Here is a 143,715-nt window from a genome sequence, read left to right on the forward strand (position 1 = left end):
GAGACAAATCTGTGACCACAGCTTTTGAGGCCAACCTGGAGGGCAGAAGAGAGGAGCGGGTACTTAAAGAGAATCAGTTAGCCACTTTTGCAGACATCTAAAATTCACGTGCCCAGCTTGTAGCTGTGCATGTTCCTCATAGACTGGTGTGTTTTCATGTGACTGCACAAAGAGTTGGCACCTTGGCTAAAATTAGCTACAACACATCTAGGAAACGGGCAGTATAACAACACCCATTAATCATAATAATACTTGTCATACTGCCCCTAGTTGCTGAAACAAAACCTGTTTAACCATTCAAACATCACAGGGAAATTCTGCTGTTAGGTCTCACCATTATTACAAAGAAGAACCTGGTGCTGAAGCTCGCTGCAAGTGTTGTCTCAGGTAAGCACATTGCTCTCTGAGCAGCAGAACAAATGGATATTGAATTCCTACAGATTTGTGTCCTATTTCCCCTCATCTGCCTCCAGCTATGCCCTCCACAGCACTCCCGGCTTCCACCTAGGTCATCCGATAAAGTAACAACGTCTACGATGCTGTTCCTTCTGAGTCCATGCACTGAAGGAAACTAGGATTACGCAGATCTGATCTCTAAATCACTGTTTATCCATATAGGTTGAAATTTCACCAGTTGTGGAAGAAGGGCAGGACAAAGGGAAGGGTTATGGCATGTGATTTTGCACTACTACAGAATCCAGTATGGTAAAATATAACACTGCAGACACAAAGGCTTTGCCTCAGAGACCAGAGGAGGAGAGGAGTTGTGTGTCAAATTGTCTTTTTGGATATCACTAACAAGTGTTTTGAAATCCTCTCATTTAAAACTACTTTGGCATATTTGTTTTCTCTCTCTCAGGCTTGTTGGTGATGTTCAGCTTTGAATCCAATTCTCAGTTTGCTCCATCCTTGGCAACTACTGGGTACCACCTGCGTGCCAGCACCCGCACCTGCTACGGACAAAAGGGTTAGAGATCTAACTCACCAAAATTAGTCCTACACTGCTTCAGCTCAGAGGCTATAAATTTTTATGAGCACTCACAGATTGTTTGGATCATTTTTTTTGACTACTCAAGTTCCCAAATAGTGATATTATTATTTATATCCATCAAGTCTCTCATTAATCCAAATCCTGCCCTCTAACAAAAAAACATATAATGCCTCCTAAGGGAGGAGGTTGCTTCTGAGTCACCGGCAGAACAGCTTGTTCTCTGGTGTCATGGGCTCCCCGGCATATCTGACCTTTATTTCTCCCTCTTTCTGGTTTTACGAGTCCTCTCTTGGATTACAATCATCTGCCAGAGTCCTGCAAGGTGGCAAGAAATGAACAGGAACGTCTGGGCATTTCTCTTAGAGCTGCCAATCAGTATCAGTGTTGAGTAAATGACCTGGTGCTCATTCACACTGCCAAGTAGCACTGAACATGAGTTTGGGGCATGTTTCAGCGAAGAAACCTAAAAATTAGGGATCTGGCCTTATTTTTGTAATTTGAAGGCTATTGGTCAGAAGTGATTAAGCATTGAAGTGTGCATGTTATAACATGGCACAACTTGGCTAGCCATTCAATGACCTAGCTAATGAGGAAAGATGATCTCAGTTTGTTTATGAGAAGCAAAATGCTTTCAGCAGTGTCTAGATGGCAAAACAACGTTCGCTGGGTAAAATCCTGTGTGAGAAACAACTATGTTGGGCCTGAGTCCTGGAAATCCTCACACGTGTGCTACACTATCAGCATATGGGCAGTGCTGTTTGAGTCAAGAGCACAACTTTGGCCTCTTCTTCAAACGCAGTAGCCAGGCTTGTGATTGCCTACAAAGGCAAGTTACATTCCAAAGCTTCTTGCTGCTGGAATATGAGGGACCGTGGTGGGCCGTTGCTGTTGTGGTGTAGGCAGAGAGGTGTGAAGACTTGCCATTCTCTTGTGACAGTGATGAGTGTCTCTAATGAGCATCAGAGTTGCTCCCCCCCTTAGATGAAGGCAAAGAGCATGCCTGACAAGAAGCTTTAGCATCACTGCTCACTTTCTGGCGAGCAGGACATTAACTCATTATGACACTGGGAACAGTTAGATTGGGTTTGTAGTTTTTGCTTGTTTGTTTTATTGTTTAAGTTGAAAGAACTGTAATAAGATAAAGTACCCTCTGGAAAAAGCTAACTGGATTTGAATAGCTTAATTAATGGAGATAGTCACCTACATAAAACCTTTTTTTTCCCTGCAGTCTACCAAGTGTCAAAATCAGCACATGCTCTATGATACAGTGCTCAGGTATTGGTTAACCATAACATTATTAATGGTTGATGAGGAACTGGGCATAGTTCTTCTGTTAAGGCTCTTATTGTTCAGGTAGGCTATACGTACATTCAAATGTCATGAGCCATACAGCAAAATACTCACTGCTAAGAACAGGGGAACTTTCTAGTTTGTTTTTTTCTTTTCAAAAAAATATAACCCGGTTATAACAGAGAATTAAAATATGACAAAATTATGAACAACCAACAGACATCAACTTTATGGCTGAAGTGCTGGCCTTCATCTGAAGTGAAAGCATTTCTTATTTAACCTGTGGAAATTATTCTTGCAATTACCGTTAATATTCATTAAGCTGATGAATTTACAGTTGTAGCATTCTTGGTCACAGTTTAACAACAGTGAAAGGAGAACATTTGTGCCACATTCCTGCTGCCTGTTGGAGCAGGAAAAAGATATAGTCTCATGGTAGTAGAGGCATGGCTGTTCTCTAAACTGTCACCTCCCGTAGCCTCCAGGAATTACCTGAACCAGTTCATGCTTAGCTAATAGTAAATTTGATAAAAGTCTTTCTCAGAATACCCAGGGGATTCACAGAGCAGTAGCAGAATTTGCCCTCCCTCGAACTCCACAGGAAAGAGGTATCAGAAAAGAAAGACTGCTGCTTTAGGTGGGGGGGACCACTGGCTTGGGAGGAACTTGAAAGGTGCAAAAAGAAATATCTTAAGATACACGTTAATGGAAGCTATAGGCTTTCCAGGATTTCCTTTCAGCCAGCCACTTATCCTAAAGTGTGCCCTGCCAGACTGGTACTGTGATGCACCAAAGGGCAGAGTTAAGGTTACAATGCTGACATTTATGGTGCTCAGTCATGATACTCTGTACTGTTTTCTTAACGTTAGGTGGGATGTTTCTATGAAACACAGCTCTTCTGTTAAGTTTCAATAGGAGCTTCCTTAAAAGGAGACCCATGCTCTTAATCTTAATAGCAGTTCAATGGACCCAGTACTTCAGTACCTTCTGAAGTCCCTGCTGACGTTAAGGGAGCTTCAAGCTGTTGAGTCAGCTGTAACGCTCTCACCTCCTGAGATATTTCTGACTATGTCTATGGCGAGGGATTGCTTAGCAGAGTTGAAACAGACTCTTGTTTTTGCACTTACATATTGCTAATCGTGGTGCTGACAGACTAGCTCTATCACAATGTTATGAAATTAGACATGATCTTAATTGTCTTTCAGGGTTTAGATTTTTGAAGTGCTTAGTGCTTATCCCCTCTGTGTTGGTCTCTTTGGAGATCAGGTTGACCCTGAAGATCAAGATCAGGTCTCTTGTTTCAAATGCAAAGTACAAAAACAAGCTACTGTGCAGTAGTGCAACAGGACATCTCCTCCCATTATTTTCCCTTTGACTAAGAGACAAAGGAGCCCATGGCTGAATTTCTGCCACTTGCCAGATGTCTTTTTGGCTGCCCTGCTAAACTGCACACGACACTGTACTTTGATTTTCTTCCTTTTTTTTCCAGTCATAGTGGGCTAGTAGTGGGAGGAAATACTTGAATCTGGTTGTTCAGCAGATTTCTGGACATTGTAACAAATGCTTTGTGAAAAGTCACATTGACCTGGTGAGGTGTAATCAAGTTGTCTTAATGTCATTCTAATATTTCAGACTTCTGCAAGTCTGTTGAAATTTTATCCTCCTGCAAACAAGCTCAGCATCCCTTTAACCAATGTTACAGCTTTTTGAGTCAACAGACACAGCTTCTAATATACATGCAATCTAACTTTGGCTCTTTCTTGTCTTTTTTTTTTTTAATTCAAATCTCGTTATTCATTTTCACCACCACATTTAATGCATTGGTCCTGAATATCCTTAACAGAGTAAATATGTTCAATGTGTTGTGCTCTTGAAGCAACCTATCACAAAGAGGTTTTCCTTGGAATATAAATGACACCTTCAAATTTGTCTTCTTTCCATAAATAAATCTATTCTAATGAGGTCATTTGTGCCAAGAGCATTTTCTGTTCTCCAGTGTTAATCCCCTTGCAAGTGTCTTCAGGCCTTCAGAGTAATCAGTTGCATCATTGTTGGTAATCAGTCACAGCTCTCCTGAACAAACATGGGCTGTGGTGGCACACGGTCCCGCGAACCAATGCCAGGCTACTGAGGCAGTATGAGCAGGGCTTTCTTATTTGATTGAACTTGGGAATGTGAATTCCCTTCTCGCCATCCTTAAGCAATTTGGTTTTTGACAGTTATGGCAGGGAACCTCTGGCCGAGAGATACAGCTCTCTTTAAAGTACTACCTGTACTTTATTATGAACATTTACCTACCAGAATGCCCAGGTTTTCTACTGTAATGTGTAAGCATAAAAATAGATAATCCATGCTGGGACAAGAAACTTGATTGTAGTGTATACAGAAAGGCACTCAAGCACACTTTTAAGTATGGGTGAAGTTGCCAAGAGATAAGACCATCCTAACTCATGTTCCAGCTCGGAATAAATATAAACTATCTGCAGCTTAGTGTGCTCTTCCTGTTAACATGTATTTTATAAAGGACAACTTTATTTCCAGCACCCTTTGGAAAATGAATGAAAGTTACCACAAATAATAAATACTTCTGGATACCTCATTCTGACCCAACGTATACATTATAAAGAAAAGTTACCGAGCTACCATGAGACGTGATTGATGGATTACTTATGCCTAGTGTTGCTGTTGCTAGAAATGCTCAAAAGAAAATGAAGAGAAACAGTAAACTGCACCTGTATGGATGATGCTGCTAGGCTGAATAGTTAGGACTGTATTGTGCAGAAGTTTTTTGTTAATGGCGGATCAAAGACAATTTCACTCAGCTTCTTAAAACTTGCACAGGGCTAATTAACTACAACTCCACAGCACCAAAATGCAGAATCCAGTTTTTCTTTCCTTTTTTCATTAACACAAAGTTCTCCTGCAATGAGTGGCTGAAAACACCATTATCATACCCGGCAATCACACCGGCAATGGGGGTAAAGGGATTTAAGACATAAATGGAGCCTGAAGTGGCCGGCCAGCTGATCAGGAGTTGTAGAGAGTGTTCCCAGCAGATGTCTGTTTCCCAGAGCTAACAGAAAACCTTGGAAAGCAGAAAATTTGAAGCAGCCTTGAAACTACTCTGTCTTGCCTTAGAGGGCTGGAAAAATAAAAAACAGAGCTTTTCCCACAACCTCACTCCAGGTATCTGACTCAGTAGGAACAGGGCCCAGTTTTTACTTAGAACAGGGCCTTATGTTATGTCTGATCAACAAATGTATACAACTTATTTTGCAAATTTACAGTCACAGAGATTAACAAAACCCAGAGGTGACAAAAGTAGCAAATTAAACTCTTCCTCAGCAGCCCTTAAAGCTACTGCTTTTCAAATGAAAAGTATAAGAGTATATGCTTGACTATGTTTGGGTATGTACAAGAATAGGTGCTATGTCTGCAAAATGTCCATTTGCATAAGTCAACTCCTTTTCTGAGAACTCTTATAACAGGAAACTATTAAAATAATACACAAAGTAAATGAATAATTTAGAGATCTCATTTGTATGAATCCACTTCATAAAATATGTGTATGTGTGAAGGCGAAGCCAACTCACCATAAGAAAGTAAAAAGCCATGAGCTCACTCTGGAAGGAAAGCTATTTTTAGTCAAATTTAAAAGAAATGCTTTCTATTCAAGGCTTCATGTCATGCTCTATTAAATTATAAGAGTGAAAACAGGTTCTGATTTAAGAAGAGATGGCACAGCAAGATGCGATGTGTCAGAAATGTAATTGTATATTGTACGCTGATGCTCTGCTTGTCTTCAATTTGTTGGAGGCTGACCAAATGGGGAAGCTGATCAGACAGGAGAATTTTAACCTTCAAGAGTCCAATCCTGCAGCTCCTATATACAGCAGTAATATTTCCCCCTTCTAAAATCAATAGGGCAATTTATGTTAGTTAAGAATTCACAGGAAGTAAATCCCCCGAAGTATAGTTAGAGTCACTGGGGCTGGAGGTGAGAACCGTCTCTGAATGTTAGGCCATAAAGATCAAACCCACAAATAATATAGGCTGATATAGTCTTTAAGATGGATGAAAATCATCTGTTGAGAGTGCTCCCCACTATGCAGGGTCCCTCTCAATTGCAAATGAAGCCTGGGTGTCTTGCAACTAAATATATGTTGCAAATCTGGCTCCGAGTGCTGGTAACACCCATCCCTGCCTTACCATGTTCCAGCAGAATTAGTGACCCTGGTTCATCAAATCTCCTCATTAGCTCCAAGGAGCTTGACTTGTCCCCAAGACACTCCTGACTTCTCTTGTGAGACAGCAGCCTCTTCCAGTCCCAGTCCCACCCGGTTCTTGTGCGCCTTGGTTGCCAAAACCTGACATTCAGGCAGCTTGAGCAGAGGCAAAGAAATGTATGTATAAATAAGAAATGAAAGCTATTTTGCAGTTTAAATGCTATCTCAGACATAAAGTTTGACAGCCCTGGTATTTGAAGGGAAGAAAGGAAAGACAGGTTTTGGCGGCTGTGATCCAGAACGGCCAACCTTTGGCTTCTTACACTGTCAGCGGAGAAAGGCAGTGCCCAAGAAATGGAGGTTGCAGTACCAAATGAGGGGTTACAGCGGCCAAGCTGGGTGTAGTCTGTGGTGATCATGCCTAAAGTACTAACAAAATCTCATCATGTAGGAGGCTATTTACTTTGCCCAAATTTAGTCTTCTAGATATCAAGCATCTAAGCTAACCTTGGTACAGAGCCTCTCTCTATAATAGTCAGTGGAGATTGGCCACCACTGGGGGCAATTATCACATCCTAGAAAAGGAATGTAAGCTTGATGGGCTGAAAGGCTTTTGGAAGATACCTGTCATTGACCACTGACTATAAACAGAGCCTAAACTGACTACATCAGATAAGGTTAAGTGGAGGATGCCAACCTTTTCCTCCTTAGTCCCAGAACTGATCCTCACTCACAAGACTACTCTTCTGACTAAGATTTATAATTCCAGCCTGTACCACATGGATGAGTGCACATGTAGAGAAGAGAGAGTACGTTGCAAAAGAGGCCTCCTTGCCCAGAGCCTTTCAAAATCACCTGAACCACAAGAATTTCAGTTTCTGCTCAAACTTTCAAGTATTGATGAGGTCCCCAGGTATCTCTGGAGTGAGGAAGGAGAGCTGAGCAGCCTGCTCAACCCTATTCTTCTCTACAGGCTCTGAAAATGGACTTCCACACTGACAGGAAAGTGGTTTCTTGAAACCCACTTGCCTTCCATCCTGCTCCTGAGGTTACTGCTGGTGCAGCAGTCACAGGCAGGTGGCTGGAGGCTCAGGCTACAACTTGCCAGCAGAGGCTCTTCTTCTGTATTCTCTCAAAGATTAAATAATGGCTTGTATGCATAAGCTGTACTGCTTTAGCCATTCCAGCATGAACACAAACTGGTGTAGCCAACCTTGAGAGGACATACAGGATATACATCTATGCTGCTCTGAAGAGCACTGAAAAAATACCTGAATTGGCTTTACAGGTTATCCCTGTGTCTCTTCTCGCTGCCAAGTCAGAAAAATAACTCATTAGTGCCCTACTGACAGCAGCAAGTGACTTCTGATTGGAAAATAGATGCTCTGGTGAGCTCTGAGGGGGTTGCAGGAAAATGTTGGAAAACTAACAGTTCCTTAATATTTGTGCTCTTATGGTTATAATCATGGTGAGGAGGACCTGAGAGAGATCCTCACCATGCCAAAAAACTCAGCAACTATCCACATTGTTCAGAAATTAGGACATCTTGTATCTAGAGAGGAGCTGCATAATGGACTCATGAAGCTTCAATTCGTGATGCTTTGCTACTGAACTGCAGTGCTCAGGAATGGAACTGTTCAGGAAAAGTCACCCAGTACATGGTTCCAAAGTACTCCTATTTACCAAGACAAGAATTAATGACTATTCTGAATAGGTAACAAATCCAAAGACAACAGGAAAAAATGGGGAAAAAAAAGAAAAGAACTGAGCATTTAACTTGATAAACATCTCAAGAGGCTTGCCTGAGATTAGTTGATGAATACATGAGCTGGTTGGTGCCGTACTTACGTCAACCCCTACTTTTCTTCTAGGCTCTTCCTCTTAACCCATAATATGACAGGATCATATTTATTTGGTGTTGTCCACAAGGCTAAAGGGCATTTGATGATGGATAAAAAAATAGAGAGAAAAACTCAAGAAATGCCATTTGCAATCTGAGGGAGGAAATAACAGAGTGACTGACTTTGAGAACTGTGAACTTTCCAAGCCATTACAAGACTCTCTCTATCCATTTACCTGGAGGTCTGATGTAGCTGGTCATTGCTACAAAACTTTGCGTATGGAGGATTCTGACTTGCAGAGGTCCAGGAAAATGAGTTGGAGGGAAAACCAAATCAGGTGGCGTTTTCTTCTCTTGCATTCATGCTGCCAAAGGAAAATATGAGCGAAACATGCAAAACCTCATAGGAGTCCTCTGGTTCCCTACAAATGGCTTTGTGCTTAGCACTGGTGTTGTTCTGCAAGTCATCTGTTGTACATGACTTGGTCATTTCATCACAAGCATGTATTCCACGTGCTACAGAATACAATTTTTAGTTCCCTCAAAATTCCCTCTTGTCGAAGGCTTTGCTTTCCCTTTAAAATTGCTCACAGGCTTTGAATGCACAGAGTGCCCTGTGTCTGACTTCACTACTGCATTAGACATAGTCAGGGCAGATCTAGGGATATAATGGGACAACAGATTGGCCGGTATGTGCGCAGATTTGCAATTGGTTGTTCCTGCCTCCTCTGGAAACAACAGAGGGGCAGAAGCAGCTGGTATGCCGGGGAGATGAAGTGTAACATCTCTCTAGGAGTACCAACTGCCCAAGCACCTCTGGTCCTGCCAGTCCTGGGCTGTGTGCTGGTGAGAGCAGGCAAGCTCAGATGGCTGTTTTCGAGGCTGTACTCTATTCCTGTCTGTATACCATTTGTTACTATTGCCCAGCATGGGCATCTTGCTTCGGTCCACAGAGTGGTGTTTGCTGTGCATTGCAGCGCTTCTCCATGTGTTGGTTCTGAAAGTGGCAGGAATGATGCTGACAGGGTTGGGCGTTATAAGCTGCTTGGCAACCTTGTAAGCCAAATTTGGCCCTTAGTGTGCTACAAGGGGAAAACAAACAGCATGGAAAGCACCGAAGTGCAGCTTTCACAAAAAGGCTTAATAAACTCCATGTCCTCAGCTGGACTTGCTGGCTTCACTGACTTTAATGGAGTTATTCCAGCCTACACCAGCTGAGAATACAGCCCACTAGACTATGCATTGCCATGTAAAATTCCTGTGAGCGGTATGGTTTATTTTCTCATTTGTTGGTTCTGCCATCTGGCACAGCCTTCTTATATCCTTCTCCATTCACTATTCTCTGAAAACACCTTTTGTGTTGTCTATAGACATGTCACTTTTCCCTTGCCAAATATTAGCTTTATGACTGAACACCTCTTCTGATTCCTTCTGAAATCACTTCACAACGTTATCTTTTCCCCCCTGACAACACCCTCAGGTGTCTATTATGCAATGTTGCATGTGTTTCCAGGTGCAGTATGGGTTAAAAGAACACAGCTCCAGTTTTGCAAATATTTGTGCAGCTTCACAGCTTTAATGGATCCCAGTGACTATAAATAATAAAGGGAAACTAAATAATACACTCCTTCTTGTGAGTCACATGTAGGTTGGCTACATTTCTGAATTCACCTCCTGAGAGAAGCAGCTTTGCCTCCATTATAAGATGGACACATATCATCCTGTGACGGCACCGCAGGGTCAGACTGTAGCTGACGAAAAGTCATGGATGTCACATGTACCAGAATCAGACATTTAAACTGAAAACTCTTGTGATCGATACAAAACACAGTCTCCCACAAAGGTCCGTGCTCATCTACTGAGGGATGGGATTAGGAATTCTCCTGCAAAGATTCCCACATTTAATTTCCTTTGACTGGATAGCTACAGGAGGTTGTTCCTGAAGATCTAGATGCAGAACTCCAGGAAATCTCCTGGGCTTGCTCTCCACCCTCAGTTCTCTCTGACTTCAGGGACACTTAAGGTTGTCCAGCCCTCTCGAGAGTCAGTGGCTTTGGACTTTCAGGCTTTGGACTTTCAGCCTGATAAATATGCTAGATTATAGCCTTCTTCCCTCGGAGTGAATGGTAACCTGCTCCACAAGTGGCCCCACTGATGTCAGCGGGAGTACCTAAGAACTAATAGCCCCTTTGCAGTGATCGAGGGCACCAGATTCTGATGAAAAATTACATCAGATTTAACTTTTTCCATTTTGAAGGGTAGTAACTAGCTCCCTCTTTCTCACTGGGGCTCTGTGGACTAAGGAAAAAGAAAAAGCTTTTCTAACTACATATAAACACCATCTCAACCAGTTAAGTGTAGAGTACTCATCCCACTGAAACTACAACAGGACTTTTAACAGGACTGCACCAGTTGGCCTTCATGGCTTTGTTCTCATGGCTCCCAGGATCCTGCACACAAGTCTGGAAGGACAGTTAGGACAGAAGGAAAGATGCAGCCAGGACCTGGTTCTGAAGCCTTCAAGCACTGAAGTTAGAGGGAGCTTTGCTTTCATCAGAGATAAAATATTTGCCTAGGAAGAACTTGTCAGCTAATGATTTCAAGAGTGAGAGAAAGGTGATCTAAGACAGATCCCTGAAAATTGATCTCTTCTGCCAAAGACCATTTATCGTTCCTGGATCAGACATTATTTCCTGCCATCATGAAGGACTTCTGAACAAGGTAATAATCCCACCTGAAAGAAGACCATTTTTTGGTGTGGCTACACCATGTCCATCTGAGGTGTAGCAGCTCTTCAGAAAGAAGTCATTTACTGGTAATTTCCATCAGTACTGCTTGTTGCTCCCTGTGTGATCTTGCCTGCTTTTTGGCTAACTCTTGACCCCTGGGAAGAGGAGGGCAACAAGCACAGCTCCCTCTCTAGGCCCAGAGTGTCATGGTACGGAGCAGTGAATGAATAGGCAAATTCTTAACGGCTCCCACATCACTTACAAATGCAGTAACAGATTTACTTTTTCCTATAGATACTGCTGAGTGGATAGAAAATACATTAAAAAGTTCTACGTATCAAAAAGTGCTGCTGAGCTCTTCTCTCTTTAAGATATACTTGAAGAAATGCATTGCTCTTGTTGGTACCTATCAGCTGATGGTTAGCAAACAGAAAATGTGAGAAGCAGATGCATCAGGGTGAAACTTTTCAGTGCCGCTCTGACCAGAAGAGTTAAGGCACAGCACAGGGAGTTACTTTGAGCCTTCAGTTCTCACAGGAGTGGGAAATGTTCAGCAGCTCTTAGGTGGTCCTCAGCGTGTTTCAAGACCAGGGCTTTTTTTAGGATATCATGTATGGCTTGAACCACTTAGAGTGAATAAACAGCAACTCACAAATAAATTGTGACTGTAATGTGCAGGGTAGGTGACCTTTAATAGCAAACAAAGCATAACTTTTGATCTTAAGTTGTTTCTGCCCTGGAGGGTGTCCTTTGATTCAGTCTGTGTTTGTAAAATTATTAGAGAAAATGAGATATATTGCAAAAGATCAGGAGGAGCAAGAACCAAACACAAGAGAAAACATTTAAACACAAAGGCAGGGGTGGCAGAGGGGCCATACAGAGAGAAAGAGCTCTTCTCCATTTCGCTGGTAAATTTCCAGCTCCATTTCCCACTTGTAAATACACTGCTGGGAGATTAACTGAATGAAATAAAAACAAGGGTGGGATGCAAAAAGAGGAGCTGTGACTGATTTCTATGACTTCCTAATAACTGACTGGCAAGCTGGCATAGCAGATCACTAAATGCCATGAATCATTTGCAGACCAAGATGAAAGAGTAAAGAGGCCATAGTTCACCTAGCTGGGCATTCGTGCAGGGCTTTGATGACCTGAAGCCTTCAGAAAACCATTGTTTTTTCCCTTCTGATCTCTAACCTCTTTCCACCTCTGTTTCCTTCTACACTCAGCCATGTACTTGTTAATCTACCTTGTCTAGTTCTTACTTACTTCATCACGTTAATCAAGGAGCAGAATTTCAGCTCCTTTCAATTGTTTTTTACCAAGAGGAAATCAAGCATAAGGATTTCTATTATTTTTGTTCCCTTCCTTCCAAGTGCTGAACCTTGTATTGGGTGAAATAGAAAAAAATCTCCTTTTGGGAAAATTAAGGATTGACTGGTCCTGTGCCTGATCCTATTTCCTATTTTGCCTCCATCTGAATATAGTGTCTTGTAATTGGAAGACCTACGGAACCAGCAATCAAATTATTCTAGTGTATATGCAGTTCAGGTCCAAATAGCCAGATATGGGCATCCCATAAACATAAATCAGATAAATCTGTACAGCAGGAGAAATTTGTCTTATCCAGATATCCACAGCTGACAAAATATGTCTGATACCTGTACTAAAATGAAAATATGATGCATAGCAAACAATTTGGAGAAAGAGTAGCAATCAATACATTGAAGACGAAATGGAAAACAGGGCTGTAACATCCCTAATGCCACAGTACTTCTGAAGCAAGTTTGACAGACCTCTGGTGCTTCTGTGGATACAGCAAAGTCATGCCTGAGATTTTCAAAATCCCCACTGAAGCTGCAGTTCTGTCGGAGTCTAAGCTGACCTAGGTTGCTGTTACCTCTTGACTACCTGCCCCTCTGCTCCACAACACTGCTGGCTGGATTTTCCGGCTCTCCCTCACACTGGCAAAACCATACCTCATCCTGCAGTGAGTTTGTTCAGAGAGCTAAATTGGAAGAAAATGCTTTCTTCCCCCCCCCCCCGAAATGAGTTGCTAGTTTCTCTCCCTTAACTGGCTCACTGTATGATCAGACAAATACCAGTGAAGAGAAGAACGGGGAGTGCATCTAAGGAAAGGTAGAGGGCAACCCCATCTTAGATCATACTAAACTGCTGTGGAATTGCAGCTTTAAGCACACACCCCCACTCCCAATCATGCATATGTGTGTATGTGGATGTTTCAGAAGACCTACACATTCACTTTACTGCAGTTGCGTACGTTTACTTTGATGTAGGAAACACTTGAAACACTGGGTCCACTTTCTTCATGAGTTAATCACATGGAACCACCATACTCTTTGGCATTTAAACTTCCATTAAAGAACAAAAAATGCTCCTATCCATCATGGTTGTTCAGGAAATCTTCCTAGTAGGACCCAACTGTGCAGTGTTTCCTTTCTGGGGTCTGAAAATAGTCTGAAACAATACTGACGAGAGAGGTAAATGCTGCCCAAACTGCTGGTTTCCATTCAGGCTTTGACTCAAAACCTTATTGACACCATTATAAATGTCAACATTTGATACATAATACATGAATACATTTTAGCAGATGGAGAGGAATGGAAATGAAGCCAAGATACAGTTGAGGCTGGGTTTGGAATTGCTGGAAGGAGGAGGATGGAGAAAGGAGAGATGCCAAGAAGGAAGTAGAGCAGAAACAGAGAAAGGAAGATGGGAAGGAAGGGAAGAGAAATCACTCCTATGTGCTGAATCAAGCACTAATAGAGTGAACAAATAATAAACAGTGCCTTACCTTCTGCAACAAAAGATGAAGCTTTACCTTTGCTCATTCTGTGAAGCTCCCTTTGAGACCAGCAGGAGTTGTGCTGTGGACAGAAGGCAAAATGCTCGCCCATATTCGTACCGTAGCCCATCCTCCATACCCAGGCATGGAGTTTGTTCTCCTCCACAGGATAACAGGATACCCCCTCGGTCAGAGACAGCTTAACTAAAACAGCCCATTAACCACCTATTTTAGATTAACAAGAGTAACCCACTGCTTAAAACCAATAGCTATATCAATGCTACAAATTGCACTAAACTTCTGAAAGGGTTTTGTCTAACTAAAAATTATGGTCATTCTAGATTAAACAGATACGGGATGCTACCATTCATCACTTAGGCTGTAAAGAAGTGTATACTTTTTAAAAAGCTCATCGCTATGCAGCAGAAACACATGCAATAGGGATGAACTGTCTGCAAAATAGTCCTTCCAATCTGCCAATGATAACTATATTTTTAGGGTCTAATAAAAAGATGCCAGAGGACAAGATGAGAAAAAACGTGCAAGGAAAAGGTAAACTTAAGATTTTGCACTCTGGGGACCAGGTTACCAAGAACTACTATCATTACCCATGTATCAAACAGGCACAGAAGGTGATTTTCAGAAATCCCTTCACATTTTCTAAAGAGGAGCTTCTATGAATCTTCTCCTTTTTTTGTCTTCCTATATTGTTTATGTGCTGAATATTCACACTCCTTTTCTTAGAAACACAGTTGATTTGTCCCAAAGTCTCTGCATTTAAAAGATAAGTGTATTAATTCATGATAGTCACTATTCTCGTGCTTTTCTTTCTCAAAATATAAAAGAACAACCACAATTCAATACTCAAAGCAAATTTCCCTAGGAAAACAAGGGATCTCTTCTATTTCTTTCAAAGCTCCATTTTCATAGAGCGGATCAGTTTGTCTGCTTTCGATCTCAGAATTGCTTATTTAGCCTTCAGCAAGTGCTGTGCACAAGCATAAGTCTGACAAACTTGATTTATGTTAAGAAATAATTTTTCTGTTGTCATAGAAACCACTGCAAGATGATCCAGGCATGAGTAAAAAGTAACAACAGCAGGTTGCTGGTTTCGCCAGTGAAATTCCCCTAGTTGTTGATGTCCCACCAGTAATTTCCTTGCCCCCTAGGGCAAAAAGAGCAAAAAGATGGTATCTGGAAGGATGGCTGAGAGGAAAAATTTGCCTAGGGGGTGGCTTCAGTGTCATAAGGCAGGCATAATTCCCAGTTCAGAAGAGGGTGTGCAGCCAGCACAACTTCTGCAAGGCTGCAGCATGGGGAGCAAAGTAAATGTTTCTTTCGAATAGGGAGTGACGCCGGACTAGAAATCCCCCAAGCCTGTTACAGAGACCTCCATGCCACAGTGGAGAGAGATGGAATAATTTGCTTCTCTTATGCCAGGGGTTTGCTTCCATCAACAGGAATGAATCATATCCACATTTTAATGTTTGCACAGCTCTTACCACTGTGCTATGCATAAACAATTTCTGCTTCAGTAAGAGCAAGCATCCACCTGGACAGTAACAAATATAAGGGAGCAAAAGAATCAATGAACACTGATCATCATGACATGTAGAAGCGTCTTCACCCACCCCAGCACTGCCTGCCCACGAGCTCCATGCCACAGCGTAGGCAATTACACCCTGCCCGATATAAATGATCATTCATTGCCATTTTTATGCAATGAGAGCGCAGGAATGTATACTGCGTACTACAACATTCACACTCTACTCAATCTCCACCATCAGTCATTGACATTTTAGGGATATTTATCCCCAAGATTTACAAGGGCAATGAACATTGCTAGTACTTGCCACTACAGCTGTCAGACTGACTTGACGTTCTTTCCCAAGGGAAATCTGTTTCTGCATCTGCTACTGTTGGTTCAGCTTACAACAGGCTTTCAGCTAAAGGGTAGTTGCTGTGGCTCTGTGGCCTCACAAAAAGGCAAAAGGACAAAAGTGTTACTGCAAAAAAGTCAGAAAACCTGTAACATTTTGTGCAGGCTTGGAGTTCCTCTAAGCAATGAGTGGAAAAGCCAGAGGATTCCGGTCCGGAATGCTCCTCTGTGCAATTAGTACTGGGAACAGTCCAAAAAGAGGAGGACATGGATAGATTACAGCTTCTTTTTGCCTCTAATGCTGATTAGTTGCAATATGTCAATAATCAGAAAAGAGTTTAGTGAACAAATATCGCCCTTTTTCTGCTGGTGCACTGTCCAGACAGTTTTATTTCCCCCCTATTACTTATCATTTGAAAATATTTGCCAGACAATCTCTCCAAGTCCTTTCTGATCTGAAGCTTACTGATATTAATTTTGCAAATGTAAGAAACAGATGCAGGTCTGGCATTGCTTCTGATTCCTGATAAGGTGAAAGCAGCTTTTAGCACTGGGTGTGCCACGGATTGTGGAAAGTGAATTCCGAAATGATATTTTCCAATATTCTCTGTAAAATGCATTCTTGTAGGCTTTCCATGCAGCTTTCTCATTGTTAATAAAGAAAAAAAACGCAGAATACAAAGGGCAGGAAGACAGCTGAAGTAAACTTGCCTGGTGATTTAAGTGGATATTAGTGGACATTTTTGACAGTGCTCACTGGAGTCTAGTTACAAGAATCTGAATAGAAAGCCTGGTTATTTGCTTCCTTTCTTCAGATACACAAAGGTGCACGGAGGATGGAAAATGAAAACAGAACTTAATTATTGTCATGATTATTGTTGCTAGATTAAAAGAAAGTGCCTATCTGCCACTTCTTCCCTATGTGCACGTGTACACGTCTCTTTTTATGTTCGCTGCCTGTCCACAGCTTGTCTTATACATGCATCTCGTTATGTCTCATTATCACATTTCATTCCCATGCTCTTTATAGTGCAAAACAAGGTGTGTATTTGGTTATGAAAATGCTGGAGGGGATGAGGGTGTTTTTGCATGGGAGATGCTGTATTACCATGTCAATCATTGCTCCTTCTCTTTCTTAGTCTTTGCAGATTAATCCTGGATGAGCCTCAACTGGGATGCTTCTGGCACTGGGGAAGCTGAGATTTAGATAGCAAATTCTCAGCCCAGGTCCACTGGCTTGTGATTCACACACTGTTATCAAACTTGCACTGAGGGGCCTGAAGCTTTCCTCCCACCATGCTGAAAATCTGGTTTAAAGCTAAGCATAACTTATGAGTTGTTGAGGGGAGATTGTCTTTCCCAGTTGAACTCTTTCACTCTGGGCCTACATATAATCCCCCCCTTTTTTTTTCCAGAGGAAGGGCTGTTGTCTATTAACCAGCCTAGCTACTGCAAAAGGAGTAGGGAGGGAGACCGCAGGCTTCTTCAGCACTATAGTACCCACTGATGCTGGCTGGGCATGCCGTTTCTACATGTCATCCAGGCTCCTGCCGCAGTTTGTTCCCCTGGAGTGTGAGTACCGAAGAACTTTCTGCTGTTGTAGCCTGCTGCTGAGATGCTTCTTGCTTTCTCTTTTGAGGCGAGCTGTGAGTTCTGACCTATGTTCAGCAGGAGATACCACTAAACATTGGGACCTGAAGGCTGCCAGGGTCTCTTGGAGAAAGCTTTCTTTTCTTGGAGGCAGCGGGGCGTGCAGAGGGACTATAGTGGGAAAGACCTAGGTGCCTTCCCCACAAGAGAGGAGTAAGAATGGGTGGAAGCAGAAGAACTGCAAAAGCAGCGTGGCAGCATGTCTGCTCAGAAACAGTAAAACAAAACCCATTCAACAGGAATAGCGATGACTGCTGAGCAATGGTGGTTGCTGTGACCTGAGGTGTAGTCATCATGTGTTCAGCTGCGTAACCTACAGTCCCAAAAAGGCAGTGATCCCTGAAAACAAGCGCTTAGGTCACCTATGTGCTCAGATAGGACTGCCTTGACTGCTGCGTCCTGGGGCAATTGCAGATCCAGCACATTCATCAGCTGTGGTAGAGGCTCTGTTACGGAGAGGTGGAACAGGAGAATGGTTGTAGCATTAGGAGAAGGGTCGCAGCAGCAGGCAGGTCTGTGGGATAGAAGGCGTGTTGCATTTGCTGGGATATGAATATAAACCGTGCCTCTGCCAAATCAAACGGTTCCCCTTGTTTGTTTCCTTTTTTCACAAATAACCAGTGACTTAAAGACAGAAAAAGATAATAGTATGCCCTCCTTTATATTCTAGAGTGTCACCCTTCCCCCTGCTGTTTGGCACCTTGCCCATTTCCAGCAGGCACTTTCAGATGCAGATTTCTCCCTCAATAGTTATGGCGGGGCTCTTTGTCCTCATCTTCCCCTACCTTCATTAGCGGCTCTGCTGTTGGGGGCCTTGCTCAGATATCAGAGGGAACAGGGCCGGGTAAGAAGCAGAGGAGAAAAGGCCCCCTGAATACTGATTCATTACCATACAAATGGAGGAACACCCTAGCTATGCAGAGGGCGGTATCTTTATAAAGCATGCATAAATACCACACAAAACAATGATTACACAGCGCTTATGCACCAGTTAAAATTCATCCTGGACAGGCTGGATAACACATATCCATATACGCTAAAATGGATTCGCTTAGGATCTGCAAATGGTTTATAGATGTCTCCTGAGATAGGGGCATTGCCTGGGGCATGGTGGACATATCTGTGCAGTAACATATCAGCAAGCCGTGACATTAAGACAGATGAGGACAGGCAACTCGAGATGATCCCCCATTTGTCTGTGTCCGTGTGGCTCAAAGGCCAGCCATCCCTGAGGATTCACTTGGGTTCTGAGCAGGGTGCTGTGCCCAAATCCCTGATGTGTCCACAAAGACAGACTGGCTCATCTCAGTGTTTCTTTTGCGCTGCACTAGGCTGGGTTATAACCCTAAATCCTTGTGACAGTCATGCTGGCAACCTGGGGGGGGGGACATTTTGCAGGAAACCATTTTGCAGGAAAACCATTTTGATAGTTATGGCCTGTGGTCCATTGGAAACGAATGACAGAGCAGCTTGGATTAGTATAATGCTGGGGTTGTGGGATATACCCACAGCAGCTCCGAAACCAAACACAAACGACAACCAAAATGCTTGTATAGTTATTCCACCTCCGTTCGCCCGTCCTCCTCTCCCGCAGGAAGGGGGACTAGGATGGAGATGTGTGATAGCACTGCAGTATGGCTGCGTGTGCTCTCGCTGGGTCTGCTGCTCACTTGAGTTAAACCTACAGCAGAGACAGATCCTGAGGGGCTAAACCTGAACAATTTGGCCTAATAAAACTTGGTTAATCAATGCCAACTTTCCTTGCCACCATGGAAACTTTTTCTGGAAGCATTATATAACGTCTACCTACACAAATAGCCACACAACATGCTGGATTCACAACCATATAATTACACCTTCCAAAATAGTATATTGTAGCCCTCTAAACACCTGAACAGGTAGCTAACAAATACTTTGATGACAAATACTCTGGAAGGACTTCAAAAGCACTGCCTGCTGTGGAGAAGAGGAACTAATCACCCTTTCTAGATCCTCTTTGATTTGTGGGGGGAAAAAAAATAATCTCCACGTTTCTTTGAAAATCAGCATGAGGCAATACAGTCTATAGAAATCTGCTTTCTGTCCTTTCAGGTTCTCAGTTTTCAGACATATCCATTTGCTGGTATGTAAAATACATGTAAGCCTCCCAATAACAAATATGCTTTCAGACCTTTGTTAACCAGCAGCACTGGCAGATTGGCATAGCCCAGATCTGGAAGAGGAGGATAGGGAAAGGATCTTATGAGCTCCGTGAGAACCAAAATTTGGAATATAATTCAGGATTTCTTGCAAATGTTGACCAATTGACCTGCCCATTGGACATATGCCAGGCTGTAGCCTCATTAAGAGATTCCAGATTAATCATATGCCTCTTAGAAAGGCATCTTAGCGAGCTTTTTCTGCAAAGACTGTTGACATGGTTCCAGTTATGCTGGGCTCTGGTAAATGTAATGGCAGGATTTTTAGCATGTGTGTTACAGAAAGAGATGAAGAGATATGTCAGGCTAGTTTAACCACAATTTCAGCACCAGTCTGGCTAAAGCTGTTTCTAAATCAATCTAGTTCTGCTACCCCTATGACCAAACCATGCACAGAAAGGCCTTAAAAACTGAAACGGTACAACCCCAAGGAACAGCAGTTTATAATGAAAACAACAGGGCTGATAATTAAACTTCTACCAAAGGTCTGAGTTGGCAGTCAGCTCAGTTAGCAAACAGTAATAGAGAGAGACAGTACAAATTCTTCACTCTCTGTCTGTGGGACTGATCAGCCTTGACAATGTTTCACCCTACCTCTCTAAAATGGGGTGAAAGGCTCTATTCAGGCAACAGGCAAAGCTATTTCCATCTGGCATACTCCTCCTTTCTCATGAGTTTCCCCCTACTGATTATTAAGGAGCTGTTTTATATAAACCCCCTCACCCCATTTGCCTCTGGACTCCCAGCTCATTCTTGTCTCATTACTTCAGTTTTGATGCCCACAAGACATTTTAATAAGAATTAATTTCCTACCTGAGAAAGCCGTAATATGTACCGCACAGTGATGTTAACGAAAAGCAGTAGGTGATGTAACATCTGATCCCTGGGATTTTGTGATTAACTGTGACAGCAACACTAACAGTAAATACATTTGTTTTATGTCAGCTGCTGATTGACAAAATATTTATTTTCTTCCAGTATAGGTCATATCTATAAATCCCCAGGTGAATTCAAAAGTGGCTTCTCCAGCCACTACAATGTCTACATCATAAAGTATTCCCGTGACTCATTTTTTAAGATACATCCTGCTGTATGTGAACTTACAGGGTATTTTTGCAGAAATATTTATTGCATGTTCTGTGCTTCACAGCTCTGCTTAGCAGGCCAGCATTAGTGGCAATTTTTTTTGTGACTGGCATTTGCATAACTTGGATACCGTGACTTCTGTAAAAGTTCTGTATTTCCAAAGTTCTTCTGATCATAGGGCTCTAGTGTGAAATGTATTGACCTTCGGTGCTTATTAATGTCCTTTTACTTACTGTTTGAGCTTCTTGCAATTTGTAATGTGTTTTATCCTGACAAAATGATAAAGAGGTAGAGAGTAGAAAGAGAGGAACTGAATCAACAAGAGACAAAGTGACTTATAAGTTGCCCAAATAATCAAGCCAGATAGCTGAAAAACAAGGACAAGTTTCCTTCTGACCCATGCTGCTGCTCTCCAAGCATTGCACCCTCTTTCCAGTTTCTTCCATTGGGAAAGAATTCTTCATGTAAATAATTTTGGATTTAACGACAGGTTTTTAATAGTTTTTAGCATCATTATTCAGTTTTACTTTTTCTCTTTCCTTTGCAGAATGCCCTTCATAAAAATGGAAGTGCATTAAGATTTCTCCTCAGTCTCCATTGCAAACAGGGACCTGATTCAAAGACCTGGTTTGAGCGCTATTGGTAGAGGCGCATCAGATCAGGTGAGTTACAGCTGATGAAAACTGCATTGCGATTTTGTCAGACAGAGCAAACTATCAGATCACCAAATACGATTTTAAATGAAATATGAAGTCTGAAAGGATTCTGGAAAGAACCATTTTCAGATAAAGGCAAGGAGAATTACTCAAAATATAAGGAGGGAGCTGCAAAAAAAAGGCTCTTCAGTTTCTTCAGTTCAAGGGGTTTTATGTATTTGTGAATTTTCTAAAGCATTATTTTCCTCCACTGTCATTGTCTAAAACACTGCACTCCATAACTGTCGTCAGGCATTTACATTTTTCTTTGTTGCTGAGGAGAGCCAGCTTGAATTAGAAGCTGTTCATAGCCAAATTCTGAAGTATCAGGATATTAACTTGGATGTGGCAATGGATTGAAGCAGGGCTGCTCCACCCCTTCTCCTAGACTTGCAGAGGAGGGGGTTGAAGGGCCACGCAGCAGCTCCTGAACTGCCACTGTTCCCAACTGACATATTTTTTGCTTTACTCTGACACGTCAAGCTGTCCGTACCCCTCTGTCAGCTCCAGGCAAGGATGCCAGCCTGTAAGATAAGGGCAGCATGATCAGGCAAGGTTGGTAGTTGTGTCAGCCACCCCAGCTTAATCTGCTGCTGCATGGGTCTGTACGCTGTCAAAACTCTGTCATTCCTGTCTCATGGACAGCAATTGTTTGTAAAACCAGTCTACTGCTTTACAAAAGTTACTCCTTCACCCCGACTTGGGGATTTGTCAAAGTCCTGACTCACTGAGTCACTAAAAGGCCCCACAGAGGCTCTCTGACTTGGGTTGTGGTCCCGCAACCCCTGCTGACAAGTAGCCCTGACTCATGCTGTTTGTATGAACAGGAGTGTTCCCTTCACTGAACCGCACTCCTAAATACAAGGCAAAGGATCAGGTGGGGAATTTAATATTAAGCGCAGAACACTAAATTATTACCATTCAACCTAACTCACTGCTCCCCAAAATGTATTTGAAATGTCATTAAAATAGATCGGGTTCTGCACAAAGCAAGTCAGTGCTCTTAGTTGGGATTATATCCGTTATTGCCTAGTACCGTACTGAAAAAACATTGATTTTAATACACTCTGCAACGTTCCTAAAGGCTTAGGAACTAATGTCAGCTGAATATATTCATACTGGATGTTCAATCACTGCACCAAATATGCTCTGCAAACTAGTCACTTTTGCAATGTTAGTGGCACCTTCTTGAATAATTTGCTACCACCAGATTGCATGTCCTTTGGGTCCTCTTGAAAGCTGAAAAGGAAAGGATGGATGGGAACATGATATGGTGACACCAATGTTGAAGTGATTTAATTCAGAATTATTACTATACATTTGGAATTTTTTTCCCCGTTTTTAAATTTCATCGGGGAATTTTCCTAAATTCCTGCATTCTTTTCTTGGCATTTCTTTCAGTCTTTCATTTTCTTCCCCTTTTCCTTTCCTCTTTCCTTTGTCCCCTTCCTCTCCTTTTCCTCTTTCCTTTTCCCCTTCTTTTCCTTGTTTTTCTATTCTACTCTAGTCTATTCTACATTTTTGGTTTTACTATTCTATTACTTTTTATTTCAAGAAAAGTCTAGACATGTGATACAGTTTTGTATGCTTTTGCTCCTAATAATAATTATGGGTCAAATTTTGCACCCTATAAATTTGGGTGGATAAATTTCATGTAATTGCACTGATATTAATGGAATTTAAACTGACATCAGACTCTAACCCTACATTTTAATGATTGATTTGCATGGTCTCAGCTGTGAGGCAATTTGTCTTAAGCCCCCATTAAATCAGAAAATGAGTGTTTCTGACTGAGTATGCCAATCATTCTAGCTTATCTAGTGAGAGATGCCACATGCTTTCTCCTGCTCTAGCCTTATTTTTTGACAGCTACTTATGCTACTTATTGTCTAATTGGACCTGCCAATCCTCCCTGTACGTCCCAATCTGTCCAGCCCAGACACAAGAGTCTGAAACGTTTTTAAAATCTGCATACGGTTGTTGATTACAAGAGATGGGGGGGGAAAACTCACAGCCTAGACGTGACAACATGCTTACTTTTATATGACTATTGTTCAGAAAAATAAAGAATTGCAAAAACTAAAAGAAGAAATTACATCTGAGCACTTGGGCTTTCTGACTACAAGGGGAGGAAGGGTACTATGGACAGGACGAAAGCCGCATTTTCTTCTGAGGCTTTCACATTCGCAAGGCAGTAAGGGCTCGATCCTGCCATTTGTTGCTTGCTGTGCTGTGAAAGAGGAGGAGGTAAGAGCGATTCCCAGGTAGTACCAAACAGTAGGAGATACAGCTTGCCGATGTGCCCCAATGCACAGCGTAGGGTTTCTGGAGGAAGAGGATGTCCTCACACGTAGCAATGGCTGGTAGGTTAGGACCTGCTTTGCCTCCACGCAGAGAAACAAGAAGTCCCCCGTGCTGGGTCCCGCTGTGAAATCCTGCTCGCCAACACCAGGATTCCCTCCGTGGAGGATACATCTGCCAACCTCTGCTTAACCTTACGGTTGCAACTTGCCGAACAGCATGCCAGCATTTGGACTACAGTTTCTCAGTGCAGCTGGCAGAGCTCTGACATCCGCCAGGACCTGATCCAAAGCTCCTGGGATTCAATGGGAAAAAAAGAAGTCCATTGATCTCGGTGGCTTTGGATCTGTCCTTTTGCTCGTCTCCTTTGATGATTTATACAACACTGACATGCATATCTCACTTCTGAAGCACACACAGCACATGGTTTTAATCTCACCATTTCCCTGGTGACAGGGAAGGAAGTGTGCTGGCAGCTAAGACACTGAAAAACACTCATTATTCTGTACATTATTATTACTTTTTACTTCCCCACGGAAGGTAGAAATTACAATGAAAAATCACAAATATTTTGTTTTACAGTCTTTGCCTGCCCTTAAAGGCACAGTAAAATATTACAAAGTGCAAATTTTTGTGTGTATGGAAAAATGATGAGAATGTTTTGTGTCAAAATGGGAGGTAAGAGAACATTACCAACCAAAAGCCACTGCTAAATAAATGACCCCTTTCCCTAGGAAAAGCTTAGAGGGAATCTTTCTGATGTACCAGGGAATTTTCTTCTCAGATTGGAAGGTGAGAACATTTCATCCTTGTGAAGTCTTCGTTTGTAAAATCAAGATTACTGGGCCATTGGCAGCAGTGCTCTACTAGTTATGCTGCTCCGGACCGAGTCCTACAGTAATGGTGGTTACAAACCAAACTTAAAATAAGTCACAACTCAAGATTCCTCGTGTTCTGAAGAGCAGTGCAGGGGCAGCCAGGGGTTGCTATGCTGAGTATCTGGCTGTCAGACCTGGTACCCCGTGCAGTTCTCCAAGGGATGCTCCCACAGCACCCAAGTTCATGGAGCCAGAGCACCTCCTGCCTACTGGAGAGATCCACAAACCGCCAATCGCTTTCATAAAGCAGGAGGGATGCTTTGCTATATTTTTAGATTTTCACTCCAGTCCAACACCTTTTTCCTTCTTTGTTTCCTCACTGGCTAGTGCAATTTTTTCAGCACTAGATGTCAGTGTGGACTTGCGATACCAGATTGCTCGGTCTTTTTCCTTTAACAAGAGAAGAAGAATTGCCATCCAGAATGAAACCAAGTCTCTCCAGCCTCATGATGTGCTTCCTACAAAACAGATCTTTTCTTTACTGTTCAAACTCCACGTGGGAAGTGTAGAACTGCATTCTGTCCTTGATTGGGATTAATACAGCTGCAAAAGGGCCCTATTTATTTTGTGATTCTATCATATCTTAGTTAAAGAGGAGCTACCATGACTCTGGATGAAAAGCTGTGTTTAGAAAATAATAGAGAAAAAGAAAAGGTTCTGAATTATCCTGAGAAATTGTGACCCTGCTAAGGTAGCGTTGTATAGGTGCTCCGCAGGGATGGTTAATCCTGTAACTAACAGTACTCATCTCAGCAAGAACCTACTGACGAGACCGAGTCTTTGCATTCCTATTGTCTAGAAAGACATTGCATCATCTAGAAATGTTTTGCTACACCAGGCTGTTACAAGGACTGTTCTAACTTGAACTTGGTTTATTATTTGCCTGGCATTTTCTGAATAGTGAACTGAAACCAGCTTGGGGCAGAGCAACCGACCAGGAAGTGTACACTGGCTTTCTGAAGTGGTGAAATGACTGGTTTCTATCACTCTTTGGAAAACATTTTCTTTCTTTAAGAAATTTAAGTCCCTCAGTCTAAATTGTAAGTGGTCCCTGTGCTGTTATGGAAGGGCTGAGGGAGATGCATGAAGCACCCCGACTCCCCTCATTTTGCAAGCAGCAATCTAGAACAAGACACTGCTCCTCTTGCTCCTGGAGAAGTACATACTGGGGGCAGAAGCGGGGAGAGGAGGAAGTGAGTGCACAATTCTGATTTCTCATCTCATCTCTTACTTTCATGAGTTCGGGCTGCTGTCAAGTGGATCAGAGCCAACACGACAGATGGAGCCTTTTACACCACCCTCGTGCTTGGTTTACACCAGGCGTGATGCACAGAAGCCGAGGCAGAAAAAGCTTCTGGCAGAGAATGTGAAGCGGAGCTCTCTGACATTCCTCTCGACTCAGTATAGTTGCGGCTGCGATCTAGGCCTTCAGAAAAATCCAGTTACGTGCTTTTGTATTCTTCACTATGCATTAGGTACTAAAGTATTACCCTGATACTTACACTAGTATGCCTTGCTTTTATTATACTTTAAGGTTGTTACTGTCCCTTTGACTTCTGTTGCATTTGCACCAATTTATATATGAATTGACATCAATACGTGTTTAACCAGGCAAGGCGTGATACACAGATCTGTGGGCATGGGAGTCCGGGGTAGATGAGTTGACATACAAAGGTCCCATCCAACTAATTTTTCTGTTTCTGTGATTTCTAAGAGGGGGTGGAAGACATACTAACAGATGGGAAGTATGTTTACTCTCTCTTGTTTTCAGATCTCGTGTATCAGCACCCAGCAATGCCAGCTGAATGTGGATTAAGGAGTTGGGGGAGGACTGTTGATCGCCTCAGCTCCCTTTACTTCTGCAGAGGGAAATAATGATAGTCTTTCAAGGTATATTCCTGAATCACACCGTTTTGCCTTGCAAGCAGCTGTGCTTAAAAGCCTTATGAGTAACTACCCAGTGTGTTCTTGTTTCTCATTATTAGGCTTATCAGTAGCAGACTGTAAGTAGGAGGCTATAGAATATTAAAAGAATAGTGCTTAAAACTATCAATTGAAAATATTAGCAAATACTGTGCAAAAATAAGGACAAAAGTATTTTTTCTCCTCAGTTCTGAGAAGTTAAGGTAATATTTGGCAGATAATACAGAACCTGAGAGAATACAAATTGTACTTGGCAAATCTAATGTCACATGGCTCTTCCACCTGCTGTCATTCCTACATATTTCACTTTGTTATTATTTCTGTAATACTGTTTTCCATTTACTCACCTCTTTCTATAGATGTCTAGCATTCAAGCAATTAGTACTGCTAATGAAAGATGTATCCTGTAAAAGAGCTTGTCTGCAATCAGCTTCTGAAGACTGATTTACCTGTGTAATATTCACTGTGTCAAGACTTGAAGTGCCTTCTTTATTAATGAATTGTTCAGATAAGGCTTTTTGTAAAGCCAGCTGCCTCTCTAGGTGCAGAAGGGTTTCGTGGTCTCGCACCCTACATTGCAAGGCAAAACAGCGTGATTCAGGAATATACCTTGAAAGACTATCATTATTTCCCTCTGCAGAAGTAAAGGGAGCTGAGGCGATCAACAGTCCTCCCCCAACTCCTTAATCCACATTCAGCTGGCATTGCTGGGTGCTGATACACGAGATCTGAAAACAAGAGAGAGTAAACATACTTCCCATCTGTTAGTTTGTCTTCCACCCCCTCTTCTTAGAAATCACAGAAACAGAAAAATTAGTTGGATGGGACCTTTGTATGTCAACTCATCTACCCTGGACTCCCATGCCCACAGATCTGTGTATCACGCCTTGCCTGGTTAAACACGTATTGATGTCACTTCATATATGAATTGGTGCAAATGCCTTTAGTGTAGACATGGGCATAGTTGAAGCAACTATTTGCCTTCTGTTATTCCTTGAGCGTATAATAAAAATGGTCTGCACAGTAGCTTCTGAAGAAAGATACCGTTGAGGGGGCTATAGCTGTATGAAAGGTCAGGAAGCTACACGGTGGGATAATTCATGCAAAGCTGGTAAGAAAAAAACCACCAACAAGTAAAACTAACACAGTTTGTTGGAGAACCAGTAACAACACTGACCTGTTTATGCACTAAATTCATATGAATGGCATCTGGTTACCTACAAAGGTACTCCGTGGCCATGATAATACAACTGTGAATGTAGAACACCTTAGAAATTATTATGGTGAATACTCTTTCCTATTAAAATTGTTAGACTAAAGTATATTCTTATAATACTACTTTATAGCATGTGGTAACAGAGTGCGCAGCACAAATTGCCATTTCTTCAAGTAAGTTATTTCCAAGTATTTCCTCCTGTACAAAACGGACAATCAATAAGTCCAGTCAAAATGTCAGTTTACTTTTAAGACTATGTTATCTTTTCTGTGAACATCAGTTTTCTCTATGGGTAACTCCAGTGTACAAAATACAGCATACTGTTTACAGTGTGATAGAAACTTCAGAAAAGCATAAACTTCAAACAAAAGATAGATGGTTTTAAACAGAATTTTTATAAAGCAAGGATGAACTTCCTTATCCTTGTAAGCATCACCACACATTTCCAGAATAATTTTAGGACCCAAACCTCAAGCTTTACAAGCTGTTGTTTTTTTTTTTTCTATGAAGACTGATCACAACATGTTGCAGGACTGTTTTTCATACATCAGTGTAAGCATATGTGTAAATCTTCATAGGATTAAAGTCAATATGTACAAAGAGTTATTCAATGCAAATAAAAATCTGAGATACTGGATAATAGGGTCTCCTACATCTCTCAAAATACCAGTTATCAGCTGGAGACACACTGATACCAAAATATATCTAAAAAGATGCCTACAATAGGTTTATGTATAATTTGTAGTCACATTGACAGGGATAATATGGGACCTATTTCCCTTAGCTTACAGATGCGAACTTGTAACAGTCTCGTCTGCTGGATGGCTTACTCTAGCTGCAGATGTAAGGCATGTGTATTTTACACATCTTATTTTAGAGGGATAAACCAGTTCTGTTTTGCTTTCTCTATGAGCAACTGAACACTTCAGCAGTCTCTATTTTCAGTATCTGTGAAGAAGTGGTGTGCAGTGCTGTTTATTTTAAACAGCTGAAATATACAGTAACGTAAAAACTGCATTGATGTCTTCCAACCACAACGTGCACCTCTAGTTTGGTATCTGCTCAGAAAATCTAGTTGCCCAAATCCTGTTAGGAGCCCACATTAGCTATTATAAAATTAAGCTGTATGAGTGTGTGCCGTTACTTTTTAAATCTTTCTGCTTTAGAAAGGAGTGCCTGATCAGTTCTGAACAGAATGTAAACCTCTGGCTGACTTCATTAGTTCAGGGTCAGATGCTTTTGATAGAAATGAAACCTTACTTGAAACCTTGTTTCAGCATCCCTGTAAAAGCCACCAAAGAAGGGGGCAGGAGGGGAGTGGGAGGACGATCTGTCTGCATAGCTCACTGTCGAGCAAAACTCAGACCCCTGTTCCATTTAGCAGCACACATTTTCCAAAACATGCCATATTATGAATTTACAGTTAATTTTGTATGCTTAGGGCACACCTGCCACCTGGTATTTTCAAGGAAACTGGTCAAGAAACAAGTTCATTATTTTCACTTGCTGATAGACAAGGTAGCGTAGCCAGAACTGAAGTGGAGGTATGCAGCTTATAACAAAGAACAGTGAGTATACTTGCCTGTCTAAACCAGTTTTTTTCCACTATCCTGGACAAGGAACAAGAAAGTTAGTTCCTATTTCATGCTTATTTAAGTACAAATAAGATTCCCTAGGTATGTTTCTACAGGAATAACAACAGCATTCGCCCATATAGGCCTATAGAAGTCAATTTTTATATAACTATCTGCTTTCCACTTATTTAAGTACAAATAAGATTCCCTAGGTATGTTTCTACAGGAATAACAACAGCATTCGCCCATATAGGCCTATAGAAGTCAATTTTTATATAACTATCTGCTTTCCACTGAGTCCTTGAGATCTGTGGAAATACGGTCAGCAGCAAGATGTTCTACTTTCTCTCTGCACTGTTTCCTCTCATCACTGGTTATTTTCTATGCTGGGTAGGAAATTGAAATTTTTATGCAAACTACTTCTGGAGTGTATTAATGAACAAATGGGTGGAGGTCACAGTGCCAGGTACTTGCCTCTACAAGACTTAACGGCTAGTAGACAGTCATTTGTTAGAAGAAATGTTAGCATGAAAACCTAACTGTACTGTTGGCGATATAAAGCAAATTTCCATATGTTGAAAAATTTCTATTCAACCATTTTTAAGAGGGACCGGGAAGGACGGAGGGAAGAAAGCTGGCTCAGAAGCATGTCACATTGCTTTTCTGAAGACGTAGGTGTTCTTTGAGGTATGTGTCCTGTTTAGACTCACACTTGATAGTGAGAGTGCTGCAAATATATGCCCTAGATGCAAAACAAAAACTGACGCCCCCCCAAAAAAAAGAAAATCACATCACACTGGCAACAGCCATGCTCTCTGAGAAGGGAACACAGGCTGTCCTGTTGTTGTGACTTCTTTTCTGTGACATGCTCAATGCTGTTAAAGGTAATTTTCTGATTGTAAGACTGAGTAACTGTTTGGGTGTCTTGAGGGCTTTTTTCCCCCGGTAGACTTTATAATTTAATCCTAAATTGAATAAAAGGTTATTCACAGTCAAATATAATCTATATTTAATACCTGCTCAACTCTTAGGTCCACTGTAAAGAAAATACAGGAAGTACTGTGGTACTGTGTAGCAATGTACTATTTTCAAAATGCTATTTATTCTAGCAGCTGACCAGCTCCACTATCATTCAGTAGTGGAAATTTTAAAAACTCCATAAAACTCTGAGCCTGCTGTCCTCTAAACCTGCTCTGATAGGGCTGAACATGCCGCGGGCATTCTGTGAGCAGCAGAAATTATGAGTCATGTCTGCAACATCCTTTGCCCATGCAGATCCTTGGAATCTAGCAAGATAGGAATTCCTACGGTAGCTTTCCCTTCTGTGAGAACATTAATAGGATCTCTATCATCTTCTACATAACTGCTTATTTTCTACACTGTTAGTGTCTCTCAGAGATTTGGCTGAAGCTGGCCAAGGGTTTCAAAAGTAACGTGGTAGAGCAGGCAGCATAGTCACACTGTTTTTCTTTCTGTAGGGAACTGAACTAGGAAGTGCTCATGCTTGATCTACCTTTGGGTATCTACCATTGGTAGCAGAGACTGCAGCTTATAATTCACAAGTGGGGATGGTATAGCTTGGGACGGCAGGTTATTGACCCCAGCTGTCTGCCGGCACCCAACACACAAAAGACCAAGCTGTTTGTGAGACAGCTGTGGAATCACTGCCTCTTATGGAAACTGGCAACGGTTTACAGCAGCATCCTCTAAATGGGGTTCAGATTATTCACAGAGTGTCTCAGCTATTCAGAAAAGCAGAGTCGGAAGGGAGAGCTCGGGCTGGTAACCTCCTCTGCCATCCCCAGCTATGGTACCTCTTCTTGCAAATTGAACTGTGAGCTGCACTGATACTAGAAAGAGACTGCATGCAGTTGTAATGGAGATGGCAAGCAGAGGGGGAAAGGGAGACCTTTGCACCCATTCCCACCTGCGGATGAGTATCAAAGATACCATACATGTACATTTGTATATTACATATACATAATATATATAATAATGTACATGTAATAATTACATGTACATGTAATATGTATAGTACAAATGTTACATAATACTTTGTATATTAATTGTTTTATCTGTTTTATTGTAATAATTGTAAAATAGCTTGGATACTATACCGTTGTGACACAGGCACGAATGTAATTGGAATCCCTACCTAGATGGTATGACGGAGAGTCCCGAGATGGTGTATAGCACTGCTTCGTGGTGACATACCTTATTTTAGAGCAGATGATAATCCATAAAAACAAGTTTACTTTGGATGACTGATTGTAGGAATCATGTTCATATAAATTCAATATACATGACATTAAATTTCACATACCTTTAAAGAACAAAATAATGTTATGTCTCTGATCGTTTTGTCATGAGCAAACCGAGCCTGTTATCCACATCCATACAATTCACAGGGCCAAAATTTTCGGCTGTTAGTCAATCCTTGTGTAAAGCTCTCATCAATAATAATGGGAGTTTTTCTCTGAGCGAGAGACTGAGGTTTACAGGAGTTTCCTATATCGCCTGTGAACCAAAGATAGAAGACATTTTTGTCCTTCTCGTCCAGCTTCTCCCCCGCATACACCACCGGAACCGAGACTCACAGCAAACCGCCCGGGTTGGAAGTCCCCTACCCGGGAAAGCTCCCGACGGGGGTAAGCGGCCCTTACGCCAACCACCCCGCCAAACCCAGGCTCGGGGAGCGGCGGGCTGGGCCCTTCACCCCTCAGCCGGTGCGCGGCCCAGCCGAGCAGCTGGGAGCCGCGCTCGCCCAGCGGAGCCTGGGGCGCGGAGGCCGGGCATCCGGGCGCTTTGCTGAAACTGCAACGGCAAACCGAGAAGCGGCGCGGCAGGAGGGCACCCGTTTCTTGGGCGGGCAGCGCCCCGCGCTCTGTCACCCAGGTCCTGCGCGCTCCACCGAGCCGCCTCCCGCTGCAGCCGCTCCTCTCCTTCACCTGGCGGGACTCGACGCTGAGCGCGGCCCCGGGGGAAGCTGCCACCGCCTCCCGCCCGCCCGCGGGCACCGCCAACGGCCGCCCTCAAGGGCCGCCGCGCGCGCCCGGCCCGCAAACACCACAGCTCGCCTTCTGCCGGCGGCAGTTTGGCTTTTAACTCCTTCCTCGCCGGGGCAGCCGCTCCGGCAGCCCGCGGGCTTCCCCTTCAGGCGAGCAGGCAGCCGACCCCCCCCCCCCATGCGTGTGTGTGTGTCCCGGCAGGTTCTCGCCTCAGCTCCGAGCGACCCCGTCTCGGGGACTCTCCCTTCCGAGGGGAGGAGGCTGGCAGCCCCAGCGGCGGCCTCGCCCAGCGCCCGCCCACCTGGCGCTGCCCCGCACCTTGCGTGAGGAGAGGGGCAGGAGGCGGGGCGAGCCGGCGGGCCCGGCCCGTCGCGCCGCGCCGCCGGGGGCCAGTCCCCCGCCGGGCGGGGAGGGGGGGGAGGAGAGGCGGTGGCCCCTGCCGCCGTAACCGCTCCCCATCCCGCCCGCTGGTGCCGCCCCCAGTATGGCGACACGGTAGAGGAGCGGCTGCGCCGGGGTGACCGCCCCCTCCCGCCTCCCTCGGCACAGGCACGGCGCGCCGCGGGCGAGCGAGCGGCCTCGGCGGCGCTGCTGCCGCCGTTGCCCCCCACAGGGCTCAGCGGCGGCAGAGGAGGATGGCGGCGGCGGGCACGGTGGCGGCGGGCACAGCAGCAGTAGCGGCGGGGCCGAGCGGCCGCGCGGCGGGAGCCAGCACCGTCCCGAGCAGCTCATGGTGGCGCCCCAGACCCGCGAGCAGCGGCCGCGCCGGGGCCGCCAGCTGAGCCGGATCTCGGCGGGCGGCTCTCCCCTCTCGACACCGACCCACCGAGTGACCCGTTCCCCTCCCCCGGCGCGTCCTCTCCCCCCTCCCCGGCGCGACCCGCGCCTCGGATCGCCCCCTCCGGGGCCGGACTCCCACCACCCCCGGGCGTCGCGGGGAAGGCGGCGGCGAAGGGCACCGGGCAGCGCCAGGCGGCGGCGGGACCATGGGCGCGAAGCAGAGCAGCCCCACCGCCGCCAATGGCCGCACCCGGGCGTACTCGGGCGGGGATTTACCTTCCTCCAGCAGCAGCAGCGGCGGCGGCGCTAACGGGACCGGCGGGCGCTCGGCAGGCGCTGGCGGGCGGTACGCGCACCTGGCGGCGGCGGCGCCTCATGCCGCTCCCGGCGGCGCGACGGCGGCAGGAGGAGCGGCGGCGGCGGCAGGGGGTGCCGCGGGGTCGGCACCCCGGAGCAGGTCCTTAGGGGGGGCCACCGCCTCCGGGGCCCGGGCCGCGCAGTCCGCCTTCAACATCCCCCACAGCAGCGGCCCCTACGGCTCGCAGGACTCGGTCAACAGCACCCCAGAGGAGGGCGGCCGGGAGCGGCCCGCGGGGGGCGGCGGCGGCGGCTCCTCCGGCGGGCCCCGGCTAGTGATCGGCTCGCTGCCCGCTCACCTCTCGCCGCACCTGTTTGGAGGTAAGGGCCAGCCCGCGGAGCGGGCGCGGCGGGAGGGTTTAGCTGCCTCTCCCGCTGCTGCGGGGCTGGGGGCTCGGGGGCCCGGCCGGGCGGGTGGGGTAGGGTAGGGGGGTTCCTTCCTCGGCTCCCGGCCCCGAGGTGGGACGGGTAATGAATCATCACTTTGGGGAGAGCGGCGGCTCTCCCAGGCTTGCGCCCGCCGGAGGGGGGCACAGTTTGGAGACGGGGTTTTCAGGCCAGCGTCTCCCATTGTTTGTAACGAGAGCTGTGAAAGGGGGAGGTTAAAAATGAAACGAACCCCGCGGCGGTGCGGTCGGGACGGCGAAGAGGAAGCGGAGCCTCTCCGGCCGGCGACTTTAGACTCTAATAGCTGTAATCAGTGCCTGTGTAAATACTCTTGCCTACTACTTACATAATTAGAATTTAATTGGATCATGTGTCTCCGCCGTTTATTCTAAAATTGGACCAAACCCCTCTTCAGGTACTGATTAATATGTGGCTGATGCTTGTTCCTCTTTCTACGTTCTCGGTTCTGAAAGTCGATTAAGAAAAACAGAAGTTAAAGTAAGTTTCTTTGTTTATTTTCCCCCTAAGAGATGAGTAGAGCCGGATAGCTGTCCGTGCCACTGAAGTGCAGGCTTGCAGCACCGGTACCGCGTAGTCTCGAGGATGGCCACATGGGCTATTGAGGCAGGAGAAACACTCAGCCAAACTCCGAATTAACCAAGAAGCTGAGGCCCTTTAAGAGACATATTAAACGTGGAGCAAGTTGTCATAGTTTTTTGTCTCTCCTGTGATATTGAGATGAATAGGGCTGGTATAGGACTTGGATTTTACTGCTTGTGTTCTTTACCTTAAAGTTAAAAATCTGCCTGTAAGTTGCCAAATGCTTTCAGAGTTGCTGACTACTTTCAGTACTGCTTATTCTAAAGGTTGTTGTTCGTATAAGTCATACCTTAAGGTACAAGGTGACTTTTTAAATGGATTCATTCTCTTGATAGTTCTTATATATATATATATATGTATGTATGTATTTTAACCTGTCTAAATACTAACCAACTTCCCCGAAAGCTTTCTTTTGGGAAGGAGGAGGCTAATGTAAAATTCCTACGTTTCTGTATTCTAGTTAATCTGTTTGTGAATACTATTTGTAGTGGGCTGGGTTTTCTTCTTTTCTGTAACATAACCTGTTTGTAGCCAAAGCAGGGCTCTCTCCAGGTCTGACCCTCGTATGGTGCGCAAGGTTTCTGTCACACGGCCTGCCACCTCTAAGTTGTTGTGTTGACCTGAAGACAGCATAGCTGTTACTTCCTAGATCTAAAAGTGCCTCCTCCCAGCACAGTGGTTGAACGTTAACAGAAAGCTGTCAAACTCTATTATAATAAAGAAATATTTGCCCTTAAGAATGAAAACGTAACTATTCTCATAGTACCAAGCTGCTCAACAGGAGTGCTTTGTTGCAAGGATGCTCATTATACCGTCACGGTAGCTTGTGGGGGAAGAAGGTGCATGCGTTTCTTTTAGTGATGAAAGGATGCCCTATCACAGAGTATTGTGCAGTTTGTGCTAAGCACAAGGGAATCATTAAAACATGTAGCCAGTTGTTGGTCAAAGGTAAAGCTTTTTTTTTCCTCCATGCTTAAACATTGCCTTGCAACCTGTGTTGCTGCCAGGAGGGAGTGAATTAAATGTAAATGCAGTGATGAGGATCAATAACCTAGGAAACTATTTATTCAGATGCAGGAAGGTCTCTTCAGAATAACTCTGAATTTGATCGTACTTTTCTATGGCACGTAATAATCTATTAATTACTGTACTACACCATATTTTGTCTTTTGCAAATCTCTGAAATTGGCATATTAAAGAGGATATAGGCTGAAATGATGCAAAGCTTGTTGCTTTTCCTGGTGCAGGAAGAGTGCCAGGAGGGGTACACTCTCTTCATCTACTGACTAATAAATAGGGGTTTGAGTAGCAAGTTTCAAAATACACTGTCCTTATATGGCCATGTAATCTATTATGAATCTATTTGCTTTTTCTCTTCTAAAAATCTTAGTATTTCTTACTGGGATGACTGTTTATTCATAATACTGTAACACCTGTGAAGAAGGCCTCACTTGAAACGTTATGCTTTTTTGCAATTTAAATATTCTGTGATACCAGTGATGCATTATACCACATCACATTGAATGTCGGCATCCTTATTCAGTTGCATGCTTTGCGTTTTCTTGATTCATTGTAATAACTAGATGCTTGGAGCGAGTAGCCCCACTGGAGATCATACATTAGTAGCATCAGCATGGTGAAAAATAACTTGAAGCATTGTTTTTGTCCTGATGGTAACTAGCTCAAGCTTGTCTAGGTGTGGTATCTGGAATTTATCTTGTGTATCATAAGCATGCTTGAAGTCCCCTCCCTTGTTTTGTAACTTGCAAATTAGCCGAATTGTTTCTTTTTATCTTGAAAACTACTGAATTTAATTTTGAGGATTAGCATAGCAATTCTCTGAAAATTAAAATAAAAAAGAACAAGAATAACTTCCATAAGTTGAACTGAATCTCCAACTATTTATGGTTTTAGGCATAATGGTTGGATTCATCAGTCAGTGACATGTGGGTGTTGCATTTGTTAAATTACTGTAATTTGCCATTAGTGAATTACACTGTCACTTTTACTGAGCAGCTTTGCATGCTGAAGTAATGTATAAATATGAACTTTCTAATGTAACAGACTTAAATCCATACTATGCTTGTTAATATGCCATTTGAATGAGAATATCAAAAGTATTATGTTATCGTATGTTAACATATTGGAAGGTATGATCAGTTAGCTTCTATATTCCTTTAATAGGAACCGTAGTAACAGCAGCCTTTTCTGACTGTGAGGGTCTGATGTTCCTGTCTGACCTCAGGCTCCTTTATGATCAAAGTATAATGGAGTAAATATTGCTATGTAACCTTATGTCTCGTCTCAGGGAGAGTTCAATTCACTGAACAACTGGGGCCTTGGTCTCACAAAAAAATACGTACATGTTTAACTTTGTGCTGCAAGCACTCCTGGAGTAGGCTTAGAGCATTAAGCAGAGTGAGACCCAAATTCCATAAGATCTTATGGCACTCCCAGATGCAGGGGCCAAACCTGCGCGTGACGTTCAAGCGCTTTCTTGCGACATGGCACTGAGTTACAGCTTCCTTTAAGGTGATAACACTATTATCAGGAATTTTGACCAGTAGTTTCCCGCTCTGTTCCTCAGTGAATGGGACTTTCCCCCTCTCCCAGCCCCAAAGTAAATATTATTACCTTCTGTTAAGAACAGCCTGTAGAAGAGTTGGCCTTGAGATCCACGGTTAGTTTTTCCACTGTGTTTTTAGGCGGCAAGTGTTTTTGCGTAGACTGTCAGCACTGCAGCAAAGCTACTGCTGTAGTTACAGTATAGCTTGGTTTTGTCAATGATGCTTGCAGCAATTAGTTCAGCTAAAAATGGATGGTCTTTCAGAATTTTCTTTGCTTTGGGCAACTGCTGATGTGTTACTTCTGTCACTTAAAATGTTGACAGCTCCTTAGAACCCACTTTATGTTTGTGATCCTGTTTCTGGGTGGTCACAACACAAAAAGTTCTTGGTGAAAAGAGCTAGTATAAGTATCCTTATGGTGTTCAAATTTAAATCTTTTCTTGGGAATGTTGTTATAAGATAAGAATAAAGCCTTTAAATATTTTTTTTGTCTTTAAAAGTCTCTTAGGGAAGAATATGTAAAAATTCAACTGAAGATAGCAGAAATGTTACATATTGACTCTTAAATGAAGAACTGATGTGGAAATTTAAGTTGATTGAGCAGAGAACATACAAGTATTATACAAAATCTCAGATTGTGTTATATATGGTCATATACGATTTTATATGATATATTTATAGACAGGTTTTTAAATATATAGTGTTGTCAGATACAGCTGTTGACAGCTTTCAGGCTTATGTCAAGACCTGGAGTAATAATTTGGAGATTAAGTTGCATCTGTTCAACTTTATTAGGAGAAAGAAGTTTGTTATGTTCTTAAGCCAAATAACGATCAGGCTTTTTTCTGAAGTACTTTATAGTGTAAGATTTATCGCCAGCTACTGAATGTACGTAACACGGTATGGGTAGAACCTTATAGGTTCTCTATAGCATTTGTTTGTAATAATAGCTGGTAGAAGTAATGAATGAATTCTTCATTCTATAGAAGAAAGTTAATGAATGCCTCAGGTTATAACCTGAATTACTTGTTGGATTGTGGGAAGCGAGTATCAGCAGGCGAATGATGTGGTCTCAGAAAAGAAGTTTTTTAGACGTCTCTCAAACTGCCTAGAAAGCTGCCTCTTGTTTTGTTTTCCATCTGGTCTGTTTAGTTATATGGTACATTTGAATATGTTCTTGAGGTTCTCTTAATCTTTCTCACACCTTTTTGGGGGGAGTATGACTATCTTTTGGTCACTTCCTTGCTCTTCTCTCCCAGTATCACACAAGTACTATTGCTTTGAGAAATTGTGAAACTCTTAAACACTTCAGACTTCAATGCTGCTCCTGTTCTGCCAGCCAAAATTGTAGCTCGGAGGTCTTTGCCCCCTGACTTGGGAGAAGTGTTGGGAAGCATGCTTTGCAATGAGACTATTGGGATACCCCGTGTGTGTGAATCACGTTGGAAGCAGTGAAACTTGCTGTTGCGGTTTCAGCCTGTATGCCTTGGTACCACTTGACATACCTTCTCTTCCTGGCAGTTGGAAATTTTTTTTGACGTTTGAGGAAGGCCAGTGAATCTTCGACACAATATATGTTTCTCTAAATTACTTCCTAACCATTCAGAATGAGGAAAGAGTGTAAGGATTTAGTTTAATAAACGCTATAAGTTTTCCATACAAATTCTGCCTTTTTTTAGAGGTACGATAACACTGCGATTTGCTGTTGTGAACACAAAAAATCCCATGTGCTTTTTCAGACAGTTTTGCTGTTGCTGTTCATAGGTCTTTCAGGGTGCAGAACAGTGAAAGCTAAGAGGCTGTCTCTGCTTTGGTGTTTTGATTTATTTCTATTCACTTGGCTGCACCAGTGAAACACAATCATATCCATGTTTGTCCACTTTGGAAAAATGACAGCAATAACAATGAGAGGCTGGCTGAAGTCTGCTGATTGTAGAAGAAAGTTAAAACGGAGACCAGCTTGGGAGCTGAGAGAAATATAAACGTGTCTGTACACATACACACACCTTCACAACAACTACAGATTGGGGGGGAGATAGATGTGTGCCTCATTTTCTCTTCAGTTATACCTGTGAGTTGACTCCAAAGTGAGAGAGAAGTGTCATTTTTGCAGTGTCTGAAGATATGGGAGTTTTGGAAATGTATTAGCATTCCATTAACCAAAATACAGATTGAAAAATCCAGTGTGCTAGGAAAGCAGTCCAAGGATAAGTCTGTTGATAAGGAGTTTCGGAAGAGCTGTTCTGACAGAGGGGTTTGAGGAATCCGATCCCTTTTCAGGGTCTTTCTGTTCCTGTATTTTGTGGGCTCTTCTGTTCCCGCATACATATAGTGGGCAGCGTACAGTTCCTGGTTGGCAGCAGAGCCGTAAACTCTCCTAAGGAGTGGATGGGGGACAGGAAAAAGAAGCAAAAAGTCCACCACCTCCCACCTGCTCCAGCTCAGTCAGGAGGCTGGTTTTAGTCTCAAATGTTACATATTTGGACAAATGAGCTAAAAGAACTAAATGAGCACTGTTTGGATCTTCTGGTAGTGATAGTGAAGCCCCTGGGAGCTGTGTTTAGTTTCCTTCAGTTGAAGAGGGAGCCAGGTCTCTGTGATGATGAGAGGCTTGGGGTACTGGAGTAAAGACTGAGGCAAGTGATAGAGGATCTTTGAAGGGCTTCTTTTTCTTCTCCTCCTCCTGCCTGGTAAACAAAAGGGATTATGAGAAGCCAAATAATAAAAATGGCAGTACTGCATTTAGGGGAGAAACGTAAATAGTTAATGGTCTGAAGAAAAGGAAACAGCCTAATTGTAATGGCATATATAAATATTTCTTTTGGCTATCAAGACAGTGATAATACCTGATTGAGCCTTTGCAGTGCCAGTTCAAACAAAGGCCGCCTTCTTTAATGTCTTCTGAATACCTATCCAACCCTGATATCCTGACAGTGTTCTCTCACATAATTGCAGACTAGTCTCCAACAACCTCCCAAGTAATTTCTTTGTCTTGTAAAGAAAGCCTTTTGTCACTGCTAGAAATTCAAAGCTATTTTTAAAACACATTGCCTAGCCATCTGTTTGGGTAAGTTCTTCTCTCCTGTTCTTGCCAGCTGCTCATGGAAAACTTCATCATGTAAATGTTCTTGATGTGCTGTGTTAACCTTGCATGAAACTTTTAAGTTTTGCATAACGTTATGAAGGTTTTTGGGTGGGTTTCCCCTGCTATTTGCAGATGCATGAACCAAACATATTATTTTCAAGATTTTTCTGTAATGTGTCTACTGCTTATTAATGGTTTGATTAGGTTCAGGAGAGACGTATGGTCATTTCTACAGATTGTGTTCATTTACTGTGGTAATGGAACATGTTGTTCTTGCAGACGTTTAACCCGTGAAAAGAAACAGTGAGAAATCTTTGAGTGCTCTGAGTTTTTATTTTGGAATATTTTTAAGGACATGCATCTTATAAATAAAAATAAAACAATTGTGTAAAAAAACCAAAACAAAACCACCACCACCCCCAAAAAAAAAAAAACCCAAACAAACCATGATTACCTGAGTAAAACCAGAACAGCACCTCATAGGCATCCAGGAAAGTGTTTTTGCTGTCTACTTTCTGGTTAGGCATTTCCTAAACAAGTGCCTATGTTCCCAAGTGCCTTGGGAATGTTGTAAATGATCATCGTGACTTTCATAAGGATGTCTCAGTGCGCATCCAGAGCTCTCTGGCATCTGTTGTTTGATAGGCTTCAAATTCCTGATGCTTGCAAAAATGGGAGGCTAAGCCATAGTAAGAATGGGGCTGGTTCTCACTTTCACTCTGCACATGCTTCTGTTCCCTGCATGGAAATTGCATAGTGTTGACCTGGAGAGATCAGGAAGCACACAGGAAAATCTCATAGGGCTCGGGATGTCTGCCTGCCTGCCAAACAGAATACAAAGTGTTGTATGGGATTAGACTCCATTACTTTTAGTCGTCTTTAGGAATTGACCTACCTGGGTGTTTTCTTCTTCCTTGTCTGCTCTGTCTAAAAATCAGACCACCACAGCCTGTGAATAGTCCCCAAAGGGTGGGTGTGCTGCATACCATTGTGGATATTTTTAGTAAATTCTGTTTGCTGACTGACTTAGTGTGCTATAAATACAGAGTTCTCATCTGGCATGCACTTTGCATGTCTTCTAGTAACTTATAATAAATTCATCTAAGAATAATGGCAAGAAAAAATGAGCTGTTACAATTTATTTGGCTTTCCATACGAAGTGTCATTTATGTAAAGCAATTATTTAGCAACATTTTAACTGTAAATGGCTTTTAAAACTAGTGGTGTTCCAAAACACTTCCGAGTCGGGCTACTATAATTAGTCCCTATGTCAGATTGATTTATACTGCGATTTCACTATGGTTTTAAAAATTGAAGGTGGAGTTTTTAGACGTGAGAGGTTAGTTGAGCATCTGGAGTATTATCAATGCTAGTAAATTACTTTGTTATGTCAGAACTAGCACATTTCCTGAATGTGCATAAAGGCTATTCTGTGGGGAAAAATGAAGCTTTAGTTATGATTCTCCTGGAAACTTTTTTTATAAAGTATAGGTATCTATATGTTTGCTTGAATTGGAAATATAGTTAAGGCACTTACCACGTATTTGAGATTATTAGGACTTAATGCAAAAAGGGGAGGGACCCGTGTCTTATTAAAATACAGATGCATCTGTCTTTGAATATTGAATTTGACACAAAATTGAAGGACGGGTTCTTACTGAATTGCGCTGAGTAAACCTAAATGCAGTTCTTCTGTGCTGCTGAAATAAAAACTGTCATAGTGTATACAAACAGATGTGGCCTTCATGAAAGAAATTTAAAACTGGTGAAGTTTTCCATGTGCAGCAAAAGAAAGGTCTCCTTAGAAGTGCTTTCTACAGATTGCCTGAACACACAGGACAGTATTTTAAGAATCTTAAAAAAAATTTCTTTTATAATGAAATCTGGACCAATCTGGTGATAGTCTTTCAGAAAACTTACAAAATAAACCATGTTCCTGCTAAGAATCCTAGATAGTTCCCTGAAACTCATGCTGCTTTTGAATCCTGACTTCCTGCAGCTATCAGGAGTTTTACTTCTTGTGGACTGAAGAACATCACTCCTCCTTGATTCTTGAGCGTGAATATGGATTGAATATGGATTTTGCCCAGTATGGGCAAAAATCTTGCCTGTCTTGAGAAAATGCTATGGCCCTACCAGACAGAGCAGAGCATCATCAGTTAAGCAGATTTCAGAGAGATAATGGTGGAGGATCTCCAGAATATAAAGAACAGTGACAATAGTAAAATGCAGTTCTCTATGGTCATTTAACTGCTTTCACCATGAGGGAATCCTCTTTCTTCTTATTGACTTTGCTGCATCAGCAAGGATGACTAGAATAGCCTAAAGCAAGGATGACTGAAGTAGCCTAAGATGCCAGACCTGAGGATTTGCTGTCCATTTTCTTGGGTGTTTTGCTGTCCTTTGGGAAGAATGAGTTTAAAATCACACACCTGCATTCTGAATGTTGGAAGGCATATTATGCTTGTGCAGCAAGTGGCTCAGGGCTCCTATAGTCTCTTAAACTGGATAAGCATGATTTGTCTTCAGAGGTGATTTTGATAAAGTGTCCTGAAAGGTAGTATTACTGAGTTCAGGTGTGAAGTGCCCAAATACAGGGTTACCTATGCAACTTTCTTCTAGAACTTTTTTTTTTTCCCAGTTGTGATTTTGCAGCCTTAATGGTCAATTAGGGTTGGTTTGAGTGTTTTGGTTTGGTTTCCCCCCCCCCCTTATCCATATGGGTATAGCTGTTAGACATAGTCGGATCAACTTGTTTCTTTTCTATATTGGGAGTAGTACTGAATATATGACAAGTAGACTGTTTGAGTTCAAAACAAAAAAGACCCCACTTTTTGTTAAAGCTCTGTCAATCTATTAACGAATTACAATTCCAAAATAATAAAAACATAATTGTAAAACTAATTCCATATTTTTAAAGTGCTGTGTAAAGAAATAGAATACATGCTCCACCCATGCAATAGACCCACAAGGCTGTTGCTGGCTGAAGAGAAATGATCTACTGGAACAGCACGTGAATGAAACCAGCGTGAAATTCACATATGTAAAAGGGCTGCATGCTATCAAAGAAACACCCTTTGAATATCTAATTCAGCTGTCCTAACATTTGGATACTAGATGACAAGTGTACAGGCATTGCCTCACTACTTAAGGACTGAAGTATATTACTCTTCAGTTAGCTTTAAATATGTTTGCTACAGCTCAGCCTTGGATTAGTTTATATCCGAATATCTCATATCCATGAATTTGTGTGTTTTGTAAGTGATAACATTTTCAAAAACAGATGATACTGGGCTTCTTCATAACCATGGATGTGAAAAACCAAAGTGTTTAAAATGCTTTTGAAGTAAAATACAGTACTTAAATAGCTTCCAGTTTGGAGGAAATACAGATTCCATTGCTAGCATAATAAACGGTGTGCTAAAATAAACTTTGGTTTTCACGCTCTTGTTAAGACCAAGATCCAGTGACAACATACAGCTAGGGAGTGGAGGAAATGTTCCTTGCCAATGTGGGACTAGTTCTGCTGCAAACACAGAAATAAGAAGGCTAACACAAATAATGTGTTTTATGTTGCGCAAGTGTGGGGGATGATGTCTTCAGCCCAGGTTATTCTCCTTTGTGTCTCCACTGTGCCTCTCCAGTTGTAAAGCACACAGTTGCATTCAGCTGATGAAGTCAAAAGGAAACGATGAACGCATTTGGAGCTGGAGGGCAAGAGTTCCTTCTAGTGAGCTGGGTGGGTATATATGACTTCCCTCTACAGGTGTGCAGGCAATCAAGCTTTCAAATGTATTTAATGATTGTACATTTTGCTTTAAAGCTTTATTCAGAAGAAATGTTCAAAAGAGTTTTAAGCCCGGATGATGTAATTTCTTGATCTTAAACAGTTTAATATGTTGGGGAAATCTACTGATTTGTGAAAAGTGGGCTAGAACTAAGCTTTATGAAGACCGCTTGGGCTGGCAGCAGTGTTGAGATTGTTCCTGTCCACACAGATAAGGCAAGTTTATGCTGTCATGGAACCTGAGGTCATGGAGTGGTTGTCAAAAGCATTCTAGTTTTTAAATTCTGGCCAGTATTGATTCTCTTTTAGGGATTGGCTAGCTGTAATCTTTGGTCAAGGTAATTTTGATCACTGGCTAAATAATTTTTTAAAAAACTTGTTAAATATTTGACCTTTTATTATTACTATTATTATTATTAACAGAGCAAAAAATTCCCAGTAGCTCTGCTGCAGTCCTTGCTTTTAGCAGTGCTAGAAAAGTCAGTAGGAATTAATTTCTGTAATTTCTTTCAACTCTTGGAAAAAATTATACTCTGAACAGTTTTTATCAATGCTAAGTATGACTTGCTTTGTATTTGTTGTAACAGACATGGTAGTCTTTCTCTGCAAAATACTTGCTTATGTATGGCTGTTGCCTGATTTTTAATAGTGGGTTAATGATATTGACCTCCATTTTAGCTGAATTTTAACTTACTGATGAAAATGCTGGCATACAGGTTTTATATTTTATCTTGGTATTTTATTGATGAAAAACATGTCTTTAGCAGCAAAGCTAGAAGTAGCCAAAAACATCAAAAAATGAAGTAGATCCCTGTTGAAGTGTACTGGAGGGGTGGTTCTTGTATTTTGCTACCCACAGGTTGTTCCTTCCATCTCTGCCGTTCCACCATTTGTTCATTAGTTAACTAATGAAAATGGCACGTGTAGGGTGTAGTGTGGTGTTGAACCATAGAATGTTGTTGGCTTTTCAAGTCTAAAAAGCTATACAGCCATGTTGTTGGTTTGGTGGTACATCTGGATTGCTAACTATGCTGAGAAACAGGGCGCTGGGCTAATGTAGCTATACTGCCTTTTAATAATGGAAATTACTCTAGCTATAGCTCTGATGTAACAAGCTGAGAAAGGGAGACCTGAAGGTATTCTGGTCTAGATGAGATGATATCAATTTGGGGATTATTCTGGTTTTCCCCTTGTTTTGCTCAACAAATACCTTAGCTTGCAGGTTAAGTATGCAAAAGTGATGCATAATTTGTCAACAGGAGGAGGGCTCTTAAATGCTTGCAAATAGTCAAACGTCTACTTCTATTTAGCTGTAATATTTGTAAAATGTTCTGCATTTTACAAAGTGCTGCAGAATACTAATGATAAGATGCACTTCTAGGGAATCTTATTTTTCTTCCTTTTCCCATCATGGATTTGGACTGTTTCTGGGCTGCTTAACAGCTGAGTCCTGTGGCAGCCTATTCTTAATTGTAAAACTTCATTAGCTGTAGCATGCAAGCTTTCTTTGAAATACGTTTAAAAACAAATGTTTGTATTGAACACATGGCTGGTGTGACACTATCTGCAAAGATGCAGAATTAAAATGAGTGAAAAACATAAGCACCTCAGGAAATCTTAACCTTAAAGAAAATCCTCTGAAAACGATGCCAAATTTGTAAGCAAGAGAGGGGAGGAGGAAAAGTCTGTATGGAAAGGTGGTGTTTGTTATGTTACTTTTACTTGGAATCAGGATGCACGAATATGTGTGCTGATAACAGTTGTTTTCCGATCTCTTGAACTGTGATCCTGTGACACACTAAAGCTTATTGAGAGCCTCTACTTTTTTCTTCCTTTTCTCTGCCCTCTTGCTTTTTTTGTGTGTGGATGAGTCATCTTGCTTGCAACACCTGTATTAGTAACTGAAGTGCTATTGGAAACAAAAATAGATCTGCAGAAAGACTGATTTAGCTGGATCTTAAAAATATTCCCGTTTTAAAAAAAAATCAGTATCGTAGTTGAGGAATTTTTTCTTTTTTTCTTAGAAAGACATAATTTTGGGTATTACATTTAATTTGGATTTTAACTTAGTTATCCTAGTTTTATCTAGCAATAGTTATATCTGTAGTGTTAATGGAGGAGTAACACTGAAGAGAAACACTGCAATAGATAATTAGTTCTATATCAAAGAGAAGAGAGGCCATTTTGATGAAATTCTTTATTTTAGGGTATCTATTTTTAGGTATTTTCTTGTCTACAGTTTTTCTAACTTGCATTTCCCCAAACTTGAAAATTGTGATGTAACTTTTTTCTTTTCATTTGCAGTGTTTTGAAGTGCACACAAGTTAAAACTGATTAAACTTGCTTCCTCAAAGATCTAAGTGGGTAAATGTGCTGTACATATAGCACAAGGCATTAAAGCCTGGAACTTAAATGTCAACATACTAAATTCAAATCCTGTCAGTTTTCTGTTTATGCCTTACAGATTTGTAAATTTACAAAGTTACACACTTGTAATTCAATTTCAGACGTGACATTTCATGTAGAAATAGGAAAGGAAGAAAGCCTCAAGTCAGTACCTTGCTTTTCTTGCATTTTCCCTACAGTAGTTTCTCTCTGACATATTTAGCCTTGTGCTCCTTCAGGCAGTGATGATAAATGTACTAGGTACAATGTTTTTAAGCTATTGGTACAGCTAAAACACTATGAGGACAGCTTTACTCAAGTCACTAAGTCTTGCACGTGTAGAACTTTTGGTATACTCACAAATCTGCCTTGAAGAGCATAATCCCATTTGTCAAGAATTGTCATATGTAACTGACAAGAATTCCCTCTTCTGCTGAAGGAAAGGAGCTCTTTCTGTAATCTCAGTATTCACACCTTTAAATTGTTAGATTTATAGTCCTTTGCAGAAACTCCTAAACTGCAAGCTAATTTTAATGGTGCTTTCCTAAGCATGAAAGTCAGTGAATGGTATGACAATTGAACCCTATAACTGAGGGTTAGGAATATCACCACAAGTACATGTCCATAGAGGGGTAAGTATGGAGGAAAGATACTTTGTCAGCTGTTACAGTCATTTATTATTGTATGCAGTACTTAAACATTGCATTTTCCTTTCTTACACAGTGTGTTGGAAAACAACGGGCCTTGCTCTCGACATTATAAATGAATTTTCATTATTATTTTTAGGTTAGTAGGCATACAAGGTCTTTTTCCCCAAAACTTTACACAAAAGGGGTTACAAGAACAGATTTAATTCTAATGAGTGATGTGTGGGTAAAAGTCTCTTTGTTGATGATCATAGCACTTGAAGGGACCTTGAGGTTAACAGTTCCTTCCTGGCACTGGAATGCGGGATCAGTTGGGTTTAGCCAGTTCCGAGCAGGTGATGTTTACCTATTCTTTCTTAATTTCTTAATGGAAAACGATCTCATTCCTTGGGTATTTTATTCTGACAACTAATCTTACCATTGGAAAACTTCCTAGTAAGCAAATTACTCTTACTGTTTCACAACTGATTCCAAATTTTATGCAGAAATTTGCAATTGATGCATTTTTATTATTGGGTAGTTCTTTCTTCATACAAATGTGAATGGCTCTTTTTTCCTTTTTAATTGTACTTGACTCTTTCTAGCTATTAGATACAATTTCAACAATGTATATAGCCTTGAAATGTAACTGAAAGGGCACTTAATGCACTGTTATGGTTTAGTATATCAATTTTTTTATCCGCTTACTTTGAATTAGGCTTGTAGAAAGCTCTAATTTGCTAGATGTGTCTGACAAAAAAGGACCAGGGTGGTAATGAGGCAGACAAGATTTAACAATAAAGTAACTGTCTTAAAAAAACTTCAGTTGCTGTTTTTGTCAGTGATTGTCTGCCTAGCCAGATTCAGGAGGACAGATTGATAACAGTATTCATTAAAATAGACTTATGTAGAGAGTTATCTGGTATTACTGTTTGTGTTAGCTAGTAAACTTGAAACTGTTTCTTCCTGCATAAACAAGAAAGCCAGCTGCAATTATTCTTTAAAACTCAAAGCATCTGACTGGGCTGTGAAAAACCTTTCAGAACACAGACAAATGTACAATTGTGACTGTGTATACAAATGGGCACTAGTGCTGTATAAATAGAGGGGGATTTCAGGATTTTTTTTACACTTGCATATACCTCATCATCCTTTACACAAACTGAAGTTAGTATCTTTGCGTCTTTAAGCCATGAATCTTGCCTAAAGACCAAGAGTATAAACCATTAAAAGGGCTCGATTCTGGCCTGGCTGCGGAAGACAGACCTCATGTATTGCTATCTATTTGTGTCATTGTTGTGGTATTTGGCTAACTGCACTTAATAACAGGATTAACAAAAGACTAATAATCAAGGATAAATTGTTCAGGGTTTAATACACACACCGTAGAAGCCAAAAAGAAGAAAAACCTCAAACCCAGGCGAGCCCCTCCCAGGCCAGAGACCTGTTCAGCACCCGCGCCCTGGACAGCTCAAGCGAAGCCTCTTCCAGGCGGCCGCTCCCCTCCAGGTGCTCCTGCTGCCCGGTGGGATGCGCCGGATTCTTTAGCCGGGAGATAAAACAAGGTACCTGTCAAGAATAGTACGTTTCATGATGGCCCAAAGCTTTCTGGTTGGGCTACTGAATTGTATTTAAAAGACCAAGAGTTTGTGATAGACCCTCATTGCCCCAGTTCCCTGTGGTACAGAAAGCAGCTTTGACAGCCTTGAGAGTAGACCAGATAGACTTCCCCTGGAAGGCTTTTGTAACTCTTTCAAAGTCTGACTTGTATACCTACACTTCCTATGTGTTGGTTCTTTTTTTTTTTTTTTAAATCTTATTTGGGTTTTAGAAGGTCAATCTTCATCTATTTGTTCACTTTTATCCTAGAAAATAGATTTCTTGTCACAGCTTTCCCAAATATTGCTAAGCTAGCTTCCTTGTTCTTAGTTTCATCTCTGTTGTTTGTTTTTCACGTGGTTTACGGACTTTCTGGAGCTAGTTCTCATTTTCTGCTAAAAGTTTTATTAGTCTTGTAGTTTCAGCTGGACTTCCCTGCTTGGTTCCTTCCAGTAAGTGGAATTAGGAAAAGAAAAAGCTGGTTATACAGATCCTTTCTATTATCACGCTGTCTGTTCAGTTTTCTTTGACACTATGCGACACTACTTTTTAAAATGAGATTATTAAAATATTTGACCTTAAATGTTTAAAAACCTGGAGAAACTTCTGGTATGTTTTGAATTAGTATTAGAAAGATGCCTTGAGCAGTAGGAGGCTCACTGAAAGATTAACCTTTCAAAATAACATTAGTTTTTCTTAACAAGAGGTTAAAATCTAGAAGGTGTTATTCTGAAATATTTACTTTTGAAAAGAGATAGTTTTGCATCCAGTAATGCTGAGGTAACAAGATAAGATCCATCTTTTGTGTGGAGGAAAAAGAACAAAACATGTAAATATTTAATTTCACTTAATGGCTTTCAAAGCCAAGATGGAAAACACAGTAATACTTTGATTCATGTGTGAAAACAGGGTTTGTAAATACTTCAGTGACCTTTTTCCTTTCTTTTTATGACCCTGCTGCAGAGAGCTATGTGGTTTGAATATTTTTTTCCCTATTGTTAAGTGCAGTTTATTTAAGATAGTATGTGCTTTTTTTCCTACTTACTGTTATCTTTTTACAAATGTCTTGCAGGATTTTCCTTAGGGGTGGGAATCCTAAGTAAATATTATTTCCTTTTTATGCTGAAGACCTTTCAGTATACTACCATACCATTACGCTAGCTTCTGTAAGAACATTGGCAGCTTTATTCAGTTTGTTCCTAGACAAATAAAAAAGGAAGCCACGTGCATTTCTTACACTCCCTCCCTACTGGAAGAAATAAAATGAATTTCAGGAGGAAAAGAAACAAAACTGGTTTTGCTATTTTAATTGTTGGAGTACATGCATTTCAACTTCTAAATGAAAAATGGAAATACCATCATTAAACAAAATTGGTATTAGAGTTTCCTCAATGTTCTGGAGAAGCTGTGTTTCCAAATCAGTTGTCCCTAACTTATGGGTAACTTGGCTTTGTTTAGGTTGGACCTCTGCCATGTGTCTGGGAACTGTGGCAAGCTGTTGGGTAATTTCCAGGGTTGCATTCCACTTTTCAATTTTTTTTTTTTCTCCCCTTAAACTTGCTTCATTGGAGAGATGATATATAACATGATTTTATTTATAAGTCAAAGGTTTTTATTGAAGTCACATTCTAGAAGCTATTTCCCTGGTATTCTGATTTCTTAGGCTTGGTATAAGAACAGTTTGTTCCCTGAGTAGTTACAGAAACATACGGAGATTGGATAGTGAATGAAACGCTATTCATACTTGCTTGGATGGGAGGAACGTGGTTGGGGATGGAACCCACCAGGTACATTTACATTTAAATAAATTTAAAATCTACTTTAACAGATTAGCCAGTGCAAGACAAAAGCTAGTAGTTTTATAAGAGGTTTTTTTTTTCCTTGCCTCACTTTCAATTTCTTTCTGTAAAAATATTCCCTGAGGGCATAGGGCATAGGAATTGGTAATAAAAGTTGTCATAACTGGTACTTCAGAAGATGTTCCTGTGTCTTTTATATATTGCTTGTGTACAAGCAGTTTGTCTACTAAAAAAAAAAAAGCTTTGTAGCTGTCTATATTAATACATTTGAGATCAGAATTTTTGTCTAAATTGCTTTTAAAAACTAAGATTTGTGTATACATGTTCTTGCCAGAATATTAATAGATTAGAAGACTGTATTGTCCTTTTAGTACTTTGAATTTATTCCAGAAGGCTTGCTGTTTTATTTTGTTTGATGGTACTACCCTCAACTTTGTGAGATACCAGGCTAGGTCAAGAGCATCAATAACATACTGCAGGATTTATAATCTCACCTATGTTGTAGGTCAAGTAACATGCTGAATTGACATAAATGCATCTGAAAAATTTGGTTTATTCTTTTAAGAGCCTAAATGAACTTTTTTCCCCTTGAAGCTGTCACTGTATGGTTCTAGAGTAACTAGGTGACAGTGTAACAAGATTAGTCTGTCTCAAGATTTAGTGCAACTTGTATGAATTTTGTTGCAGGTAGAAACCTGGTGAATGAGTTGAAGTTTTTATTTTTCCTTCTGGAAGTCATTGTGCAGATGTTAAGTGCTGTGAACTCCCTTCCTTAACTAAGAGCTTAATTTTCATTGTAGTTTTGAATGTCTCTGATGTCAATAAAAATTGTCCTACCTACACAATAGTGAAGAAGGGAAATTTTCATGTTTATGTTGACTTCTACCCCAAAACATACTCTTGTATGTAAAATATTTATGTTTCCATGTGTATGACATAACCCTTCCAACTGCATCTGTTTTTTTCCTTTTAGGCCAGCTTCTGGACAGTTTTGATACAGTTTTAGCTAAGGGCTGGTTTTACACCAAGAGCAGAATTTCAGTCTGTCCTACCACGTTCTGTGGAAAGTACCAGACAAAGAGCATGTCAGGCTAAAGTCTTCTGTTCACAGAACAAGTTCAGCAGTCACTTGTTTTTCAACCTAGAGCTGGAGGATCTCCCTGAAAGATTAGGCAGCTGTTAGTCTTCTGTAGCCTGCCTACTGCCCTGTGGAGATGTCTTCCAAACCAGAAACTGCTGTTGTAGATTACAGGATTAATAGAATGAATGGTACAATATCTACACAGTTCTGGAAAACAAAGATATAAGTTTAGATGTTTAAATGGCATTCTCGCTGCACAAAGCCAGGAATTGTATTGAGTGTTGCTTCTTCTCAAGGAAAAAACAATAAAAGTAGGTTTCTCTTATTGGCACATCTCCCACTTTACTGATTTCTGATTTGATACAGCTGCTGTAAAGGACAGGTATGGCAAGACCTCTGCTAGAGAGAGGAAGAGTGTGCTTTTGTGATGACCAACAGGAATGTCAGGCTTCCTTTGGGAGCTTTTATTAGGTGTTCCTGAAAATGGTAGTTAAAGGCAATTTTTAAAAAAAGTTACTTGATAAAACAACAAAGCCCGGAGGCAGAGGCTGTCCTTTACATGCCTGTGGCTTACTTCTCAGTAGTCTTTAATATGGATAGAGTTTACTGTGGAAGAACTGGAACAAGTCTGTCTTTTCACCAGAGCTGATGCCTTATGCCTGGCTTAATCTCACTGATTTGTTGGTGGCCATAGTGTGAAATTTATCACAGTTGCTGTTACTGCACTCACCTGTGTGCAATGGACTTGCCTTCTGAGGGCTTCTCCTACAACGAAAGGAGTGGGTTTAAGCTGGTGTCCATGTGGGAAACAGCTACTTTGACCTCTCCTAAAATCCAGAATAGAAAAGCTTTCTAGAAAACTGGTAACAAGGTTTAAGTGTGAAAGAGTTATCCTTCAAGAGCAACATGGAGATTTTTATTTTGTAAGACATTGAAAGTACATCTTCTGTCTACTGAAACAGAAGTCTTTTTGAGGGACTAATGCTCCTCTTAGATAAAGGAGGAGATCTAATTTGAAACAGAAAAATGCCTATAAATAATATTAATTCTTTGCAGTTCTTAAAACCTGGTCTGTGAAGAGTAACAATGTGACAATTCAGTACCCAAATACTTAGCAGTATAAAATCTTTCTTGCTTGGAGAATGGTTTCTTTAACTGAAAGTGTCTTTTGAGAACTAGTGTTTCTTTCACAGAAGATTTTGGGAAGTTGTGATTTTTTTTCAACCTAGAATGAAAGGCTACAATGGGAAAATAGATATAAATCTGTGTCTCTCATCATTTTGGCATTGGGGTGGTAGTAGTAGTAGTCCTGAGTAGTCTTACCTTAGGACTTTAGATGTCTGAAGTGGTGGAAGATTCATAAATTATTTTTTAATGAGTGCCTTACACTTTAAAAAAGTGGGAATTGGAAGAGAATTAAATCCTAGTTGTTTGAGAAGGGCTAGGTGTTGGGTTATTTAATGTGCATCATGGAAGTGTTTTTCTTTAAATAAGTGTTGTGGTTTAACCTCAGTCGGCAACTGAGCACCACACAGCTGCTCGCTCACTCCCCCTTCCCCCCCCGTGGGATGGGGGAGAGAATCGGAAGAGTCAAAGTGAGAAAACTCGTGGGTTGAGATAAAAACAGTTTAATAATTGAAGTAGAATAAAATCCTAATAATATACAAAGCAAGTGATGCACAATGCAATTGCTCACCACCTGCCGACCAATGCCCAGCCAGCCCCCGAGCAGCGGTCCCCCCAGCCAGCTTTCCCCCGTTTATGTACTGAGCATGACGTCAGATGGTATGGAATGTCCCTTTGGCCAGTTTGGGTCAGCTGTCCTGGCTGTGCCCCCTCCCAGCTTCTTGTGCACCTCCAGCCTTCTCAGTCGGTAGAGCATGGGAAGCTGAAAAGTCCTTGACTAGTATAAGCACTACTTAGCAACAACTAAAACATCGGTGTGTTATCAACATTATTCTCCTCCTAAATCCAAAACACAGCACTGTACCAGCTACTAGGAAGAAAATTAACTCTGTCCCAGCCGAAACCAGGACAATAAGTTGTTTGCTGCTGAAGTATGTATGTAGTACACATTTGGGGTGCATCCTTCATTAGCTTGTCTCTTGTTCTAGAAGTCCACAGGTTTTTGGTGTGGAGGTTTTTTTGTTTGTTTTGTTTATGTCCTGGAAAGGGTTTCCTTAAATGCACCTCACTGGTCTTTGCCCTCTAGCTGCTGTTTTGATCCTATCAGTCTCTGAATTGTTTTATATGCTGCTGGCAGGCTAGCTAATACAGCAAGGTGCAGTAGGCTGCTCCAGTGTACCACTGGGAAAGCTCAGTCCTGCTTGCTTGGGCTGTTCCCCACCAGCTGACATGCACACGCAGGAAGGGACAGCAAGAGCAAAAAAGGAGGTAGTGCTGCCAGGAGACAGAAGGAAGGTGAAGGGATGAGCACGTAAATGAGCTGAGAGGAGTGCAGGCTCAAACTCTGGCATTCTTTATGCTGCCCTCAAGAGCTGTTCTGAAGAGCTTTTTTCTTCTTTCAAAATCAGATTTTTTTTGTTTGAGCATTTTATTATTTATATTTTAACTGCTCAGTCACTGGTTTTAGGGATCTGTGGTAGAGCCTTGCGAACTCATTAGGTAAGGCTCTGATTAAGAAGGCAGCACTACATGGAAAGGCAGAGCAAATTTATGTCATGATTTACTTTTTCTGTGACCCTTGTCTCAATGTTGTTGTGGGCAAATAGCATTTTTATATAAGGTGACACCTAGAGACTTAATGAGAATTGTTTGTCTTTCTGTGTAAGCTAGGGCAAGTTTCTTACTGCCTTTCTAAAGTATATAATGGAGACATTGCTCCTATTGTAACCATTGCTTTTTCTTGTCTATTTTAGAGTGTAAGCTCTTTGGAGGAGGGACTAATACATATATGTGAACAAACATATTTGCAGGACTTAGCACACTACGATCCTGATCTTATAAGGGCATTCCTGAAATAGGAATACTAACTATGATCGCTATTTAGTCAGTTGTTTAAAAAACCAACCAACCAAACAAAAACCCACAAAAAAAACCCCAAAACCCAACATCCCTTTCTTATTAAAATATAATTTATTATATTTTAATATATTATATATAATTAATTATATTAATATATTTATATTAGCATGTTGCAGTTTCATGCTATCTCAGTATTCAAACTCAAGATAGCGTCTCTTTTTTAATGTATAATGCTTATATATATATCAATTGACAGATCATGATTTTATTTGAACAGTAAAGAACAAAACATACTTCTTTAAATAGTTGCAGTTTGTCTTACCTCCAGTAGCGTTATGGATAAGTAAAGCAATGAAAGTATATACTTCCTTAAATAAAAGCCATGATTGGATAAGTAAAAGCATTTGAGTTGCCATGTCATTTTTCAAACTGCTGAAAAGTAAAAATATCTGTCATTTTAACAAACTTGTTCCAACTGCACATCCCTGTTAAAACTTATTTACAGTCTATGCTGTGTGTGCGTGTATGCATGCATATGTGGGTCTTACTAGCATGATCTGGTTAATGAAAAAAAGATGTTTCTCTTCTAAGCGTAGATGTTTAAAATAGGTAACTAATCAAATTTCTCAACAATATGACTGATAGACCAATGCAGCAGTTGTGAACAGAGAAAAATAGAAAATACTCAGTAGCATTCTCTACAAAGGTCATTTAAAATGTGAGTGATACACAAAATATTTCTTAAGAGTTTGTTCAAACAGTGGCATCTTAACCATGAAAAAGCAAGAATTACATTGCTGACTTGTTGCTGTGGTAGGAATGATGTGGCGCATCATTTGAAAGTTTGGTTGGTTTGTGATTTATGGATGTTCTGTAAAGTTTTGCAGAATATGGTATGGGTGTTACGTATTCCCTCTTAATAGAGGTAAAAGACTAAATATAGATGAAGCTGTCATGATTGGTATGTTTAAAGCATGTAAGTCAATAGCTTGATTTTCTTCAGCTTTTACTGACAATAGTTAAGAAAACTTAGTTGGGGGTTATTTCTTTATGGGTTCGGTTCTATCTTTTTCTGAATTATGCATCTTCTTTACTATTCCTCTTATTAGGCATTTGGCATACTTTCTTCACTATGGTACATCCCCAAATGTTATTAAAAGGTTCTGTCTTAGAAATAGGAACTTTTACAAAACCTTTGCATTATAATACATAAATGCGTATCATTCAAACTTAAGAAACTGCTCTCATTTTATCAAAATTTGTACATGATTCATGTTAAACACTTAAATTCTGTTAATACTGAAGGATTTAATGATCTAATTCCAGTGTACATCTTTCTGAAATTATGTGTTCTGTAACCCTTGGGCTTCTCCGTATTTTGTAAGATTCTCTTTAATTATTCTGTTAAAGTCTGGTTTCTTATGAACCTACATCCTAGTTTCTGCAATAGTCCATACACTAAGGTAAATATTTTCAAAGTTGGAAGAATAGAGGGGTCAATGCAGAGTGAACTTCTATTCGTTGAATTTTCCATTTAAAAACAAAAGGCTGCTTTATGATAAGCAGAGATGTCAGTACTTTTAAAAAGTTATTCCTTAAACAAAATTCCTTTGTGCTGAGGATGAATGATATTTTTCAGCCCAGACTTTTCTACTAAGCTCAGTCCTTATTCATAAGTCATTCCTTTACTCTGGGGGAAAAAAAACTCAACAAACCCAAATAAACAAACAAACCAACCACCATACTTACTCTACTCTCACCAGTTTCAGGTGAATGAAAGTAAATTAGTCCATAGGTTAGATGGTTCCCCTGCAGATTTAAGAAATTGGTGCCCTCTGTGGAGGACTGCTATTTTGAGAGCTAAAGAGGAAAAATATAGATTATAATAATGCAGGAAAGTCTGCTGCTGTGCTTAGGTAATAAAAACTCTTGTATGTGTGATTAAAAAATGAGATGAAAAGCACAAGAAAACAAGTATGCTTTGAAACATTTCTCCTTGACACTCTTGAAACTGTACTTTTAATAGGTATAATTGTTCTGTTATACTGAATGATAAATGTAATTATAACTATTTTTGACATATAATTTAATGTTGCTGTCAAAAAATGAAACATTATTATGTTTAGAATTAATATTTAAACTCCTGAGAACATCCCACATAATAATTTAACTTTTTATTTACATATATTCCTCCCAGTTGTAATCTTTAATATTTTGTACTCTGACTTTTTTGTTATTGATTGGTTTTCCCCTTTTTTCTTTGTCACTGCTACCTCTATTTCTGCAGGAACAAGTAGGTTATTGGTAAGTATTTCAATTAAATCAGACTTTACAAAGTTTTGCCTTAGTGAGGACTCTCCCCCCCCCCCCCCCCCTTACTTTGGTAAAAACTTTGTAGACAACAGACCAATTGTCTGTAAATGCTGTGCTTTCTCAGGTCTCCATTATTGCCTTGTTTGTGTAGTAGAGTAATAGTTTTCAGATTCTCCGAGAGACTTTGTCTTCTGCATGCTTTCAAGCAGCATCACTATCTGTGCTGTCTTCTAAGATGCTGCCTTCTCCTGGGCCTTGCTCCTTTGTTCCTGTCTGCTGCGTTTCAAGTGCAGTGTTTACTTTGTCTCTCCCATTTCTTTTTTTCATAAGACCTCACATGCATTTTGGCCAGTTTGCTCAGAAGACTTCTCTGCGTCCAACAAGATGCTCTGTTTCACGTGTTCAGTTCAGTCATCCTTGTCAACCATTATTCAGCTGTTTTCACATCATACCTCTTCCCTTTTAGCTATCATTAAATATACTCTTGGCATGGTATAGCCACCCTCTCCTCTTTTATTATCGTGCTTAATGTAATTTTAATCATATTTGTTGCATTGTACAGTACAAGTTTTCAAGATATTAATGTCTGTGCATTTTCAAAAAGTAGGACTTCATTCTTTCTTCTTATCTTTGAGCAGCTCTTCTTATACTTCCTTTTAAATCATGTGATTTCTAATGGAAACTTCTTCTTTAACCCTAGTATATTTTTGAACGTAGTGTCTTTATTGACAGTGTGAAGAAGGGAAGGGGGGGGGTAGACAAACCGGTTCCCTGTACTTAAAAATAGGTAGTTGTCTTGCCAAATTACTCGGTTACTCCAGAAGAGCCTACTTCTGACAGTAGAATGCTGTTATCCTGTCTGTCTGTCTTCCCCAACTTTCATTGTGAAAAAGGTCTTTCCACTCATCATTTCAGGTGTTTGAGGAAAATATTGCTCAAGGTAATGACAGAAAATGGAGGGAATAGGAAAACTAAGGAAGAAAGAAAAAATAAATTTATAGGTTCAGGAGAGACTAGGAATGAGAGAGAAGGATTCTTCCTCCAACTGTGATAGGTGAGTTAAGAAGAAAAAAGCAATGGGAATATGTAATATCTCTAAAGTAAGAGTTTTAAGGCATTTCATTTGCATAAAGTTTTCAGACCTCCAGGCTGATATGCAGTGAGTTATTTGACATCATCTGGTAATGCAAGAACTAAGCTTGTTTGAGAGGTTAATCTTGCCTGCTGTGTGTAAATAAAATACGTTTGTGCCCCAAACTGTTGACCATGCTTTCTGGCTACTTGCTTTCTGAATAAGGTAGTTGATGGGGCTCCAAAATGTGTCCAACCTGGCTTAACTGCGTATTCAGAGAACTTTGTTGTCCTCCACACAGCCCCATAAGATTTCTCCAAAGTGGCAAGAGCCCCACTTGTGTACAGAAGCCTCTGAAATGGTGATAGGGCTAGTTTCTTCCCATACTACTGGTGTTACTCTGCCAGTGTGACTAGAAGGGGACCTTGCTCTTATCTCTGCTTGCCAGAGATCTGATGATGAACAGACATGAGAGAGAAGGAAAAGTTTCTTTCCTTTGTTGCCCTTGATTCAGAGTTTGGAAGGGAGTCATCACACCTATATGAAAGAGAGAGAGAGAGAGAAAGTGTGTTTCCTTGGGTTCTCTCCCCTGCCCCGCTCCCTTGGGAAAGATGCTATGGAAATTAATGGTATTCTTCTGGGGAACAAGTTGATAAGTGGAGTTTTTGGTTCCTAGTTGAAAATACACTTCTCAAACGTAGTAAGCTAAAATCTAAAATCATCTGGATTTAGGGTGTGGGTGGAGCCTTTTTTAGATGAAAACTGAGGCTTGCTCTTACCTTTAAATCTACCAAATGCAACTCTCAACATAAGTTTATATTCACACTTGTCTGTCTTCAGCTGCTTCTGTTCTGTTGAGAAACTTGTAGTATGGATCTGTGCGGGGGGTGTGTGTGTGTGTGACATGTCTGAAATAAAGTTAATAAAGTAGTAAGCTAAAGAGTGAATTCATAGCTTACAAGTCACTTTAAAAACTGTTCTTGTTTGTGTGCTTGTCAATTTGGAAGTGCAAAGACTCTACGAGTTTGGATGAAGGAGACTTGAGTGGTCTCTCATCTACCTTGACTACAGATCCCTATGGATGATGGGATGGGGGGGTAACACCCACCCGCAAACACAGGTGGAACTAAGAAGCTCTTTCCTCCTCCCTTTGTTGGGTGCTTGCATCGGTCTAAAATGTCACTCTTAAAAAGCTGTTCCTCTAATAGCAGCTGTTCTTATTTTTGTATTAAGAGGTGAAATCAATCTTTCCACAGGTTTTTCCCACCTGTAATTTCATCTTCTATTTTGCAAGATATTTTAGCATGGGGCTTTTTTCCCTCTCTTTTAATGGTTGTATTTATTGTTCTTCAGTTTCTAAAAATGTGCAGCTGTCAATTATAATTATCATCACATGTTACTTTTACATTGGTGTTAGACACCTGAAGTTGTGCAGTTGATAAGGGCTTAGGAGAATGAAGTATTATCCAAACATATTGTCTCTAATTATTCCATGGGCTCCTTAACTAAAACAAGTTTCAGGTTTGTTTTTATGCCCCATTTTTCCTATCCCCCCTTTCCCACTGAGTGCTGTGGGAGCTTTAAATCAGAAAAAACAAGAGAAAATCCCTCATTTCCCTCAAGGAATTCACAAGTGTGTTAACCTCAGTTTTATGGCACAAAAGTGGGGAAGAAACCCCCTCTAGATTATGAGCACAAAATCAGGAAGTGCTGAGAAGAAGAAATTATTTGTGCTTATCCTGGTTCAGTTTTCTAGAAAAGACAGAGTTTGGAACACTTGTATTATGTTCCTTATTTCTATTTGATTTCCTATTCTCTCCCAAATTGAGGGGAGTATTTCTTTATTTCTTTTCATCTCCAGAAGTCTTTCCAGATGGTGCTGTGTTTTCCCAGCTTAGGCCACTGACAGCATAAGGAAGGATGGAAACTAGAGAACTAGATGTATCTTTTCACCGAGACACTTCCTCCCTTAATAAAAAACTTCTGTACATAAAATGGCAAACTTTCTCCGAGTAGCCACTTGTATTGGGAGCTACAGCACCTAGAAATTCTCCTGTAGAGGGTTACCCGGGAATTGGTAATACTTTTTTTTCTTTTACCTTCTAACTTAAAGACATTTTTAACATGTCAGTTCTCTGTTCTTGAATTTGGTGTGAAATAATCTTCATATTCTCTCTGATGGTAAGGGTAAAGTTGCCAGGTAAGATATTAGCTGTGTTAAAGCAATATGCTTTCATGTATAAAGCTTCATGGTTTTGAGCTTAAGGAATTACTCATTCTGTCTTTCCATTTCAGCTGTCTGAGGAGAAGAGAGAATTCTGTAGCCACATAACTCTGATAGGCCATGTAGTCTTTACTGCAGCTTTTTTTTCCCCCTTAAGTTTTACTAATTAGTTTACAGAAGAAGGGAGTAACAGAAGTTTCACTTGACCAGTACTGTTGTTACTTTACCGAGAATCTGAATTATTTCCATCTATTTTTCTGCTGTTCTTACAATCTCACTTCATAGTCCTCTACACAGTTGAATATAAAAGGAAGAAGTGGAAGAAGTAGAGGCATTATACTGTGATTTTAATAAAATGTTTTGTGCTATTCTGCTTTATATTCTCATTAGCAAACTTAGAGAATATGATCTAGGTGAAAAAGTAGGTGGATACTGAAATAGTTGGAAAAAAAATCCTGTGGGATTGCTCTAGGAGAACAATTCAAATCAAGTACCACCGTGGTCTACTTTGGGTCCATTTTCAATCATCTTTTTTTGGAGGGTGGGCACTTTAAAAAAGGAAATATAATGCCAAACTTGTAAGAACTGAAAGCACTACGGAGGGCAAAATTGGAGTTCATAATTGTTTTTAACATGTTAGAAAAGTGTTCATAATTGATTAAAAAAGACAAATAAGAATTACTAAATGTGAGGAGAAATAAAACATACCACTAAAAAATGGGACCTGGCTAGTAACAGTTCTACTGAAGATTTAGGGATTGTTATGGGTCACGAGAGGAATGAGCTAATAATCTGTTGGTTGGTTTAAAATGTACATGTACATACCTATATATACACACACATAAGGGAGAGATCTCTATGTATAGGTAGATCTATATATAGATATTCAACCCTAGTGTAACAGAATGATGTGATAGGTAACTATTAATTTCTTCTTAGGCCTTGTGAAGTCTTAGCCCGAAAGCTCTGCCCAGTTCTTGGCAATGCAATATGTTAAGGTTGGAGAGAGTCCAGAGGACAGCAATAGGAATAAAAGGTTTAGGCATCAGGGTCTGTGAGGAAAGATTAGAGTAACTCAGGTTTTTTTCAGGCTAGGGGAAAAAGACGAACGGCACACATTTTTCCAGTGTGAACATGGTTTTTATACTGAGGATAGTTATCGACTGTTTTCCATGTCTACTGAACACATAAGAAGTAATCAACCTTTTTGTAAGTGAAGGCTGCCAGATTAGAGATAAGAGATTTTTCTAACTCCCTAGGAATACCTGATCAGCATTGTAGGTTGTCCAGGATGTCTGTAAAATCTTTCACTAGTTGATTTTTAAGGGCAGATTAAGTCCTCTAAGTACGTTTAACGCAGTTTCCCAGTGTGGGATAGACTTGGTGACCTCTTGAGGTCCTTTCTAACATGTTTCTCTGATTATGTGAGGTCTTTTCTGTTTATTGGGGGGAGGGGATTATTTGTGTTGTTTTGTTTTAGCATCACTATGCAGGCTTTATTTGTGTGACAGTAATCTTGCATACCACCCTCATACCATCATATTTCCTGGATGCTGTGCTTCCAGATTGTCTATACTTATTTTTCTAAGTACTGAAGAACAAGTGCATGTACGTAAGTAACATTTGTCAGGCTTCTTATTGTCAAATACATTTTAGAAAAGTATGTGTATACAAGGATTTCTCTTTTCTTACGACTTCTTTAAATGTAAACCAAGATGGATTTGTCCATCTTATTTGAAAACACAAAGATACAAAAACTTAAAATACTAATATGTTGCATGCTTATTTTAAAAGAACAGCTGGTCTCATTATACTTTTCATTTGGTTTTGGCAATGTTCCAGTTGAGATGTTTTCTGCTGAAAGGTTACTCTGATCAGGCTGATGCAGTCTTTTGTGTTGGTGCAGCTTTTATTCGTGGTTATTTCTTGCTGCAACTGTTTAATATTGACCAAAAGGATCATCCATTCTTCTGTGCAAGTCTAATACCGCTTTAACGTGTTTCCTTTATGTGCAATTCTGTGACACGCTGCACTGTATTGTCTGGAAGCTCTTAGCTCTTTTTTTTCCCCCCCACAAAGTAGATATTCCAGAATGAGTGCCAACATGATTTTGCAAAAATTAGAGGTCCAGGAGATTGTTATTTGTTGGATGGTTTTTGTTTGCTTTGCTATGCGCTGAACTGCAAGTTAAACAGTTTGATGTTTGCAAAGCAAGGCAAACACAGTAAGATATCAATAAGAGGTTGAAACTGGTAGGGATAGAGTGAGTGGCCACCCATCGACCTGTCACTGTGGATAGTTTCCAAGCCTGCTAGAGATGAAAGTTACGAGTTCGGTAGATGGATGTGAGAGAAGATGGGATTTCTTGGCTAACTGGAGGTTCATTTGCAAAAGATGGCAGAGTCTGAAGAAAGTGATACATTCAAGAGAGAATGAGAGAGAGAATTCACCTCTGAATTAAGTTCTGCTACTTGCGCAGGTTTAGTTATTTCAAACTTTCTGTGCCAGGTTGGGGTTTTCTAGTAGCTGTACTGCAACTTTCTGTTCTGTTCTGTCTCTCTTTTCTTGTAATTGTATTTTTTTCCAGGACTATGGTTTTGTTTTAAGTAATGTATTACTTTCAGTATTGTAGTCAGGGTTGTGAAACTAGATGATGGGAGCTTGTAAGAAATTGTCTTCCTGCCTCTTAAGCATGCAGTTGTAAAAGTCAGCTAGAGGCGTGTGCTTCCTCAGTTTTGGTTCTCAGTTCTTTCCTGCTGTACAGAAAGAGAATGGGGTGAGAGGTGGTTCTGCCCCTGACTTAGGCTGTATCACAGGCAATGTCCTCTCTACTATGGGAGAAGGAAGGACAGCTTTGCAGTGATACGCTGACAAACAGTGACAACCCTAATAAAAAGGTGAGTTCCTCATCTTGGATGAGGATAAGGGATGATGTGAAACCAGCACCTTCATAAGAGCTCGATTTTTACCTAGAACTATACATTATCTCTTGTGCTTTCCTTGTAAAGAGAGTGAGAAAGTAGTTAATTGAGTTTCACAGTTTTTAGAGGACACTTCAGGTGATGCCATCTCATCTGATTACTACTTCCACTTTGTGGTCCAATTGTCTGTGAATGCATTGTTTATCTGCAAAACTCAGTAAAACAAGTCATGTAGAGAGCAAGTTTTTTTTGACCTGTTGCTGATTGTTAAAGTCATGTGAAACTTTCTTCAAGTTATCGGAATTGTTCCTTGAGACTGGTGGTAAAAACAAACATAGGCTATAAATGTCGTTAGCCTGCTGGGCAGTGGTACAATAGAGTCTTTGTTCTTATGGAGTACTTAATTGTAAACTGGGTCATGAAACTATTGCCTTCTGATTTGATGAAAGGTAAGAAAATACCAGCTTTTTTAAAGGACCTTTAACTGCCTTGTGGACAGTGTTGATTGTTCACTTATTTTTCAAATACAGTTAAAAAATAAAGTAAGTATTGTGTCTACAGTCGAAATAATTTGTTCTTTAGTGTTACTAAAGGAGTTGGAAATAGTAATTTCCTTCACACAAAACATACACTGTGCATCTCTTGTGGAAGATGGCTAAATCCAGGAGCTGGTTATGGCAGCAGATGTTGTGAAGGAATGAGAAGTTGGATTGCACTTGTATTTGAAAAATTTTTCATCAAGTGTTGCAAGCTCAAGACTCTTTTTCTGCTGTTATGCTAGTCTCTGGCATGCAGCTGATGCTGGTCCCTGGAAAAACATCTTTTCCACAGCTACCTTTGCCACTGGCAGCTAAATTGGTCCATAAGGCTTAGTTAAGTGTGATGTCCTCTACTTCTTGGGTTCTTCAGTGTACTGTTCTGCATGCTGAGTAGAGCTACAGCAGCCAGATATCCCAGACTTGCTGTGTCAGGAGGATATTTGTAGTTGTTTAAGTATTACCTTCAGATCCCCCTTGACACTGGACAAGCCACAAGATACTGTATTGTTAAAATACTTACTATATTGCTAGAATGCAGACTGTTTACTAGGTTTAGGGGCAGGTATGTGGTAGTATAAGCATATTCAGCTGAATACTCTAGGTGGATAACCAAAACATTTTTCACAGTTGTCTATCTTTAAGCATGGTTTTAAGTAAAAGCATTATTATTATTAATAATAATAATATCATAATCATTATTATTTACCCAAACTCTCCCTACTGTTTTATTTGGATTTAAGTATTCCCTCCAAGCATTCCTGGGATATGTACCTTCTTAATAACACTGTTAACTTTAGCAGTGGTTCTAAAGACCTATTGATGGTTTTCCCTGCCCCCTGTCACTCCCAATTAGATGTGCTGATGACCCTAGGGAATAAGCTAGAAGGGTTCTGTCCAGAAAGCAGAGGGAACCTGTTAATGACTGTCCTGGTGCTTAACTAGCCATGAACATAAATGTTAACTTGCTGTAATGCAAACACTCCCTTCTGGCACAGCAGGACTCAGTCTGCAGTGTGTAAGGAAGTTACATGCTTTTTCACATCAAAATATGTTGTCAGTTGTGCCTTATAGAAGCATATAAATGAGAATAATGCATGGGTCTTGGTATGTTTGGACTAGACTTAAGAGTAATCAGCGGCATTAGGTTGATAAAGGTTGAGAGAAAATTTACCCTGGGTCAGTTTTTGAAGAAAAACATAACAAAACAGTTATGGGTGGGTTTGGGTGTTTGGAGGACTGAGATACTAGTTTCGATTTTAGTCATGTTGAGATGCACCCTGGGGGAAGGAGGCTACATAGTGGCTGAAGGGTCAGTGACAAAGCTTTCTACAAGTAAATTACTCCTTTCAACTTGTTTTTTCCAACAAATGTGTTTGGCTGTCATATGCTTATTAACCTGTGGTTGTAACTGTTGTTTATAAAGATGTGGGTTGGGGGAGGAGGATTGAAAATAAGGAGAGAAGAGCAATATTTAAACTGAAGGGTACACAAGAAGAAATAGATACAAACTGCTTATGACTAAAATGGGAAGAATCAGAACTGTACTTTATCTCAGGAAGTGGTTTCCAGTACACGTTCCGCTGCTGCTCAGAGTTCCTCATGGGTATTACCAATTGTCTGGTTTGACTTGCTTCCTATTAGCTGCACAAAAAAAAAAAAAAAAATCATTGTCTTGATAAATGAAATGCATTATTTCTATCAAGTGCTAATGCTTCAGGTTAGTTGCTTGATCTACGTCTGGATAATAATTAACACTAAAGATCAAAATTCTCAGGCATCAGTAATTTGAAAGTGCAGCATCAAGTCACTTGTCATCCTTGACTGACTCGGTTCATTATGGAATCCCAAGGTTAGAAGTACAAAAGCAAGGGGCAACAAACTAAAACGTGTGGGAGCAGGCCCAGATGTGGATGTTGGTGGAAGGTGCAGTGGCCGTTTATACATGCCTGCATCGTTACTTTTCAACAGCATCAAAGAAAAAGTTGCTCCTTTGCACTGAGCATGGATTTAGATATTTTTGCTGTATGTTATTCTGTAGGTATACTCCTTAACAGCTGTTACGCATCAAGATTCCTGTTGGTGGCTTATTGTCTCTCATTTGTGTGTTAATTATTCAGCAGATCAAAATCAGACTTTTCTGTGGACCGTAAAACGTGTCCAACCAATCTTGTCCTTTAACTGGAAGACTGCTGTCTTTGGTAATGAAATAAATTGGAAGTATTAAGCAGTTTTGTCATGGACTATTATGCAGTTGCATCACAATCCAGACTGTCTTAATTATTCTTTACCCCATATTGCCGCAGGCTGTGACCTCACAAGCTAAACAAGGTCATGCTTGGCTAGGATGAGAGAAGTCAAACAAATTCAGTGCTACAGGAAATATTAGTGATTCAGTAGGTGAGGCAACACCCCTGAGTTAGTGTTTTCCCTGTGCCCCAGACTGGTAAAAGATGCTGCAGCTTGCATGATGAGATGTAAAACCGAGATCCTTTGTCAAAGTTTCAATGCTATTCCTGGTAAAAGTGCAGATGTTAATTCAGGGTTCTTGCCCAAGTTCAGATTTTAATGGCTATGTTCTCTATACATTTCTAATTTCTGTTTTAGTAGAGTCACATTATCCTCTTGTACTTGTCTTAAACTGTTCTTAGAGTTGTTGGGAAACTTTGCGTTCCAGAGGTGGTGAGACATTTATAATTGGCAACAGATCAATTTGCAGAAACAGTGGTCCATTTTGAGATCTGAAATCAAGGGAATTATATTCATGTAGGAAATGTCAGGTCAAAACTGAAAAGCTGCCAGATTTTTTTTTTCTTTCTTTTAATGTGTGTAGAATATTTTTTTGGCTTGACTATACATATCTGCAACATGGTTGAATATACTCATGCTTACATATTTTTATTTTCCATAGGATTCAAGTGCCCTGTATGTTCAAAATTTGTATCTTCCGATGAAATGGATTTACATCTTGTGATGTGTTTGACAAAACCAAGGATAACCTACAATGGTAAGAAAGAAGTAAGCTGATAATTATTTATTCATTTTAAACATTCAGTGATAATAATTCTTTGTTTAATAAGATACTCTGGTAACTAATTCAGTGGACTCAGAAATGGTGTATTTTTTTCCTGTTTATTTTTTCAAAATAGCTCCTAAGAACTTGGTCTTTTTTTATACTGCCTGCCAATATAATTTACACTATTGAATTGTTCTACAAATATAAAATTATTCTTATTTGAGTGTGGGTATTCCAGTTTTTTGGCCACAAGATCAGATATTGGTCAGTTTCTGTTTTGTGCCCGCTTGAGATATGTGTAGTTTAAACTTCTCATCTAATGACATCAAGTAGTGAGGTAGGTCAGTCAAGTCTCCTTCTGGGGACATTATTAAGGACTGTTACTTGACACACTGTGCATTTGCACCTTATGCAAGAAAATCACCCTTTCTTGAAGGAGCTAAAGAACTTTCTCCTTCTTGCTGATTGCATATGTCCTTCATAAGGACTGGTAGGTATGTAAGTCTCACCTTCATTTTTTGTGGGTTTAGTGAGACTTTTGCCAATGTCAAATGAATCACCTGTTGTAGCTCTATTCCCCGCCCCCCCCCCCCCCCCCCCCCATACCACTAAGCTCTCCTTCTAGGCAACCTTCGATGCAAGGCAAACAGGACTTTTGTCACTGTTGGGATCAAACCTTTCTATCACCGTGGCTTAGACTGACACTCAGTTCTATGGCAAGCACACAAAAAGGCTTCAGAGAACTAGGAATTAGAAAATATTACCGAAATCTTAGTGCCTACTTTGGCAGAGCTGCCCTACCATCAGGAAATCTTACAATGTCTCCTGAATGAGCTTATTGCTCACCAGTCATCAGATGTGGAGTATGTGAGAACAGAATGTGATTAGAAATAAATTGTAGAGGAGAGGAAGTCGGATTCTTTTTGGAGGTGCAGAGCAAAAAGTTGAGAGTCAGTGGTCACAAGTGGCATCAGGGAAAAATCTGATTCAATGTAAGGTAGAAATGCTGCATAATGAGGGTGGTCAAACACAGTAGCAGGCACCTGAAGAGGTTGTGCAACCTCCATCCTTGGAGATGATCAGAAATTGACTGAACAAGACCCTGAGCAACTTAGACTAAGTTGGTCCTACTTTGAGTGAGGGGCCAGACCAGAAGACCTCCAGAGGACCCTTCCAATGTAAGTTAGTTATTGTATAAATAACCTGCAGTGTTATGGGCTCTTTGACCCTCCTGGTACCCTTGCTGTTATGGTATCCTACACTGGTTTGTTTGTTTGTTTGTTTTAATTGGAACAAGTCTTGAAGGGTGTTGGACCCGCCTTATTCTTTGTCTGGACAGCAATAATGCTTGGCCTTAATTGCAAAAATAATTTCAGATCATATACTTACAGTTGTGAAATCCATTTCAAAGCACAGCACTCAGGAAAAGTAATTTTTTTTTTTTTTCTCTCCTGGTGTTGCCACACATATATTTGAGAAGGTTGACTTAATCTAACCGAAGGGGCTTTGTTTCTCTTTGTTTTGCCTTTTGTAAAGTAGGACTAAGCATTTTCCAAGATAAGTTGTTAGAAATCTGTGTACTGAGGGATGTTGAACATCAGGGAGAAGCAGGCTAGTCACCCCAGTCAGGGAGGGATAATGCATTTGGGATCAGTTAGGGTAGAGCAGGAGAAGGCAAGCTGGCAGAGAGCAAGCTCTGGCAGTAATCCAACTGACGGGATGTCCACAAGTTATGAGTTAACTGACTGAAATCCTTTGCCCCTGCTGCTCCCTACATGTACATACGAGCGCACTCAGCTGACTAACTTTTTTTCAAAGAAACAGCAATTACATAACATAACCTCTCAGTATTGTTTGTGATGTTCATTTGTATCACAATGGTGCCATATTCAACCTCTTTTTTTTTTTTCCTGCAGTGTTTCTCTCAGCTGGCACGCTGCTGGTTGGAGCTCCTTTGGGCCATCTTGTTACCTTTGCGCAGTCCGTTAAGTCAACAAACTTCTATATAAGTGAGCAGAAGTAAAAACTGTGAGTGGCACCTGAAGCCACTCTCTGGATAATCTGCAACACAACAAAAGCAGTTGTGGACAATGCAATATGAGTTACTACCAGCTATGTGTCACTTCTCAATTTAGGAGTGTGTCTGCTGTATAGAGAGCCTCAGAAACTCATTCTAGGAAATGGTTATATAAGCTTGAAAGGAGAAAACTACTAAATTACATATACTGGTTTGAGAGAGACACTTACTTAGAAGTGTGGTCCCATTCTTATAAACACTTAATAGAAGTGTGCATTGATCCTTATAACTCTAGTTGGTTAGCTCCTGGAGTCGTGGACTAGATCTTAAATTATAGCCTATAGCTGGTTATTTAAATTACTGCAGCACAAAGAAATTGAGGCTATGGCTTCAGACTTGTGCAGTGCTCAGTTGTTACTTTGTAGTATGACTGTGATCCCTTTAATGAGGCTAATGAAGGAGAATTAACTAGCAGATTGGTAACTTAATGCTGCCACGGTTACAGCCTGAGAATTGCATATGAATGTCTATATGCATGCTTTTTTTTCTTGTATATTTTGCTGTTTGCCATGATGAGATCATCAGTGATGGATCTGCCTTTTTGTCATAAGCCATAAGGAGGGCATCTCAAGTTTTGCTTGAGAGAAGAAAAGATGCTGCTGTCAACTTTTGATACCATCTTCCAAAATGGAAGGCATCTCTTTATGCTTTAGTTTCTCATTGTTATCTTGGCCTTATGCCATACATACTCAAATAGAGCCAAGTAGGCATCATTTGCTTGTGTTGGTCACTGGTGGTTTCCCAGTCCTATTACCACTAGCAGGAAAAATATCTTCTTTTTTTTTTTTTTCCCCCTTTTTTATTTTTTCCTCACCTTCTTTTCTCTCTGAATTTTGTGTTGCAAGTAGTTGAAGAGACCCTTAGACTTTGCAGGTGGTGAGATGTTTAAAAATTGAGCAGTTGGATTGAGCTGTGCTTATGTCTAGTTCTGTTCTAGATGTTTCCTCATGATACTGTAAATGTATTAGTTGTTCTTTCTAAGAAATAACAGGGATCAAATTGTATGTATTTTGTCATTCTGAGAAGACAAACCTTCTTTCTTTTTATATGTGATTGAGGCATACAGTCTTCCCCAGAAAAATGTTATAAGACTGTTTAGATGTGATTTGAAGTTTAAAAAAATTAATGAGTCTTCTCAGCCAATCTCTAATTGCTTTCTGAGCTACTTTGTGCTTTGCATTTGGCAGTAGGAAGGGTCAGTGAACTGCAGACTCTGGCAGCTGTCTGATTTACACGTGTTTTCTGAAAGAGAGTGGTCACAAATTTGTCCCAGTTCTATGCTGGAAGTTGTGTTGATTTTCATATAAATAAATCAGTACATTTTATTAGCCTTAGTCTTTCAAAATCATGCGACTTGCCTGCAACAGAGGTCTCATTGCTTACTCAATCTGACATGTAAAAAGAGCTCTTTCTTTTTTTCTGTGGAACTTTGTTCCAAGTATCTCTTAAATTACTTGTGGTGCTCACGCATGAACCAATATCTAGGCATTTCAATACAAAAGCTGGTTAAATGAATGGAATTGTGCAAAAACATTGTGGTGTTTGTTGTTACTGTCTTAAACAGCCTTGCTTTTTTTAGCAATTAAAAACTCTCTTCATACTGTTACTTGCTGAGTTGCTGAGAAGCCAGAGTAGGTCCCACACACTGGTTAGCCACAGGTTGCTAAAAGCCACTTTTATGAAGAAAGTGGGTTACTTGCTAGTTGATGGATTTTTTTTTTTAAAACCACTGCTAAAATATTATATAGCCGTACCTATTCCTTTGAGCTTCTCCAAAGTGTTAAATGAGGCCCCTTGCACCATCTCGTTCAAGTTTGCAGGAAGCCCACATAGGGACTACTCTGCGTAAGATGTTGCTTACAAGGTAGCCCTGTGGTTTGGTCAGGCAGAGGCATTTACTTGAATAACACTCAGTGCTTTGGAAGCAACTTGCCTTTAACTCCTCGCTGATGATTAGACCTATCTGGTAGAGTTTAGGTTTTGAATATAATTATTGTTCATTTTGTATTGTTACAGTATCGATGCTTTTTTTTCACTGGAAGGTGTTTTATAAAAATTGAGGAAACACAGGAGGGACTTGTATCTTTAGGGGCACTAGTTTTAGATGCTTTGCAACAAATGCAGCCAATTCCTCTGGAAGAAATGTTGCAGTTGGTTCTGAAGTAATTCTGGTTTTTGTTTTAAAATTCCTTCGTTTGTTTCTCAGAACACTTTGTAAGACTTATTATTATTAAAGGGCCCCTCTGAGAGCAGGGACTAGCAGCCTGGCACCTGGCCAGATGGGGAAGCCAGTGACCCCAGAGAGCTGGGGAGAGCCAGTCAGCTCACTAGACTGGTTGGCTGGCTCGGTGAGCCGGCCTGTCCTCTTTCAAAAGTTTTGACTGAATTAGCACATTCCTGTGGAATATTTTGGGTTTCATCAAGTCAGCACTTTGTGTTGGAATGCCGTTCTACTGGAAACTTTCTAAGCGGGTCTCCTTAAAGCCGCTTGCTCAGGGGTGGTGCTGCTTTGACATCAGTGCTGCTTTCACTCAGGCCGCTCTACATTTAATCCAGATACGGCAGTGGGTCTGGTTATTGGCCAACATATTTACTGAGGTTCATTTTAAGGGGAAAAGCTTTTGCTAGTGTAATTTCAGAGAGGGAGAGTGTTGAGACATCCAGTGCACGAGCTGCTGGAGGTTTTTTCCTTACTCAAGGTACCTACTTTCAATTATTCTTTTTGAATTTTTTAGCCCTATCACACCAAAAAAAAGCAGGGGATCAAATATCACAGATAGCAGGGATTACATATATGATTTTGTATTTAAAGTTTATCCAGCTCTATTTTGAATGGAGGATTAGTATGTGGAAAGACTGTTATAGACAGAATATTGAAAACTAAGGTAGGTGTACTGGAAAGAAAACATGAGTGAAACTCGATGGGCTCTTCCAGTCTGGCAACATACTTTGTCTTCTGGGGTGTTCAAATCCAATGCCATGCACAGCTAGCCAAATACTCCCATGCCGTCTAACCGAATTCAAAGTGACTTGGGCCACAACAGTGCAACTGATTTAGATTAGTAAGGATGCAAAGCAGAGTTTTGTCATGAGGATTTAAATACACTGTTTATTCTAAATCAGTTCGAGGTATTGGGTTAAGTTATGTCTTGTGAGGAAAGAGAAATGCTGGTACTGCCACATGCTAAGGCCTGCATGTGAGTGAGTGTCAGAATCCTGAGCTGGAATCTGTGTGAGCAATAGTCCTGCTAGAGGAGTTGTCGACATCTAAATGACAGCCATAACATGCGTTTTGATCAAAAGTAGAGACCTGAAGATTGGCATGAGTCACCTGAAGGACTAAATAAAAATATTTTGGAAACGTTCTTTGTGAATGGGACTGACATTTTTTCTAACGCAAGTTATAAGCTTCATTAATTGGTGGCTGTTTCAACATCTTTGGGGCAAGCTACTTTTGCCAGAACTTACTCAGTTTATATTGCTCAGTAGAAAGGAAGAAAAATAGCACACCTTAACCTAACATTTGGACCACCAAGATATGTGATTCTGGTAGTTCCATCCCCTGCGGTGACTTGATTTCCTTGGTCACTTCTGTGCACAAAAAAAGGGAGAGTATTTTACTCAGCAGGGCTGATGCTGTCAACTGTTTTGACTGATGCACTCAAAACTTCAGTCTGGAATGAAAAGAATCGCTAACTTCAAGTTCGCTTCTCTGCCAGGGTTCCTGAGATCATAGCCTAAAAGACCTTGCAAAAGGGCATCTTGCCAGTCTGCCTGGAAAAGCTTAAGGCTCCCTCCTTGTCCTCATCCTTTAATAGGACTAGACTTTCAGCAAAGCAGTACAAAATAATACTAAGGCAAATCAGTTCTTTAATTCCATTTTATAAAATTCTCCATAGAATTTCTCAATTCTTCCATTTTTGGAGTTTAACAAGGTTCTTGGCTAAAAGTTTCTAGCTTCTTGCTCTGCCCTGGATAGTTCTGTGCTCTGTCCTCCGGGGTGCTGGGGAGGGAGAAGCGCATACTTTATAAGGTAGCTTAACAGGACACGTAAACAGACGCTTATTCCGTGCTTGCAGTTAAAATAGTGACATTTACTCTTGTTTTGATCTTGTGTACTCATGAACATCCTCCAGAGTATGTAGGAGGTTCATTCAGTTTCCCTGACGCTTTAAAACTGTTTTCTTCAGTAGTTCTTGAAAGTAATTAGAACTGTTGAACATCTGTTGAACTTTGAGATTTTGCCTAATGTGGTGACAGTAGAACATTACTATAGTAAATAAAATTTTAATCTGACATTTGCACAGCTGTTATTCTGTGCATTGGTATAATACCAGCTTAGACTTTTCATAGCTTGTCTTGCAAATAAGTGTTACAATTTTAGGGAGGGAAATTGTGTTTGGAGAACTTGATTAAAATATAGTGATTAGTTTGTACTTCCTCCCTTTGGGAATTGTTGGTAATGTTTGAACAAGGCAGAAACTTTCACTGGTGTTCACCAGTGTAGGCCATGGATAGCTACTTGTCCAAACCAGACTGCCAAGAGGGAACAGTGACAAACTCTAGCTCTTCCTCCCTTTTGTTCAGTAAAGCTGTATTTCCTTCCAGCCATCCCAAATCTCTCCTTCAACAGTTTTTGGTACCTCACAGAAGAGCACTGCTACAAAAACAGCCTGTTACAGTTTGGGTTTGTTGTGGGGGAAGGTTGTTAATTTTAAAGAGCAACGCTGACAAATGTCACTAAATAAAACCACACACAAGTTCAATGTGTACCTACCTCCTAAACAGGGTAGGACCTGCTCTGGTGACCCCATTTCAGCCTCAGACAGTGGACAAATTGGGTCAGTCTGTGATAGCGTGGAGCTGGCAGCACTTTTAGAGACTGTAGTCTCTTATCTTTCCTCCACACCCACAAACTGTCAACCCTTTGCTATGGAGTCAGAAAAGTAAGCTGTGTATTTCTAATGGTGTGGCTGTGGAGAAAGCTCCTGAAATGGGAACATAGTGTAACTGAGAGGGAAGTGCTTCAAAAGTCTGGAATAGCAGTTCCCAGAACTGAAGACTACCCCATTTATCTTGGTAAAATATAATCTCAGAGGTTTAGTGGTGGTGGTTGAGGGATCAACATTGCTTTTTATTTTACTCTTCATGTAAGAGAAAGGGAGGCGTAGATTTGGAAAGAAGCTATGACAGCTCACTTTCACGATGTGGGTTGGGGATGCTCAATAGGTTATGCTAATTTTTCTTGCTGTAATGAAGTAAAGTCGACATGCTTGCAGCCTGCTGAGGATACACTGCAGCGATCACATCCATTCATCTCTTAAACTTTTCTCTGATTTGTTGTGAGTGGGACTGACTCTTTTAATGAACCTTTGGGGAGAAGGGTATTTGGTGGGTGATTCTCTGCATACTTTCCTTTGAGCCAGGCCTAAATCTGCTAGACCGAACTTCCTGTGACGGAGCCATCACAAGTCACCCCTGGCCAAAATAGCTGCAATGTCACCTCATACTTACTTCAGTTCTTGAGACTGGGACAACAATTTTTTTTTTTTTCCTCAATACATTGGAATTGCCTTTATATAAATGCATGCATGTGCTACGGGAATATTTTATATGCAGCACTGGATAAATACAGTAAAGCTTTTGACAGCTATAGAACAAGCCTGGTTGTTTCTGAAAGAAATAGAGAAAACAGGATCATTCATGTGCTGAATAGCTCAAGTTGTTTATTTTCTTTAGAAGCTACTCCTAACCTGAGATACTGCTGTTGTCTTGCTTTGGTACTGACAGTGCTGCTAAAGTCAAATGACAATTCTTGTCCTGGAAAATTACAGATACACCTGTGAACCAGTGCCGCAAAGAACATCTGCGGGTGATGCGAGGAGTGATTCAGATCAGGTTAGAAGAGGACCTGATACATCGCGCTGTATGTCATTGTGTTTCTCTTACGTAATGGCAGCGCAGTGCTGCATGCAGGAGAAAGCTAAGGGACAGTTTTGTTTGCTCGGTAGCAAACGCTCACTGTGCTGTGACTCCGCATCATGTGATGCAGGCAGACAGGAGCTACCTTCCATGTCTTACACTTAATCAGTCTTTAGCTTTGAGAGGTCATTCAGAGGATGTCATAAATCGTGTCTGCAACTGCTGCAGTCTTGTGACTGCTGGGAATTTAGCTTCAGGGGAAATAATGTTCCTAGTTTTGTATGGTAATTCTGCAGTCTTTAAAGCTGATACCTCTAAAACCTTGAGATTTGACTTGTTTGTTAGCAGCAAACTGACTTATTTTTTGTAGTTGCTCTGTGGAAGCAAAAACCTTGAAAATACACAGCTTTTCCTAATCTTAGAGAATAGGTTTCATTGGCTGGATTTTGAAATGAAACTACTTGAAATCTTTAGGTTTTTAAAAACAAATGCCATACTACTTCTCGCTGAGATTGAGTGATCTGTGTAGGAATTTCATGGTATTTCCTTCCCTAAATTCCTCACTGTTTTGCAGGAACTAGAACAGATTATTTGCAGATCAGGACTTTTTTCTAAAGAAATATAAAAGAATAAGAGGCACTCCCTCTTGCTCAGAAACTACCCCAAGGGCAGATCAATTGAAAGAATAGCCTGAAATGTCATTTGTAATTTTTTTTTTTCTTCAGATTAAAATCTTGCTTTAAAACCTGCTACCCTTTGGTTGTTTAAATAGTCTTGTGCTTCTGAGTTGCAGACTCAAACCTTCAATGACAAAAGAAGTCAGCCCAGCTTTTGCAGGGAGTTTCAGTAGTAGAACAAGCCTAACTCTTCTGAAACAAGCTGGGTGAACACACTGTTAATGTGATAGAGTACTCTCACATCTAAATTGGGGATTATTATCACTGCTTACACAGGAGAAAAAATTATCAGCTTTTAGTGTTTTTAACGAAATCCAGTGATTCTAGAACAGGTAAATTGTCTATTGGCAGGGATTACATTGATTATATACTGACATAGGTACAAAATACTAGACTAGCCTGTTGTATCCTCCCTGGAAGAGCCTCCTCGCTCTCCAAAGTTTGCTTTAAGTCTCACGCGGCTACAGATTTGTTCAGCTGCAGAAATAACCCGAAGTTCTAACACACAGCTGAAACATGAAAAACTTCACTATTGATAGATTTAGTGCTGAACTATATTAACACTCATGAAACGTTGTTAAAGTTTCCTCATAAAAACCCTGGATAACTTCATTTTAACCCTGCACTAATAGCTATCTGTAATTTAAAGCCATATCAAATGTTATTCATTTTGACCGTATTCCTCATCCCCTCTTTTCTTGTGTGAAGTTTAATTAGGTAGTCTTCATGTATGACATTAGGTATTGGATAGCCTTCATGTAGCTAAGCAATAATGTAGTATTCATTGATAATTTTTAGCCCATAAATAATGTTTATTTGTTTGGAATGAAGAGATGGGGGGCGGAATTGTTTGGTTAACACTCTTACTTTTTTTTTTTTTTTTTTCCTCCTCAGTTCCAAGGAAGTCTGTTTCAATCTATGGCTTTATTAGCTGAAATGCCTTGTTGTCATAATGGTGTCCAATAGTTTTGATAGCCTGTAGATTTAAAAAATGAGGAGCAAAATAAAACTTTAATATGGTTGTAGAAATATACTGTCAGATTATGTGCATAAAACTTTGAACAAATACTGGAGAATTGTCTTTGGGGACTTTTTTTTAAACACATCTCCCATGTTAATCTTTTTGTATTATTGTTTGTTAATGATTGTCATTGCTGAATACTGCTGAAATTATGTGGGTGTCTTTTATTCTACTTAATTGTTAGGATCTAGAAATTAATGCTGTTTTGCTTTAAAATGTAAAGGAAGGTTGGTTGGGGGTATTTTTTTTCCTCTTGAAATTAAAGACCCATATGCTCTATATCTTACTGGGATAGTAAAAACCTGTAGGTACCTGTTAGCACCAGAAATATCATATCTCTATCCTTGCTGGAATAAATTACAATACTGGATTATGGGTTAGTGTAGAGCAGAAAAATTGAGATAGCTTTGAAAACTCCGACTCAATATTTGATGTTATCAGAACTTTTTTCATTCAGACATGTTTTGCATTCCATCTATATCACAAGGATAATTGCATTTAAAATATGAATAGCTTTTAAAAGCAGTCTGTCTGCTGTGAACAGAAAAGACAGGCAAGTAAAAATTATGCAGTGATTAATATCCCTATCCTGTGTATGCGCACTTGACACCAGACGTTCAGTTTTAACTTGGAGAAGACTGATCTCAAGCCTGCTGGGAAAAGCACCCTGTAGGCCTAGCACCTGGCACTGGGATTAATAAGCCAGACTTTGTGCACACTGAGTTTTGGCACCAGAGTTTTCATTGTGTGTTGCTCAGTAATGCATCGTATCTTCCCTAAGAATAGCGTCTTAGTCAGACACACCTGTTTTTCTCCCCTCCTTCTGTTTCGAGCTTAGGCTCATAGTTTCATCTTTCACACCATCTTCCTTTGTGGTCCCTATGCATTCATTTTGTGTCAGATCAAACCAAACTCCTCTGCAAGCTTGCGAAGAAATGAGTCAGTTATTTGGCCAATGTTAAAAGACTGGAAAAAAGACTTGGCAAAACTCATTGTGCTCAGGGCACCTGTAGGAAGCCTGGAATAGGAACTTGAAAAAGGACAAAGTGAACAAAACACTGAATCAAATCCTACATCCAACTTCAAAACAAGTCACCATTAAAGTAACCCATGTTGCCCAGAGTAATAGGCTAGCTAACTGCATCTGAGCTTCCTCTGTTCATTCCTTCTCTGCCTCTGCTCTTCAGGCACACTGTTCCCCTACTCTTTCCTTCCATGAAGGTTTCTAATGTGCCTGCTTCACCTACGTTGTGTTAGATGAGAGTTCTTACAGATTTCATTAGGCCAGCAGGTCCCTGTCACGCTCTCAATTTCTTGCAGACCATTACTAGAATGAAACTTCTTAATTGAAAATCATTACAAAGCAATTTCTCTGACTTCTGATCATAGTTTCAGTGATGGTGAATGGTTGAAGCCTTGCCATTTGGAAAAACTGTCTTCTGCAACCGTTTTGGTCTCCTTTTGTGTTGGGGATAAAATAAGCTTAGTCACTTTAAAAAGCTGCCAAAGCAGGAGGGATTTCCTAACCTCAGCGGGGATCCTTTTGTACAGTCACATCAACATCTTGCATTTGCAAAATCTTTTCAAATTTAGATCTTTCCTTCAGCTTGATCAGAGACAACCATCTTCTGTCGTACCTATGCTGCCACATTGACGCTCTGCTTTACTTTCCCAGTCTTTGTGAACACTGTTGGCAATAGTATCTAGTATTGATTTGGCAAAGTTGTTCATTTTAACAGACTTACAGCATCATAGCTAAGTCTTCCTTCTGACCAAAAAGCTATTTGAAGAGAACTGTCTCTGCACAGTATATGAAAGGAATTTTTCACCCTCCTTCTAATCACAGTGGTATCTTTTCCTCCTTAAATCATTCAGTTAGATTCTTGAGTGATTTACTACCAGAAGAAACTTCTGTAGATAAATACTCTTGGGGTTTTATGCCTGGTTGGTTGTGGTGGGGGTTTTTTTTGGGGGGGAGGTTTGGTTTGGGTTTTACTGTTTTGGCTTTTTACCTTTGGTAAAGAAGTCATCTGCTACACAAGGCAAGCTGCACCCCAGGCCTCTCTCATTTTTCTTGAATGTGCCCCCCTTGGTGACAAGACGTAACTTTCTGCCCCTTGCTCTGGGGGATACCGTGTGGTTCAGCCACCTTTGGACTGGATCTGTGGATTGCGATCCCAAGTTCCCAACAGGCCTAAACTGATTTTGCATCTATCATAGCAGTTTCTTAGTGCTGGTACAGATTGGCAGCTACATATAAGTAGCCCTTAAATATTTTGCTTTGTTTTACTTTTCAAAGATAAGAAGCATTGTTTGGCAAAGAATAAAAATGATAAAAGATCTGCATGTGTGGATCCCGCACTGATATTCTTCTTTCTTGCCTGCTTCTGTAAGTTTCCTTCATCCCAGCTATCTCCAGTGCCCTGTAAGAAACAATCCTCTCTAACTGCAGCAGACTCTTTGTCAGCAATACATGCTGGTTGCCCCTGGCCAATTTACTCAACCACTCCTTCTTTTGTAGCATATTTGTGGTGTAAGATCCTCTTTGATGGTAAAGTCAGCCTTGAGAAGTGTAAATCGTTCTTACACAATGAAGCCGAGGAGGAGGTATTCCCCAAGTGATAGTTCCTTACACTGTTTCCTAAGGAGACTTATTTTGCTGCTGTTTCATTTCTTGTGTGTTTGCCCTCTTACATGCTACTTTTGATTTAACTCCTGACATTCAAGATTAATACCCGATAACCTGAGAGGTCATGTAATATTGATTAAAAACCAAGAAAACAGCCTAAAGGCAGCTTCCTTGTTCCATGTGCTGCAATAAGCAGCTTTTGTTTCGGACAGTATGTGCTGGGGTATGCTATTCATGATGGAGTTGTACAGTGGAGTGCTAGTTTGGGACTGCTGCATTCAAGGCTTTTTCACCCAGTCGCCTCCTGATGAGACAATATTTAGAAGTATTTTTATCTCCCAGGAATAGTGTTTCTGAAGGGAGAGGAAGAAGCCTTGGGACAAATAGTGTCCCAAGGAAGACTGTTCAAGAACGAGTTACCCCTTGGGTCATTCGAAACACAAATATACATCACTTCAGTTGGAATGAGGACTTAGTACAGGATGAGTAAGGCTGGCAAAAAATCTCTTTACATCATGTTCTGGAGGATAAGACTGTTTATTTGTGGTTCGTTTGTGAACAGGTGCAGCTGTTTGGCCCGTATCTAGAGTAAAATTTGACAGTTTAAGGACATGGTACTTACAAATGTGGTGAACCGAACTTCTCTTCAGAAGTCAGTATAACAGGAGAAAGTTGTTTAGCTATCTTGAGATGATTTAATATTCAAGGGCATCTCAAACTGCAAGCAGACTGATTAAACAGAAGTGGGAAAGACTGCTTAAGCTTAAGTTTCAGAATCAATCAGACAACTGTCTCTGTATCAAGAGCAAATCTTGAATCACTGTGGAAACACATAGTCACTCTGGCAATAAATCTTGAGAGGAGCACAAGACACTTCGTGTCCAATTGGATTGATAAATTTTATCTTGTATGAGTACCTATTTCACCCCAACGCTTTCTGCTAGAAGCATAAATACGGACTGACGAAGTTGGTACACTGATCACGATAGCATAGGAGCAGCTGTGGATGTTGTTGCTCGGAAGTGAGGAGCTTTATTTCCCAGACTACTTGGCCTTTTTTCAAAGCCTAGCTCTTCGCTGGGAGTCCTGGGATGCAAACTTGACTTTGTCTATGAGCAAGATGTCTTAATTGGACATTGTATGAAAGCTGTCTTATTTAAACTTGGGATTTAAAATTCTTTTGCAGAACTGTAGCTTGTATTGACAACATCTATCTTGAAGTTGCAGATAGCTCTCCATTGTGGCCACTGAAGCAAACCTCTTTACAGAAGAACTGTTTCCCTCCCAGTGCACAAATCCCTTTCCCCTCTGTATTATTTAGTTTACCTAATTAGAATTGTATCCAGGTAGCTACGACTGTACAGGCTTTTACACTCATCCTGCTCCCTAAAATGTGCTTCTATCGCTACTGTTTCAGTTTTTATCTTTATTCAACAAAAAGTGAGTGTTTTTTCTGTACCATACACCCGATCATTATCTGTCTGAACAGGAAGTATCTAGCTATTTCTCAGAATTAGCTTCTAAAAGCTGAGCATGTACCACAAAAATCTAAATCCAGTTCTTCAAATACTGGGTTAGCTGAGAAACAATGAAACTTCTGCAGCTACCTCCCTCTAGCTCAGCATGGTGTTGTGATACAAGTATTGCAACTTAGGCCTTATTCTGCAAATATTTTTCTTGTGCAACTTTCACTTTACGTTTGTGTTTTAAGAGAGGGGAGCACCAAAGACTGTAGGCAATGTTTGTGCAGGAATTCTTTCATGATGGGTATCTGTTTGTATATAGATATCTCGGTCTTGGACCAACACTTAGCAAAGTGAGAGGGAAAGGGAAAACAAGGATAATGCTTGGACTTTGAATAGGAAATTGTAACGGGCTGCCACGTTGCAAGGGGTGAAGAGTGAGATGCCAAACAAAACCCCCCAAAATTAATCACATGCTTTGTCAGTATTTGTGGAAGTGTCACCTTTGTTGTAGCTGGTTAGTTTGTTTTAGAGAGGTTATGTTTTTGTGTGTTGTGGTGGGGAAGGTGTTTTTAGATTGGTTAAGTTCTAGGTATTACCGTGCAAGTCGTGCAATGGTGTTTGGGGTTATTGTGCCTGCCGGAAGTGCATGAAAAGTCACAATGTGCATGTTTGATTAGCGTATGGGTATTAGTTTTTTCAGCAGTATAAAAGGGAATTTGGATTGAAGTTACTCAGTAGAGCTGAATTGTGAATTTCTACATGCTTAACTTGCTGGTATTATGAATCCTGAAAACCACTTAGCTGTGGTTCAAGTAAAAACACTAGATGTTAAAAATCTTCCCTTTTGCATCTGATCTACAGGAGGTTGCTTGTATTAGAGCAATAAGAAATGTTTCTGGTCAGGAACCCACTTTCTTCAGAAGGTATGTTCCTCACTGAGGGCAGTGCAAGTTTAACTTCTGGCTGTGAAGGTGCAGTCTTCATAGGTGAACAAAGCTAATGACTTTAGCTCTGCCTTGCTCAATCTGCTGACAGACCCTGTAGCTTGGAAAGCTCTGCCAATAAAGTATCTTCTGCAGTGACAACTGAATGATCTTTCTCCTGCTGTTGAGGGCTCTGAGCACTAAAGAATCAGCTCTCCTTCAGAGTGTCTTTCTGCCTCAATTTTTGAGCAGCAGCAGAGGGCTGATCTGGCCATCCAAGAATGATCCCTAGCTGGAGCATGCTGAATCAAGGATGTTCCTCTTGTGGCAGCCAGAATACTGAACAACAGGTAGAATGCCGAAGAAACTGCTTGCTCTCCTAGTGCTGAAGAAGGACTGGGAGAGAAAGCTTTTGCTTGCAAAGACAGTTACGGAGCTACATGAGAGAAGCACACCCTGCATAATGGTCCCTTTTCTTTCCATTCCAGTGTCTACTTCTCCCAAGGATATTAACCCCAAATAAGAAGGCTGTCCATATTATTCATATCAGATAGTGGCTAATAATGTTAATCTCTTCCTCCTTTCTCCAATGCCTGCATTGCAACAGTAAATGAAATGAGATGATGGGGGGTAGGAGGAGTGGTAGAAAAAGTAGGTCTAGAGAGAATGATATTTTGCGGAAAATGGGTGTGAAGAGGAGGAAAGCATAGTAGGAAATAGCTGGAAAGGAGTGGAGAGGGAGAAAAACAGATGCAGCAGAAGCTGGAAAGATTTAGTAAATCAAGTCAGTAACATTTAGTAAGTATGTTAATCACATACACACATACTTGCTGGCTACCGAATAGTACCTGTGGAACGTGCAGGTCCTTCTGGTCTACTTGTTTTTGTAACAGCGTAAGGAAAAACTTTGGATCGTCCCAGAAGGTGATATCAGTAAAAGTGTAGAATAAATTCTGCAATGTGGATGAGTTCATGCTATACCTGTGAAGAAATATGTTGGCTTCTAGATGTCTAGAGCTTGACGTATTCCGTTTAAAAACAAGCAAAGGCAGTCTCTAGTACTTAACTGAGAGAGTTTTTAGTAATCAGCAACAAAAATTCATGAATGAGTAACAGATATATGGTAGTATGTACTATCTAATGACATTTCATCAATGTTTTTTAACATCTTATGGCTCTTGTTTTACCAATTTTAGTGCTGATAAGGTACTGTTCAGAAAGTATGTTCTGATTAAGTTTCAGTCATATTCCTGAAAGCGTGCACCTTTGTGGTGTCCTTCACTGTTAAGCTAGCTGCGGTGGCAGCTTCCACAGGCACTTAAGCTTTTAAGTTTTAGAAAAAATACAGGTATTTTGAAATATTGTCATACTGGATTAGATCAAAGGTCTTTCTAACTTGGTGTTCTGTTTCCAGTGAATGCTTAGAGAGAAATAAAATACTGCAGCTATAAGGTGATATCTCCCCAAATACTATTGCCGTCTCCATGATTCGTGACTTGGGGTTTCCTGAGCCTAGGGCTATATCTATCTGTGTTTTTTAAAAAAAAAAGCAAAAAGCAGTAGCACAGATTTTAATGACTTAATCCATAAGGTATGTATTGCATGTGTTTTTGCAGCCCTCAGTTTAAAGACAGACTATTTAATTTCAGGCTGTTTCAGGCATTGCCTATAATTTTAACCATGGCTGAGTTGGTGGCTTTGATAGTCATTGGATATATTTTTCAAAAGTTCTAGAAAAAGTTTTTAATTGGTAAAGTATGTGCAAAATTGCCAGGATGATTGTATTTTAATTCAGTACTACCTATTTTGCTATAAATGCAGGAGTGGAGTAGAATTTATTTTTCAGTAAAGATAAAAGCAGAATTTTAGGAGGAAAAATTACTGACAACCAGAAGTTAAAACAGTAGTAGTATTAACCAGGGAGAGAGGAGAGGAGAAGGAAGTACTTGAGCAGACACAGGAGGGAAATACTATGCTCTTTTGCCAGATTTCATCTTTGAGACCAGTCTTTGGCTAATGAGTACTTGTTCAAATAGCTGGGAAGGTGGAGGAGTGTTTACCTCCTATTTGGTGCAAGGCAGATGGATGTGGGGGTGTGGTGAGTGTGTATGTACCCATGTGTGGGTGAAATGGAAAAATGCGGCCTCTGCTTATTTCCTCTTCCCACTTCCATTTAGGTAATACACTCATATAAATGTTTTAATCATAACATTGATGAAATCTCAAACTGTTCTTTTTTTCAAAAGAGAAAAGATAAAAAGAAAAATAATAATATCTATCTGTTGAATTACTCCACTGCAGGAAAATATGAAAACAAAAAAAAATGTTCAGACTGCAGTGGTTCTGTGTAAAATGATTTACACATTTTTCCGTAACAGATATGTTTAAGAGTCAGTGTTAAATGGCCCTTAAACTGACTTCCATCTGGTATAAGCCAATGTTGGTGCAGGAGAGTGCTGTATGAATCAAGTACAGAAGAAATTCTGACCGGATCCAGGCCTAACAGGTTTTTCACGCCTTTTTCTTCATCTGGGATTGATGATCTGAATCACCTAAAATGATCAAAAGGGAGTCAGACCCAAAGTGTCGTAGGTCCTTGAAGGATTTGGTTTTGCTATCGTCACTCTATATGTGTAATCAATTATGAGCATAATTACACGGGTTTGGAGTCTGTTAATGTGCAGTGCCAAGTTACACATGGGCATTTATAGCAGTTGGGTATTTTGTATTAATTCCTTCAGAACTTATGCTTTGCTCTTGCACAAGAGCCTGGTAGGATTCGTAAGGTTAACACAAGAAGCAGGGAATGCCGACTCCTCGTTATTTCAGAGGAAGAGCCGCACTGAAACCTGTTAATAAAATCTCTTCTGCAGGGGTGGCAGAACCCTACCGCGTTTCTGAGGCCCCGTCCATGCCAGCCATCAGCAGCATTCACACCAGCTCCCTCTGGCACGACTAGGGAAAGCCCAGTGCGTGCCCAGCGGCTCATCCTGGTGGGAAAGCCTGGAGTGAAGCCAGGGAGGGCGGCAAGCTGTTTGCCTGGGATTTGCGCGGTAGGGCTGGTATTGGCAAGCGGGAGGCTAATGGCATTTGGGGAGAGTACTGGAGGGAAGAAAAGGAGCCTCAGACACTTACGCCAGGGCTAGTGGGAGATACAAATGTTTAAATTGGCATCTTGCCCTAATGTTAGCCAAAAGGTGCAGTACCTTGTTAAATCGCTCAGCGGGAGTTCAGACCCAAGCGTTGTACAGTCTGGGGAGCGCACGATAAGCCAGACACACACAATAGAGAATGATGTGAAAGCAGTTCACAGGAATGTTTTCTTTTATAAATTGTATTTTTATTGGACAGCTTTTTAGTTTTTGTCATCAAAGCTTGACTAAATGCTTCCCTCTTGAGAGTGCTGAGGGAGGGAGGCTGGGGATTAATTCACTGGAGGTATCCTAGTGCCATTTTGTTTTGGGTACTAGCTGCTGATCTGATAAAGTGACTCTGTGGAAAAAATTACTTTTATTAAGTATGTTCTGTGTGTATGACACATGCTTGAATTATTAATGGTGCTTCTTCCTGCAACCTAACTGTGGGAAGAGAGTAGATCTGCTCATAGGACTTTTGGCAAAGTACTTGTGTAAAGAGGTGGTCTAGGAGGGTAGTGTCTGAGAGCCTCAGGCAAAGATTAATATCTCTGTAGCAGGACAATGCTGTCTGGAGAGTCATTGCCTCCTGGTGTCAGATTTTAAACTATCTTTTTATTAAAAACAAAACCCAAAAAAACCCCAACAAAAAAAACCCAAACAAACCTCAAGGAAGTATTTATCCTTAGCACCCTCTTCTGGGCAAGTTCTTAGTGTCAGGATTTTGTAAGGACAGATAAGAGTTCTTAAGATCTTTTGTATTGTTTTAAACTGCTTTCTCTCTTAGGTACCTCTAATGTTCTCAGAAGCTTACAGCTTCTGATAGAACAACAGAAGCAATTTCTTAATATGATGCCTACCAATAATGTTACCATGTGTAAAATACATTTTTTATTTTCTTCATTGTGGTAGGTGTATATTATTTATTAATTTGTTTTGAATATTTTTCTTTATAACAGTCCACCTAATGTTAGATATTCTTCACATATCCTCATGAAGATACCACATACGTGGCATTATACAGTATTTTTAGCATAACCAATGAATATAGCAGAGACTGAAATGAGCACTCTTTTAGAAACCCAAGCCACCTGCAAGACAGCTTGCTGTCATTCTAAGGGAAACAAGGTAGACCTAATTTCATTTCAGTTTTTGCTGCAATGATAGCTTTTTAGTTGTCTGCTTGTCATTTTCTGTGTGTTTGGAATGCCGTAGTGATGAGTATTGGAGCCACTGGAGAGAATAGCGTAGAGCTGGTGGTTTCTCTGTCGTACCTGGGAACCGTACTCTCCATAAACAGTCCCCTTAGGCTCCTTTTGGTTAAGAAGGGGAAGCTTTTCCCATGAAACTGTGGAAATTTGAACACGTGGGCTTTACTTTGCCAAGTGTGCATCTTTCTGATCTGCCAGAGATTGCCAGCTTAGTTGCTACGTGGTCCCTTGTTGGGAATGCTCTGTGCACTGTGTGAGGTCGCGTCTAACTGGGACTTTTAACCTGCTTCTGGCAAACAGGGCCATACGTGATCTCCTGTTTTGCTTTGTGCTAAGACTGAATTCTGCAGCCCACGTTCTGGCTAAGAGAAGTGTACAAGAGAGAAGGTTTTTATTAAAAATAATATATTTTCCCAGAAACTTCTGTGTGAAAGCCAGCTCTTGTGCATTCCTAGTTACTTACTTTCTTCTCCTTTGTTATGGGACTTGGTAATGCTGCAAAAAATTCAGTATCTCCAGGAATTTAGGGTCATTGGAGCTATACAGCACTGATCCATCCCTGATGGAAAACTCCCGCTCCTATTGCTAACAGTTGCATACTTTACACTGAGGAAAAGGTGGATGCAATGTGGTAGAACATGCTGAAATGGTGTCGTGGTTTAACCTCAGCCGGCAACTGAGCACCACACAGCCGTTCGCTCACTCCTCCCCCCCTCCCAGTGGGATGGGGGAGAGAATTGGAAGAGTAAAAGTGAGAAAACTCATGGGTTGAGATAAAAACAGTTTAATAATTGAAATAAGATAGTAATAATAATAACAATAATAATAATAAAAGAATATAGAAAGCAAGTGATGCATGATGCAATTGCTCACCACCCGCCGACCGATGCCCAGCCAGTCCCCGAGCAGCGGCCCCCCCGACCAGCTTTCCCCAGTTTATGTACTGAGCATGACGTCACATGGTATGGAATGTCCCTTTGGCCAGTTTGGCTGTGCCCCCTCCCAGCTTCTTGTGCACCTCCAGCCTTCTCAGTCGGTAGAGCATGGGAAGCTGAAAAGTCCTTGACTTAGTGTAAGCACTACCTAGCAACAACTAAAACATCGGTGTGTTATCAACATTGTTCTCATGCTCAATCCAAAACCCAGCACTGTACCAGCTACTAGGAAGAAAATTAACTCTATCCCAACCGAAACCAGGACACATGGTGAGAAGAGGAGGTTGAAGGTGTGAAATACGCGTACTAGAAAGGCTGGTATAAGAAAGCCAGATGTATAGAAGAGATGAGTAGGACAGGAGAAAAAGCAAATGATAGGCTGAGTGTTTAGAAGTTAAGATGATCTTTACCTAGCTAATTACCTGCAGTGTCCTGTCCAGAGAAATGTTATGTTCAGGCTTGAGCTTAACCTCCATAGTGAAAACTGAGCATGGGGAAGAAGGTACAGCTAGTAAAAACCACCCAGCATGGATCCTCAAAGCCCTGGAGGCATTACGTACCATCTGTGTGAAGAACCCAACTTCTCCAATGGTTAGCCCTTGGGGTTGGCAGCACAGCCTGTGTCTGCTGCAGCTGCGTGGTTCAGAGTGCAGGTTTCCGAGGTCAGATCAGAGCAGCCTGTGTGGTTGGATATGGATCTGCTGAGAGAGTATAAACTCCAAAGGGTGCCGGCTGTTGATTATGGCTACTCCTCTTCTCCATATGGGTGTCTTTCTACAGGACTTTGTTTTGAGCTACGGCTGTGTTTAGGCAAGAAACTGAATCATAACCATATTTTAATTTGAGCCGTTGAAATGTCTCCCATCAGGAGTCTTCAGTCAGCTCGTGTGTGACCGATCCTCACCTTGACATGGCTTTCTGCAGGACAAGAAGTATCTTCTGTAGCTGGCCTTGATGTTCTGAATAAAGAACATTTTGCTTGTAGTAGTCTGCTTTGTAACGGTTTAACTTTGTGCTCTTTCTTCAGAGGATGTGCTGAGTAAAGATGCTGGGGAGTGTGCAATATGCCTGGAAGAGCTGCAGCAAGGAGATACTATAGCACGGCTGCCTTGCCTCTGCATATATCATAAAGGGCAAGTATTCCTCAGGATGCATATAAAATTCCAGAAGGTTGCATTTATTGGGTAACTCCTCTAAGGGGTGCTTAAAGGAGCACTAAAACTTAGTTGCTTTTTACATTTAAAAAACAATCAAACAACAAAGAAACAACAGCAGCAACCCTAAAAATGTTTTTAAAATGACATCTTTTTGCCTCTCCACCAATGTGTTTGAAGTCAGTTTTCCCTACTATAGTCTTCTCATGCTTCCGTGAAAGGCCCACAGGAAAAATAAGGCAAAATCGCCTGTATGGGGAAGGAGTGCACATCATGGCTAGGGAGCTTAGGTTGTGTGTGCTCAAGTTTTGTCAAATGCTAACAGGCTTGGGGGGGGAGAGGGAGGAACACTTTTTAGACCTGTTTCATATTTGTTTTCACAAGTGTCTGTAACTACAGGAAGTAAAATGTCAATGCATGATATAAGCAAGATGATAGTGTTAGTAGTGAAGTAACCTGTGTATAAAACCGGGGTAGTAACTTGTAAAATGCTTCCTTGGAAAACTTTAACACTTAGGAAATTTAGTTTTTCAACAGTGTTTAATATCCAAATATTACTGTGGTTTGGGGTTATTATATTTTCCAATGATGTGTGTATATACATACACTTCTTTGTATAATATAAAATCCTACTAGTCATTGAAATTATGAGAAACCAGTTTATATTCATATCTTACTGCTAAATGTTACTGAGATATTCATGCCAATTATTTTAATTTTTGTCTTGCATCCAACAGCTGCATAGATGAATGGTTTGAAGTAAATAGATCTTGCCCTGAGCATCCATCAGATTAAGACAAGATTCATGCTTTTAGGTAATATTTATTTTTAGACGCATACATTTCAACAATAAATATCTTGATTATCTGAAATAACTCTTTATGCTATTTTTTTTAAATTTGTGAATTTGCTACTGTGTCTCAGAACTGCAATATTAATCGGTAAGTATTGACGTATATTGCAATATGTAAAAGGTTTCTGCATCCTTATGGCATGGTCTGAAATGATGTATTCCAGTTTTAGTTCTGGGAAGTGGCAAGTCAGTGCCAATAAAGCTTTAACATTAACTTCTAAAGAGTATTTTTTCCATGGAAATGAAACAAAATTAAAATAATACAATTGTGTAATTTTGGATTGTTCCATGAGTACTGGCATTTATTTCTGACGGGAAGCTTTTGGAATCATATGAAAAAGTTGAAACTAGGTATTTTCAAAACCACTTTCATGTTAATGCATTCCAGAATGTTTAAAATTTATAAATAAATAAAAAATGTTAACACGTTTCCATCCATCCCATCTCACAGAGGTTCACATTTCTCCAGCTTATGTTTTGTGTTAATGATTTCAGGTCTGCAATCAGTGTCAAAGGTTTAAAGGATAGGTTTATTTTCTTAGTTGACTAGTTAGAAAACTTTATCTTGCATTAAACTACTGCCCCTAAGCATTGCCAAACACACCAACAGTCATCATAATTCTTAGAGAAATGGAGATATCTGAAATTCTGGCTGGTAGCCGAGTGTTTGGTTTTGTTGTTCTGATGGAAATAAAAAAAAATAATAATCTGAAGACTTCATCATTGGCATTTATTTGTTCATTTGTTTCATCTTCATAGAATCATAGAATAGTTTGGGTTGGAAGGGACCTCTAAAGGTCATCTGGTCCAAACCCCCTGCCCTGGGCAGGGACATCTTCCACTAGATCAGGTTGCTCAGAGCCCCATCCAACCTGACCTTGAATGTTTCCAGGGATGGGGCATCCACCACCTCTCGGGGCAACCTGTGCCAGTGTTTCACCACCCTCAGCGTAAAGAATTTCTTCCTTCTACCTAGTCTAAATCTACCCCCCTTTAGTTTAAAGCCATTCCCCTTTGTCCTGTTGCAACAGGCCCTGCTAAAAAGTTTGCCGCCATCTTTTTTATAAGCCCCCTTTAAGTACTAATGTTGCAGGTCACATTGCAGTGCTATGGTTGTTGCAGGGGTAGCAGAGAAAACCTGAAGGAAGGTATCCTGCTACAGGGATAATTGTTTTAACAAATAAACATGTTTCCTGTATCGCCCCCAACAACTGAATTGTGGAAGAAGCCTGCATGCTCTTTATGAACACATTTGTCTCTGTACTTGCTCATGGGTGTCTAACCTCATGTTAAATCCAATTTGCTTTTTTTTCACAGCGGAGGTGGTGATAACTGGGGCTTAGGGATAAGAGGAAGGAAGTTTGAGCGCGTTATATACTGTGAAATAGCTGAAATGATGGTACTTTTGTCTTCTGCTTTTTCAACAGCTGCTTCCACTGATCAGAAAACATAGGAGATGTGAGGTTCCCTTGCTGAACACAGCGTGCCTGGCTTGAGACTTACAGTTCTTTGTGGCTGAAAAAGGCAAAGATGGACAGTGACATGGAAAAAGCATTGCAGACACCCGGTTACTTGCCAGTAGTGCTCAGTATACCAAACACTCATGCAAAGGACACACAGGGATTTTGAAAATGCTGCACGTTCTGTAACAATCGACTCCCCACAGACATTACTGACACTGTTTTGTATCGAAGGCCAAAGTTCCTAATTTCAGCCTAACTTCTGGTTCAGTGAAGAAGCGGGTTATTGGACGTGTTTCCTACTGCCTCAAGTGGAAGCGGAGACGTTTGATACGTGCTATCCGAGACCCTTGCAGGAGGATGGCCCCGGGTTTGAGTGGGAACGTTTTCACCTTCTCATTGATTGAAGAAGAGTAAATGGCAAACTAAATATAATCTAACAGTGTGACCTTAATTTACTGAATTCATACCCTGTTTTACGTTCTTCACTTTTTTCAAGAACAGAAAACATAAACTTCTCTGCATAGGAATACTATATTTCAAAATTTTGTAACTAAACCTTTGTCACAATGCAGTCCAAAGAGTAAAACCAAGACAGGTAACTAATTTATATCGATCAAGCTATAGGGATTGTTGAAATCTGCACATTGTATTGCTATTTAAGTAACTAAAACTTCTCTTTTACTGCTTGTGAGTAAAAAAAAAAAAAACAAACAAAAAAAATGCAGCAAAGCAAAATCTTACAGCTATGCAACTTTTTTTTAAATAGGAAAAAAAAGAATTACCAATTTTAAGTGCTGCCAGTTAAGGTAATTTGTTTAACGGGTATTTTTTTAAAAATGTTTCAGGTAATTATTTTATTGTACTACTCTCATCTCCAGGCTGCCTCCTGAGGTGTAAATGATAACTGCAAATGTGGGCACAGCGAGAGGGTTTTTCACAGGCATGGGTGAGATAACATCGAGGTGGGATTTGTGTTTAATTTTTAAAACGCTTAGGTGCAAGTTTTTGTTTCCTTGTTTGAATGGTTTTTTTGATGGCAGGATCTGTAGTTCTTTGCATCTAAACCCTTGGTCTCTTCATGTGGAGACCAGCATTTGACTGTGGGTTTTTTTTTTTTTTAAAAATGCACCTGCATTTGTTTAATTTATTATTATTTTACTGTATTATATTGGTATAACCAGGGCTCCATGAAACACAGGATGTCTCTGGGGGGGTACACCAAGTAAAACTGTGGATAAGTATTAGTTCCCATAAAGTATCACAGTTCAAAAAAAAAAAAAAGACAGAAAAAAAAAGACAATAAACTGGAACAGACATCAGGGCTTAGAAGCATACTTTTTATATCAAGAATTAATCGTAGTAGTTTCTGAATTTCACAGTACAGGGAAGAGTTTATGAATATTTATTAGCGACAGCATTTTTAATGGGTTTCAATAGCTAAAATAAATTGCACGACACTGAACATTTTTCTTGTACGTACATAATTCTGCTTTTCTTTTTTTGTTTAAGTACATATTTCTCTCTGTTGCTACTGTGATTCATATCAAAAAGGGCAAAGAACAGGAGCAACTGCTGCTATCTGGAGAACAAGTGCAGTGCATGTTACTAAACTCTCCTACCGTGCTTGCAGAGCAATTCTTGCCTGGATAACATTTTCTCCTGAATGTTGCTCTGTAAAATGCCTTTGTTATGCTGCAGATCTAAAGGAGTCCAAACTAGATAATCGCTGGTGCAGTTTCTACATTTTTGGGCTTGCATCACTGGTTTCAGCTGAACCTGTAACTATGGGGCCCCGTTGTATTCTCTTTTTCAGTGGGAGCAGAACCATTTTGTCACACTTTCAATTCTATAGTCACATCATATGTACAGTCGTTCCCTGTACAGATTCCTTTTTAGCCAAGAATAGTTGTGTTGCCTTGTATTATCATGGGGGGTAGGGAGGGGATGAAGAATTACAGCACCTGTAGTACTCGAATAGTGGTGTTGCCTGCAGGCCTACTTTTCCAATGTTTTAAATTCCTGCTATTTTCTGAAAGTAAAGCTTTTGCATTTGCATTGATTTAATGTTTACTGTTGGCTTCATGCCTACAGAAACTCACCTGTAATAATGTAAAGGGGGTGGGTGTTTTGGTGTCCTGTGCTCCGAGGTCATAGATAGTCTTTGGCTTGGGGATTAAGTAGGTAAATATTATAAACATAAATCTGTTTACAACTTAAGCTCAGTTTTGGTAGTTCATATTTCTAGTTCATTTACTGTTTGTTTTTTTTTCCAAAAACCTTAATTTTCTGTATTCTGATGCAAGTAGCTGGTTTAAAGACCCAGCAGTTACCACTGCTGTCCTACATTTAGGACCAGTGTTTGAAAAGCATGCCACTAGCAATCGCACTGATGCGTGGTTTTGCAGGCAAGAGTCCGTTGCTGCTTCCATCGGCATGGTAGAGCAGCAATACCTCGGATTATTTGAGGAACTGATACAAAGTCAGCCTTAGATCCTAGTTTTGGCATTCTTGGTATCCATAAATCTCTTCTGAAAGGCTATGGGAGGTTTTTTTGCATCAAAACCTGTAATATAGACCGAGGCTAGAATGACCCTGGAAGCACGAGAGTGATGCTTGGGTGTGAAAACGCCTGTGGAAATTCACCTACGTGAGCTTTCTATCACTAGCTGTGCTGGTCAGTTGGCGATGACCATGCTGTAGACGTAGCTCTAGTCATAGGCAACACCTTCATTTTAAAAACATCCTCACAGTGGTACTGAATCATTGGCTTCAGAAGGGGAAAATAAACACCAAACAAGTCCCATGTCTCGATCAAGGAATACCACACTTGTCCACGAGAAGCAATAACTTAAAATACGGTGCGATATGCTTCTTTGCCTGTAAATATGTTGAGATTGCCAATTCTGTGCTGTTTCAGAGTGTTTTCTGTCATCTGGCCTATATCTTCCCTAAGTATGTAAGGGTTGGAAATAATTCCCATACTCAGGTCTGCCATAAACATGCTGCTTGCCAGAAGGGGAAGAGTAGACTCAACACTGTCTTGAAATGTGAGATTTTTCTGAACTTGTAACACCCCCATGTATCTTGAGTAGCAACTTGTGTTTTGAAGTTCATAGTGGAGGTGGCAATGATTTGGATTGTATATAACCCTACTCCATACAACACCAAGAGAGCCATGCTACTGTCAGCACAGGGCACCCATAGTCCTGTCTCTTATTAATCAGTATACCTGTAATAACGCTTCCCTTTTGAAGGAGGTAGCTAATTTTCTTTCAACGTGTACATTCAGTGATGAGTTCAGTGGGACGTAAAAGCAAAAATACAAAGCACACTGCAAATTTGTGGTATTTTATTTTTGGGAAGAATAAAGCCTGAAAAAGATGGTCTTATTTGTAAACAATTTAACTTTCCTATTCAAGGGTAAGTGTACTGCAGTATTTTGAAATGGAGAACGTGTAGGTGATGTACAAAGACGTGGGCGGATACTTGTGACCTTTTTTTTCCCTGCCCCTCCCTTTATGATGTAAAGGGGGTTTTAGGACCTAATCTCGAGATTTATATGTTTATCCTAGTTCTTAATGTTAGGAGCACTGGCTTTTTAATTAAGTCTTTGCTGAAAGGCTGGAGAGCTGGTAAAGCTGACTCCCAGAAGACTAAAATCTCAGCAAACGTGGGAAAGATCATTTTTATTCAGGAACATGGATCTTTGGTGTTTCGGGATGGATAATGTCTAATACGCAAGATGTGCTTATGGACGCTTTTAGTATGCCGCCTTTTCCATGTGAGGGCTTCAGAAACGTGCTCCATTTTTGTTGTGTTCCACCGAAAGCAGGGAACTTGGCACTTGAATGTTACTACTATCTGTACGTAAACAGCAACAAAGCATATGTTGGTTTTGATGTAGGCCATGATCTCTCCAAGTTTAGTTGCTTTCTCATATTGGAAGAGAATATTTGTGTGCAAATTTGGTATTGCTGTTTTGCACCTACTAATTTTGCTGTACAGTTGGGAGTTTCCTGCTGAGAGGCTACCGTATACTGGGGAGCGCAGAAGTGCTACTATGGATCTTCCAGCTCACCTTTGCCAGGGAAGGATTATCTCATTTTTTTGATGAGTGCTATATTTCATGATTCGCTTTCCACCCTTCCAAGCTTAAAAGTCATTTTAGCATCAATTTCTTCTTCTCTTCCTAGCTGAAGACATGATACGTTTTAGGCCGTATCCCCTCAATCTTTGGACAGGCTTTCCATTGGCATCAGCAAAAGTAACGTAAGAGGTTGTAGCTGGAAGAGGAGGGCTTGTTAGGGGTTTGCTACAACCCAGCCAAACGTGTTTTTTTCCTGCAGCCGTGTCATCGGCTCGTACCATTTCTTGTAATTCAAAACATTCTGTGTGAGAAATTCACCACAGAACTGTGTCCAGTTTTTGTTTCCTAAATGTGAAACTTACGATGTTTCTCCGTATAAATTAACCTGCTTCTGAAATCAGGTTGGAGATGTTTTAGCCTGTTGGGGGGAGAAAAAAAGAAAAAAAACAGTCCTTACTCTCAAGTTGTCTCAAGCTGCGTTTGGTTATCTTACTACACAGTTCAGCTGGCTTCCCAAGCTGCTGCATCGTGTTCTGTAAAGTCATTTCTCAATTAAGTATGTCAGAGCTGATGACGGGATAAACTGTAAAATGACCTCACTGTGGGGCATTACTGGTTGGTGAAGACTTGCTCAGGTAAACCATCGTAGGAATATCCTGCACCTGAAAAAGGTGGGACTTGGTTGTCTTTCGGTCTAGTAAGTTGCCAGTGTACAAGAAGTAGAAGGCAGCAAGCCCGCTAGCTGATCTTTCTGGCAGCTTTTAATCTCTGTGTGTTTGTTTGGGAGACTTTTGCCCTTGGGTGTGCTTTGGCAAAGATTTTGCTATGATAAGTAGGATTTGCTTGATTCTGGCAGAGTTTCAAGTGTAAGTAACCCAACGTTGCAAGAACATAATCTGTTGCTGAATCCTGTTCCTCTTGTTTTCCCTCAAATCTGTCCTTTATTGCTGATCTGTTATATTTAATAGTAAACACTTCTCAACATGACTGGTCACAAGCTCTCAAGGTGTGAAATGCTAGCAGGAGAGACATCAAAGTGTGATTCTGTGCTCTTCCTGTATATATTAAGACGAAGCTGAAGTATTCGTTATCGTACAGTCAAGAATTCTCTCCTAGCTGATATTGCCAAAGTACTATAACTTTCAAGGAAGAGGGAAGGTGGCTTAGCTGTAGAGGGGACGTTTTAATGAACTACTTTATTTTAAAAGCTGCAGTATCACACTGAACGAGCGGTGATCCTGCATTAACCTCATCACTTGATTGCGAACCTCATTCTGGCTCTCCCTACCCTTTGGCAGGCGCCTGCTGGTAGGGAGCAGGGTGTATGTTCCCCTTTTTTATATGCCTCTTCCCACAGAGCTAACCCTGCCTACGAGGAGTTAGAGGGAGCTCCATGCTAGCTTCTGAAATGCCACCTGTACGTGCAGTGGTAATGGACAAGATGTCTTCCTTCGTTACCCGGAGCAGAAATCGGAATGCAATTTGCCATGGCTAATGTAAAACATGTTTGTTGTTTTGGTTTGTTGTTTTTTTTCTTTTAGTTGAGCGGTATGATTGCAAGTTGACTTAAGTTGTTCTAAGGTACTCTCTTCAGTGGTCTGCCAGTACATAATCATGAATGAAAATATTTTTTTATTGATTTTTAGGTTGTATGTTTAACATTCCATTCATGTAAAATATGTACAAATATATGTAATAAAACTTTTGAAGTACAATTTTCTTTATACTTCCAGGTGATTTTTTTTTTTTTAAGTATTAGTGAAAGAGGCATCGCTGTTGGGCACAGCTTCCGTAGGAAGCTTTTCCTTCCTTCAGAGGAAGGAAAAGCAATGCGTGGTGTATAGTCACAGCTAGAAAAGTAACTTGGTACCTCGCCTGTCTGCAGTTCTGCAGGTAGGAGCGTGGACCCTCTGGGCCAGCCTCTGGTCCCCCTCAGAGCCCCCCTCGCTCTTTGCGGATCCTGCAAAGCGGCCAAGTGACAGGCTTTTATCCAGCTGGCCAAGGATGGTCTTGGCAGAGCAGGGCTGATGTAGCTGCTGTTTTGCCAGGGCGGCTGGTGGCTGGAGGCGAGGGGTCTCTGGTCGATGTGTCCTCTGGTGATCCTCAGCAGGCATGACGGCCTTCAAGATTGGCATAAATCAGAGCTGCCAGGTCCGGGGGTGGGAAACTCATGTGGGTGGTTTAAAAAGAAAAAAAGGGGGGGGGGGGGGAGAGGGGGTGGCAAACAGCCCTTTCTCATCAGCTAGGGACTGGGAAGCTCCATCAAAGCATCAGGCTAAGCTTAATACACCGCTCGTTCCTTCAGTTTCCTCTACCCGAAAACCACTCTGCCTTCCTTCCAAAACACTTCATAGTTTCCTCTTTAAAACTGACTCCCTGCCAGCGTACCCATGGCTGGGTAGTGTGTGGATTTCCTTGTCCCCGATGGTCACCAATGCTCACCCCTCTGTCCATAAACAGCTGGGAGGAGGCTACTACACCAGGCTCCTGCAGAGACGCGTTGCTGGAGGAAGGAATTTCTGCCCAGAGCCACGGAGGGCGTTAAATCGGTCTCCAGTTGAGCTCCCCCAGCAAGGGCAGAGCACTGCGCTGCTGACTGCCTGGAAACCTTCGCCCCGGGGCAGTGGCTGCAGCTGCTGAACGCATCGGGTCGCCTCCAGTGCTGCCTGCAGCAGGTAGCAGTGGGCACGAGAGAGCCGGCTGGCTGCGTTACTACTCCACATCTTCCCACCTGCCCCGGCAGCAGCTAAGGAGCTGCAGCCCTTGTGCTAGCAGTGAGAGAGATGAGGACGGGGGCACAGGTGAGCCACGTACTACCGAGCACACGCGGGTTTTAGATGGTGTAGGTGTAAGGCTGCCGGGGTAAGAGGGTGATTTTACACCCCTTCCCCTACACTAGTTGGGGGTGGAGCTGCGGGTGCTCTGAGCAAAAACCAAAGTGCATTTCACCAAGGTTATGAGCAGCGTGGGTGGGGAAAATGAAAGGAGTTCACTCTCCAGGCAGGAAATGCCATGTGTTATGTTGGTGTGTTGCATCTCAACCCAACAGGGTGCTGCTCCCAGCTGCGGGGGGCTGTTGGCAGGCGGGTAATAGCTGCTGGTGGAATGTGATGCAAGGGTTTATAGCATAGGTTCCTCCGAGGCTGGGTGTCTGTCCTTGCTCCATTTTTGAGAGAAGCATTCTGGTGTGGCCAGGGGTAGCTGAACCCGTTGTTATAGCACGGCGACAGTTATGACCCTTGCAATTCTCTCCATGGGAGATGAGAGTTTTAATGCATGAATTATTCAAGTCTGCACCAAGAGACAGTTGGATGTAATTATCAAGGAGCGTGTTCATCTCTTGCTAGTCTAACATTTTTTTTTTTTCCCTCCCGATTGCCTTCTGGGAAGCCTGAATTCCTTCACTGCCAGTAACTCCTGTGTTTTTCTCCTCGATCTTGAGCCGTATTATGGCAGCAATTGATAACTAGTTAGAGCCACATCTGGCTTCGCATCAGGAAAACCTGCTGGAAATCATTCCAGTTCAGTAGGTACAGGATTTCATGTGTGGAAGTTAAATTAGTGGCATCAGTTGGTATCGTGTCCCACCCTCCTGCCTACAGCTGGGACATGGGACATGCCGCCTCAGCCCCGAGTTGCTTGCCCCGAGTTGCTTGCCCCGAGGAGTGAACCAGGCAGCAGCGCCGGCCCCGGGCCGTTCCCGGGGGCTGTCAGCGCAAGATGGTGATGCTGCACGTGTGTGTGCGTCTGGCCCTGCTACCGCACACTGTTGCTTGGTACAGCCAGTGGTCCATGTCCGCTTCTGGATGCGGCGTTACTTTTAGCAGGAAGGGGAGCGAAACATCAGCCTGTGGCAAAGAGAGCAGGGAGGGGGGGGAGCGTCCCCTGCAGCAGCTGGAGCTAAACAGGGGCGTTTTCTCCTCTGGCTTTTGAGTGCCCTGTGCTGGAAGGTCTCATTCTCCTTCCGAGGCTACAAGACCCGAGCAATGTCCGTGCCTGGGGGGCTCAGGCTGGAGCCTGCTGGTCTCTGTAAACGTCACCCGGCGTATTTGTTTAGCTGAGGAGGTGCCCGGCTCCATCCCACCCCAAGGAGAGAGGTGCCCATGTCCAAAAAGCCGAGCAAGGCCACAGAGGACACTGCTTGTGAGGTGCTGCGCAGCTCGTGCCTGCCGTCTCTTCACCAGCCGGCTACTGCACAACAAGTAGCCTTAGCAAAAGCCAAGTGAGGCGGAGTTTTCCAGCGCCTGTTTAATAAAGTGTCTGTTTTCTGAGGGGGATGAGATCAGGGATGCGTGGGGGCAGGGAGGAGGGTTTGACATAAATAAATAATTGTATAAAGCCCATCCTCAGTTGACGCAAGATGACTCACTCGTAAAAGCAAGAGCGTAGAGGAGGCAGATATTAAAAGCATGGGGACGGTCCTCAGCTGAGCTCGGTGGAAACTGCAGGTGCTTGGTGCCTCTCCGGATTTGGCCCGTTATCTTTTGAGTCATGTTTTGTGTTGAGCTCCTGCCCTGCTTTTCATTTTTGCCCTGCTTACAGATTTCTTTGTTTGAACACACATTTAAATTTTAACAAAGGCTTCCCCCCCCCCCCCCAGTTGCTTCTTTAAGCCGGCTTCAAACAGAAGGAAAAGGAAGACCTAAAGTCTCTTTCGGAGCCCGGACAGGCTTTGTCACCAAGGATAATGACCACCATGGGGCCGTCCCCCCTGTGCCGCGGTGGGGTCTCCTCACCGGCTCCCTGCCTCAGCGGACCCAGGTGACTTCTAAAGGGAGCAGCTTTCCTCTTCACAAGTCAGCCAGGCCAGGATTAACATCTGCTAAACTCAGGATTAAAGAGTCTGGCAGGTAACGGGAGCATGAAAACTTGACAGCTTCATTTGCTCCAGCCTATGAGGTCTAAGCCTCCTGGCTTGCAAGGCTTTAGCACCTCATTAAGTTGCTGACTTTGGTGTATAGGATGAATCCCCAGAGGTGAGCAGTTGGGCGTAATTTAGTTGTTTGCAAAGGGTTTGGTATAGCTGGAGCTCCAGCTCTCTTCCCGGCGGGAGCAAAGGGGACGCTTCTGCACCGGGGCTGGTTTGCTCTCGGGCGCAGCCGCTCGCTGCAGGGGTGGAAGTGGCCCCTCAGCCGTGCCACCAGCGGCCACCTCATGGGACGGCTGCCTGCATCGGGGGCCGGTACAAGGGAAGTGCAGCACCTTTCTCAGCAAAGGTGCTCAAATCCAGGTCTGCCTGTGGTCACTGCACATGCCCAAAATGGTCACAGGCCAAGGGTGCTAAGCTTGGAGAAAAAGTGTCCCTCCCTTGCTCGTCAGTCGCGCTGGGCAGCAGGAGGGGCTGCATGTGAGCAGAGCGTGATGATTTAGTTGTGCCCCCATTAAACGTGTACCGCCCTGTCTTGCTGACACCTCCAAAGCAGCGCTGCTCCAGGGAGCAGCAGCAGCTGCTGGCGTGTGGGGCTGCCACCCTCCTAGCAGGTCGCGATGACTGGGGCTGTGAAAGCCGGTGGCTCTGGGGTAGGGTGAGGGAATGAGAGGAGCCACCAAAGCAGGAAAATCCCGTCTGGTGAAGTGACAGAGCTGCTCCCCTGTGAACAACCCTGAACTGTTCCACATGTGGGGCCAGGGTCGGGGCAGGCCAGGGGGAGGGCTGAGGTTTGGACCCCTGGCCCTGTCTCAGCAGCTCTGGTGGGCAGAGAAAACGTGGTGGCAGTTACCAGCAGGACGGCCAGAGCAAGGGAAATATTTGGTTCCTCCTCTCCTGTACCCGGCGCCCAGCTCTGCATCTTCCATTTCTGCATTTCTCCAGAAGGTCCCGGCCTCCCGGGGCTGTTGGGGAGCCCCGCTGTTCAGCAGCCCTGGTGCCAGCAGCGGCTGCAGGCCCTGTGCATTACAAGGATTTATCTATCGCCACCTTAACGCATTGCTTGACCCCGAAGGCACTGAGCTCGGGTGGGTGAGGTGGCATCAGCCCTGCCAGAAATCTGCCGCTTTCTGGTGCAGTCCCTTGGGGAATCCCAGCAGCACGGACATACGAGGGCACAGGACACCCCCCGCTTTCCCAGTAGAAAGCGATGGTTGTAGTTTTTGCCCCTGGCCAACTACAAGATGAGTTTTTATTCCCTAACCTGCCTGCCGTGACCTCTCATGACTGGATGCTCCTGAAGCTGCCGTTTTCTCCAAAACATCATCCCTCTTTTCAAGTCCCACTGCGTACCTGAGGCGAGTTATTTCCAAACTTTGCAGCTTGTGCCCTCACCTCTCGTTTACCTCTGGGAGTAGAGAATCAACACCGGCTGACCTCAGCCCTGTTGAGATTCACAGGGGATTTGAACATGAATTCCCTGGGATAAAAGAGGGGACTCCCCAGCACCTGTGGCCCTCCCTGCAGCCTCTCATCGTTTGTCCACACCTGGGGAAGTGAGGAAGGACTCCCTGCTGTTGCCAAATCATGTTTTTAGAAGCCTCACCCATCCCACAGGGCAACCAAGAGCCCCCAGCAAGCGAACAGAAACCATCTCCTGAGTAAATTTGGAGTCCCCGAGTGCAGCAGGCAGCTCCCAACCTGGCCTCCATTTTCACCTAGCATGATCCTGCTATTTTGTTTCTACCTCCTTAAATCAAGTCAAGTCCTTCGTGCATGGCTGCAGGTTTTTGCTGCCAAGATTATTTGTTCCATCAGTTGAAAATCGAGCGACCTCTGCAGTGACCTCTCCTTCCTCATGGCGCACCCGTCCCTCTGACACTTTTGCTTCCAAGTGCGGTCATTTATACAGTTTTGCCATAGGCTCCTGATTTCCTCTGCCAAACCAAGGTAAGGGAACGGAGTGGAACTACAGGGAAGCAGGCGTGGGTCTCTCGCCGCCTTTCAGCTTCAGTGCTGCTCCTACGGCATGGGACGGAGGAATTAGAATCCTGCGCTGGCTGTGGTTGAAGAGCAAAGGCTGCGTGGCCTTGCACCACCCTGCGAGTCTTGAACTGGGGTCTGACAGCTGGAGATGCAGGTCTGACACCCAGTTAGCAGCACTAAACCAGGCTCAGAAAAGCATCCTTTCCCGAAGACCTGGCATATGTGACCAGAGCGGGACAGCACTGCGTTGCAGCAGGGCTCTCTTGTATTATCTGGCACCACCAGTAAGCGCACAACAGCTTGCACCAGCAAAATGCAAGTGTTGCACCTCAAGCCAGCAAGAGTTTGCCCCCAGCAGCGGGTGGAAATGCAGGGAGCTCCCGCAGTCAGTGTGGCAGGGGCACAGCACGGCAGCAGGTGTGTGTCTCTGAGCCCCTGTTGCCGGTTCCCTCGCTGCCCCTAACTGGGTTGGCACCCGCTGCCGGAAAGGTCCCTCATGGACAGTGGCAGCTGTGAGCGCCCTTCTCCAGCTGTGGCAGGTCCTCTCTCTCGTCTGCAGCCGGTTAGTTAGGCTGTCATGGTCCCGTCTCGATCTAGCCAAGTGTCTGCTTGACAGGGCTTCAGCAAAGCCAAAGCACCTGCAGGCAGCCTGTTCAAGTTCTTTAAAAAGCTGTTTATTATCACGGTGGACAAGTGGAAAAAAACGTAACGGCGCGTACAAAGAATGTCTTAGCAAATTACAAATGAGTCTGTCTTAAAAAAAATTAGTTGTCTCTGAATTTGAATAAACAAGGCTCTCGCTGCAAGCTGCAAACGTGTTGCTCCAATGTGCTCTACAAATAGTCCAGTAAGACTATGAAGAAAGAACTGCGCCCTGAAATGCCGTGCCAATAAACAAGGAAACTCCAGCTGCTCCCAGAGCAGCAACCCGTTTCCCCAGCACGATTCCCGAAGCTGTGACGTGCTCTGTGAAGCACACCCTCTGCCCTGGGTGAGTTGGGAGCAGGACGCTGCAAAACCCCTCAGTTTTGTCAAAGCCAGACTGAGCTGTGCTCAGACCTTCAGCCCAGCCCAAATGAGTGCTCGCAGTCCAAAATCACCTCTGAAATGAGTGGCTATGACTGGCACGGTCACTGGCGCCGAAATCGGTGCCAAGCTCTGTCCTAAGTGGAGCTGGGCTTGATCCTGCCACCACTTACTCTGAGGTCGTGTTTAGCTGCTGCAGCCCCATGGATGCTCCTGTCTCTGAAAACACTGCCCTGGATGCCTGGCTTCTAACAGCCGGGCATGTAACAGGACCTGCAACAGGGCTGAGGTAGTTGTCACACCACAAACAGCTCCAAAGGCTGCTCTAAACCAGAAAAGGGGCAGAAGTGTCTGCATTGGAAAGCTTGGAGGGAGCTATCAGGGACACTTTGTACTGCTTTAGTCTATCAGTGAAATGAAGACAGGAGCTGGAGTTTTTAACTCTATTTTCTACCTGGTAAATGAGGAAATAATTCAGTGATTAGAGCAAACTGGGAGCACACTTCCCTCCACCACCATTTTCCAGAGGGAAATGACACCTCTGGTGAAGGCCCTGCACCAGCGTCTCCTCCTCTCCATAAGGGCAGGCTGGCAAAACAGGAACAACATTTTGACACAGTGCATGGGTGTCTGATTTGTTAAAAGTCTCTGAGAAGTCTTTAAAGGCCTTGCTTTGGCAGATGTTTTTGCAATTGACATCCAGCTCATCTGTAACTGCGTGCCCTTTTGCTTCAGTAAACAAATGGCTCAGGTGCAGAAATCATTCAAGTTAGCCGACTTTCCTCTGGCACGGTCTAAAAGCCTCATCTGTCTCCCCATGAAAAAACAGTGCTGATACCACGGACAGGGAGGAAAAGCCACTGGAAAATAATGACCACTAAGTTGGTTTTCTTCTCTTTTTTTAGCTGCTGATTTTGTGAAAAGCTTTATGAGTATTTTAAAATGTGCTAGCGAGCTGAAGTGAGTAGACAGAATTGGGGACTGGGAAGGGTCTGCTACCGTGCAGGAAACGGAGAAACTCTGACCCACAAAGCAAGCCTTTTTTCATGTTTTGCTTTATGGGGCAGATTTGGGAAATGGAAAGGTGAGGGTTCATTGGTCTGGCACTTCAACTGGAGATTCTTCTTCCAGCCTACCACAGTTTCTGAGTTAGTCAGCAACCGCAGAACTGTTTCTCAAAGTTTTGGGGGGTGGTAACACGGGAGGAGGAAGGAAAATGGATCATGCTCTTCCATTTTAGGTTCCTTGGACACACTGTGGGGTAGAATTTGAGTTTACCTTTACAAAGCATGCTTAATTTGCACACAAAAAAATAATCAAATACCCCACTCCTTTGCAAACTGGTTTCTTTTAAGGGCATCTAAAGTTACACTCCCGAAACACTGATTATTTTGGGGAGGATAATGTTTTCTTGCTGATCCTTATCATTGCTACCTGCCCCTTGCCTTGCACTTTCCACTAATTCAAGCATAGAATAAAAGCTTTCCAAGCAAACCTCAATCCTTCTCTGCGCTTATATGTTGCTGGGAGAAGGGATTTCTGCTTGACGCAATTGATTTTCAGTCGTCCACTGAAGCTAGGCAACTTAATACTGGTGTATTGCCACCAGCACAGTGTCTAGGCCAAGAGCCAAGACACTGAACAGCCTGCTAATTAATTTTTCACATTTATCTCCAGCCCCCCTCCCCAGAACAAACACTGTGAAAACAGGAGGTGGCAGTTTCTATGCAGCCCTCAGGAAATTTTAAGCAAAAGTGTTTTACTGCCAGTTTTATGATTTTACAGTGATGGCAGTAAGGACTTCTGGTTGTATAAAAGAAAATTATTGACTTCAATATGGAAAAAAAGATTACTGAAAGTAATCTAAGCCTGATGTATCCATTTCTCAAAAAAAAAAAAAAAAAAAGGCAAAAAAAAAAGCAGCAGTGTCTATAACACTGCCTGTAGTCAGTGGAGAAATAAGGGCCTAATTTCTAGGCAGGAGAAAGGAAGGTATTCATGTTGAAAACATTGGTACCATGCAACTATTACAGACGGTTTCCAGTAAAGCTACACATGTTCATTTTCAGTTATGAGGCAGATAATACTGTGAGCTTGTGGAGTTTGTGCATCTTGCACCCTTTCTTGCATATATATATATGTGTTTGTGTATATTTATGTATATAAATAAGTTAGTGATTATTTACATCAGTGTACAGAATAAATCTAAACTCAGTTATCAAAATGCATACACCTGCCAGCGGATTTGGTCTGTTAACACTTTGCATTTCACCTTCGAAGCACCATACAAACATTAATTATTTACCCAGGCAACTTCCCACTCACCAAAAGGATTAAGAACAACAGGCAGGGTAAGGGATGGAGCTGAGGGAGCGCAGCACGTTCGTAACGAGGCAGCTAATCGTGTATCTCTCTCCTGCCATGAGTGCTGCAGATTTATGCCTTTATAAACTCTGCAGTCCAAGCGTAGAAGTAACCTTTGTAACACGAAGCTTGTCAAAATGGGAGAGTTGTCATTCAAAAGCAAATGATCCGGTCTTCATTTTCAAAAGCTTTGGCCTCTTCTTGGCTTATCAGGTTCCCGTTCAAACTGGAGGGGAAAAATAAGAGGGATGTGAAAGTAAGGCAGTGACTGTTGCCCATCTTCTATTTTTCCAAGGTTTTGGAGCAGAGATCACGGCTTTGCAATGCCGTGTGAGCTGCATGCTTCTCAAAGGCACACAGTTGGGAACCGGCCTCAGACAGGCAGGCTACAGCACTGCCGTTCCCACTGCACATACGAGGAACAAGGCTACTTCTTCAGAAATAAAAACTGAACTAACACCTAAACTTCCTTGAACTAAAATCGGTGTCGGATACCCAGCTGTTTGCATTTCAGCAAGCAGCATACAGCTGACAAAGGTTCTTACCGTGCAGTGGGCTAGTTTAAAGAAATTTAAATAGTCTTCAGAGCATTTTGTGTTTTCCATGACAACATGAAGAAAACTCTGTTAAGTACTCAGGCATTATTAATGTGAAATGACTTAACGGCGAAATTTTCAAGTCTGGCTACATGAAGTTAATCTACATTGGTATTTACACCCCTGAAAATGAGCAGCCTGGTAAGTGCAGCTTTCAGAAATGTTGAAATCTATTACACCATTTAGATTTATGAAATTATTTGGGTTAATGAACACCTCTGAAAATTCAGGCAATAATCAGAAGACAGACTTTGGTCTGAAGATTCAGAATGACTCGAGTGGGAATTGATGCCTCTTCTGTAGACGAAAGCTGACAGTGGCCTTTGAAAGAAGCATCTCTTCCACATCTCCAGGGAACCCACTAGTCAGACAGTGAGTCATTGTCTTTCTAAGCAAGAATTCAGTATCCTTTCACTAAAACTTATATATTTAAAAATAAATTTCATGTTCAATAATAAAGAAGCAGGGTGCTAAAACCAGCACAGTTCTATTGACTCCTGAGCTCCCTGAGGTGAGGGAAGGAATGTGGTATTTGGCTTTGTGCCTTACAATGCACGTGTGTGACTATGTGATGCCTACCTTAATCTAAAACAAGCAAATCTTACAAAAAGTTAATCTTCTTGTAGCTTAGCACTTTCAGTGTGTTTGGAGCACCGCCCAAAGAAAATCCAAGCACAAATTCTATGAACCAAATTAGTAATGCTAATTAAATGTAACCATCTCCTGCTTGTCGGCATTTAGCTCCTGAAAAGCACAGACATGTTCAGAAGTTTAAAAATAAATCAGGACAAGCAAAACTTGGTCTATAAATTTAGGCCCCAATTCTGCAAACACACACGTTCCGCGAGTCAGTAGTACAGACAGATGTGAACTACCAAAACTGCTTGACATTCCTAACACACAGGGACGTGTTTCAATGACAGAGGCTTTTTACCTATTTGAAAGCCACAGCTGGAACTACAACCCGTGCCTCACATAAACTTGCTCTGAATTTTTTAGGCTGGAAAGTAGTAATGCCAAAAGTGTTTTAAAGGGAAAGAAAGTTTACAAAGTGAGCCTTTGAGGAGAGGATCTTTACCAGACTTCTTTAATAGCTGTGTTCTCCTTGAGAGCTTCGCTGAGGTACTTCACCCCTTTGGCTGTAATTTGATTCTGGATAAGCCTAAAAAGAAAGCACTTCATGTCAAACTAACATGCAAACTAATTTACAGCGCATGCACAACCTACACTCAGCTTGACGTCAAGGAGCAAAGCTGTCTGCCACAAGAAGACGGTTGTGATTTCTACCCATGAGGATGGTACACAGTATTGGTCAAATGCTCCACAGGCACTTTCAGAAACAGAGCCCAGAGCATCAGTCCTTTTAATCCTGCATGTGGTTGCATTCTGGAGATACTGAGCTTAATTACATAGCTGACAAATTTCTGCTGAGAACTGTTTTCTACTGGTATGGGATTGGGGTATTTGGACTCTGAGATAGACTAACCTCTTAGCTCTGTTTTCTTATTAAGAACTCTGTGAGACATTTTTAAGTGAGGTACAGAAAATTCTGAGTACAGAACCTGTGTAAGCCTAGTGTTTTAGCAGTTATGATCTAGAGGTTGCCAAATCCTCCTGTCTCATTTATCAGACCAGCAAGATCTTTGAAAAATAAAGCATTGAATTTTACTCTGGTATGAGCAGGTGCAAGTCCCAGTGAAGCCACCTTAGCAGCTATAAAGTATGTCTAATCTAAGTTGAAGGGGGAAAAAAAAGAAACAAAAGATCCTCAAGTAGCGCAACTGAAGAAGCATTAGGTAATTCTTATTAACCACTGTAGACCATGCCCCTGGCTAAAAATGAACAAAGCCCCCTCATCCGCATGAGTATAAAAATACTCATCAGCGCAGCCTAATTCAATACTTAACCTTTCAGTCTACCATGGTGTGCCCCATAGCTGTACCACTCCATGTGACTGACTGCATGAATCCCACAGGATTCAGGATGAAGCTGAAAACCGGAATGAACTGAATGATCTCTCAGGAAGGGAAGGAAGGAAGGAAGGAAGCAGGGACGCATTCCTATTAAAGGACTTTCTGCACTTGGTAAATTAATGAAAATGCAAAGGGATCCAGTAGATTCTTTCAGCTACTGGACAAAGACTTTAATTCTGCCTCAAGTTCAACTGTCTATATAGGTCACCACCTTTTGGTTGTACCAGTGGATACCTCCAACAAAGCAGGATATAAATTGGTCTACTGGCAGAAACCCTTGGATAATACTGAGCCATGGTAAAGACATGTATCTAGATTACTATGCCTGCTTTGGATGGGGAAAGTTTTATTATGAATTCAAACCAAACTGCACAGTGAAGCATATCTGCAGCTGTGCACAAGAAATCAAGCCTTCTTCCCCCCCCCCTCTTTATTTTCAGGGTGATGAGCACCAGAGCTTCTACTGCTTTCAAAAGAGGCTACAAGTACTTGGCACCTCTGACAACCGGCACGCTTCCCAAGGGGCGGGAACTACGATTAATACAGGGAATGCTAGAGTGTGGTTAGCAAAGTCTTTGTATAAGCTTGTAAAGGGACTCCATTTATTATGTTCTCTTGATTGCTTGGAATGAATGGACGGCTATTTGTTTCACAGCCCACATCTGCCCAAGTCCATCCATGGACAAATTCTTGTGAACCTCTGGATTAGAACAGTCAATGCTGTGTTTTCTTAGAAGTTTAAGAAGTCTCTTTGTGATTGCTAGAAATAATCCCAGGTTTTCTGGGGATTTATGTCTTATAGATGAGTGTCTTGCATGAGTGAAAGTGCTAGCCCTAGAAGAAAACATCAGGCAAATGGGACATGCATTTAAGTGTCTGTCATGTAGGTTCTTGGTTGCAGAGTAAGAGTTGAGCTTGCTACTTTCATAGTATGATGATAAATAGTAAGAATCATAATAAGGTTATTCTATTCTAGCTGTCTGCCTGTATTTTTTTTTTTTGAAACTTTTGTGTTTGAGGCCAGTACTGTTCCCCTAAGGAGAGATGAAATCAATTAGTAGTTCAAAAGTTACCAGGACACACAAACAGCTTAAACTTTTGCGTGTATGAAAGCAGGTTCAAAATGCTAGACAGCAGCTTTCCATTAGAACTGTCTACAACCAGTCAGCTGCATCCAGACCATGCACAGAAAGCTTACTGTGACCTACATAGACTTGGAAGGTGAAGCTTTAATGCAGCGACTGCCAAAGAGCCTGTGCCTCTGTGGAATGTAACTCACCATAAATGCACCAGTTTATTGTTGACCTTCAGCATCTCTGCAAAACTCATTGCTGCCTCGTCATCCAGCTCATTTTTAGTTAACCTAAGTGGGAGAGAAAATCTTCACTTAGGATGTTATCATTATTTTTCAGCCTCCTGTTTTTCCAGCTTGTCTGTGACTTAGCTTTAGACAGCCAAAGGGGGATGTTCTGTTCCTGCCTTGAGCAATTTCTAAAGGCTAGGCACAAAGAGATACTGAAGAGAAGCCCTGGAGGTAAAAGACACAAGAGTATCAGATCTTTATTTCTCAGAGCAGTGTTCTAATGATACTTTCTCATGATGTTTTAGCGTCCAAAAGGTGGATGAAGTGTGGTGGAAAAAGGTAGAGGGGTAGAGACAACACTGAAGAGGTGCAAAAACTGAGGACAAAGAACTTGACTTCAGATGATGGAAGTGAGAGAAGATGGGGAAGGCAAGATGGAGGGAACAGAGCGAAGCATGACTTTGGGACATTGGAATGTGTCCTAAAGGACACGTGCTGCTGATCCATTACTCATGTCCACATTCTTCCTGAGGGATATATCTTACAGCTTGCTGGTAGTGAAAGCATAGGGGATGGGGGGAGGGAGAGGAGGGGGACAGTAGGAGGAAGCAATGGCATTGGAGGAAATAAAATTAGGCTGCAGCTTTCTCTAGAGGAAGAAGAGGAGGAGAAGTAGACCACACTGTCAATTACCAGAATATTTTCACGGAGTTGTTGTGTTGCATAGCTTCAGCAATACTTTTGCCTCCCTCTGTCGTGATGCCGTTGAACGCGAGACTGTGAAGTAGATACAAAGGTGTAAGAAACAGCCAGCATCACTTGGCCCTTCCGCTGCCAAATACTAATGAATATCCTGGATGATCTCTTTCCCAGTTGTACAGTTCAGCATTTGGGTGTTTCAAAGGCTCATGTACTTTGCAAACCAGTAAGTCCTTATGACTTTTACAAGCGAGAACAGTTCACAGGCTGCAGCCTGAGAGCAGGTCTATCATACAGGCCGTAAGGTTTGCTGTCAGTGAGTTGTACTCTTGGGACTGACAGCAGAGTTGCACCCAGAGATTTTAGAGTCAAGGCTTTTAACAAGGACAAAGAGTTGTCCTTAGTAGTACACAGGTTTTTACATGCATTTGTCATCCCAACTCCCTGTACAAACTGGGGACTTTGTCCTTTAAGTCCTTCAGATGCTCGAATACGTCATTCTTCTTCCAAACACAACACCTTCTGTTGTGTATGGAGAGATGAGCTTGTAAATGCATGCTTTCCATTACAAACCACAAACATTTCTTAGTCTGCCCTTCATTCTTTGAATAGACATTGGCAAAATCGTCCAGTTAAAGTTATGCTCCAGGCTTTGAGAGTTCAAAAAGCATTTCCACCCTCAAAAGCCAGGCCAGAGCCTGAAAATAATGCAAGGTCTCAAAAAAAGGTAGAAAGGGGGATCAAGCAGGGCAATGGCACAAATATGTGCTAGCACGAGTGCCTCCTAGCTTCAGCTGAAACTAGATATTCTCAGTCCATCATGACTGGGCCTAAAAATGGCAAATATGCTGAAGTAAACTGATGTAGTAGGGACGGTCTTCCCTTAATCTTCGCATAAAGCTACCACTGGTGCTAACTATGATTCAAATCATGAAGCAAGATTAACCAGTGGAAGATAAGAAACGAACCCAAGTGCAAGAACACTGCAGAGCAGAAAATTCACCCTGCACAGGTGCCAGCAAAACCTAGCCCTAGCCAGCACAGTTACTCCTTTTTATTTTTGCAAGCACATTCATCAGCATATTTGTTCCCGTCTGAGAATCCCAGGTGTAACCCAGCTCTGATTCAGGTTCAAAATGTTTTCTTTCAAGTCTGATGCATCTGGATGGATTCTGCAATTATGGGAAGATGCTATTTCAGATAGCTTTTAAGTTTAAATATATCTAGGTCACTGCACCCGTTCAGCTTTTAATTTTTTAAGTCCAGCTATCCGCTCACAGAAAGGAGGACAAGGCACCAGCTCCGAAACCCCTGGATCTGAAGTGGCAGCAATAAGCTCTCCAGAGATCCCCAAACTCCCAGAGTACTGTATTTCTAAAGAAACTAGTGCCATCTGCCACCTTGTGGGGAAACCAAGGAGCCTTGTCTGCTCCCTCACCGTGGAGGCCAGTGGAACTGGGAGACAAATTGAAAGGATCACCATGAACCCCCTGCTCCAGCTGTGTGGAGGGACTCCAGAACAGCAGCAGCCTGATGATAACATCCTAAGTGAACATTTTCTCTCCCACTTAGGTTGACTAAAAATGATGATGACTAAAGATATGCATCTTTAAATCCCTAGCCAGCATTTGAAACTCTGGCAGGGGATGGGCTGTTTTACACTGCTGGCTTCTCTCCGTGCTGTGCTACCAACTTCACCCATGCTAGGGCTTCCAGAAGGCTAGTTTGAGATGCATCACTGAACTCAAGTGAGAACTACATCTCATTAGCACTGAATGTGTGGTGTCATAGCTCCAGTGGAGTACAGGATGAGCCTCAATTTAAGAATGCCTCAGTTCCTACCCAAACAGTTTATCGCCTAAAAATTACTTTGGTAAAAGCTGCTGTACCTTCGCAACAGAAACTGTTAACACTGAGCTCACTGGGAGCCCGATTCTGTGACAGCTGGTGCATCCTTCTGCTAATGCTCCCAGATCAAAATGGCACCCACTGACCATGTGCTTTCACAAATGCCAGTTAACTCTGTGCAGCATGAGGGGAGGAGGTGCAGATAGAGGAAAGGATGCCAGCCCTGCAATATTTTTAACTTGCTTAATGGCTGCACAGGGCTTTTTGATTCAATCTGGCCTCTTCCGTGGACCAGGACCCTGTTGGTTACACAGCGAAGGCTACAATACCAGATGGCGTTCCAAGCTAATGCTTGGTGGGAAGAGTCATCGCTTCAAAGCACGATGGGAAAGCCAGCACTACACCGAGCTGCCTGGCTCCGCTGGTGTCTTACCTCACGTTTGTTAACCTGGGGTGGTTCCTCAGGGCCTCTGCAAATGCCTTTGCTCCTTCGTCTCCAACTTGATTACCCCACATCCTGGTGAAGAGAGGAAACCAGGAGATATCAGGTGTGCTGCCCTACTGCTCCTCGGCATTGCATTCTCCCTTTTTCTCTTCCCTCCCCTCCCCCCTGATTACTTCACAGTCTTTCAGGCTTGTGAGAAACCTGGCAGGTGCCTTCCCCACTGAGCCAGGCATGTTCCACTCCCTGCACACCACACCACCAGCCCCTGCTGACTCACCAGTACCCTAAGGCCACAGCACAGAAGCAGCTCTAGGAGAGAGCCTGCTGCAGCAGGAGTACTTTTGGGATCACCTTGCTGCGCTGGGCAAACCCTCCACAGTCCTGTACTCTTACGGGGTAAAGGAGTCTTGTGGTCCCGTCCAGTGAGCTGCCATCCTAAATCCTATCATCTCCCTGCTCAGCATTCCTCCCCATACCCCTGCTACAGTTTTCCTGTTACCTGTTGGGCACAGACTGGCCTTTACACAGTGCAAAACACAGGTCTTGGGAAAGACTCCCCAGATGCACAACTGCACAGGGACCCACACCCAAACGGGTGACTTTCTGAAGTGAACTGCTCTACAAGCTCCCGCTCTCCTTCAGAATAGTCTGGTAAAATGATTACAATTCCTTCACCGTTATACCCAAGTGGCATCTCCTCTCTCTCCAGCTGCCAAGAGAAAGATCAAAATCTCACAGGGACAGTGTATGACCCTGGGCTTTTCAACACATTTGTAAGGAACAGTATTTCCAATGGCAAAACAATCCTTGGTAACACAAAGGGTTAAGATAAGGTAATGTGGTAAAAGCTGCAGAGATTTGATTAACATTTAATAGCAGTATCTGGTCAAATCTTTTCTATGCAGACCAACCACTTTGAAAATTCACCCTGTACTACGAGACTTGAAGGCGCTTCTGCTGAGGTATAAGGGTTTTTTTACAGGGATCATGGCTTGATGACTCAAAGCCACACTCAGCTAGTTGGCAGCTCTTTTAAAAATCGATTGAACTTTGTGGTATCTAAACACATCCACTTCCAGTAAGTTCCCTAGAATTTCCTTGTCCTTCAGTCCCAGTGCAGTTTGTTATGCAAATGCTGCATATATCTGTTTAAACATTTCTGTCCAAGCTATCCTAAATCCATTTGGAGTGATTATTTCCTCCACAGGAGAAAACAGGAGTCCTTCACTGAAATTACAGCAAGTACAGCACAGCAGACCCAATTATATGACAATGGAAGTGCGCATGCTGTTGACTATGCTTGTGAGCTGTTGTAGAACAACAAAATTAAAGGCCAAAAATCTGATTGTTCAAATCTGATTTTCATATCTCAGGGTTATTGTGATATTCACAATGGCCAAACAGAGGTTTTAATTCCATGTATTTGAGTATTAGATTCTGAGAAAAATGTTCTCCTGTAGAGTGGAAAGAGAAACTGGGATTTGCCAGAGGGGAAAAAAAAGTACAAATCAAACCCTCAAGTCTAGCATCTCTCCTGAGAAAGGGGACAGGGATTAAAGGTTTACAGTACATTCAGACCTCTCTTCAATAATAGCAGACTCTCCAGTTTGGGACAGACTAGAGAGAAGGACGATGGGAATTCCTTCTTATTCTCCCAGCTTGCAACTTTATCAGGACTTGATGCAGAAGGTTTGACAATTATAACAATGACACTCAACAACCAGGTATGTTGTCATAAAACCACCCAGACTTTTAAAAATGACCAAATATCTCTAGAACAGCTGTGTTCCCATAAGGAAAATGGCTGTCTTTACATACTGTCCTCTTGTTTGTCTCTCCTTTAAGGTTCTGTCAGAACAGGGGGAAAAAAACCAAAACAAACATTGTGTGAACTGGAGAACAATAAAGCAGCCCTCCTTTTCCCTCTGAGTGGAAAATGTGGCTATGCTTCTGCACCGGTTTGTTCTAATGTGGGGAGGAACGGCAGAAGGAAAGAAGATAAGAATGAAAGAAGGAATCCTAAGCAATTTAGAGATGCCTTGACAAGACCAAGCCCTGAGCTCTGCTCCTTAGCACTGAACTTACCCAATTTCAAACATTGTCTTGCTCTTCTGGATGGCCTGGGCAAGGCACTTCCCTCCTTCGCTCGTTATTTTGTTTGCTCCTATTCTGCACAAAATACATGAATTGATGAGGTACATCACTAACAACAGTACAGCTATTAGAACACCAGCTCAGAAAACAATACAAGTATTTAAGGCTAATTAACTCTGGAGGCTAGCTACAGCTATCAAAGATTAACCTAGAGTAGAAAAAAATACTGCAGGCATTTGACCTTTGATTAAAAGACATCATTTTATGTTGTCTTTTACATATTTTGCATGTCAACCCTCCGAATCAGAAGTATTACTGGAGAGTCTTGGTTTTGGTGCTCAGTATGTTAGAAATGAGCTTTAGGAACTGATCCTCAAGACAAGGACCCCTGCCTAGTTTTTAATATAGTTCATAATATCAGCAGTTGCTACAGAGTACATGAATTACATGCAGCACGTTTCATGATGCCACAGGGAACAGAGTATTTCTTGGTTGTGTGGCTCCAGAGGAGACTGCAGCTGATAAGCACAGATTGTAGTAATTTCAAGTCTTTCTGTTCTCAGCATAGGCTATAGGTAGTAGCATAGGTCAGTGCAGCAGGAGTGTCTCTGGCTGGCACTCTACAGAAGACCTTTTCTTTTTTTGGCCTATGTGGGGATATCAAATGGCTGGAGTTCAAGGAAGAGGTAAGTCTCAATTGCATACACACTGATGTAAAGAACAAACCAAAACCAAAAACCCCCGAACCCACTACATTTACATAAAGTAAAACTGGCTTGTTTGACTGACTTCAGGCACATGAATATGCAGTCTATCTCAAAATAATCTCTGGGGTTACTATGCAGCCTGAAAGTAACCATCTTCCAACAGGCTTTTTTGTGAAAGTTAGATTAAATAAGCAAAGCACTGTGTCAAAGCAGTGAAAGAACCAGAGTGCTCTTGGGTTTCAAAACTCTGCAAATATTTCAAGTGGGAAGGATGTGGCTAGTGTGGGGTTTCAGAGCAAGTTAGTGGTAGAACAAGGACTAGAACCCAAGAGTCCCTGGCTGCTGGTTGCTACATTCATACCAGCAGCTGACATTGCTGTAGTTACCTCTATTTTCTGCTATGGTCAAAATTAAACCACTGGTTAATGATCTACCTTTATGTCAAACCAGTGTTGTGCATGGCCGGACACCCTTATCTGGGAAAGTTCCAGGAATGAAGGGGAACAACTCACCAAGTGAATCTGGGGAATTCCAGAGTTGAGGTATGACACCAGCACAGCCTGACACCAATGGCCCGTAAAAGACAAGATATAAAGAAGCTTGGTACTAAATCCAAGTGAATTCACCTATTGCAAGGAGCAGCAAGGTTCATGCACCACTTAAGCCTCACTCAGGTGCTCAGACTGGATTTAGGTAAAGAACAGGTCTCATGCTCTCCTTTTGCCTACTACTATATTCCAGTAAAGACTATGGATTCAAGAGTTTCACCTGCTGCCATTCACTGCTAGACTACTGTAAAAGAATATACAACTGCAACCTAAGTTATATTTTATTTGAAGCATAATTTGTCTTTTTTCCACTCTCCCTCCTGTTTCAAGTTGCTTTACCTTAATTAGGATACTGTAGAAAGGAAAAAAAAAATCCAACATACTTAACATATTCAAGGCTTGAACACTCTTCAATTAGTTTTGCAACATATTTGGCTCCAACATCAGTGATTTGATTGTTGTATAAGCTTAAAGAAAAATCACATCGGTAAAAATAGGTTATTCCTGCTGTTACTTTAATATTTACAACCTGAATGTTTTATAATGCACACATAGCATCTATCTTTTTTGTATGGCTTTGTACACATTCACAGTTGCTTGTATTTCTATTTTGATATACAATTCATACTGTGAAGGGCTAGATATAAAATACGAGGAGACCAGACAGTAAATCATGGGAAAATAGTTATATGATTTTTTTAATGAATGGTCTCCCCAAGCAAACAAAGCTTCCCTTTATTCCTGTGTTAATACAGAAATAATATTGCCAGAAGAAAAGTCAGAAGAGAAAACAGCAGCAGAACGTATTTTTGCTCTTTTAAAAGTCATAAAATCCCCTTGCAAATATTACTAAAGATCAGATACCTGAGCAGATGTACTTACATTAGGGCACTGGAGGAAGGAGGTGATTCTTGGTATTCATGTTCACTTCTCAAAAAGTCATTTTTATGTAGCTACTTAACCAAGAGCAGGAAGTCAGAGCAAACATGCCTTCCAGCTTCAACTTGATTAAGAACTAATTAAGGTCTTAAAGAAATTGGTACCATGAACATGACGCTTGAAACTGTATGTTTCCGATACTAGTCTCTACCAAGCCGTATCTGCTTTGCATAGTTGAAATAAATCAGTTTACAGCAGAGAAAACAGGAGGCTCTAGCTATAAAGCAGACACTCTCTTGCTCGCGCTCCCTCTCCCCCCTCCACAGCTCGCAGGAGGCTTTAGGTATAAAACTAGCATGCCCACACAGTTCAGTAACCGGAGGTCCACACTGTGTTATAGACGGGCTTGATGTCAGTGGAGGCCACCCCGTGAGGCAGAGCAATGGGAGAGGAAGCTGTGGTCCTTTTCCCAGTGAACTGTTACAGGATGGCAGCTGAATCATTTCTGACACAAAATGCTGCTTTGTTTATGTTCAGTAAATGAGGAGGTAACTGTGGTTTCCACCCCACCTTTGCTGTGTCAGTACCATCAGCACTGCAGTTCTACTTTCTAGTATCAATATCTAGTGTTTTGCTCCCAACTGGTACATACCCCAAGAAAGTCACAATTTGGTACTTGGAGAGTTCTTCATACAAGATCCTTACTCCATGATCCGTGACCTGATTTACACTGAGCCTGGAATGAAGGGAAAGAAAAGTAAGTTTGAATCAATACAGATTACAGGTGTTCATCACCCATAAGTTAACAAATGACTGGAGGTCTATGCATTTTCCTCTGATATTTTAACAGGTCCTTATGCCACATATTAAAAGCCATTAAGGGAAATGTGAGCTCAGTTTCATATGTCTCACTTCAAAAACAATAGAAAACAAAAAGCCCCAGATCTCCAAGGTAATGCTCTAAAGCCTGAGCTCTTCTAAGAACTGAAAACAATAAAATGTAGTAAGTCAGAAACCAGAGACAAACACCTCCTCCTCCTCCTCCCGCGCTTACTGTGATTGCAGGAAGAAATTCTGCTTGACACCCTAGCAAAAGCAAGCTTTCCAAACTACTCTTCTTGCAACCTTCTCTCCAAGTACTGAGTGAAAGCCAGGCATCTTGAAAGTTACAACACATTCAGGCTCCACTGACTAAAGGTTGTGAAAAGCCCTGGCCAGGAAATAGAACTGCAGTCCCATGGGTTTGCTAGATGTTTCTAATTTTATTGTCCCAACTAGACACGAAACAAATCGACATCAGTCATTAACAGAATAAAAATACTTCTTTTCACAGTTGTTTTGGGGGCTTGGGGTTTTTTTTTTTCTTTTTTTTAAACTTCTCAAGCTTTTTCACCTTGCCTAAATGGACAGGTTGCTGTGAAGCATGCCAATTCTGATGAATCACATTTTCTGGCTAAAGCTGTCCCCGTGAAAACATTTTGACCAGCTTTAGTTTCTACGCAAACTCTGAAGCTGAACAAACTCTACAGCCTCCTTGGCTCTTGCTGGTTAGTAAGTTGGTCACTTTGGAATGCACTAGCACCTAGGAGAAATCAGAGCCAATTTCTACAGATCATAACAGTCTGCTTCTTTGAAAAGGATGGTTAAGCTGTTAGAAACAACATCTCCTGACCTGCAGAAACTGGTCATTAGAAATCAAAGTCCTAACATCAGAAGAGCCATAAAGACAAAAAGGCAACCTAACAGACTGGTTTGGTGTTGGGGATGATGTTAAGATCACACTGTGTATGGCACGATCATATGATAGGGACAAAGAATGAAAGTCTGTCCTTTTCTTCTTTGTTTTGTCTTACATACTTATGCATTTTCCCCCAAAGTTTCCCTATTGCTTTCTCTTGGGAGGTCAGTTGATTTGCAACTAACTGGAAAAAACAAGTGTCACTTGCTTTGATTTAGTCCTAGAGCAAAACAAGGCAGAGCACAGCCAACCAGGAGGAATAAATCCATTTATTAAAAAAAAATTCTCATGAGGCTGAAGAAGCTTTAAAAACTGATGTATGTTCCTGGTTTTCTGCACCTAACGTTTGGACAAATAAGGTGTAGCTACATGGCACAACCTCAAAGGACTGGAGGCGGAACAATCTGGCCTGTGATGTTAGAGGTAGAGTTAGTTCTCCCTGATCACACCAAGCCATGTCCTCCCTCCACATCACCTCAGGGAAACACCACATCTAAAGACTTGAACTACATCCTTTTATGGACTACCACATGTGAGCTTTTGTTCTGTGAAAGCCACACATCTTGGCAGGATGTTAAAGCAAGAAATTCAGAGCTTTTGATCAAGGGTTATTGTGAATAGTAGATCTCTTACCCCATATGACCAAGGGCAGAATTAGGCTCAGGCAATCTTCAGATAAGGAGGAAGCACTTCTGTTTCCTTTCTTTTCCCTTAAATGCTTTCTCCCATAAAAATCCTCTTTCATGACAAAACAGTTTGAGATGGAGCTAGCTAAACCTACAGGTTTAAACAGTCCTGGCTTCTAAGGACTTCTTATCACCCTTTCCATTTGGGTTTCCAAATTCACAGCTTGTCTCTGCTCCTGTGACTGGCTGAACAAGGATTTCAGAAGATCTGAAACTAACTTCCAGCAGCAGTAAGAATCCTCATCTTTCTCCACTTTCAAGATCAATTCCTCCAGCCCAGCAGTTTGTGGAATAAACCAAGGATAAGCAAGGACCTGCTTACACAGACTCCTACCTGATCACCGCAAGCTTGCTGAAACAAGGTAGCAGCTGTTTTACTCCATAGTCATTGATGTTGTTGTTGTCCAAATCCAGAGCCAGGCGCTTTTGAAAGTGATGCACGACAAAGGAAATAGCACTGCAGTCAGCAGAGTAGGCATTGCAGTATGTGAGCTTGATGTAATTGGCATGCATGTGTTTGGCAGCCAACTTGCCCACTTTCTCACTCTGAGTCTCGTAAAGGCACCTCAGCATCCAAACAAAGTTGGGCTGGACCTGGATCTGATTGTAGTTTGGAAACCTGGACCGAGTGAGGCCTTTCAGGTGGGATTTCATGCTCTCCCCAAGGTATGTGATGAGCGTCTTTCTCTTCCTCTTAACGACTGCAGGCAAAACTAAATGTCTGAAGAGCTTCTGCTTGGATCTAGAAAGTAGGCCACAAAGAAACAGGTTGGTAAAATGAAAGTGTTCATTATTTCGGAAAGGATCCTCCCCTGCTAGTTGTTTCTTCAACCAAGGAATACGAAGGCAAGTAAGCTGGGCAGTCTCAGTGGAAGAACATTCATTGAAAAACTGAAGTAACTCCTTGGCACCTACTTTCTCTTCAATAACCAGGAACAAAGCTGTGAAAAAAGACTGAAGGGTTAAGTGCAAGAACTCATAAGTGGACTGATTGTCACAGCCACTGTAACCTTTAACTGTCCTGAGAAAGCCCAATTGCAAATCTTCTTCAGAGATGTTCGCTGATGAGACCTCCTCCTGCTCAAAGATAAAGAAAGAGTTCTCCATCCCTTTGTATGCCATTTTACCCAAAGCTAGAAGAGTTTCCTTTTTTGATTTGAACATCTCTGCTTGGCTCCTGGTGTTGTTCTTCAGCAAACTTGTTTTCAGAGATCGGTTCAGATGGACTTCAATCATGAGCAAAAATACATCTGTCAATGTAACAGAACAGTCTGGAAGCTCGTGGCTGTCAGACATGGAATGGAAGTGTTCATAGCATTTAAAGATAATCCAACAAAATAAAGGCACTGAACACAAACTGCAGAGATTGGGGTTAGCTTCCAACTGGTTCAATACCAGTGTTCGTTGCCCCTCATCTTTGAAAAACACGGCAGTGTATTCCTTCAGGTTATTGCTGGAAAAACCACGGAGCAACACTTTCTTTCTAATGATGTTTCTTTGGATCTCAGTTCCTGTCCTCGCTGTAAGAATTTTCTTGGATCCCTTAAGAAGCTTTCCTCTGAGAAGGCTTACCAGCAGCACCAGCGGGTGGATGGGTTCATTGGGTGAACACATCTCAGGAACACTACTGAGATCAAAGTTGGAATAGATCTCATCAAAGCCATCAAATGTGAAAAGAACTGTATGAGGGAATTGCAAGATGTGATGGAACACCTCTGCAGGGTCCTGGTCTGGGTAGCAATTATATTTGAAGAGTAGGTCCTTCAAACATATGGCTTCATCTTCCTTAAAGCAACTAAACATCCTACATCGGAAACGGAAGAAAAATTTGGCCCCTATGTCCAATTCTTTTCTGGCCCAAAGGCTTTGTATCTTTTGCAGCAAGATGGATTTTCCAATTCCCGCATCACCAAAGACATAAATAGTCTCTCCATCTTCATTAATTAGCCCAACTGCGTCATCAAAAAGGGCTTCTAATTGACACACTTCGCCTAGACTCTCATTGGTAAAACTGACCAGCTCCATAATACTGTTAGAGTAGATTTCTTCAAGCAGCATCTCTTCCTTCTGAGCGTATGACATAACAAACTTGGAGTCCCGTCCCAGTTCATATCTGAGTTTCTGGCAATACCTGCTAACTAAAAAGACAGTGAACTACTATTAAAAAGACTATTATTAAGAAGCATATGTATACAATGACCCACCTCTTTGGGAACTGTGAGGGGATAATAAACTAAAAAAAATCTTACATAAAATTGGTTCTTTGGCAGATTACTTCTATTTATTTGTGCTGCCATCATCGCTCTCCTGGGAAATTCAGGTGCTAATGAAAGAGGTAACGTGTGAGCCACCATTTCCTGAAAGCCAGTACTGACACTGCATTGCTTTAAGGGGCTGCTATCTTTCAGCTGAGACTCAAAGCCAAGCCCCTGACCTTTTGTTAAAGACTGTTTTACTCTCTGCAAAGGCAGGGGTTGGTGGTCACTGATTAGCTTTGGCATCTGCCTTTTCACTATATTTATATTCTGCCTGCAATTTCTATGAGGTAGGTGGTTATTCTTTCCTAACTTGTTTGGTAATTTTTATTATTGTAAATAGAAGGCATGCGTTTTAGAAACTGGGTGCCAGGGGCACCTCAAAAGATTTTTTTAAGGTGACCAAAAAAAGAGTCTCAGTTATTGTGCAATGTTGGCTTGTGTTTTTATTGCAACAGAAACTTTGCTTCAGATGGGGGCAAAGTAATTCTTGTATTTATGTATGAAAAAAACCTCTCAAGACGAAAACATTTATTTCTGCAGTACTTTAACTCTGACTTTTGGTATAACTCATCATTTAGGATCATAGAATAATTCAGGTTGGAAGGGACTTCAGAAGGTCTTTAGTCCAACCTCCTTCTCAGAACAGGGTCATCTATGAGATCAGATGAGGTTACTCGGGGCTTTATCTAGTTGGATCTTGAAAACCTCCAAGTATGGAGACTGCACAGCCTTGCTGGGCAACCTGCCTCATTGCTTGACTGTCCTCATCATGAAATACTGGCTATTCCATTGCCAAAACATCACAGTGTTGCTAACAAATTGTAGCAGAGGCCTAGAAAATACTACAGCTGGCACAAGATGGTTATGCCATTATGCTACATATCCACAAACAAATGCAGAAGGAGCTTGACGTTAGCAAAACAGGATGTAATAGATCAACATGACTGTTGTGTTATACAGTGTGCCTTTTAATTATCTGGCTACCACTGCTCACAAGCACAGCATGCGCACATTTATTTTCCCTTCTGTGCCTGCCTAGACTCTCTTACTCTCACATCACCTGGTTAGAGCTTCCTACATAGCAGGGTAGTTCTAAGCAAAGGGATACAGATGCATGACCTTACCTGGATCTGTATTTACCACAGGTTTACTACAAATGTTCTCTGAAGGCTCATAACCTATTTCATCTAGCCAAGGCTGAAGTTCATAGTAAGCATCAGTAACTTTCTGCAGGACACGGATGAAATATTCTGAGACTTCTTCTCCCTTGCTCTGAACCAAGTCTAGAATTTTGCGAACCTGAAAAAATACCACGTGAAAGATCATTGATGCACAGCATTTCATCACAGTTACAGACTGCTTTAGGATCCTTTTTGGACTGGAACAGGGCACCAAAATCAAAACTGGTGCCTCAAAAACTTGAATTCAAAATCTAGCTCTGAATTTGAACCATCACAAAACTGACTTTCTATTTGTATTTGGATGTTGCAAGAAAGTTGGCTCTGCAAGTTAAGGTCTGAACTTGTAGCTAAACGGTACGCTAACTAGAAACAAAATGGATAAATACCACTCCTTAATAGGGAACTCAAAGGATTTCCTCAGCCTGGCTAGATAGTATATTTTGAATCCCATGCTGGTTAAAATAAAAAAGAAAGGGGTGGTTTCTCAGTGCCCTAAATTGACCCTCTGGTTTGTAAATATTCCAGTCACATTTAGATTTACCTCAGGATCCAGCCAGATCCAGAGTGCAGTAGGCTGAATCTCTCTCTGGATCTTAATGCAGATCCAAAAACCTACAACTCTTCCTTTTAACACAGCAACTCAATTCTGCAGGCTCTCTCTGGACAATGGACTCGTTGCCTGCAATTGTTACTAAAACTAATGGCTACCAGGCAGTGGCTGGAGCAGTTCAAGACTAAGCGTTACCTCTAAAGGCAAGGCAGAATCCGATCTCTGTGCAACCAGTACAGGGCAACCCTAGTACAAAACCCTCTGCAAGACAGAGCAAACATTTACAATGTACAAAGGTCCTTAAAGAGAAGGGAAGGTGTGCACATGGACAACACACAACCATTAACTTCTAAAATAATATTTCATTTGTGTCTCTCCTCCTCTAAAGCAGGATGATCTGTCCCACAGCATCCTGAAGTATATTTTCCTTGCAATACTCCGCACAATAATGAAGGCTTCCATGTAGCAAGCTGCACTCTAACAGCCACTGTGGTCACCTCCTCATCAGAGGACAAAGCTGCAGCTGGGGGGACAGAACAGCAATTATCACCCAGCTCATTCTTACAGCTGCCAATGGGCATTACAAGCAGTGCCAGCCGTGCTGGAAAGAGATGTGCTGGAGACACTTGTCCAGAAGGATCGGGTGGGGAAACTCCAAAGTAACAAGATTAGAAAAGACACTAGATGTTCAATTGCCAGATAAGCCCATAAAACCCAGTGGTAAATTGAAAATAACAAAAAGCTTACACTGGCTGGTGAAATAAAAAGAATACCTTATCTGCTTGAGTTGGAAATTGGACAACAATCTCAGCATCTTCAGTGGAGAAGTAGTCATTCTTAATCAAGTTGTCAATCAAACACTGCGTGTTTCGGATTCTACTGACCAGAAGTTCTCGGTATACCTTCAGCAAAGCAATGAAGGATGGAGGACTTGCTCCTGGAGGTTTTTCCACAGAAATTTCCAAGTTAGCACAAACTTGGCATTCCATAGTTGAGATAGCAAGAAGCTGCTCCGCCTAGCCTCATCTTTGACAAACTGTCCATTTGCAGTGAGAAGTCAGCTTGGAGTTAACTTTGGGGAAACAGGCAATCTGTCCTTCACATTACCGAGCCTGTAAAAAGTAATTGTATAGAACTTCAATTTAAACCTTATCCTATGCAGATACATCCTTCAATTAGTCACAGAATACTTCCAACCTCTGTGTAATATCATGGCCAACTTTTTACTAAAGTTTCTTCCTCAGGTACTTCCATTTATTTGTTCAGGTTTTGGAAAAAAAATTTCTACAGCAGGCAGTCTCCCTTCTGTACCAGTACTTTACTGTAGCTTGCCTCAAACACCACCACTGGCATCTGCTTTATTAACTGCCTGTTCTTAGTGCATAATTTAATCTTTTTTATTAGCTTTTCATGTTTCAATAGACAAAGCAGGCATCTGTCCAAACATATCTGGACAAGGAAATAAACGGAATAAAATTATATGTCATAGCAATTAATTTTGTAGGAGGAATTAATTTATAGTAGCAATTCACTTTGCTTTTTCTTTGTTACAGTAACAGATCCTGCATAAAGCGTTGCCAATATGATAACTGTCCCTGTAAGCAAGGCATTGTGAACTCTGAGACAGTTTTAGCTAAACTAGGAAAAAGCGTTTAGCTTCAGGGCACTAGGTTTGAGAGGCAGTAGTGAGACTGTGGGAAAACCACTGATCAGATGTTTCTGTTAAGAAAGCCAAGAGTAAAATGATGCTAACAGTAAAAATGCTGCTGTAGATTTCAGAGCTAATACACCACTTAGGGGCACAGAGCACTTCACGTGTCCTAAAGCTTTTGGTTCAGACAGCACGTAAAACATGGAAAGTATCATTGCATTGGTTTAATTTGGTTAATCTTATCAAATTCAGGTGAGTAACCATAAAAGTTAAAAATACAGTTTTTCAGAATCTGAAAAATAGGGATATTAGAGAAAGGACTGAAATAAGTGATTGTAAATATACAAGATCCCATCTCTAGTGATTCACACAAAAAATCTGGACCTCTCCTTGAGCAGGAATTGCGCACAATAACTGAATTCACAGATCCTTTCCCCATATGATGAACTAGGCCTGGAAGATGGCATCACAATTCATATTCATTGCTGGGTTGGGCATCCAACCCACCTCCATCTTCATAAAGGGAAGAGATTGCACACAATACAGTTTGTAATGAAGATACCAATTTAAAGCCTGTGCAAACACTTAGGCTTGAATGCCTGACCTTAGCCCCTGTATGTACACCTAGAGACACAATGTGATCATTAACTCAGACAGCTACAGGCTCAGGAAACCCTCTCATTGCTGCAGAAATGTTGTTTAGAAACCGTACTCTTTAGCATGAATGTTCTCTCCTTGTCTACAAATATATATGCTGTGTATGCCCTTGTTCTCTGTACCAGCTCTTGAGAGCTCTTTTTAGATGGCCGTTTATTCCCATTTTTCTTTACAAGGCATAAAGCAGTAGGAATCAGGATCATCCTGCTCTCTATTGTATTACTAAAGGTTTTTTTTGAATTGCAGTTAATATACCATATAGCAGGCATGAAGTTATATTGTAATTACAATTCAACAATAAGTTCATTTAGGTACTATTTAGGTACGAACCTTGCATGTGCGATTGCCCATGCAAAAAGCAGATTTTTTTTGCAAGATCACAACTGAATCACCTCCACACAGACAATGAGAATTTGCGTGATCAATACAAATTACTGGCAGCCTCCAGTAACAAGGAAAACGTACTCTTGCTTTAGCGGGTCAAGGGATATTTGGAAGAATGTTCTTAGATTCTGATCACAGTCATATTAATAAAAACAAAACACAAAGCCCTTCTTCAACAATTCTGTAAAGGTGCCAGCTCTGCTGCTACAAAATTCTCACAATTTCCCAAGACGTTTACAGTGCCAGCAAACTTTCCAAATGCTCCCCAGCACTCCCCTGACAAGCTACAACTGAGCCCTGCCAGCTCACAGATTCTTCTAGGTGACCTGCTACTGGAACAAACTAATTTCTATGGGTTTTCCATACCAGAAGCTGTAGCCTGCATCAGTGTAGCCTCTCCTGCTTGACGCTGGAGAAAGACACAGTTTATACTACTGCACTTTAGTGATACTACCTGTCTATGCTTACAACCACAGGTCAAACCAGCTTAGCTCCTCTGACTTCAGGAGACCGATAGGTCCTAACTTACGGTTGCCGACCTGCACAGATGCAGATAACTGCATTAAGAGTTGAGCCCTCCAAAGGCTGAGACCAGCCAAATCCCCAGCACAACCGTTTTGGATCACAGCCAACTCCAAAACTGCAGAACTCTTTCAACCAAAGGGAATGTAACCAAGTGATCTGACTTTCTTACGACATGAGTAAGTGACTGCATCTACTCTAGCCAATCAACCTTTCATTACGCCATTCACATGACCCATGAGATGAAGTGGCTGATTTCTGAGTCACTCAGCTTCCTAGAAGCCACACTGGTACATCTCCTTGTTCAAGAACGCTCATTCCATAAACGAACTCTATCAAGATGACCAAACAATGTTGAAAACATCATTTGCTCTAAAGCTTTTGCAAGCTTTTAGTTAAAGAGCTAGAGTCACTTTAAAACACATGCAATAGAAATATTAACCCTTTTCTTTCAAGATAACTGCATCTACCCAACGTTCCCTGCTTGCTTTGGTTATTCTAGGGCCACATTATCCTAATGCATTTTCTTTGTTCCTACTTTGTGAGAAGAACTGAGACAAACATCCAGGAAATCATAATAATGAACCAAAGTGCTGTCATGTGTACAAAACAAATAGAAGTATTTTCTTCACTCTTTCAGATCCATCTACAAAGAGGATAAGAAAAGAAAGAAGAAATACAGCAAAAGGGCAAGAACATGGAAAATACGGACAGATCGGAAGGTCTCAAAGATGCCTGCCCTGCATCTGACTAAGTCCAAATCAGTACAGAACCTGGTTGCTATTGGAAGGGGTGTGCATATGTATGCTGCAGGAGAAAGCATGTTCCTTTTCACACAGGGTGACCTGCAAGAGAGTGGAGAAACAAGAGAGCAATCAAAAAAGAATGTAACGTGAGGCTAAGCATCAGGGGAGAAAAGGAGAAGAAGCAAAAATGCCGAGCAGGGAAGTCAGAGCTGGCAATATGAATTCTGTGCATGATGACGTACTCAGTGGTATTTTCAGTGCCAATATTAACTTTAAGGCAAAACACCCACAGCACCCAGTACTGGAGAAAACAGTAATTTTCACCAGTCTCTTTTAGTAAGAAAAAATGGAAATTTCCATCATCCATAGACTAAGAAAATGTCACATCAGATGAGCGGCTGAACACCTTAAATGGTGCTGAAACAGAAAGACTTCCTGCCACATGTAGTTAAGAGCAAGGCAGGTATGTGCACATTTGTAGCAAAGTGTATCAGGTCCTACTCAGACTAAAGTAAACACAAACATTTTCTACAGCAGTAGTTCTATGTACAACAGCTCCTAAAAGTCCTGATCAGCACGAGAAACATGCTTGTTCTCTTAGAGAAACACACTGTCCGTAAGATTCTGACATACATGATTCTGTTTTGCTGGGGGGGAGGATGTTGTTGGTTTTTTTGCTTGGTTTTTTTTTTTTTTTTTTTTTTTTTTAAACACAAGGCCAATGTGTTGACATCATGAGGTCTCCAACTTTTCTTCAAGTCCATCACCTCTCTTTCTGGAAAGAGTGCCAGCTTCCATAGTGTTTTAACATTAGTCTTTTCAGTAAGGGATCACAGGGTTACAAAGTACTAAGTCTCTTTTTACAAGAATCTGTTAGTTTTACAATGCTAGGTTACACATCTGGTATGTTTAAAGGTAAATGCTTATGCAGATTATAAATATGCATTGAAAGCATTTGCTTGCTAGAGTGCATATAGTGTTCTTTGCCCTATCTTGGGCACTCCAGACGTTGGATTCAATTCCAGTGCAATTCTTGCAACTGATGTGGCATCAGTCATGGCGATGCTGGTAAAAAAGACTGAGACATACATTTATGTGAGACACCTCAGTGCACTGACCAAGATCTAAAGACATCCACTGTTGAGAACTACTGCCTCATTTCTGGAACTGTTCCATTTCTGAAAGGGCTAATGAATAAAATCATTTTGCTGAAAGCCACCTTGAGGCTCTTACAATCCTTTGTAAAACATCACTAAGTTACGATAAAGAGAGATCACCTGCTCTAATAGCAACAGTTTGTGAACACATCTATTTAGAGAAGTGAACATTAACGTTGAGGTTTATACACAGAAAGGTATGTACATGGGGAGAAAGGGAAAGATTTTTCAAGCCTGAAACAGCTGAACACCTAAGGAGGAATGGAGAGAGACGAGAGGATATCTGGGTGAAGCAGGAGTCTAGTATGGGGAGACAATGGGAGAGACGCTTATGGAGAAAAGCTTCCTATCTGGGAACAGAATGGAATTCTTGTTCCTGAGAGGAAAAATAAAAAAACATTATTTACTCAAGAGGCTGCCAATGATGTTGGAGAGTCAGTTACCCATTTTGAGGACAGCAGTTTCGGTCAAGTGAAGAAGACAGAAAACAGACCACCAGGAATTAAAAAGAACCAGAGAGCAGAGTGCTCACCCATCAATTGTAAAGGCAAAGAAGAGACAGAAGACAGGGCCTTGGCCAAATGAAGTGTCAATGGGGACTGAAGGGATGTGAGAAGCAACAGCAAGTCTGGCAAGAGATGCATATCGTAAGCCTGCGTAACTGAGAATAACAAAGAGGAAGCAAGATGGGCATCAGGCCAGGGATAAGGAGGGAAATGAAACAGGGAAATGAAATTTGTCATAGTAAGAGGTACAGTAAAAGTTATCAGTGCTCACAGCAAGGTTTTGTATAATCCATGTCAATAAGCTGCAGCGGTGCTCATGACCTCTGCATGAAGGCACTGGTGCTTCTATCTAGTGGTTCTTCTGACTTCCCTCTATTCTCAGCATTGTGCAAGCATATATACATTTAGATATTTCCTGGCCCTGCCCTTCTCACATCCTCTTTTCACTAAGATCTCCTTGCTCTTCTTCTAACAAAACTGCTATGCCTGTTCAACTTCCAGTGCTGCAAGTCCTCTGGCAGTGAAGAATACTCTGGTTTATCGGTAGCATTAACATTTATCACAACAAGGTCTTACTAAATGTAAAGACTGTAGATAAAGGGGCTGAAGGATCTTAAAGAACAGCTAAAAATTTTTGGGTAAACTAGGGAATTCACTCCTCGTTGAGCTGGCTGCTCCCGAGGAGACTGCGTAGAATGAAGTAGTAAAGATGATACAAGGAGCAAATTAATTAACAACTGTCCCTTAAAGCAGCTGATTTAAGACCAAACTAGAATATTTCTGAAGAGCTGAAAACTCAGTCAATACTACTTCTTCCGTAGTCTTGCTATTCTGTCAAAAACTGTTCCTCTAAATTGCCTGTGAAAAAAAGTCCTGTGCCACATACCTAGCTATCAGCAGCCAGTAGCTGGAGTATCTTCAGGATTTTCACTGCACCTCATAGCCAGGTCTGGCAGGACAACAGCGAAGCACACACACAAACCTCAGTGCCAGCGCAGGGCTAGTGGAGTCCCTGTTGGCATAGCCTTCTGTCTGTAGTATTAAAAATGCAATTACTCTTAGAGAGGTGGCTGTTTGAAAATAGTGCCCTGTTTCACATGAAAATCTGTGCCTTTTGTGTCTCCAAGTCAGATTTGCTTCCTGAGAAAAGCTATTTTACAGTGCCAGCCACCCAACTGCAGAGTCATTACAGCAAGAGGAGAACTGAAGACTTTTACATGCTTTTTCATTAATAATGATAATCTAGACTCAGTCAGGCCAGTCTAAACTCAACTAGTTGCTATCACCGGGAGAGACAGAAGAGACTGATTTTCCACATCTTATTTCATGTGTGCCACAGCAGCCAGTCTTTGACTACAAGTGAATACGACAGAATGTATTTCCATACAGCAGTTCTCAACTTTAAAAGAACCTCAACTATTTTACATAGTTCAAGAACAGTAAAAAATGTGTGGAGATTACAAGCAAATGGGCACATATATTACACAAAAAGTCTGCATGTTTTGATGAGAAGCGATGCAATATATTTCCCAGAGGTAAGAAAAAAATAGCCTTTTATTCTTATAGCACAAATGGTGCATTAGTAGAGCTTATACAGAGCCCCCATACTGATCTTAAATGATACTCTGTACCTATGAGTTAAAACACACTCATCATACCCCAGTTTACAATCTCTGTGTAACTATCATCATCAATGCTACCTATGTCAATTAATGCCCTGGGAGCCATATGTTAACATCACACTAGTGTAAATCCATTATAACTCTTGTGATTTTGCATTGCTCTGGGGTCACCGAGATCAGCATCTTTCAGTGATTTTTTGCCCCTCCCCCCCCCCCCTCCTTTGACTATAGCATAAGCTTTTGTAGCCATCCCTAGTTGTTTGAAGAGCAACAGATATAAAAGAACACTGAAGAAATTATTTCTGCCTCCACCTGGTAAACTGACAAGCTTCTGTTTAAAAGGCACAGGCTTTTACAGAAATATTCATATCCCTCACAGGTTTTGTTGCTGCATTTCCTAACAGCTTACTTTTAAAGAAACAGAACTTCATATACAATGTTTGGATGAATTAACGAGCCCCTGTCAAAAAGATTTTATGTGGCTTCCTGATAACTCCATTCTGGTGGAAAAAGTTCAATAAATAAGAAGGAAACACTACTAAAAAGCAAAGAAATTTTCTTCAGTCAGAGAAATCTTGGGGATTTTTTTTACGAGATGGAAGAGGAGGGGAACAATTTACTCGTATATCTGAAAAATGGAGCTGCTTTTCTACTATTATTTACTATTTTCACATTCAACCTGCAGTGAATTCTACAATTAAAGTTGCAATTGATGGAATCGCATATTCACAGCTCTCTCAATTCTATCTCCCAAACTTTGTTCTGCTCATTAACAGCAAACCTAATTAGCTACAGCCACTTCACCTGCCTAAGACCACCGCCCCGTTGTGCCTGCGCATCCATTGATCCAGCAAAATGGGGTCCTGAGGACTGCCTAGGTATCAATGTGGGACAGTATTAACTGCTGGGGCCAGCAACACCCTGGCGCGGAGGAAGATCACCCTCCCGCCATGCCATGCCATGGCCTTCCCACAGCCATGGGGCACCAACTCTGCCCAGGCAAACCGCTCCCGCCTCCCTTTCTTGCAGCTTCTTTCACGTTAAGAGAGCAAAGCACCGAGGCCTAAACGACTCCCGCGTGAGTCAGCACATGGATGCGGATCTTCAGTCAGGTTTACGGCAAGTAAATGGCTTTTTTTACTTTTATCCGTCGCTCACGGGAAAGGCGAGGCGGGCACGGACTCCACGGCAGGTAAGCGATGCCTTCCACCCGGCGCCTACCACCCGGCGCCTACCACCCGGCTGCGGGGCGCTGCCTCCCACCCCCTCCGCCCTTCAGGACCTCACCACCCTTCCCCAACGGCCTTCAGGAAAATTACATCACCGGCCAGCATCTGTAACAGTATTTATTCCTGGTAGCGTTGCTGTATTTTGTATGAAGGCGATGTTTCCCTCGCCGAGGAGCTGCGGAGGCACTGCTGCCTGTCCCGGCCGGCGGGCTGGCCCCGCTCCTCACTCTCTGCCTAACACCGCCTGTCACATGGCACCTCCTCCCCGGAGGCGGCAAGGGGCCCTGCTGAAGAAACACGAAAAAGTCCCCAAAATTTTCAGTTCTGGAGCGCAAGAAGTTCACCAAGAGGCAGACGCCAGCGGGAGCTGCCGGGGCGCAGCCCTTCCCCTTCCACCTCGCAGCCTTTCCCGCGGTAACAGAGAAACTTTAATTTACAAAAAGCAGAAACTTTGATTTACACCCTCGCTCCCTCTCCCGGCGCCAGCCGCTGACCTGCTGCCTAACGCCCCCCTTCCCGAGCCCCGCGTCCCTCCGCGCCGCCCACCCCTCACGACATGGCGGCCGCCCACGCACACACGCAGCCGTCGGTCGCACGTAGCGAGCGAGGCGGGCAGCGGCCCGGCGACCCTCCTCCGCCCCTGGCCCTTCCCTTGCACTCACCGCGACAGCGAAGGAACGGAGGCGAGGGGAGGAGCGGGGCGGCGGCGGGCCCACGGGTGCTTCCCCCCACCCCCGGCCCGCCGGGAAGGAGCTCCCGCCCCACAGACGGTCTCTCCTCCCCGGGTGATAGCGGCTCCTCCCCACGCAGGCATGGCCGAAGGCCTCTTCTTCACGAACACCACCTTTCCCTCCCCCCGCCGGCATGGCGAAGGCCTCCTTTCCCCGATAGAGGTGCCAGGGTTCCCGCCTCGGGAGAGGAGGCCTTCCCCCGGCCCTCAGGAGCTCCCACTATTTTCCTCAACAGGAGGCATCAAGTACCTCCTGTCAACTCCCTCCAAGGAAGCTGTCAGGGTATTATTTTCCATTTTCTTCTTGCAACAGTAAAATACCCATTTAAAAGTTCAAAAGCCCAAAGGAGCCTGGTAAGCGTAAAGCAAAAGAAGAGACACTGGTGTTGAGGAGTGTGTTCATGCACAGTTTTGCCCTCCATGCCAAAATTACATCCATTAAAAATGCAAATAGCCAATGGAAGTTTCAGTTACATTTCCACATTGCCAGTTTTTGCTTACATAAGCAACACTGATATTCTCGAAGCATGCATTGAACGGACACAGGAGAGGTTTGGTAATCACAATTTTATTTACTCAGTTTCAGACTAGACAGTGCTAATACAGAAAGTACTATGTTTTATTGCAGTCACAGTGCCCAACTCTGGAAATGGGCATGAGACATCAGGACAGCACCTATACATCCCGGCAGAAGTTTACAGAAAAATTTTATGCAGAGAAGACATGGTAAGTCTGTTACTTTGTCATTTGCCTATCTAAGCATTCACACAGTGACACCGATTATATCTTACACCCCTCTGTACATCAAGAGGAAAAAAAAAAAAATATGCCATACAGAAGACAAGCCAAAGTTTTGTTGTTTGACATCTTCCAGGTTATCAAGTTTTCCTTGTCCCCCACAGACTACCTACAAGGGTTGCCAAGTACCATAAAGGTAAGTTAAGTACTCTAAACCTTACAAGAGCTTCCAGTTTTGCAGATTGTCAAAGCTGGGGGGGGGGGTGGTGGTGGTGGTGGTGGTGGGGTGAGGGGAAGAGGCCAAGTCTGTTCATCTGGGGTTTAACAGACAAACAAAACCATAAACAGATGTGCTAGGACTCACAAGAGACTTCTTGATTTTACTGGACACGAGACCAAGGCCTTGATAAGCAACAAGCCAGTCAAAAAAGTAATTTAAAAAACCTTGGAACTATCTAACTAAAATGAATTCTTTAAAATCTGTTGGTTATACCTAACCAGTTCACCTATGATGATTACTAGACATAGAAAGAAGGAGGCCATTATGCTTTGAATGAGATCCTTTGCTGAATGGTGTCTTCAGGCCTTGGTTGCCTTTTGGACTAACACATAAAAATATGGAGATAGTTAAAAAAAAAATATTACTCTGCTTTCTTTACTAACTATACAAACAGAAACAGGAGCTCCATAGCTTCAGATAGGTTGGGCTTTAAACCACTAAGAGAAGCAGCAGAGAAAAAAAGTTTAGTCTTGGTTTAGAGTTTTGACTCTACTTTGCACTCTAACAAATGTTTGAAATTCTTAATAATTGTGTATACAACATTTAAAAACCAAAGGGCCTGATCCTGCAGCCCTTATTTCTCAGAAGGCAACAGATGCCAATACTCAGCAAGGTAGCCTTTTTTCTTTTAAAAAGGTCTATAAACAGGACATGAAGCACAAATTTGCAGGCAGCACTGCATGACAATTACAAAAAGATAATTTCCAAATCTGCAAAAACTTAAGCATGTACTCAAGCTATACATACAAAGTGAAGAAGTTACCAATGTCAGCACGTCTTCAGACTGCAAATTATGTCTAATGGCTTACTGTAGATGCACAGCAAACTCATCTTTTCTTGATAAATAAAGAAACTGCTGATCAGCACAGTGAGGCAAGGTATCTAAAGCCAGGTGAATGGCCAAGCAAGCGCAGAGGTATTCTTATGCAGAATTTATTTTCTTTGCTTTAATAGCAGCTTCAATGTCTTCCATGATTGGCACCGGCCCTGCATAGTTATTAGTTTCAATAGCTTCTAATTTCTTCTGATAGTCAGTTGGCAAGCCATTCTGTTTTGCACCCATGCAGATAACCTATAATCAAAAGCGGGGGGGGGGGGGGGGGGGGGGGGGAGAAAAAAGCCTTCAATAATAGTGTTAGGAAGGACAGACCCCTCCAAACATTTACTTGTACAGGAAGAACCACTTAAGGTAACAAGAGAATTAATCCCAAATAATGTTATCTGTACCTAAAGATAGCCAAAGGCTTCTGGAAGACCACTGAAGACCTTAATAGTGTCAACAAAGTTACTCTGAGAAGGCACGTAACTACCAAGACATACCCTAAGATTCTGAAATGTTACTAACGTGCACAAGACTGTACAATTAAGCTGTTACTCAGTTATTCCATTCTTTCTTCCAGCAAGGATGAGAACTACTTTTTATGCCTTTAGCCAGCCTTAGTGTCACATCTGAGTGAGCAGCTGTGTGTTATTGAAGTTATTTTTAAAACTAAGCTGTTCAAATCCAAAGCACAACAGTGAGTACCTAGACAGGTTATAGGAGTAACAGAAACTTAGCTCAGTGAAAAAGCACAGATTCCTTAGAGTTTATTACTGCAGCTTTCCTTCTACATACAAAATAAACGTAAGTATTGGTGCAAGAGAAAAGAAGTGACAGTGAGAGGAAAAGAGGAGGCTGAAGGAGCCAAGGCTTGAAAGAGACACCAGCAAGCTCCCACATAGAAATGAATAGCTAAATACGCAGATTTTAAAAACTGGCACTATTGTAAATATTCTTTCATGCATTCAACAGCCAGGAAATTCAAGGATGAGGTGTCTAGAGAGATGAACTTTGCCACAAAAAGTACACAACAGTAGATGGATGTAGATCACTGTGTGCTGATGCAGTCACCTGTACTAAATTTTTAGCCCTCCTGCCTGGTTAACTTAAACAAAAGCTGGGGGCAGGGGGGAAGAAGAGAACTAACACCTGACCTTGACAACAGCAGGAGGGAATGTTTAGCTAGATAAAGTTGCCAATATTGGAGGTCTGCTCTTACAGCATACTGGTGAGAGCTGACACACAGCAGCAGGCTATGTATTAACTCCCTGAAAAGCTCTAAATATCTGTCTTGACAGGAAGCGGATTGGCAGGGAGGAGGTTTGTGAAGTAGCAGAGCCTGCTTTCTAAGCAACCTTTCTCTTCAGAAGTCCTACAGCAGCTGGCCTTAGCTATGCTCCTGGAAGCTGATTCATAGGAGCAAGTTCCTCAGTTAAGAGAAGGCGGCACACTTGGGATTTAACAAGCTCAAGCCCTGTTTCTTTGCTTTTGGTAGAAAAAGTCAACATGTTACAGTGATGTCTATCTGCAATTGCTAATAGCTGCACAATTCCAGACATGCAGTCATGCCACCCGAGGCTAGCCCTGCATCAGATCCCACAAGCTAAGCAGGTCAGGCCTGCTGCGTGACTGGATCATGTGTCCCTATAGAGTCAGTGTGTTGCAGAACAGTGTTGAAACACTTTTCTGCCTCACCAGCCATCAAGTGGGAACCCTGCAGTGCTCTGTAATGTTGCTGGAAGTCCTGTGATATACTGATGATGCATCTGGTAAAAGGAGGCAGGTGGACTCCTGTATTAAATGATAGTAAGATACTTCATAAGACAATAGGGATAATCCATGTCCTTGAGACTACAAGCCAGATGCTGTATTCTCCCCACAGAAGCTTCCCTCTGTCCTTTTAGTGGAGTACATTAATTTTTCAGAGAATCACTGCATATAGGTAAACAAGATCCTTCAGAAATCCTTGTGTCAGTCATAACTAATTCACAAGCTAAATAGAGGCTTCACGTAAGGCATAACTGAGCCAAAAAATAAAACTGATTTAGTAGGCCTTTAAGAACGAGCAATCTTCTGCAAGCGTCATTGCACTATTACATTGCACAAGGATTAAGTTATACCTTTACATTAGAGTTACTCCTGCCTTTCATTCACTGTAAATAAAGTACTTATTAAATAGGACAGAAATACTGCATTATATATTTCTGTTCATTCTCTCCAAAATTACAGTGATGCAACACCTACCTTTTTATACTGAGGAGAAGGGGGACCACAGACATAGTCCTTCATCTGGTAGCTTCGACAGGTCAGTACCTTTCCAACTTGAGTGTGGACATTAACTTCTACTGGGACATAAATGCCATCATCAACTCCCTCTTGCCTGTAAAGGACATATATTCCTTTCATGCCAAATAACTGATTTCAAACAAACTGTGCAATTAAACATAGGCATTTATTACAACAGAATTCAAGGCAGGACACTGGTCTGCACCGTTAACAGACTTAAAGAAAAACAAGCAAAACATATTCCAGGACTTTTTGTGCAAACTTGTTTCATATCCAAAAATAAGTTTCTAAAGGAGCAGCAGCATTCACTTTTATCATTTCAGCTCTGTAAGAAAGATGACTAGCGGTTAACTTGCAAAGCTAGAGAGAGAATACTCCTTGTGAATTAATTACTGTGCAAGTCTGGTAATCTACAAGAGAAACGCAACCAAGATTATCAGAATTAATGAGCCAGGCACTTATCATTCATTACCTTCTGCTCAGAGAATGAAACAATTGGCAAAGTTTTATCTTGCACATTGTGTTACATTTGAATAAGGGGAAACTCGCACAACTCTTGCAATGCACATTCCAATGAATAATCCAAGACACCCTTTAATTTGCGCAAGACATGTACAGCAACAATGCACTAGATCAGGGCAAAAAACATTTTGTTATTTTTCTATTAGCAAAATCATGCTGTCTTAGGAAAACAAAACCAAACTCAAAAACAAGGCTACTTGTTGTCTTCAACCATTAGCATTTAGCCATCAGTAAGTCTGAGGAAATAGTAAGAAGTAAACGAGACGCTTAAGCAATACAAGACAGACTTCATAGCACAATTAACTTTGGATGTACTTTAGATACGAGTGATAACATGGGTTTCAATGCTGCTCATCAAAATATCATTTTGACAACTTATCTTTCTTTCGAAGACTTACTACCATTTCAAGTTATTTAACATACATAACACGGGCCATGTTATGTGAGTAACTAGGTTAAGTGCAAGTAGAGACTGGAAGCTAAGTGCAGATTCAAGGCCAACAGACTGCAAAATAAGTCACATGGGTGTGTGAGAGCAAGAAAAATGTTAAGTAGCGTCCATTGCTAGGATATATGAGGAAAAGTCATGATTTAGTCTATAACTTACAGATTTGTAACATACAGAGGACAAAAAAAAACCTGACCATGAGTCAGCACCAAAACGCATTTGCAGCCAAAAAGTTCAGCCATCTAAGCAAAAGATTCCCCTCCCATATTTGTTTTCTATATATTATGCTGTTTTACTAGTATTTCAACTAATGACACGCAGCATCAGTTACACATTCCCTCCTCTACTTCTGGATAACCAAGCACAGACTTTATCCAGATTGCAGGGGGGGGGGCGCAAATAGTGAAAATTTTTTTTTCTTGATACATGGAAATTTCAGGAAATAACTTGCTTGAGAACTTACAAATATATCTGCTTGCGCACAGCCAAAGAATCCCAAGATCTTCAGCAGGAACACATGCAAGCTCTTTCGAGTTGGTTAGGAGCAATCCTTAGAAGAACACTATTGACTATTGTTATAAAAGCCAAGAACACATCTTGTTTCCTTCCATTTCCAGTCCACCTTCATGGCATCAATGAGGCAGCTGGGAAAAAGCAATCTTTAATGCGAGTGTCCATCCTGCAGTTTTTGGTGATGGTATAGCTCTCAAGTCTCTAGCATCTTAGCCAGCATTAAAGTTTATCCCCTGTCAAACGAATGCCAGGGATCTGCTATTCTATAGTATGTAAACAACACTTTAGAAGTTAAAATACAGAACGCTGTCCCCATAGGGAGAACACAGTGTTACTACCAAAGCAGATGCTGCCAGACAGCATCTTTATACTTCTGAAGTTTATGCTTTAGGAAAGAATGGTAAATCAGGAGATTTCAGTAAAGGTCAGCAGAAAGGGGACCAGGAGGTAAGTGTTAATGTAAGCAACAGAGGGGGAACTGAAGAGATAATAAAGCAGGGACATGTGAAGCTCTCCCCAACGAGAAGCATACCGGCTAGATGCCCTCCTGCTTGGGACTAACACTCCCAACCAGGACTTAAGAGCGCCCATTCCCATGATGTGCTAACAGAACTTGGACAACAGTTTCTGTTGTATTTCAGGTTCACTGTAGGCAATGAAAAACAAGTTGGAACTTCAAGTTTCGTGGCCAAGGTTAGATGGACATGTCTACACAGTATAGTGCAGCCATAACCAAAGTGGCAACAGTACCAGAGGCAGGAGAACTCTATTAATGTAATACTTTCAATGGGTTTAATATGCCCTGCTTCCTTAGCCTCACTAGTCCAGATTTCTACTGGAATTAATTGACAGTGATGAACTGCTCTGAACAAGTGATCCTTGTGCACCAGCAGCACCATGCTGTGCAGGCGCATCCCAAAAGCTGCAATAAACACATAACACCAGCCAGAGTTTTGGAGATTAAGTTCTGAGTCCTGCCTTAGACCCTGCAAGAAGTTATGCTACTTCTTGATTTGTTTACCCAGGTGGTCCTCCAGACTTCAGCCTGGGAACAACCTGTTCAGGTTGCCTTAAACTTGACTTAATTATCAGGCACAGGCAGGACATTCTCCATCATGCATTGTAATGGTGCAGGCAGCCTCTCCCATTCAAAGGGAAAAACAAAACAACCCCAGCACCCTGCTTGGATCTACCTCAAGTTTACAAAAGTTTGAATCCTTAGAAGAGAAGACATGCAAAATAACCTCCTCAAAAGGTCCCTTTGCCTGTATTAAAGATCTCCTTCTCTTCTGCAAAGTCTTGTCCTCATCCCTTCCTTTTCCAGTACAATTGGAGTCTACAAATGTATAGGGACAGAAACTGATGTCAGTCTCAAAGGAAACTCTCCCTAAAGCAATGGAAGAAGTGTCACAGGACAAATACAGAGTCTAGTCATTTAAGGGACAGGACATTGTGAGGACAGGGATTAAAAAAAAAAGGAGCCTGACCAATGTATCAGCTCCAAATCAAGGCCCACACCTTATTAAAATACCTCTAAGTAGCTTTAGCTTGAAAGCAAAGCCATTTGAATCACAAATGTGTTAGAAGTCAATACATGTACTGTGAAGTGAGATTCACATATTAAAATGCAAAGCATCTTCTTGACTCCAACACCAAAGCTTCCACACAGCTCTTTACCAAAAATTAACTGCTACTTTTCAATTGCTCTCTAAAATAGTAGAAGACAGCAAAAGTTAAGTCACCTACTTATCCAGTGAACTTAAATTGCTAGTGTTCATTTTCCACACTATTCCCCATACTTCATCTCCAGGGCTCTGACCAATGGTGGCTGTACCTCCACGCCAGACAGAACTTGTCCTGCCTTGATGATGGCCAAACTCGAGCTTAAAATCCTGCAAATGAAACCAATGCAGAGAATCAATTTCCACTTAAGATAAGGGCTGTTGGCTATTCTTGACGTGAAAGGGGCAGCTAAAGGAGAGTCTACAAGTAGTCAGCTGGAGCCACAGAAGGAGGAACGGACAGGCGGGATCTGATCCAGCTCCCATCTCATGAGGAGCTGAAGTCAGCCTTTTCCACCTCCCCATGAGAAACGGCAGCCTTGGGACAAAGGGAAGAGAAGTCTGGCAGATAGCACTACCGATAAAAGTCTTGGTCTGCGGAGACCTGGATCAACATCCAAACCTCTTAGTAGTCTGGCCTAAACATTAGCTAACAATTTCTAGCAGTGAGAAGAAAGCGGAGGTAGCCCTTTTTCAAGATTAGCATGCATACCCAATTCTGCAGTAAACACAGTAGCGCTGAAGAAATGTCAGCTTGACTTTTGCCCAAGTTGGCAGTGACAGGATTGCTGATGTGCTTCCCGTTAGACAATCTGAAGGGTTCTTGCCTGAGGTGTACCATGAAGGAGGGAACTGATTACTGCCGCCTTCTCGTTCCTCAAAAGACATGCCTACTTGGTGCCCATTCCTTTGCAGCTTTTGGTGCTGTTGTAAGACTTAAATGCTACCATGCAGGGTCCAGGAAAATAATAAGGGTAAAGAAGCCTACAAGATGGTGAGCTTTGGGGCTTGTCCTCATGCACAAATACTGCCCAATTATAAAATACCATCCTGTGTATTTTCCAGTGTTTTGTGCCATCTTGTCACTCAACTGGAACATTCTTGGGTATTTTTACGCCAAGGCGTATGCCTCCTTGAATGAGCTTATTCAGGTTTTTGCAAGTTGAAACATTCTTTTATAAATCAAGTATCTCTTTCTTACAAGTAATATCAAATGTTACCATATAGGCAAAAGAGAATAACAGGTTCTTGCATTTTTCCAGTGTAATTTCCCATCTGATTCCATACACTCAGTTTCCTCTCCTACTTGTTAGCCAATTTGTGGATCCTTCCCTAGCAGTAGGGAAGGGGAAGAAAAAAAAAAACAACCCAACTTTACGGAAGACTACCTGCTTAACAACAACAACAAAATCTGGCAAAGGCAAAAAGGATTAAAAGCAACAACAAAAATAAAACCCAAACCTATACAACCCCACAGCTTTGCATATTTCTCATGATCACCCTCTTTAAGCTATAATTTTCATTTGGAATATATGCATGTACATATTAATATTCACTTTCTGAGACACATTACCTTCTTGTAATGCGTCCTAACAGATATGGGGAAAAGGTTGCAAAAGTTGAGCAGCTGGAGGCTTACACACAGAACAACAGCACTGATCAGAACACAAATCTAACTGGGTTTTTTTTTTTTGTGTAAGTGATAATCAGCAGCCTGGCAAAGCCACACTGTTTACTCCATTGATAGAGTCATCTTCCCTCCCCATACAATGTCCCCCACTAAACTAATTTCACGAGAAAAAAGTTTACTTAGACACACTAGTCATCAACCATTCGATAAGCTGCTGCAAAATGGCTTTGCAATGTTCGGGTCACTGGATTACTGTGTGAGGAGGACTCTGGACTAGACCCTGCAGACAGTCAAGCCCGAGTAATTTGCACACAAGTAAATAGTCCAGTCGAGTCGCAAACTGAAATTATAGATGTAGACAAGTGCTTGCAGGGCAGCCCCAAGGAAATACTCCCGTAGAGCCAAGTATGCTCACAGCAGTCCAGTAAAAAAAAATAAAGCACCAATTTTTATTTTATTCCTCCAGTTATATTTTCTTGGACCTGACCTGCACTGAATACCTGCAAGGAAGTGAATAAAACAGTCAGATACCACCCAAGAAGGGCAACAGAGACTGCACAGCAATAGCGTGGTTAGCTCGGGTTCCGGAAGCAGGAAACCCTACGTTACGCCGTGCGGGCAACTGCAGGGAAGAGGCAACAAACGCACTAGATACTTTCTTGGGTCAAGAGCTTGGTCTTTGGCCCTTCTTCTAAGTACCAGTGTAATACCCTTTCTGTGCTTGTTACACATCCCATTTCTTACAGCTTTTGATTGAAGATTAACAACACTTTAAAAAATAACAACAGAGGGAAGTGAATTTAATATTCTAGCTTAGCATCCAAAGTACTCTGTTTACAAGCTATTTTTCCTTTTTTTAAGCCAACGTGGTACTACCATAGAGCGACTAACAGAAACCAGCTCCAACCTCTGTGCGCTTCCTCACTCCCAAGTATCGGTGATTTTCCAGCTTGAAGCAAGGGAGCGAAGCCACCCGGTGTTAGCAGGGAGCATAGCAATCTGTCAAAGGCTGGCTAGAAAAGCTAGCAGCTTTTCTAACCTGCAGCGTGGCAAGGGACGCTCGCTGTGTAACCCGAAAATCTACCTGGTACCCAAAAGGAGAGCTGAAGCATAGGGCTTTCTTTTATTCAAAGGTAAGCGCGCAACACTGCTGCTTTCCTCCTCACGTCCAAGGTCTGACCCTGCAAGGTGCCGGGCTCTCAGCACGTTCAGCTCCTCAGCGGTACCTGTAAGCGCCTCACACTTTACAGGAGCAGGCCCCAGTTGCCAGGCTGATGGTCCCAAGAGACACCAGGTATCTGACTATAGGGAGTTTATTAATTACAAGTTTTTGGAACTTCTTCACACACTCTAACATAGATTGTTTCCTGCCAGTTACCCCAAGAGGACCTTCAAGTTGTCCTTAAGTGGTATCAGTCAATGCTCTGCTCCTCCAAGGATCCTTCCAGCTGTGTAGATCTGTACGTCAACAGCTTAATGACCACGAGCTCATACTTCCAAGTCTACATTAAAGCCAAGTTGATATACTAACATTTAATAACCCCAGGGGGGCAGAACGGCCAGGGCCTAGGAAGGTGTCAGCTGCAGTTGTGCAGTACGGGGTGAAAGCTTGCATCCCACCTGACACACAGCACGGGGAGGGCTCCTTGCTTGTCACCAGCATGGCAGAGGGGAAGGAGGAATTTTGATTTTTTTAACGAAGCATCATCCTTTTAGAACTGCCAGAAACTTGTCCCGTAAACCCAGCTGAGCACCTGCTACTTATGTTTTCAGGTTCGTAACTCTGTACGCGTGGGGTCGTGGCTGGCAGCCTTGCAGACTTGGTTAAGCCCAGTAGGAGAAAACCCACGGAGGTGGGACTAACGCAAGCGCTTTCTTCAGCTGAGGGCAGCCCCAAGGGTCACAGCAGGCGCCGGGTGCCAGCAGCCCCACGCGTCACGGTGCACGCCGCGACCTTAAGGGCGATGGGACCCCCCGCCTGAACCCTACTACGGCCGCCCCCGTTACCGGTAGGAGGGATCGGGCGGCCTGCAGCACCGGACTCCAGGCAGCAGCGCCAGGCCCACGCGCGGCTCCACCAGGGCAAGCGGGCTTCCGTGGGCCTCCGCTTCCCACCCGCGGCACCGCCACCCCCCCCGCGCCTCTCCCGCACGCACCTGCAGGCGTGCCACGGCGCAGAGCGCCGCCGAGGGATTGCTCAGCAGCAGCCGCTCCCGCAGCAGGTTGCTGCCGTACGCGTAGTACAGGAAGCAGCCGCCCCCCCGCTCCGTACCGCCGCCCGGCTCCATCGGCCCGCACCCGACCCGGCACGGCACAGCACAGCCCGACACGACGCAGCCCGGCCCCGCCGCGCCGCCGCTTTAAGGCCCCCCCCCCCCCCCTCCCGCCGGCGGCTGCCTGGGCGGGGCCTCCGAGCGGAGCCTCCTGCCATTGGCCGTCCGCCTGCGCGCCGCGCCCCCCTTCGCTACTTCCGCCGCCACGGGGGAGGCGGCGCGCAGCGGCGGTGTGATGTAGCAGTGGCGGGGGACGCCTTCGGCGTACGTTACGCGGGCTCCTTGCGGAGGGGTGACGTAAGCAAGGTGCACTCGTCTAGCCGGGAGGAGGGCGGTACGCTGCCCCGGCTCCCTGCGATTTCGGCACCGTGTGACGCGCAGCGCGCGTTTTCAAGGCTGCGTTTGCCACGGCAGGGAGCGACGCACGTTTCAGCGCGTCGGCCGCTCCCCGCAGAGGCATCCTCTGCGGGGGAACACGCTGTCCGCGAGCAGCGCCTGCAGCCCCTTGTACCAACACGGGGAGGGTTAGAGCCCCCCTGCTAAACTCAAGCCAATGCATTTCGCTCGTCAGCCTCCTGGCCGCCTCCGAGAGAAGTGTGAACAGTGACGGATTTTAGATACGTTCCGTGAGAAGTGAAATAGTGCAACTCTTCCCAGCTGGGAGCGCTCGGAGCAGAGTAAGCTGGGAATATGCAGGAGTAAAAGGCGAGGAGGTGGGGGCAGGCAGAGCTGCAGACCCGCAGAGGCATTTCCTCTCTTTCCCTGACATAAGCGATGCTCGAAAGCGACAGGAGGAGGCCTTATCGCTAGCTACCCCTTAAGCATAAGCCCCTGAAGCAATATATACATATATATGTGCGTATAATACAGCAAAACAGCTGTGGAAGGCTGTAATTAACAGTAGCGTAACGGTTGATGGCGAGGCGCCATTCATCGATGCTGTTGCAGTAGCCCTCAGCCCACGTCAGCTTCCTGAGCGGAGGCAGCTCATGCAGGATTCGGTGCGGGGTCCCTGGCAGCACGACGCCCGGCCTCTGGGCACATCCTCGCCTGCGCAATACGGAGGGGAAAGCAGCAAGCGGGAGAGCTGAAGCAGCTCCTTCCTTTAATGATGTGTGCAGCACGCCGTTTGAACCCCTGTTTTAGTTGTCCCGACACAGGTGCGGGCAAACTCGGATTCATCATAAAACACACGAAGTGATAAATGTGGTTCTGATCCTTCACGACTAGCAGTTTTCTATCTTTAGAGGGTTTTTTTTTCTTATGTAGGAATAAATATTTTAGGGTGAGAGGGAACCATCGTGTTCACTTGTTACATGGGTCATAGGATTATACAGCAAGGCGTCCTCAATCTTGCTCCTTACAACAGCGAGTAGCTCAACATATCTTTTGAAAATCTGCTTCTGGTATATGCTTTTAGTCCCCTTTCCCTAGGGAAATGCGAACTCCGCGAGGAGAAGTGTATCTCTCTCCTCCTCCAGCAGCTTCTGGACCGTTGGCGAATTTCAGCCAGAGGTGACAGAAAGCAAGAGCTTTCAGAGATAACTAAGTTTCTGCCACTTTCAAGAAAACAGGTAGAGATGGCTTTCAGTGGGTGGGGATCCCACAGGAGAGGCTTCCGGAGGTCCCCCGGAAGTTTTTTTGACTAGAGCTCGCAGTTCCGTGTACCCCGAAATCAGCCAGCCCCAGGGACCACCCCTGCCGGAGGGTGGGTTTTCCAGGCATTGGTGCG

The 143,715-nt window shown here is 42.1% G+C and overlaps 3 protein-coding genes and 2 long non-coding RNA genes across 8 annotated transcripts in view; 3 read left to right on the forward strand and 2 right to left on the reverse strand.

The window, feature by feature from the left end:
• Positions 1-21,245: 21,245 nt before the first annotated feature.
• LOC143157481 (uncharacterized) lies at positions 21,246-26,067 on the forward strand. Its single transcript, XR_012994802.1, has 2 exons — positions 21,246-21,354; positions 25,807-26,067. It is a non-coding gene; the product is annotated as an uncharacterized LOC143157481 (long non-coding RNA).
• A 6,930-nt stretch (positions 26,068-32,997) lies between these two features.
• ZNRF2 (zinc and ring finger 2) lies at positions 32,998-95,678 on the forward strand. Its single transcript, XM_076331095.1, has 5 exons — positions 32,998-33,745; positions 66,303-66,398; positions 87,430-87,535; positions 88,294-88,371; positions 89,837-95,678. The coding sequence occupies exons 1-4, from the start codon at positions 33,274-33,276 to the stop codon at positions 88,349-88,351; spliced, it is 732 nt and encodes a 243-aa protein (XP_076187210.1). The 5' UTR covers positions 32,998-33,273; the 3' UTR covers positions 88,352-88,371; positions 89,837-95,678.
• A 5,792-nt stretch (positions 95,679-101,470) lies between these two features.
• NOD1 (nucleotide binding oligomerization domain containing 1) lies at positions 101,471-130,901 on the reverse strand. 4 transcript variants are annotated; one of them, XM_076331096.1, is made up of 12 exons: positions 130,844-130,901; positions 122,481-122,819; positions 121,101-121,275; positions 118,053-119,856; positions 115,947-116,030; positions 114,799-114,882; positions 113,152-113,235; positions 111,055-111,138; positions 108,768-108,851; positions 108,051-108,134; positions 105,877-105,960; positions 101,471-104,428 (listed from the first exon to the last, which is right to left on the reverse strand). In XM_076331096.1, exons 2-12 carry the CDS (start codon positions 122,694-122,696, stop codon positions 104,356-104,358), a joined length of 2,856 nt encoding a protein of 951 aa, XP_076187211.1. In that variant the 5' UTR covers positions 122,697-122,819; positions 130,844-130,901; the 3' UTR covers positions 101,471-104,355. The 4 variants fall into 4 exon arrangements, with proteins under 4 accessions (XP_076187211.1, XP_076187212.1, XP_076187213.1 ...); XM_076331097.1 differs by lacking the exons at positions 108,051-108,134; positions 108,768-108,851; XM_076331098.1 differs by lacking the exons at positions 101,471-104,428; positions 105,877-105,960; positions 108,051-108,134 and adding an exon at positions 108,145-108,299.
• A 1,034-nt stretch (positions 130,902-131,935) lies between these two features.
• Positions 131,936-142,027, reverse strand: GGCT (gamma-glutamylcyclotransferase). Its single transcript, XM_076331101.1, has 4 exons — positions 141,867-142,027; positions 138,265-138,410; positions 134,994-135,129; positions 131,936-133,001 (listed from the first exon to the last, which is right to left on the reverse strand). Exons 1-4 carry the CDS (start codon positions 141,996-141,998, stop codon positions 132,852-132,854), a joined length of 564 nt encoding a protein of 187 aa, XP_076187216.1. The 5' UTR covers positions 141,999-142,027; the 3' UTR covers positions 131,936-132,851.
• Positions 142,028-142,219: 192 nt separating this feature from the next.
• The window catches only part of LOC143157482 (uncharacterized), a 4,268-nt gene continuing 2,772 nt past the window's right edge, over positions 142,220-143,715 (forward strand). The window contains exon 1 of the long non-coding RNA XR_012994803.1: positions 142,220-142,247. This is a non-coding gene — a long non-coding RNA (uncharacterized LOC143157482). The remainder of the gene's footprint in view (positions 142,248-143,715) is intronic.

Source organism: Aptenodytes patagonicus, chromosome 2 (assembly GCF_965638725.1).
Source record: "Aptenodytes patagonicus chromosome 2, bAptPat1.pri.cur, whole genome shotgun sequence".
NCBI classification, from domain to species: domain Eukaryota; kingdom Metazoa; phylum Chordata; class Aves; order Sphenisciformes; family Spheniscidae; genus Aptenodytes; species Aptenodytes patagonicus.

Bases quoted from the DNA above. Each gene is read 5' to 3' on its own strand.
- GGCT (XM_076331101.1), bottom strand. From the start codon at position 141,998: ATGGAGCCGGGCGGCGGTACGGAGCGGGGGGGCGGCTGCTTCCTGTAC. The intron at 138,411-141,866 runs GTGCGTGCGGGA...TTTCATTTGCAG, and splicing joins GCGCCGTGGCACGCCTGCAG to GATTTTAAGCTCGAGTTTGG. The intron at 135,130-138,264 runs GTAGGTGACTTA...TGTCCTTTACAG, and splicing joins AATTTAAGTTCACTGGATAA to GCAAGAGGGAGTTGATGATG.
- NOD1 (XM_076331096.1), bottom strand. From the start codon at position 122,696: ATGGAATGCCAAGTTTGTGCTAACTTGGAAATTTCTGTGGAAAAACCT. The intron at 119,857-121,100 runs GTAAGGTCATGC...CTGTCTTTTTAG, and splicing joins TGTGGTAAATACAGATCCAG to TTAGCAGGTATTGCCAGAAA. The intron at 108,135-108,767 runs GTAATTGACAGT...TCTCCCACTTAG, and splicing joins AACTCCGTGAAAATATTCTG to GTTAACTAAAAATGAGCTGG.
- ZNRF2 (XM_076331095.1), top strand. From the start codon at position 33,274: ATGGGCGCGAAGCAGAGCAGCCCCACCGCCGCCAATGGCCGCACCCGG. The intron at 66,399-87,429 runs GTAAGAAAGAAG...CTCTTTCTTCAG, and splicing joins ACCAAGGATAACCTACAATG to AGGATGTGCTGAGTAAAGAT. The intron at 87,536-88,293 runs GCAAGTATTCCT...TGCATCCAACAG, and splicing joins CTCTGCATATATCATAAAGG to CTGCATAGATGAATGGTTTG.